The sequence below is a fragment of the Moschus berezovskii genome, chromosome X (assembly GCF_049115385.1).
Source record: "Moschus berezovskii isolate FMDL1 chromosome X, NW_MosBer_1.0, whole genome shotgun sequence".
Taxonomy (NCBI): Eukaryota; Metazoa; Chordata; class Mammalia; order Artiodactyla; family Moschidae; genus Moschus; species Moschus berezovskii.
Window position 1 is genome coordinate 12,582,083 of NC_142488.1, and position 144,179 is coordinate 12,726,261.

General features: G+C 42.4%; 2 protein-coding genes and 1 pseudogene across 5 annotated transcripts; all 3 read left to right on the forward strand.

Moving 5' to 3' along the window:
* The first annotated feature begins 2,219 nt into the window (after positions 1-2,219).
* Positions 2,220-61,335, forward strand: LOC129534952 (aldose reductase-related protein 2 pseudogene; annotated as a pseudogene).
* On the forward strand, positions 61,274-118,889 carry EGFL6 (EGF like domain multiple 6). Of its 2 annotated transcripts, none has more exons than XM_055438419.2 (12): positions 61,274-61,495; positions 78,947-79,059; positions 84,431-84,523; positions 88,317-88,436; positions 91,177-91,296; positions 95,303-95,437; positions 97,706-97,828; positions 109,432-109,743; positions 111,692-111,772; positions 113,585-113,689; positions 115,741-116,006; positions 118,351-118,889. In XM_055438419.2, the coding sequence occupies exons 1-12, from the start codon at positions 61,422-61,424 to the stop codon at positions 118,459-118,461; spliced, it is 1,653 nt and encodes a 550-aa protein (XP_055294394.2). In that variant the 5' UTR covers positions 61,274-61,421; the 3' UTR covers positions 118,462-118,889. The 2 variants fall into 2 exon arrangements, with proteins under 2 accessions (XP_055294394.2, XP_055294395.2); XM_055438420.2 differs by having other exon boundaries at positions 113,588-113,689.
* An 11,022-nt stretch (positions 118,890-129,911) lies between these two features.
* On the forward strand, positions 129,912-141,669 carry TCEANC (transcription elongation factor A N-terminal and central domain containing). 3 transcript variants are annotated; one of them, XM_055438737.2, is made up of 3 exons: positions 133,037-133,144; positions 133,289-133,354; positions 140,491-141,669. In XM_055438737.2, exon 3 carries the CDS (start codon positions 140,588-140,590, stop codon positions 141,635-141,637), a length of 1,050 nt encoding a protein of 349 aa, XP_055294712.2. In that variant the 5' UTR covers positions 133,037-133,144; positions 133,289-133,354; positions 140,491-140,587; the 3' UTR covers positions 141,638-141,669. The 3 variants fall into 3 exon arrangements, with proteins under 3 accessions (XP_055294714.2, XP_088689744.1, XP_055294712.2); XM_055438739.2 differs by lacking the exons at positions 133,037-133,144; positions 133,289-133,354 and adding an exon at positions 129,912-130,009; XM_088833618.1 differs by lacking the exon at positions 133,289-133,354 and having other exon boundaries at positions 133,034-133,144.
* Positions 141,670-144,179: the final 2,510 nt, after the last annotated feature.

Here is a 144,179-nt window from a genome sequence, read left to right on the forward strand (position 1 = left end):
CTGCATACAGGCTCCTCGGGAGACAGGTAAGGTGGTCTGGTATTCCCATCTCTTTAAGAATTTTCCACAGTTTGTTGTGATTCTACATAGTCAAAGGCTTTAGCACAGTCAACGAAGCAGAAGTAGATGTTTTTCTGCAATCCCCTTGCTTTCTCTATGATCCAACGGATGTTGGCAATTTGGTCTCTGGTTTCTCTGCCTTTTCTAATTCCAGCTTGTACATCTGGAAGTTCTCAACTCACATACTGCTGAAGCCTAGCTTGGTTATGCATATATATGTATATATCTAAATTCTCTTTTTTCTGATTCTGTTCCATTATAGTTTCTGACAAGATACTGTGCTATATGGCACATCTTTGTTGTTTCTGTCATTCTTAATAATACCAACCTCTCTCTCTTTTTTTCGTCCACTTTTAGAGGCCATAGCTGATTTTTAGCAATTTGCTATCTTAGGGTTTTCATTTTGCCTTTTCGGCTCTCCAATACATGGATTAACCATTCTTTATATTAAATTTTGCCTAGGAAAATAATTTTATTTCTGCCTTTTGACAGGACATGATTGATACATCAACTACAGTTATTCATTGTATTTGCTTTATAGCTTACTGAAATCTTAGCTTAATTAAATCTTTCATTCTAATATTTTTATTTTACTAGAGGAGCCTGGTGGGCTACAGTTCATAGGGTCACAAAGAGTTGGACATGACTGAAGCAACTTAGCATGCAAAAAATATAAGGTAGCTAGGAATAAACCTGACAAAAGATATATATGCAATATAAGGAAATATTAAAGAGCACCTAAATAAAAAAAAGATATACTATACTAATACATTCATGGATGGGAAGACAAATATCCCTAAATATGCCAATCTTCTCCAAATTAGATCTTAGAAGGAGGCCTGGAATCTGCATTTTATCATCCTAGCAGAGTTTGAAACTGTGGATTTGGACCAACTTTAGAAAACACTGCTGAAGAAGGATAGTATTTCAAGTCATAAATATTTTCTTCAGGGCATTTTATATCGAGACCTTCAATAGCTCCTAACCTCACAAGTATTTTGTATTTGTCTTTACCATTGTCTTTATACACATTTCCTTGAAAGTCTGTAATTCTGGGCGAGACTTGTGGAAATAAATCGGAACAAAATTCATGAAGCCTGTGTATGCAACATATTATTTGAATTTTTCAAATGCATGCACTCTCTCCCAATATTCCAGGCAGGACAAGAGTTTTTATTTGAAGTATCCTGTTCCTTCTGGAGCTGGCACCCCAGCATATGCCAATCTAATCGCAGGCTATAATAACATTTCTAAAATCTTACAGTGTCTGCCAGAAATGTGGAAGTGTATAGCAAATGCTGAAATTGGCCAAATCCCTGTAAGGATACAAATCCGGGTGAGCACCCAAGGACAGCATTGGGTAATCGAATCAAACAATCACCTCTTTGTTCTACAGAAAGGCAAATGCTCCTTTGCACTACCTGCAACCCCAATAGTGTGCAAGAAACATGAAATTCAACTCTTTCCTTGAAATAATACCCTTGGCTATTTTAGAGGTTGGTAGGAGCTTTCCTTTCTCTGAAAGTACTCTGAGGTAGACAAGTCAAACTAGCATGGTTAATTTAACACCTGTTGATCCTTCAAGAAACAGCTCAGATGTCACTTTAAACCTTCCTTAAACTTCTCCTCCACCAGTAGAAAATAATGCTCAAGGTCTTACTTTGCAATAATACCGCTGCCTTCTGAGTTATGTTAGCTTCTCTTTTCAATTTGCTTTATTGGAATATAGTTGATTTACAATGTTGTGTTAGTTTGTGCTGTACACTGAGTCAGTTTACATATACATATATCCACTTTTTTAAAGATTCTATTCCATATAGATTATTACAGATGAATTGTTTTACTGTTTGTTATCACTCTCCATTGTTGGCCTGAGAGCCCTTATTCTAAATTGTGATATGCCTGGTGTCTAATTAAGGACTCAGAATGTAGTAGGTGGGCTTCCCAGATGACTGAGTGGTAAAGAATCCACCTGCCAATGCAGGAGACACAGGAGATGCAAGTTGAATCCCTGAGGCGGGAAGGTCCCCTGGAGAAGGAAATGCCAACCCGCTCCACTATTCTTGCCCAGGAAATCCCACGGACAGAAGAACCTGGCGGGCTACAGTGCATGGGGTTGTAAAGAGTCAAACAAGACTTAGCGACTGAGCATTTACGCGATGCAGTACAATGTAGTAGGCATTCGGTAAATGTTTAACTGATGAATGAAAACTTTCTATTGCCACCAAGTTTACCCTGGGATAACCTAGGGCCTGTGGCTGCCTGAGATCTTCTCAGTACAGGAAACTCTCTGAGAGGTTGCAAGAAAGGACATACCTGGGCAATTGGAGGTTTGGCCCTCATCTGTACAGATTCAGAAAACCAAGTGGTCAGTGCATTTTCACTCTTCAGAGGCTCTTTCTCTCAAAAAGTATGTATTGAGGGCTTTCTCTGAGCCTGGCATTCTGCTGGGTGCTGAGAATGTAGGCGTTTCATGAGCACAGCCCCTGCCTTCACTTTATTTACCACTTGGCTGGGGGGAGTCCATTCAACAAGCCCTAAAAAGAAACAACTCAAGGGAGTTCCCTGGTGGTCTAGTGGTTAGTTATGATTCTAGGCTGTCACTGCTGGGGCCCAGGTTCAATTCCTGGCAGGGGAATGGAGATCCCGCAAGCCCAAAACAAAAACAAAACAAAAATCAAGCCCCTTGTACTGGAGAGTAGGACTGGCCTGGTATGGGAAGTACAGTGTGCTAGAGTTGCAAAACAGGAGCACCCAAAATATTCTGAGTGCTCAGGGGGGTTTCCAAACACACTCCCAGAAGGCACTGTCTCCAGAATATGGCTCTCAGACCTGATTTACAAAGTCAAAATGTCCCTTTATTAATAATGAACAATGGAAGCATCTCACTGAATGCAAATGTACACTGTGGACAGAGAATGTTGCCTGCCATTTCAGTAAACAAAGGATGTTGAGACCATAAAGCTACCAGCCACTGCTGTCACCCTGAGGGTGGGCCGTGAGTGGATTCAGGATGGAGAAAAATAGGATGCTGCCCCTAGATGGTTAAAGTGTATATCAAAGGAATGATTTCAATGGGCCCAGACTCTTGCATCGTCCCATACTAAAATCATTAACTTGAGATGTGTGTTTTTGTGATTAGCAATAATCTTTCGATGTTCTGATGGTTGAGTACACATTTTTTTCTCAGCAAAGAACTTCCTATATATTCTGGCTCCTCCCTTACCTCTTTTTTTGCCCCACTGAGTGGCTTGCAGGATCTTAGTCCCCTTAGATCCCTTAGTTCTCCAACCAGGGATTGAACCTGTGCCCCCTGCAATGGAAGCACGGAATCCCAACCATTGGCCCGCCAGGTAACTCCCCTGCCCCCTTACCTTTATGGAGCAGTCTCTGAGAACTAAGAGACTGCATCCCAGGCTCACGTCCTCAGTGAATTTGCCAAATAAAACATAATTTGGGGGAGTTCTCTGGCCGGCTAATGGTTAGGATTCTGCACTTTCACTAACAGGGTTGGGGTTTGGTCCCTGGTTAGGGAACTGAGATGCCACAATGAGGTTTGCGTTTGTTTTCTCAGTCGACTACACACGTCTCCATTCTGTCTCTCTCTCTCGAGTCAGATTCACACAGGGAGACAGATTCTAATGGGAAGGTTGTTTAGTGAGCAAGAAATCAAAACAATTCTCCCTGTTAAGAGGCATTAGATTTGAGTACTGGGGCTTCTCTCCTCACACGAGGGATAGCCTTGGAAATGGAGTTGTTATTTTTGAACTTCTCTTTTTTGACCAAGATTCTCTCTTTCCCGTTGAGTGAGCTTGAATGGGCTTTGCCAACCTGGCCTCACTGAACCCCTTTTCTAGGTTTCCACTCTTCTGGTGAGATACAGTGCTTCTTGAGATTTGTCAGTACCTTTGATCCTATTATAGAGTATCACGAGGTCTCTTAATTTACTGCCAGCAAAGACAATGTAGTAGTAGTAGCTTGTGTGTGTGTGTGTTGTGTAAAACTAAGAGCTAGCAATGACCCCAGTCAGGATGTCACACACCAGGGGTAATTGGTTATATTAATCGGGGAGTCCGTATCACAGATTCTAGCTACTGCAAATGTTTCTGTTAGCCATAGCTCAATCAATAGCAGAGACTTTACTAAGTAGTGAAATGAATGTTAGAAATGGATTTTCACCAGTGAAATTAGTACCTTGTTAGCCAGTATGATGGGTGTCATTAATGGGCTAACAGTGATGAAGTTAATAATACTCAAGACATGTGCATTACTTAAAATTTGTGAGTCTCTTCAGCCTTGCATTTACAGGGTATGAGAACCTAGCCATCTGAAGCCTGTTCCCTAAGGAGTAATACTACAGGCCAAGCCTCTAAATAGCCTCGTGTCTAGCTATGATCTGAGGGTTACAGTTCCCTGCTCCTGACTGTAAGGCCAACAGATTCCTGCAAGTTGATCTCTTAACCAGACAAACTACTGGGAGCATCATTGAGTTTACTACTCCTGATAACTTTCTGCCACAGGCTCTTGGTTGTTGTTAGCATCCAAACAGTGTTATTCTTTCAGTCTTGTCAGACTCTGGGATCTCATGGACTGTAGCCCAACAGGATCCTCTCTGTCCGTGGAATTCTCCAGGCAAGAATACTGCAGAGGGTAGTCATTCCCTTCTCCAGGAGATTCTTCCCCAGGATTCAATCTGGGTCTCCCACTTTGTAAGTGGACTCTTTACTCTCTAAGCCATCAGGGTGACTCTAATCACTACTTTTTTTAAAAAAATGTGTCTGCCAAAATAGGAGGGCCCAGTTCTGTCCCTGGGTCATGAAAACTGTCCAGTACATTTGCTCAGTTCTGTCTGACTGGCTTTCCTATCCGTCACTAACTCCCAGGGCTTGTGCAAACTCATGTCCACCTCGGTGATGCTACCTAATCGTTTTCCCCAATGTCGTCCCTTTCTCCTCCCATCTTCTATCTTTCCCAGCACCAGAAAAATCTCCTGGAAAACCGATTCACAGCTATGAGAACCTTACTAAGCAAAGACCAAGCAATCTTACTGGCTGATGAACCTGACCTGCCCCATGAGAAATCTCTACTCAGGTCAAGAAGCAACAGTTAGAACCGGACATTGAAACCCAGACTGGTTCCAAATCGGGAAAGGAGTACATCAAGGCTATATATGGTCACCTTGCTTATTTAACTTATATGCAGATTACAGCATCTGAAATGCCATGCTGCGTGAAGCACAAGCTGGAATCAACATTGCTGGGAGAAACATCAATAACCTCAGAAATGCAGATGACACCACTCTCATGGAAGACAGCAAAAAAAGAACAAAACAGCCTCTTGATGAAAGTGAAAGAGGAGAGTGAAAAAGTTGGCTTAAAACTCAAAATTCAGGGGGAGACAGGAAGATGGCGGAGGAATAGGATGGGGAAACCACTTTCTCCCCCACAAATTCATCAAAAGAACATTTGAACGCTGAATAAATCCCACAAAACAACTTCTGAATGCCAGCAGAGGACATCAGGCACCCAGAAAAGCAGCCCATTGTCTTCGAAAGGAGGTAGGAAATAATATAAAAGATAAAAAGAGAGACAAAAGAGGGAGGGACGGAGATCCGTCCCAGGAAGGGAAGCTTACAAAAAAGATAGAAGTTTCCAAAAACCTGAGAACACTCACTGGTGAGTCTGTGGCAACACTTGGAACCTCAGAGAGCGATATAACCAGGAGGAAAAATAAATAAATAATTAAAACCCACAGACTAAGTGCCCAGCAGTAACTCTCAGCGGAGAAGCTATGCAACCGCCTGCACCCCCCACTAGCAAGCGGGGGCTGGGCAGGGAGGCATGGGCTGCATCACTTAGAGTAAGGACCAGGCCTGAATGCCCCAAGGGCAATCTGAGGTAGCTAACTTAAGATAGCTAAGCAGACTGTGGGATAGCTACCCCGCGAAAAGGTGAAAAGCCCCAACCTAAGACACCACCAGACCCACTCACAGAACAAAGGACTGAACAGAGCTAGCCAGCTGCAGTCGGCCCATCCACCATCTCCTGCCGAGACAGGCAGGGGAGGGAAGCCAGAGCCGGAAGCAGGCAATCACGGCCCCAGAGAGGCATCTGATACCAAGCTGAAAGCAGGCTTCATTGCTAACCAAGACTTCTTGGGTTCTGGCCAGTCAATATCTGCCTGAGAAGGTTTGCCAGTTGTACGCCCAGAAAACTGAGCGGCAGGGACCAGGAAGGCGATAAGTCGCAGCAACCACGCTCGCCAAACACCTGGTCACATGAGCTGCTTGGACCGGGGAAGGGCACAAAACGCAGGCCCAACCAAGTCTGCGCCTTTGTGGAGTACACGAGTACCTGAACCTGAGTGGCTCAGACCTGGGAAGTGCATACAACCCAGCACCGGCCTCAGACAGTTCCTAGCAGAGCGACCTAGAGCCTGTACAGGGTAGACTGGGACAGCACACATGCCGTGAGTGGGGGCAAATCCAGTGTAGCCAAGACACTGAGAGCACTCCCCACACACGCCAGTGATATCTGTTAGCAGTGTTCCTCCCTCCCCACAGCACGACTGAACAGGTGAGCCTAAAAAAGTGAACACCACCGCCCCCTTGTGTCAGGACGGGAATTAGACACTGAAGAGACCAGAAAACAGAAGAAGCTTAAACAGAAGGAACTGCCTTGGAAGTGACAGATGGAGAAGTCTTGAGCCTACTGCAAGAATAAGACTGAAAACCAGAGGCAGAGGCTTAAGTCCAAATCCTGAGAACACCAGAGAACTCCTGTTCCAGGGAACATTAATTGATAGGAGCTCATCAAATGCCTCCATACCTACACTGAAACCAGGCACCACCCAAGGGTCAACAAGTTTCAGAGAAAGACATACCATGCAAAATCTCCAGCAACACAGGAGAATAGCCCTGAGCTTCAACATACAGCCTGCCCAAAGCTACTCCAAGCCCACTGACATCTCATAACTCATTACTGGACACTTCATTGCACTCCAGAGAGAAGAAATCCAGCTCCACCCACCAGAACACCGACACAAGATTCCCTAACCAGGGAACCTTGACAAGCCACCCGTCCAACCCCACACACAGCGAGGAAACTCTACGATAAAGAGAACTCCACAAACTGCCAGAAGACAGAAAGGCCACCCCAAACACAGCAATATAAGTCAGATGAAGAGGCAGAGAAATACCGAGCAAATAAAGGAACAGGATAAATGCACACCAACCCAAACAAAAAAGGAAGAGATAGGGAACCTACCTGATAAAGAATTTCGATTATTAATAGTGAAAATTATTCAAAATCTTGAAAGCAAAATGGAGTTACAGATAAATAACCTGGAGACAAGGATCGAGAAGATGCAAGAAAGGTTTAACAAGGATCTAGAGGAAATAAGAAAGAGTCAATATACAATGAATAATGCAATAGATGAGATCAGAAACACTCTGGAGGGAACCAACAGTAGAATAACGGAGGCAGAAGACAGGATAAGCGAGCTAGAAGATAGAATTGTAGAAATAAATGAAGCAGAGAGGAAAAAAGTAAAACGAATTAAAAGAAATGAGGACAATCTCAGAGACCTCTGGGACAATGTTAAACACCCCAACATTCGAATCATAGGAGTCTCAGAAAAAGAAGACAAAAAGAAAGACCATGAGAGAATACTTGAGGAGATAATAGTTGAAAACTTCCCTAAAATGGGGAAGGAAATAATCACTCAAGTCCAAAAAACCCAGAGAGTCTCTAACAGGATAAATCCAAGGCGAAATACTCCAAGACACATATTAATCAAGTTAACAAAGATCAAACACACAAAAAAAATATTAAAAGCAGCAAGGGAAAAGCAACAAATAACACACAAGGGGATTCTCATAAGGATAACAGCTGATCTTTCAATAGAAACTCTTCAGGCCAGGAGGGAATGGCAAGACATACTTAGAGTGATGAAAGAAAATAACCTACAGCCCAGATTACTATACCCAGCAAGGGTCTCATTCAAATATGAAGGCGAAATCAAAAGCTTTACAGACAAGCAAAAACTGAGAGAATTCAGCACCACCAAACCAGCTCTCCAACAAATGCTAAAGGACCTTCTCTAGACAGGAAACACAGAAAGAGTGTATCAACTTGAACCCAAAACAATAAAGAAAATGGCAATGGAATCGTACTTAACAATGATTACCTTAAATGTCAATGGGTTGAATGCCCCAACCAAAAGACAAAGGCTGGCTGAATGGATACAAAAACAAGAACCCCATATATGTTGTCTACAAGAGACCCACCTCAAAACAAGGGACACATACAGACTGAAAGTGAAGGGCTGGATAAAGATATTCCATGCAAATAGAGACCAAAAGAAAGCAGGAGTAGCAATACTCATATCAGATAAAATAGACTTTAAAACAAAGGCTGTGAAAAGAGACAAAGAAGGAAACTACATAACGATCAAAGGATCAATCCAAGAAGAAGATATAACAATTATAAATATTTATACACCCAAAAAAGGAGCACCGCAATATGTAAGACAATTGCTAACAAGTGTGAAAGAAGAAATTAACACCAATGCAATAATAGTGGGAGACTTTAATACCCCACTCACACCTATGGATAGATCAACTAAACAGAAAATTAACAAGGAAACACAAACTTTAAATGATACAATAGACCAGTTAGACCTAATAGATATCTATAGGACATTTCACCCCAAAACAATGAATTTCACCTTCTTCTCAAGTGCACATGGAACCTTTTCCAGGATAGATCACATCCTGGGCCATAAATCTAGCCTTGGTAAATTCAAAAAAATTGAAATCATTCCAAGCATCTTTTCTGACCACAATGCAGTAAGACTATACTCAATTACAGAAGAAAAACTATTAAAAATTCCAACATATGGAGGGTGAACAACACACTGCTGAATAACCAACAAATCATAGAAGAAATAAAAATATGCATAGAAATGAATGAAAATGAAAACACAACAACCCAAAACCTGTGGGACACTGTAAAAGCAGTGCTAAGGGGAAGGTTCATAGCAATACGGGCATACCTCAAGAAACAAGAAAAAAGTCAACTAAATAACCTAACTCTACACCTAAAGCAACTAGAAAAGGAAGAAATGCAGAACCCCAGGGTTGGTAGAAGGAAAGAAATCTTTAAAAATTAGGGCAGAAATAAATGCAAAAGAAACAAAAGAGACCATAGCAAAAATCAACAAAGCCAAAAGCTGGTTCTTTGAGAGGGTAAATAAAATTGACATACCACTAGCCAGACTCATCAAGAAACAAAGGGAGAAAAACCAAATCAATAAAATTAGAAATGAAAATGGAGAGATCACAGCAGACAAAACAGAAATACAAAAGCTCATAAGAGACTACTATCAGCAATTATATGCCAATAAAATGGACAACTTGGAAGAAATGGACAAATTCGTAGAAAAGTACAACTTTCCAAAACTGAACCAGGAAGAAATAGAAAATCTTAACAGACCCATCACAAGCATGGAAATAGAAGCTGTAATCAAAAATCTTCCAGCAAACAAAAGCCCAGGTCCAGACGGCTTCACAGCTGAATTCTACCAAAAATTTAGAGAAGAGCTAACACCTATTCTACTCAAACTCTTCCAGAAAATTGCTGAGGGAGGTAAACTTCCAAACTCATCCTATGAGGCCGCCATCACCCTAATCCCAAAACCCGGCAAAGATCCCACACACACAGAAAAAAAAACAAAAAACTACAGGCCAATATCACTGATGAACATAGATGCAAAAGTCCTTAACAAAATTCTAGCCATCAGAATCCAACAACACATTAAGAAGATCATACATCATGACCAAGTGGGCTTTATCCCAGGGATGCAAGGATTCTTCAATATCCACAAATCAATCAATGTAATACACCACATTAACAAAATGAAAACTAAAAACCATATGATTATTTCAATTGATGCAGAGAAAGCCTTCGACAAAATTCAACATCCATTTATGATGAAAACCCTCCAGAAGGTGGGAATAGAAGGAACATACCTCAACATAATAAAAGCTATATATGACAAACCCACAGCAAACATTATCCTCAATGGTGAAAAACTGAAAGCATTTCCCCTAAAGTCAGGAACAAGACAAGGGTGCCCACTCTCACCACTACTATTCAATATAGTTCTGGAAGTTTTGGCCACAGCAATCAGAGCAGAAAAAGACACAAAAGGAATCCAAATTGGAAAAGAAGAAGTAAAACTCTCATTGTTCGCCGATGACATGACCCTCTACACAGAAAACCCTAAAGACTCTACCAGAAAACTGCTAGAGCTAATCAATGAATACAGTAAAGTTGCAGGATATAAAATCAACACACAGAAATCCCTTGCATTCCTATACACTAATAATGAGAAAATAGAGAAATTAAGGAAACTATTCCATTCACTGCTGCAATGAAAAGAATAAAATACTTAGGGATATATCTACCTAAAGAAACAAAAGACTTATATATAGAAAACTATAAAACACTGGTGAAAGAAATCAGAGAGGACACTAATAGATGGAGAAATATACCATGTTCGTGGATTGGAAGAATAAATATAGTGAAAATGAGTAAACTACCCAAAGTAATTTATACATTCAATGCAATCCCTATCAAGCTACCAACAGCATTTTTCACAGAGCTAGAACAAATAATTTCACAATTTGTATGGAAATACAAAAAACCTGGAATAGCCAAAGCAATCATGAGAAGAATGGAACCGGGGAAATCAACCTGCCAGACTTCAGGCTCTACTACAAAGCCACAGTCATCAAGACGGTATGGTACTGGCATAAAGACAGAAATATGGATCAATGGAACAAAATGGAAAGCCCAGAGATAAATCCATGCACCTATGGACACCTTATCTTTGACAAAGGAGGCAAGAATATTCCATGGAGAAAAGACAATCTCTTTAACAAGTGGTGCTGGGAAAACTGGTCAACCACTTGTAAAAGAATGAAACTAGAACACTCCCTAACACCATACACAAAAATAAACTCAAAATGGATTACAGATCTAAATGTAAGAGCGGAAACTATAAAACTCCTAGAGGAGAACATAGGCAAAACACTCTCCAACATAAATCATAGCAGGAACCTCCATGACCCACCTCCCAGAATATTGGAAATAAAAGCAGAAATAAAAAATGGGACCCAATTACAATTAAAAGCTTCTGAACAGCAAAGGAAATAAACAAGGTGAAAAGACAGCCTTCAGAATGGGAGAAAATAATAGCAAATGAAGCAACTGACAAAGGATTAATCTCAAAAATATACAAGCAACTCCTGCAGCTCAATTACAGAAAAATAAAGGACCCAATCAAAAAATGGGCCAAAGAACTAAACAGACATTTCTCCAAAGAAGACATACAGATGGCTAACAAACACATGAAAAGATGCTCAACATCACTCATAATCAGAGAAATGCAAATCAAAACCACAATGAGATACCATTTCAAGCCAGTCAGAATGGCTGCTATCCAAAAGTCTACAAGCAATAAATGCTGGAGAGGGTGTGGAGAAAAGGGCACCCTCTTACACTGTTGGTGGGAATGCAAGCTAGTACAACCACTAGTGTGGAGAACAGTGTGGAGATTCCTTAAAAAACTGGAAATAGAACTGCCATACGACCCAGCAATCACACTCCTGGGCAAACACACTGAGGAAACCAGAATTGAAAGAGACACATGTACTCCAATGTTCATCGTAGCACTGGTTATAATAGCCAGGACATGTCCATCTGCAGATGAATGGATAAGAAAGCTGTGGTACATATACACAATGGAGTATTACTAAGCCATTAAAAAGAATACATTTGAATCAGTTCTAATGAGGTGGATGAAACTGGAGCCTATTGTACAGAGTGAAGTAAGCCAGAAAGAAAAACACCAATACAGTATACTAACGCATATATATGAAATTTAGAAAGATGATAACGATAACCCTGTATACGAGACAGCAAAAGAGACACAGATGTATAGAGCAGTCTTTTGGACTCTGTGGGAGAGGGCGAGGGTGGGATGACTTGGGAGAATGGCGTTGAAACATGTATATTATCATATGTGAAACGAATCGCCAGTCCATGTTCGATGCATGATACAGGATGCTCGGGGCTGGTGTACTGGGATGAACCAGAGGGATGGGATGGGGAGGGAGGTAAGAGGGGGGTTCAAGATGGGGAACACATGTACACCTGGGGCAGATTCATGTCAATATATGGAAAAACCAATACAATAATGTAAAGTAATTAGCCTTCAGTTAAAATAAAGTTAAAAAAAAGAAGTATCCATTGAACAGTGTTTGAATATAAGAGGTAAAGTTAACTTTAAAAATAAGTGGAGAGACTTCCTGGTGGTCTGATAGTTGAGACTTCACCTTCCAATGAGGGCGATGTCAACAACAACAACAAATAATGCACAATGTGAGTGTAGCGAGTTAAGTTTTATTTGGGGCAAAATGAGGACTGTAGCCTGGGAGACAGCATCTCAGATAGCTCTGAGAAACTTCTCCAAAGAGGCAGGGGAGAAGGTCAGTATATATGTGATTTTGGTGAAGGTGAAATACATGCAATCGAGCACATATTTTTCCAGAAGCTTTCTGCTAGTCATGAGAAACAGTCGTCACCATGAAGGATTTCAGTGTTTTTCTAGATATGAGGATGTCGACTTAAAAGAAAAAATGCACCATGTGAGAGTTGAATGTTAAGTTTTATTTGGGGCAAAATGGAGAATACAGCCCTGGAGCCAGCACCTCAGATAGGTCTGAGAAACTGCTCCAAAGAGGCAGGGGAGAAGGTCAGTATATATGTGATTTTGGGTGAAGGGGAAATCCATGCCATGAAGCACTTTTTCCAGAAGGCTTCTACTAGTATTGTGAAGTCTTCACTAGTCATGAGGAACAGTGTCACCATGAAGGATTTTAGTGGTTTTCTAGATATGAGTAGATACAAGAATTGGGCTCATAAAATCAGCTCCTGGGAATATCTAACTATCTGAAGACCTGTCCAGCCACTTTTCCAAGAGCACAGAGGGCCTCACTTCTGCTCTCCACCCTGAAATCTTTTGGGGGTGTTAGAGGTCAGCAGCTGCAGCAGCACATGATCTAATCCTTGTAGAGACAGATGGCAAGCAATCATGGAAAGTGCCAATTTGTAGTTGACAGGGATGTGGGTTTGATCTCTGGTCAGGGCTGGGATCCCCTGTGCCTTGCAGCCAAAAAAACTAGAATAGAAGCAACAGAAGCAATCTTGTAACAAATTCAATAAAGACTTTGGAAATGGTCCACATCAAAAAAAAAATCTTAAAAAAGAAGTAAGTGAAGAAATTGGGCAAAAGCAAATAGAGTGAACTGCTCAACATAATTAGTTCAAAACTTCCAACCAGCCAAGACAAGAGAAACACAGGCAGTTACATGATCCAGCATTCATAAAGCATAAACTAATTCTTAAAGTGTTCTCTTCTCCCTAGTCCTACAAAAAGAACAGTATAAAAGTGAAGAAGGACCTTATCAATGACCCCATGAAAAAAATTATTTGGTATGTTTGTTCTTCTAGTAGGCCAATGGAAATAAAAAAGCATTTCTGAAGCAAAGAGCTTAGGGATCAAAAAAATTTTGTCTGGATGAGAATCTTTCTAATGGATCCTTTTGTCCAAGGATAAATGGTAGAGGTGTGGTTCTTAGACTAATTGGGGAAATGATCCAGCTGTTGGAATCAGCTGGGGATCTTTTCAAACTCCATAAGCACCTCGCTATTGCCATCCTTTCTGAGATTTACTAGGACTCTCAGATTTTTTTAATTGAAATAGTATCAATTTACAATGATGTATTAGTTTCAGGTGTACAGAAGAGTGATTCAGATATATAGTCTCTTTTTACATACTCTTCCAGTATAGAACTCTAGGATGTTTGTCCTGAAATTTACTAACAATGAGCCTGCAGTGAATCATTCCTGTGTGTTGGGGCAGGAACCTCATGGAGAATGGAGGTTGTGGTGAGAGGGTCATCCGGAGCAGACACAAAACCGCCTAGGGAGCGTTCTCCAGGAACTGCCTTGATGTCACCTGAGACCTGGGAATCTGTGTCGCAGATGGAGCCATACCCATGTATTCTTAACACCCTTACCACATGGTTCTGATGCAAAACTCCCTTGAGAAGTGTCAACTAGAGCAATGGATGGAACATGCAGTGTTTAAGCAAGCTCCCCTAAATTTTTTCAAGAAAAATTTTCAGAAACACTGAATTCCAAGCTATACTTCCTAGTAAACATACCCAGAATACCACTCCTCTGTCATTTCAGTTGATCAGTCCTGTGATGTATTTACCAGTTAGCTCATCCCAACATGGAGGAGGCAACCGCTGATTAAAGCAGAGGATACCAACATAGGGGCATTCCTAACAGGCAGTCTTCCTCCTCTGCCTACTCATGTGTCTCTGAACACAGGTAAGATAGTCTGTGGGTCAGAATACAGATTCCATCCGTTTCTTTAGATCCTTGACCTTTGGAGTTGCCCCATGGTGTGCGAATCTACTTCTGTACCTCCAGGCCTTGCTCAAAATGCCACTGATGGAAAGAGATCATATTGATATTGTATATTTGATGCCTGAAAAGAAAAAAACCTGATATCTAAAATATTTTCAATGTTCACCAAATTGATTTAAATTAAATTTATATATAATAACAGTGATGTGAATGACATTCACTGTTCTCAGACAACGCAGATAGAGGAACTACCCACCTGGCCCAGATAATTTGACATGTCTTGAGATTCCTGAACCAACATGTTTGAGAAGAGTGAATATCATTCATATCACCATTATTATATATAAATGTTATTACAAAATATTATATATATTACTATATATTATGTTTTTACATATATTATTATAAAATATGTAATATATTTTTTATATTTTATAAAAATTTAATTTATAAACTATAAAAAGAGGAGGATGAGGAGAAAAACGGTACAGGAGTGGCAGCTATGACGGCACAGGAGTGGCCGAGAGGAGCTACCCCACATCCAAGGTAAGGACCAGTGGCTGCACTTTGCTGGAGCAGCCATGAAGAGATAGCCCACGTCTGAGATAAGAGAAACCCAAGTAAATTATGACCAACCTAGATAGCATATTAAAATCAGAGACATTACTTTGTCGACAAAGGTCTAGTCAAGGCTATGGTTTTTCCAGTGGTCATGTATGGATGTAAGAGTTGGACTGTGAAGAAAGCTGGGCGCCAAAGAATTGATGCTTTTGAACTGTGGTGCTGGAGAAGACTCTTGAGAGTCCCTTGGACTGCAAGGAGATCCAACCAGTCCATCCTAAAGGAGATCAGTCCTGGGAGTTCATTGGAAGGACTGGACTGATGTTGAAGCTGAAACTCCAATACTTTGGCCACTTGATGCAAAGAGCTGACTAATTTGGAAAGACCCTGATGCTGGGAAAGATTGAGGGCAGGAGGAGAAGGGGACGACAGAGGATGAGATGGTTGGATGGTGTCACCAACTCAATGGGCATGAGTTTGGGTGGACTCCGCGAGTTGGTGATGGACAGAGAGGCCTGGTGTGCTGCGGTTCATGGGTTCACAAAGACTCAGACATGACAGTCAGAGTGACTGGACTGAACTGAACTGAGGAGAAAAAGAGTAAAAGGGAAGAAAAAGGGACAGCAAAGCCCTCAGTTTGCTGTGAAGGCAATGCAGCCTTGGCCCACTCCTTACAGACACATGAAAAAGCTCCAGAAATTTCTTCTACTCTGGCCCAGTCCGTGAGCATCCCAGAGAGACTTTCATTAGTGCTCTTCTTCCCTTTTTTGTACCCAGTTTATAAAAACATTCCTGAAAATGAGAGTAGGGCATACATAACAGGGAGGTAAGCACACAGGAAATTCAGCTCACTGTGACTGGTTGAAGCGACGTTGATCAGAAACTGTTTTCTCGCTACCAATAATGAGCGGCCCTGAACTTGTAACAGCCTTTAGAAAACTAAAAGATACCCTGTGGAAACAGTTCACTCAGCCACTCGCCAGTAAAACTTACTTGGTTTTCACTGCAGAATCATTTTCACTTAAGAAAAAAGATGGATCTGATTGGATTTGCTTTTCTATTTTAGTTCCAATAGCTAAGTAATATCTTGAGATTAGAGTAGTATGTTTTTTTTTTTCTTTTTCTCGGGCTTTATAAGGAATTATGAGAACCTACATCTTTAGCTGGGAGGTTATTTCTTTTAATATTTTCATTGCAGGCAGATTCTTTACCATCTGAGCCACCAGGGAAGCCCCCAATATTTTGGATGCATGCTAAGTTGCTCAGTTGTGTCCAACTCTTTGCAATCCCATGGGTTGTAACCTGCCAGGCTCCTCTGTCCATGGGATTCTCCAGGCAAGAATACTGTAGTGGGTAGCCATACCCTCCTCAAGGGGATCTTCCTGACCCAGGGATCGAACCCACATCTCTTGCATCTCCTGCATTGGGAGGTGGGTTCTTTACTAGGGCCACCTGGTAAGTCCAGCATATTGACAGAGGAGGTAGGGGGAGATGGATTTCATTCTTTTATTCAAAAGGCAGGCCTGGGATACTGGTGCTACTTGCATTGAATATTCCTGTCCTGAAAGGTGGGTGGAAGGACATTCCATCACATTCAGTTTCCTATTTCCATTTCAAATACAATGATCTGGTTTTGAGGAAAGACAGAATAATTGTGCTTATACAGTTTGTTAGGAGTTATCTGAAATTTCTTGTTTTTACTACCTTGAAAATTGGTGGAAGGAAAAAAAACTGTAGGAATGCTGTAAATATGTTGGCATGCTTGCATTTCCTTTTGTACTTTTGAAAATTTTCATTAAAAAAAAAAAGACTTGTGGGGACTTCCATGTTGGTTCAGTGACTAAAGACTATGCACTCCCAATGCAGGGGGCCGGCATTCAACCCCTGGTCAGGGAGCTAGATGCCACATGCCACAACTAAGAGTTTGCATGCTGCAAGTAAAGATCTCATGTGCCTCAACTAAGATTTAGTGCAGCTGAATAGATAAATGGGTAGATAGATAATCAGACTTCTGTTCTGGCCTCCTAATTTCTAATATTAAAAGGAACTGTGACTTTTGCACAAAGTTCAACAAATATCTTTAAGAAGATTTAACAGTATACCTCCAGGGCTAGGATTTCTAGTTTTTAAAATTTTTATTGTAAGATAAAGCATAAACACAAGAAATCATATAAAGCAAATTCATGTCTTAGTGAAGTAGTCTAAGTCAAGCACCCTTGTGCTTGTAACCATTACCACATCCAGAAAGATTTTTTTGAGCCAACCCAAAGCCCCTTCTTTGTACCCAGTCCTCATCTCTTCCCACCCATTCCCCATAAGAAACCATTTTGGCTTTTCTAGTAATCACTTCCTTGCAGTTTTTAATAGTTTTGTTATCCAGATAGATGTACCTAGATATTATATAGTTTTGCTGACATTTTAAAATTTGATGGCTTTTATATCTCTTTCAATCTATAAGTTCCCTTCTCATTCCTTTCTTTTGCTTATAATTTATCTGATGAAGTTCATAGATTATTTGAACTGTAGTGTTTTGACAGCATGGCATTTGCTGATGGCATACTTGTGGTTTCCAGCTTTCAAGATGGGTGCCAATGACCCACACTTCCTGTCTTTCATACACTTGTATAGTCCCATCCTACATGGTATCAGGGTTGGTCTGTGTGACCAAAAGAATACAGCCAAAGTGATAGTGTGTGGCTTCTAAGGTTTTGCCATCAATGACATTGTGCTGTTTCTGTTTTTCTTCCTTAGATTACTCAGCAGGAAATCAGCTACCACGTCATGAGGACATTTAAGCAGCCTGGGAGAGGCCCATGTGAGGAGGAGCTGAGGCATCCCACCTATAGCCAGAATTCACTTAGCTGCCATGTGAATGACACACCTTGGAAGCAGGTATTCCAGCCCTGATCAAGCCTTCAGATAACTTCTGCCTCAGCTAACATCTTGACTGTGACCTCATGTGTGACCCTGAGCCAGAACTGCCAAAACACTCTATAATTCCTGACCCAAGGAAACTGTGAGTATAAATGTGAATTGTTGTCTTAAGCCACTATGTTTTGAGGTCATTTGTTATGCAGCAGTAAATAATTAACACAACACTCTTGACTCACACAGCTCAATATATTCCTCTGTCTTCCATATTTCTGTAATTCAACATCTGGATCCTGAGATTTGTCAGACTCATGTCACTTCTCTTTGGCCCTAACCACAGGATGGCAAGGTGTTTTCCTGTCAGGAGGCTCACAGTATCTGTCTGTCTCTGTTTCAATGACATCACCAGCCATTGATGTCTAATACCTATACATTATCTGTATATTCATCAGGGGTTGCAAAATGGTTATTTTTTAACTTTATCCATTCTTTTTCATTTATTCGTTGGAATACTTTTATAGAGAAAGAGTCTCCTCATTCACACTCTGTTGCCTACTGGTATAGTTCATAGATGCTTACTCCTTGGAAGAAAAGTTATGACCAACCTAGACACCATATTAAAAAGCAGAGACATTACTTTGCCAACAAAGGTCCATCTAGTCAAGGCTATAGTTTTTCCAGTGGTCGTGTATGGATGTAAGAGTTGGACTATAAAGAAAGTTGAGTGCTGAAGAATTGATGCTCTTGAACTGTGGCGTTGGAGAAGACTCTTGAGAGTCCCTTGGACTGCCAGGAGATCCAACCAGTCCATCCTAAAGAAGATCAGTCCTGGGTGTTCATTCGAAGGACTGATGCTAAAGCTGAAACTGCAATACTTTGGCCACCTCATGCGAAGAGCTGACTCATTGGAAAAGACCCTGATGCTGGGAAAGATTGAAGGTGAGAGGAAAAGGGGACGACAGAGGATGAGATAGTTGGATGGCATCACTGAGTCAATGGACTTGAGTTTGAGTAAACTCCGGGAGTTGGTGATGGACAGGGAGGCCTGGCGTGCTGCAGTCCATGGGGTCGCAAAGAGTTGGACATGACTGAGCAACTAAACTGAACTGAACTGAATAGTTCACAGAGGAAAGGTCGGATAAATCTCTGATTCACTTCATTTACCATTTTTTAAGACTATGGATTAGCGTCCTATCCTCCTATAAAGATGGCAGTTATCATCATCATCATTCTGAACTCATATATTTAAACATTTAATGGATTTCAGTCTATGGCAATTAGTATTATTCTTAGAGCTTATATTTGGCCAGTGGGAGCCTCATCAAGTTGATTTCTAAGTCGTCTGATGTGATCCTGGATGCTTTTGAGAGTGTCCTTGCTATCTGGTGTCAGAAGATGTTCCAGATTCTGTTATGTCATGTCAGCCTTTTGATAGTGATGCTATTGTCTAGAAATGTCTGAAGCGCTCATCTGGGCCCCCACTACTTGTGGCAGCCCCCATAGACACTTCCCAAACCAGAGCCAATACTGTAGCTAGACCAGCCTTTGTGGTTCTTATGATTATGAAATGTACCTTAGCACCAAGCCTCAGGGAACTTTGAAGAATGAAATTTATTACTCACAAATCTGGGAAGGTACCTGACATGCGCAAGGACCATACAGCCAGGTCACAGGTCGGGGGGGCGGGGGGAGGGTTGTGCAGACTTGGGGCTCTACCTTTATTAAGGTCTGAAGATAGGGATCTAGGGTTTCAAGTATTCACTCTTCAGTGGCAGATGGAAAGCCTAAGAGTGGCAGTGAGGAAGTGTGAAGGGAGAAACGGGGTCACTCAAGTGGTCAGTTGTCTAGGCCACCCAGAGCCTTTCTAAAAGGTGAACTTCATGGGTCGGGATGCCCTGACTCCTTGTCTACTTGGTTTATTAGTAGCTTGTGTCATACAGCTGGCATTGTGTTTATTCGAGATGGCTGTCTTTTTTTTTTTTAATTGGAGGATAATTGCTTTACAATGTATGTTGGTTTCTGCCATGAAAGTAAAAAGTGAAAGTGAAAGTTGCTCAGTTGTGTCTGACTCTTTGTGACCCTATGGACTATACAGTCCATGGAATTCTCCAAGAATACTGGAGTGGGTAGCCAGTCCCTTCTCCAGGGGATCTTTCTAACCCAGGGATCAAACCCAGGGATCAGGTCTCCTGCTTGGGAGGCAGATTCTTTACCACTGAGCCATCCAGGAAGCCCTGGTTTCTGCCATAGATCAACATGAATCAGTCATGGGTATACATGTGTCCCCTCCCTCTTGAACCTCCTTGCCACCTCCCACCCCATCCCACACCTCTAGGTTGTCACAGAGCACCAGGTTTGAGCCTCCTGCACTATGCAGCAAATTCCCACTGTCTATTGATTTTACATATGGTAATATACATGTTTCAGTGCTACTCTCTCATTTCTTCCCACCCTCTCCTTCTCCCATCATGTCCGTAAGTCCATTCTCTGTCTGTGTCTCTATTCTTACCCTGCATATAAGTTTATCAATACCATTTTTCTAGATATCATATATATGGCTTAATATATGATATTTGTTTTTCTCTTTCTGATTTACTTCACTCTGTATAACAGGCTCTAGGTTCATCCCCCTCACTAGAACTGACTCAAATTTGTTCTTTTATATGGCTGAGTAATATTCCACTGTATATATGTACCAAAAATTTTTCATCCATTGAGATAGCTGTCTTTGAGATGGGTACCTTGACAATCAAGAGCCTTACGTCAGGCAATTATCGTACAGGTTCACCTTCTTTATTTCCTAGGCCAGACTTGGAGTCAGTTGTTTCGCTAAGAAGTCCTGGGGTTTTTTAATGAGAAATAATTAATTAGTCCACTCTGGTCACTGGGAATAGTCATTGCTACTGAGTCAGTCACTGTTTCTAGTCCATTTCAGTGACTCAAGCCTGGGAGTAGGATGGGGTAATCCATACATGTGCACACACACATAAAATCTCATGAGCTCATAGTGATACTTCCAATTCAAATATAAGAATACTGAACTTTGACTTAAGCATTTCTCTATTACATTAATAACTCCTTTCTTCCACACCAAGCATCCTGGTTTTCCAATACATAGGACATAATGTAATTCAGTTCAGTTCAGTTCAGTTCAGTCCCTCAGTCATGACCAACTCTTTGTGACCCCATGAATCACAGCATGCCAGGCCTCCCTGTCCATCACCAACTCCCGGAGTTCACTCAAACTCATGTCCATCGAGTCAGTGATGCCATCCAGCCATCTCATTCTCTGTCGTCCCCTTCTCCTCCCACCCCCAATCCCTCCCAGCATCAGAGTCTTTTCCAGTGAGTCAACTCGTCGCATGAGGTGGCCAAAGTATTGCAGTTTCAGCTTTAGCATCAGTCCTTCCAGTGAACACCTAGGGTCGATCTCCTTTAGAATGGACTGGTTGGATCTCCTTGCAGTCCAAGGGACTCTCAAGAGTCTTCTCCAGCACCACAGTTCAAAAGCATCAGTTCTTTGGTGATCAGCTTTCTTCACAGTCCAACTCTCACATCCATACATGATCACTGGAAAAACCATAGCCTTGACTAGACGGACCTTGGTTGGCAAAGTAATGTCTCTGCTTTTTTAAAATATTATCTAGGTTGGTCATAACTTTCCTTCCAAGGAGTAAATGTCTTTTAATTTCATGGCTGCAATTAGCATCCGCAGTGATTTTGGAGCCCCCCAAAATAAAGTCTGACACTGTTTCCACTGTTTCCCCATCTATTTACCATGAAGTGATGGGATCAGATGCCACGATCTTAGTTTTCTGAATGTTGAGCTTCAAGCCAACCTTTTCACTCTCCTCTTTCACTTTCATCAAAAGGCTTTTTAGTTCCTCTTCACTTTCTGCCATAAGGGTGGTGTCATCTGCATATCTGAGGTTATTGATATTTCTCCCGGCAATCTTGATTCCAGCTTGTGCTTCTTCCAGCCCAGCGTTCCACATGATGTATTCTGCATATAAGTTAAATAAGCAGGGTGACAATATACAACCTTGACATACTCCTTTTCCTATTTGGAACCAGAATACCCCAAATGTAATCTGTAATCGTTTGCTTTATGTCATATTATACATCAAATGACCTCAGAATAACAGTCCTCACATGCCCACCAATATGATTATTGAAACATTAAAAAAACCACAAATGCTGTCTCCATTTTCTCCCAATTTAAAAAATAGTTGTGCTGTACCTTGTCAGAGCATGCAGCCCTTACATACAATACACTGTCACTCCATCACATTAGCCCTCATTTGGTCAGCTTTGTGTAACATAGGAATCAGTAACTATGTGGCTGTTAGACACTAAAAATGAGGGATTAAAGAATGGAATTTTATTTTACTTTCCTTTAATTAATTTTATTTTTTTTCTTTTTTTTTTAATTTATTTATTTTAATTGGAGGCTAATGACTTTACACTATTGTATTGGTTTTGCCACACATTGACATGAATCTGCCCTGGGTGTACATGTGTTCCCCATCTTGAACCCCCCTCCCACCTCCCTCCCCATCCCACCCATCTGGTTCATCCCAGTGCACCAGCCCCGAGCATCCTGTATCATGCATTGAACCTGAACTGGTGATCCGTTTCCCATATGATAATATACATGTTTCAGTGCCACATTCTCCCAAATCATCCCACCCTCGCCCTCTCCCACAGAGTCCAAAATACTGTTCTGTACATCTGTGTCTCTTTTGCTATCTCGTATACAGGGTTATCATTATCATCTTTCTAAATTCCATATTATGCGTTAATATACTGTATTGGTGTTCTTCTTTCTGGTTTACTTCACTCTGTATAATAGGCTCCAGTTTCATCCACCTCATTAGAACTGATTCAAATGTATTATTTTTAATGGCTGAGTAATACTCCATTGTGTATATGTACCACAGCTTTCTTATCCATTCGTCTGCAGATGGACATCTAGGTTGCTTCCATGTCCTCGCTATTATAAACAGTGCTTCAATGAACATTGGAATACACGAGTCTCTTTCAATTCTGGTTTCCTCGGCGTGTATGCCCAGGAGTGGGATTGCTGAATCGTATGGCAGTTCTATTTCCAGTTTTTTAAGGAATCTCCACACTGTTCTCCACACTAGTGGTTGTACTAGCTTGCATTCCCACCAACAGTGTAAGAGGGTTCCCTTTTCTCCACACCCTCTCCAGCATTTATTGCTTGTAGACGTTTGCATAGCAGCCATTCTGACTGGCAAGAAATGGTACCTCATGTGGTTTTGATTTGCATTTCTCTGATTATGAGTGATGTTGAGCATCTTTTCATGTGTTTGTTAGCCATCTGTATGTCTTCTTTGGAGAAATGTCTGTTTAGTTCTTTGGCCCATTTTTTGATTGGGTCCTTTATTTTCCTGTAATTGAGCTGCAGGAGTTGCTTGTATATTTTTGAGATTAATCCTTTGTCAGTTGCTTCATTTGCTATTATTTTCTCCCATTCTGAAGGCTGTCTTTTCACCTTGCTTATAGTTTCCTTTGCTGTGCAGAAGCTTTTAATTGTAATTGGGTCCCATTTGTTTATTTTTGCTTTTATTTCCACTGGGAAGTGGGTCATGGAGGATCTTGCTGTGATTTATGTTGGAGAGTGTTTTGCTATTTTAATTAATTTTAACTTAACCTTTTGCCTTTGAGCATGTGAAACATCACTAGTGCAACTGATGAACTAAATTTCTTCTTTTATTTTCATTTAAATTATAACTGTATGTGCAGCTGGTAGCTACCATATTGGACAGCACAGATCTTGAGAGAGAAAGAGATGATCGAATCTACAAGGGTATCAAAATAAATAAAAACTATAAAGATAAATCAGTCCATCCCAAAGAACTCACAAGTGAGTTTGAGCTGGAGGGTAAGAAGGCTTGAATGAAGTGGTGCTCAATTCTGTGAAATAGCTGATGACCTGAAATAGCCAGAGCCTGCCCCAAGTAGTCTGATTCAATTGACCCAGTGGGGGTCAAGGGACTTTTCCAAACTTGGTGGAAATTTTTTCAAGGTTATTGAGATATAAGTACAGAATATTGACAGGAGTGAAACAGAGAAAACAGAAAGGCAAAAACCAAAGGACTCATTTCAGCGAAGTGGAAATCTTTAGATGGTTGTTAAAAACGGGGGTGAGTAAAAGAGATGTGGTTAAAACTAAAGTTTTCAAACAGCACTACCAAAGGTCATGCAGGCCAAAGGGACTGGCTCTTAGTCTGCCGACGTTAAATTACCTGAGTCCAGTCTCTGACTGGATGAGAACCACTCTTCTGGGGGCAGATTCTCAAGCCTGAAGGAGCAGGCAAATCCCCTGGGGCTTTGGTAAAATGCAGACCCTGATTCAGTAAATCTGAGCTGAGACCTGAGATTCTGCTTTTCTTTCTTTTTTTTGTGGGGGGGGGGGCGGTCAGTGGAATGTAAATTGACACTTTGGGCTTACTAGAATAATCTAGCACAAGCTAAAAATATCTATTTGCCTGACCCAGAATTCCCCCAAAGGTATTATTGCCTGAAAACTGGGTTTCCCTTTCAGAGGGTATCAAAAGGCACAACCAAGCCAAAGGTCAGGAGAAGGATTTATTAACTGTAGCAAGTAAGGAGAACACCAGGGACCTTTACCAAAGCAGTGTCTCCCCAACAGCAAAACTGGGGCAATTTTAAGCCCAGTTCGTGTGTATTCATGAAGGGGCTTTGGGCAGTCAACAGAGTCCAAGCTTGATTGAAGTCATGAGGGACACATGTCAACATTATCATACTATCATACCTTAGATTCCAATTGCTCTGGTGGTTGAGTGCTTCAGGCTACTCTTTACTATTGAAGCAGAACTGGGGATCTTTACAACTGATTTTTAAAAATTCTTTTTTAATTGAAGTACAGTTGAGAGTCCCTTGGACTACAAGGAGATCAAACCAGTCAATCGTAAAGGAAATTAACCCTGAATATTCATTGGAAGGACTGATGTTGAAGCTGAAGCTCCAATCCTTTGGCCACCTGATGCAAAGAGTTGATTCATTGGAGAAGACCCTGACGCTGGGAAGGATTGAGGACAGGAGGAGAAGGGGACAACAGAGGATGAGATGGTTGGATGACATCACCGACTCAATGGACATGAGTTGGAACAAGCTCTGGGAGATGGTGAAGGACAGGGAAGCCTGGCGTCCTGCAGTCCATGGGGTTGCAAAGAGTCGGACACAACTGAGTGACTGAACAACAATAGTAGTCGAGTTACAGTGTTGTGTTATTAGTTTCAGGTATGCGGAACAGTGATTCATATATATATTCTTTTTCACATTCTTCTCACTGATAAGTTAGTACGCAATATTGAGTATAGTTCCCCAAACTATACAGTAGGTTCTTGTTGGTTATCTATTTTATATATGTATACAAAATACATATATATAATATATATATATATATATATATATATATAGTGTGCATGTGTTAATACTAAACTTCTATTTTATCCCTTCTCCCCCCACCTCTTCCCCTTTGGTAATCATAAGTTTGTTTTCTATGTTTACTGGTCTATTTCTTCACCTGATCTTTGCTGTTGTTACTTTTCTTGCATTATAGCAGGCATTGTCTCTGCATTCTTTTTTTCCCTTAAAATCATTAATTATTGAGACCTGTTCAAGGGCAAGCATTGTGGCCAGGATTAGATCACAAAATGGTTTAGGCCAAATATGTCTTCTGTTATGTCAAGAAAGCCTTGCCTGCTTCATTCTCCAGGAAACCATTACCCTATCTGCTTAGAGTCTTTCTCTTGTAGGTATAAACAGGTTTAAAAATGACAAACATATGCATAATTCATTGCACTAGAGTTTGTACAGCAACCTAAATGTCCACCAATAGGGAACTGTAAATAAATGATGGTGCACCCATAGAATGCCATAGAAAACTATAGACTTCAAACACAGTAAGGTCATTCATGTGTACTAACAGGGAATAATTTGTAAATAACCCTGTTACATAAGGAAGTAGAAACTATGTAAATATTGACATTTTTTTTGATACAGACCAGGCAAGAATTTGTAAGAATCTGGGAATAGTGGTTGCCTCCAAGGGGGAGAATTGGGAGATGGGTAGCAAATGAAAACCAGATCCAATAATTCAAGACTTTATTCAGAAACATTGTAGTGATGGGGTGCAAGAGATGATTATAACAGGAAGAACGCCTCAGCACAGATCTGCCAGCTCTCAAGGGTTAGACAGGAAGGGGTCTTCCTCCATAGGGAAGGACCAGGTAAGGCAGGACACGGGACAGTCCTCCAAGAATGCCTGCACCAGAAGCCTTGCCTATCCTCAGGAGGGTTATCTATTGGTTCAAGCTGAGGGGATTCCAGGGTCTCGGGAAAAGAGAGGAACTTCACCAAAGTTTGGTTGTCAAGCATTTTGTTCTGATGGATCACTGGGGACAACAGTTTGGCAAGTCATTTTTAAGGCAGAAAAGCATTTGGAGCCTGTATCTGGCTTTGTAGTACATCACAAGGGTTTTACGCACAAGTCTTATTTAAGTCCTATGGGGAAAGGTGGTTCTTTGCTGTAAGCCTTTTCCTGGAACACAAAAGCATAGGGATATTTCTTAACTTTCTACCATTTTCCATGCACACAGGGCTCCAGTAGCAATCAATGCCCTTGTTGCAGAGAGAAGAAACAGGGTGTATTTTTCATGGCGTATGTACTTTGTACTTGTGAATTTTATCTGTCCAAAAATTAGAAGTTTATGGACTTCCCTGGTAGTCCAGTGGTCAAGACTCTGTGCTTCCACTGCAACGGGCATGAGTTTGATTCCTGATCAGGGAAGTTCTACATGCCACATGGTGTGGCAAAAAAATAAAATAGAAGTTTAAACAAATACAAAATTTAAAAATAAACTTTAAATAAGAGAAGACCAAAAATTCCAGAAACCTCTTTTTTGGGCAATGTTTCTTTTCTTTTTTAAAATTTTTTATTTTATGCTGGCGTACAGCAGATTAACCATGTAGTAGTTTCAGGTGAACGTGAAGGCACTCAGCCATGTATATATACATATATTCATTCTCCTCCAAACTCCTGTCCCACCCAGGCTGCCACATGACATTGAGCAGAGTTCCCTGTGCTCTACAGTAGGTCCTTCTTGGTCATCCATTTTAAATACAGCAGTGTATATGTGTCCATCCCAAACTCCCAAACTATCCCTTTTCCTCACTCTTCCCCACTGGTTACCATAAGTTCATTCTCTACATCGGTGAGTCTGTTCATATTTTGTAAATAAGTTCATTTGTATAATTTCTTTTTAGATTCAACATATATGGGATATCATACGATATTTCTCCTTCTCTATCTGACTTAATTCACTCAGTTGACAATATCTAGGTCCATCCATGTTGCTACAAATGGCATTATTTCATTCTTTTTTATGACTGAGTAATACTTCATTGTGTGTGTGTGTGGACACCTCATCTTCTTTATCCATTCACCTGTCAGTGGACATTTAGGTTGTTTCCATGTCTTGGCTGTTGTAAACAGTGCTGCAGTGAATACCAGGGTGCACGTATCTGTGGCCAGTGTTTCTTACAACTTTAATGAAAGCACTGAGGTTGGAAACTTTCCAGTATTTTGATGGATTGGTTCTGAGTGTCCCTGATACACATGGGAGGGATGCTGTGTGGGTGAAGGTGGCACACTGCTGGGTGCAGAATCTACCCTCTCTCCCTGGGTTTGATTGTACAGATAGGCATTCTACTCCCCACGAATGTGCCGACTTTTCTTTTCTTATCTCCACTTCATACACAAGAACAAATCATGAAAGAGGAGACAAACTGTAGCCCAAGTATACATGAATAGAGCATTCCTGGTCCTCTGTTGAAAGGGATTTTGCTGAAGCCCTGTGGTTGTCACATGGAGCCCTTGTGAAGCTGACTGAAGACAATTTGGCAGAGTTGGAGGATTTTCTCTCACCGCTGGGGACTAATCTTTTTGAAATCTTCATTTTTGACCTCAGCAAGAAGTCTTACCATGCCCTCATCAGTGTGTCAGTGTTCCAGCCTACAGGTGCATAGGCAGCATTTGCACTCCTACCTAAAGATGCTGGTCTTGTCAGGACCCGGGTTGTATAGAGTGTTCGTTCACTTGATCTACCTCTTCTGAGCACCAGAAACTTGGTATCAGTCACCAGTCCAGTTGTCTTAAAAACACTTTAAAAGTTTCTTTTACTAAAGATATCATAATAGCTGAATAAGTAAACCTGCTCTCAGGAAATGAAGTCTGTACAGCTTTCTAAATACAGTTTTCCCTCAGTATTTGCAGGGAATTGGTTCTAGGACATCCCACCCCCAACCCTTCAGATACCAAGATCCATGGATCCCCAAGTCTCTTATATAAAATAGGGCAGTACTATGAAAGGAAAATCAAAGTGGAGTCAGTATTGCTAAGTGTGTGTGTGTGCTCAGTCATGGCCAACTCTTAGAAACCCCATGGACTGGAGCCCACCAGGCTCCTCTGTCCATGAGGCTTCCCAGGAAAAAATACTGGAGTGGGTTGCCATTTCCTTCTCCTAGGGATCTTCCCAACCCAGGGATCGAACCTGTATCTCCTGCCATCTCCTGCACTGGGAGGTGGATTCTTTACCAGTGTGTCAACTGGGAAGCCCAGTATTGCTAAGAGAGCTGTCTAAAATGGGGCTAGGAGGCCACTGAGGAGGTGGTTTTACATCTCAGCCCAGATGGAATCTGAACTTTTGACCACTTTTTGTCTTAATGCAAGCATCCAGAACATCTGCACAGTGTTCCAGAAATTTCAGATACTTATGGGATCCTTATCCTAAATAACTTGTGACAGCCTAGCCCTTAAGGACAAATACATCCTTTTTGTATCAGAACCAATCATAATTCTTGCAGGACAACTTTAATAACCTCGTGACTTTTGCCTTTCTCTTCCCCAGGTCAGTCTTTGTGTTATCTGAATCTGTGTCTCCTGAATGGAAATTTCTTACACCTCAAGTCTTCTCTTGGAGAAGAAAATGGAAACGCACTCCAATATTCTTGCCTGGGCGATCCCATGGGCCAAGGAGTCTAGCATGCTGCAGTCCACGGAGTCATAAAGAGTCAGACATGACTTAGGAACTAAACAAGAAGTAAAGCTCTTTTTTCTTTGCAGCTTTGATACTGATTATGGTTCAATAGCATTTGCATATAACCTACTCAATCCTTCCATAAAGTTTAAATCATCTCTAGATTACTTATAATACTAACACAATGGAAAATGCTGTGGAAATAGTTGCTGGACTGTGGCAAATTCAAGCTTTGCTTCTTGGAACTTTCAGGAAGTTTTTTGTCTGAGTATTTTTGACCCATGGTTGGTTGAATCCATGGATTTGGAACCTGGATACAGAGAGCTGATTGTAGTGGGTTTGAGCAAATAGAGATTGATCAGAACAAGACTGGAGACAGACTAGTGCGTATGTGTGCTCAGTTGCTTCAGTCATATCCGACTCTTGTGACTCCATGGACCATAGCCCGCCAGGCTCCTCTGTCCATGGGATTTCCCAGGCAGGAATACTGGAGTGGGTTGCCATGCCCTCCTCCAGGGGATCTTCACACAGAGGTCCAACCTGCAGGAGATGAACTAGTTGTGACATCAACTCCCGAGTCAGCTTTAGATGTGAATGTTGATTCTGAAACAGAAGGGCCTGAGAATGTCATAAGTATGTGCCTTGCTGACCTCTACCTGCAGGAGCCTAGTTAACTAAGGGCCCCAGCGGCTGGGTTCTGAACACCATCTCAGCATCTGTGTTGAGGCCACACCTCCTGGACGGGGCTCCCCGCCAGTGGCCAAGTGTGACAGGACCCTGAGGCAGCCTGTTAATGGAGACACACTTTCCTCTCTTGGTGGACTTGGGCTCCAAGACACCCGAGCAGCTTGGTTGACCCTTTCTTAGTCTTCCTGGGAGTCTAGGGTGCTTCCACCAGCCTGCCCTCCTGCTCCCCTTCACTGGGGTCTGACCTCCGTCAAGGACTGAAGTGGCTCCAGCCTTCCCCAGCGTCCTCCTCAATTTCTCCCACAGGCATTTGCCCTCATAAAATCCTCACATGTTTAAGCCCATCGCAAATGCTTCCACAGAGGACCTACAGGGCCCCTCCCACACAGGGCCCTGTACCACACAGGGCCCCACCCAGATTCTTGGTTCTGTTTGTGGTCCTTGGGCCTCATGTCCCCACACCAGGGGGTGTTTTGTGCCAGCCTCACCTATATGGTTTCTTTTATTTAAATGCTCTGTCTCAATTATAAAGGTCCCTGGCGGCTCAGAGGGTAAACAATCTGCCTGCCATGCAGGAAACCTGGATTTGATCCCTGGGTTGGGAAGATCCCCTGGAGAAGGGAATGGCAACCCACTCCAGTATACTTGCCTGCAGAATCCCCACGGACAGAGGAGCCTGGTGGGCTTCAGTCCACAGGGTCGCAAAGAATGAGACACTACTGATTGTTATTGTTAGTCTGTGATTTCTTTTCAGAGAGCGTACATCCTTTATCGGTTGTGTTTTTAAGATTTAGATTCTGCTGTCCCTAACTGTTATGGCACAGATTTGAGAAATTCCAGCACATTACGTCTCAACTTTGATACAGGCTGGAAAACACTGGCTGACTTTCCCCAGTGACTTAGCAGGTCTTTTGTTTGTCTCAGGACATTCTGGGCTTTGCCTTTCTAAGTTGGACTGAAGCTGTTGAAGTGGGTTAAAACGGTAGAAATTTTTGGTGCACATGAGAGCAAGTTACAGATTAAAAATGACCCCTGAAGTTGCCCCTGGCCTAGAAGTCACTGACTAGGTGATAATTCAGGTGTATGATTCCAGTGTACTCACTGACTGGTTTACTACTTAACCCCATTTACAGTCATTGTGGGGCTACATGCATTCGGGTCATATCATTTCAGTTCATTGCAAATTATGTTGTTGGAATGGAATTTTGCTACATCGAATATTGAATAATATTAGTGGAAAACAGTTTGAGTTCAAGAACGTGTTCGTTTTGAGAATGAGTCATTTGTACACAGGAAATGGTAATCCTATCTCCAGGAAGGGATGTTGAGTGACGAGAGGACACAGGCAAAGGGGAGGCTGACTGTTGGCTTAAAGAGTCTTTAAAGTGTCCATATGTATGTATAGGGGCTTCCCAGGTGGCTCAGTGTGTAAAAAATCTGCCTGCAATGCAGGAGACGCAGGAGACGTGGGTTTGATCCCTGAGTTGGGTAGATTCCCTGGAGGAGAAAATGGCAACCCACTCCAGTATTCTTGCATGGAAAACCCCCATGGACAGAGGAGGCTGATGGGCTACAATCCAGGGGGTCTCAAAGAGTCGGACACAACTGAAGCAACTGAGCACACACGCATATATGTACAGGTATGAAAGTACCTCAGAGAGAAGGTAACTATCCGTAACATGACAATGTTCTTCCCACTGAAAAAATGAAATATCCCTATGCCTTTAAAAGCTGTTGGCATTTTAGAGGGGGAAAGGCTGCTAACAGAGAGGTACAGCATTTCTAAACTAACATATGGAAAGTATTATTGACCAAGAAGTGAAAGAGTCCTGAATTACATCCAGGAGATCTCCCTGGTTATAATTATAAACACAAAATCATCGATATATAAATGCAGCAATACGAAGCCCTCAGCTCTTGGCCAGAGGTCAGCAAAGATTTCTTTTTTCCATTCCAAAGCCAATGATTTATATTTATAACACTTCCAAGTTGAAACTAGCATTCTCATTACATTTATTCATAAAAATGATAAATGGGCCATTTCCTGATGAATGAGCAGATTTCCTAGTTTCAATGGAAAATAAAGTACAAAAGAGGGAAAATGTCACTGAGCAAAGACCTATGTTCCTTTTCTTTCTGGACTGACAACTCAAAGTGTCATGAAAAATGGGTGTGGGGCACACATTTCAGGGCTCCTCAGGGTAGAGTTTCAGGTGTGGCAAAGTGCACTAAACCGCTGCGTTTAACTTTCTGAATGAAGGCCAAGCCAGCCCTGTGAGGAGAGGAGCAGCGACACAGTCTGGAATAATAATACCAGACCTTGGGACACATGAGGCAGTGCCTAGGAGGTTGCCAGCCCGTGACACTGTGATAGGAACTGCCGCTGTCAGACCTGAAGGGTTAGCAGAGGTCAGTCAGCCACTCTTTCTGGGTTGCTAGCTCAATTTAGGGTTGGTCCTTGTAAAGTGAGCTGCCTTTCCAAATCTATAGTTCTTCATCTTTATCAGTGCTCCTTTTGTATTTCTCCAGCTTTCACAATTCCTTGTCTCTCTCAAGTCTTCATTCTCTTCCAGAATTCTCCATTCCCTCCCCCAATTTCCTATATTTCCTACAATTCTTGATCTCTCCATGATTCTTTTTGTTCTTTTATAATTCTCTTTCCCCCCATTTCCTACTCACTCCCCCATCACTGTTTCTTCCGTAATTCCTCATTCTCTGGCCCAATTCCAGGCAGCCCCTATGAGTCCCTGCTGCTGCTGCTGCTGCTGCGTCACTTCAGTCGTATCCGCGACTCTGTGTGACCCCATAGATGGAAGCCCACCAGGCTCCCCTTTCCCTGGGATTCTCCAGGCAAGAACACTGGAGTGGGTTGCCATTTCCTTCTCCAATGTGTGAAAGTGAAAAGTGAAAGTGAAGTCGCTCAGTCGTGTCCGACCCTTAGCGACCCCACAGATGCAGCCCACCAGGCTCCTCCATCCGTGGGATTTTCTAGGCAAGAGTACTGGAGTGGCTTGCCATTGCCTTCTCCGCTATGAGTCCCTATTTTTTCCTCAATTCCACAAAGCCCTCTCTCTCACTCATCACTGTTCTCCTATAATCCCCAGTGGCTCCCATAATCCCCATCACTCCCACAATTCTGTGTACCCTCCACTATTCCCCACAGCCCCCACAATCCCCACTTGCTCCCACAATTCCATGCAACCTCTCCACATAAGTTTCTCCCACAATGCCATCTAGCCCCCACAATCCCTTACTCATGCCCTCAAATCCTCATTGTCTCCACAAGTCACTGTTTCTCCCAAAATTTCTCATTCTCTCCCACAATTCCATGTTTTCTCTCCCATTTTTTCCTGTCAGGCAGTTCTTTATTATCTTTTCCAGTTATCTATTCTCTAGCAATTCTTCATTCTTTCTCACAATTCCCAACTCTCACAAGGCCCTATTTTTTTAAATAGTTCCATACAGCTCCTTCACTCTCCATTCTCTTCCACAGTTCCATATCTCGTCTATAATCCTCCACCCTAAAATACTCCATGTTCTCTTGGGATTTTCCCATTCTCCCACACAGTTCTCCATTTTTCTCTCACAATTCTGTTTCCTCTTAATATTCTCCATTTACTTTCGCACTTCTGTTTCTCTGTGTTGATTTTCCATTCTCTTTTAAAATTCTGTTTTCTCCCACAGCTCTCACAGTTTTCCATTCTTTCCCACAATTCCTTATTACTCCCACAATTCCACGTTTTCTCCCACAACTGTTTATTATACAACTTGACCCAGAATTTGGTAATTGTGTCTTAAACTGTGTATTTCTCCTACCTATGAGTTTTCTGAAGTCAGAAAATATATTTTATTAGTTGTTTAACCCCTGTGTCTGTGCTGGTCACAGTGCATCCTGAACACAGGTACCAGTGCACACACTGTTTTATGAAATGAGCCTGTGCTAGAATGGAGTGCAATTTCTTTCATCAATAAAATATTACTATGAAAAAAAAAGTCATCCTGATAAACACTGTGCTGAGTGGCATATCAGATGTACATTTTGGTATAAACTTTGTGTCTCAACTTAGACCAGTAACTCATACTTCCTGGACTGGCAGTCGGGTAGCACTGTCCTCTATCACTTATAGTCTAGATCCTATGGTATGAAGGAGCAGTCACTGAAGCAGTAAGGGGCAGTAAAGAGATAAAGGAATTATCTTGAAAAGCCTCATTTATTCACCTGTACTTACGGAGCATCTGTGGCCTGCCAAGGTCCGTGTTAAGTGCTAGGAATACAGAAGTGACTATGCTGAACAGAGTCCCCGTGTGAGGGCCAGTCCTCTTTACCAGGGCACAGGGTCCCTATCTCCTTGCTCAGAACTGTGTCTGCACTGACCATGGCCACCTTCTGGTACTCAATACTAAGGCCAGGGCATCCATTGTGGGCCTGGACACATGAAAGTCTCCCGCCAGCAAAGTCAAGGAGCCTGTGAAGGAGGCCATTGGTGCAGGAAACTACCATGTTGACTGTGCCTGTGTCTTATCAGAAGAAGAATAAGATGGTGGAAGCCATCTGAGAGAAGGTTGTGAAGCATGGGGACCTCTTCATCATGAACAAGTTATGGTCCATCTTCTTTGAGAGAAGCTGGTGAAGGAAACCTGTCAGAAGATCCTTAAGGACTTAAAACTGGACCATCTGGACATTTATCTTAATGACTGGGATTCCAGCCTGGGGAAGACTTTTCCCCAAACACAGGAAAGGTGATGTCCTCACCAGTAAAATAGCATTCTTGGAAGCCTGAGAGACCATGGTGGGGCTGGTGGGTGAGGGGGTTGGTGAAAGCCATTGGAATCTCCAACTTCAGCAACTTCTAGATCAAAGGACTCTTTGCTGCTGCTGCTGCTAAGTTGCTTCAGTCGTGTCCAACTCTGTGCGACCCCATAGATGGAAGTCCACCAGGCTCCTCCATCCATGGGATTCTCCAGGCAAGAACACTGGAGTGGGTTGCCATTTCCTTCTCCAATGCATGAAAAGTGAAAAGTGAAAGTGAAGTCGCTCAGTCATGTCTGACTCTTCAAGACCCCATGGGCTGCAGCCCACCAGGCTCCTCCGTCTATGGGATTTTCCAGGCAAGAGTACTAGAGTGGGCTGCCATTGCCTGCTCCAGAAAGGACTCTTTATTTAACTTAAAAAAAAATCTTTTTAAAGTTGAAGTATAGGGACTTCCCTGGTGGATGAGTGGCTAAGACTCTGCACTCCCAATGCAGGGTGCCCAGGTTAGATCCCTGATTGGGGACTAGATCCCACATGCCACAACGAAGAGTTCATATTGCTGCAACTAAGAACCAGCACAGCCAGATAAATAAATAATTTTTTTTAATGAAGTATGCTTGACCTACAATGTTGTGTTAATTTCTGCTATACAGCAAAGTGATTCCTATATATATATATATATATATATACTCACAAATATATGTATATATATGTATATATATATATACACACACACAAATCTTTTCTTAAACATTTCTTTTCCATTATGATTTATAGGATACTGAACATGTTCTCTGTACCTATAGTAGTACCTTGTTGTATGTTCAGACACACAATGCTGTTGAGCAGACCCGGAATGAAATACAGTAACTAACCAGATTGTCACCCCTACTTCATACAGGAAGGAGGAATGGAGCCAGTAATACCACTCCAGGGGCATAACTGTCATACTATACAGCCCTCTGGTATGTGTGTGTGTGCTCAGTCGAGTCCGACTCTTTGCAACCCCATGGACTGCAGTCTTCCAGGCTCCTCTGTCCATGGGATTCTCCAGGCAAGAATACTGGAATGGGTTGCCATGCCCTCCTCCAGGGGATCTTCCTGACCCAGGGCTCTGGGTCTCAGCTCCTGTGTCTCCTGCATTGGCAGGCAAGTTCTTTACCACTAGTACCACCTGGGAAGCCTGCATAGCCCTCTGGGCTCTCCAGATAAACCTCAGGCCAACCCAGAAGACTCTTCCCTACTGGAAGATCCCATGATTAAGGAGATTGCTGCAAAGCACAAAAACTGCAGGCCAGGTTCTGATCCGGTCCCCCATCCAGAGAAATGTGGTTTTAATCCCCAAGTCTGTGACACAAACATGCATTGTTGAGAACTTTCAGGCCTTGACTTTTACACTGAACGATGAGATAGTGATCATACTCAGCTTCAACAGAAACTGGAAGCCCTGCACCATGAACCTTCTGTCCCATTTGGAGGATTTTCCCTTCAGTGCAGAATATTGCAGCTGAATCTCCCTCCAAAATTGCCCAGCAGATGTTCTATGTTCACTGAAGTCGCACTCTCCCCACCAGAGTCCTCATTTAGCTGAGCTAATCTGAAATCATAGTGAGCCTGGCTCCGCTGAGGCCAGAATCTAGGCAGTGCTGTATCTAGTATGTTCCACTGGGAGCAGATTGTCACAAGGAGATAGGATTCAGATAAACAGATTACAATTTTTTTTCCACTTACTTGATTTGAACACTGGGGGAACTCTGCTAATGCTGAGAATACAAAGATTAAAGAATAAGCAAGAATTGTATGAAAAAAAAGTCCCGGCTCTTATGCTTGTATGGAATTCACTAGTAGACGAATAGATCAGCCCACCCATGAACAATCCAGTACACAAACAGATAAGTAATTTCAAAATGTGAAGCATCACGAGAAAAATGAAACAGGTAGTGTGACAGAGATGAAAGGGTGGTCCTATCCAGCTCCTGGGATCTTGTTAGAAATGCTAACCTCAGTGCCTTCCCCCCACTACCCCCAGTTTGTCCTCCACCACCACCACCCCCCACCCCCGACCACTGACTGAGTCCAAGTCTTCCTTGTAACAGGCTCCCAGATCGGCATGCACAGGACAGATTGAGATCCTGAATACAGCTTCAGCTATGGGCGTCAGGAAGGCCTCTCTCTAAGTGGTTGGGGCGGGGAGGGGCATTTTAGCTGAGACCTGAATGATGAGAAGGACCCAGCATATTAAGATCAGGACAAAGAGCAGTGCAGACAATGGTAAGAGGAAAGGAGAGCATCCTGTGATTGGAGTGAACAACAGAAGGCCAGTGGGGCCGGCCGAGGGTGAGTGAGGGCAGAAGGTAGGAGAGGATGCAGGGGTTGGAGCGCACTGGGCGGGGAGTGGGGGGTGGGGGTGGGGGTGGGGTGTATTTTCTTCTAAGTGAGATGTGAAGCTGGAGGAGGGTTTTACAAAGAAGAGTTACCCGACAACAGGGAAAGTTTACTTTTCTCAACTTCACTCTTTACCACTCTCCAGTAAGGTTCAGGGACCTTTCCTTGGCAGCACTGCCCATGACCTATGCTGAGGCCTGAATACAGGAGGCAAGTTGCTAAGACAGAGCCGGGGAGCATCCTTGCAGCTCAGGGCTGCACAGGTCTGCCCGGATTCACCGGGACTCGCCACATCTGTGCTCAGAGGGACCATGTCCACATCATGTTGGTCTCAGGGGCCAGGGCTGCCTCGCACTCTCTGAGATCAATGCCCTTTTTCATCAAAGGAATGTGTTGCCAATGATGTTACATGTAGCCAGAAATTATCATTCTGTTGAACATTTTCAGCAGCATTATAACTTCAGAGGATGGGCTATTGCTAAGCAGTAAATCTCAATCTTTTTGTTTCTAAATGACAGTTCAGAGTCTTTTCTCAAATGTCTACAAAGAAAATTAATTTTCACTCTCTATAACTCCAAAGAATGCTCTAAGATTGTGAATAACTAGCTTTCAATGTGGATCAGCCTCAACTTATCTGAACCCTAGTTCCATGCTTCCAGCTGTTCACTGGACATCACTCTTTGAATAAGTTTCTCTTATTTCTTTCTCCTACAGATGTGATACTTTTTTAACAACTTGCTTTGTAGCAGTGAGAGGTTCCCAAATGAAAACCTTACGATTGTCTTTAACTTTTGTTTCCGCTCTTTTACTACTTATATTGATTTTGTTATCAAATCTTGGTTCTTTTTTTTTTTTCCTTCTTTGACTCCTTTCTTTCTGTTCTTACTGCCAGAATCCTACAGGCTTCATTTTTCCAACAAAGTCCAGGCTCTGCATACCTATGGAAGATATCTAGTCCCTGGACAATGGTTCTAGGAATGAACAGGACACTATAATGTAGTCTTCCTAGAGCCATTATTGTCACTTAGACTTCAGGATGAAATGATTTGTCCTGTGCCTCTCCAGAAGGAAATAGCAAGAAAAAATCCTTAACTACAGCTCTAAACTCAAAATAGCATCTTTATAGCATAGGAATTACGTTCTGCTGTTAAAACCCATATTGTATTTAAAACACCAGTCCTATCTCAGCCAACTTCAAACTCTCTTATAAAAAAAAAAACAAAACCTTTACACTCCCAAAGGTCTAGAACTATAAACTTCCTGCCAGTATGTTTCCCTCCAGATATATATTCTTTCTTGCAACTTAAGCCCCAAGGTCTCCTCTAGGCTTCTTTCATCTGCTTAAATGACTGATTTTGAATATCAGCATTTATAGTACCCAGACATTGACATTTACAAAGTCTTTGGCTATATTTTTTTGTGTCATATACAACTCACTGAACACATGTCATTTTTGTGTGTTTTTTTTGGTTTCAAATATTTTTAAAAATCTTTGTTGAAATATAGTTGATTTACAATGTTGTGTTTCAGGTATATAGCAAAGTGATTGAGTTATATTTATTATATACATATTTTTTTGTCGGATTCTATTCACTTATGTTATTACAAAACACTGAGTATAGTTCCCTGTGCTCTACAGTAGGGTTTTATTTATCTATTTGGTATATAGTAATTTGTATCTGCTAACCCCAAACTTATTTAAAAAAAAAATAAAAGTATTTATTTTTATTTATTTATTTGGCTGTGCAGGGTCTTAGTTGTGGCATGTGGGATCTAGTTCCCCAACCAGGGATCAAACCCAGGGCCCCTCTGAGCACTGAGAGCTCAGAGTCTTAGCCACTGGACCACCAGGGGAGTCCCTAACCCCAAACTTCTATCTTGTTCCCTCCCTTCCCCTTTGGTAACCATAAGTTTGTTTTCTGTGCCTATGCGTCTACCTCTGTTTCGTAAATAAGTTCATTGGTGTCATTTTTTTAGATTCCACATATATACAATATCACATGATGTTTGTCTTTCTCTGTCTGACTTACTTTTCTTAGTATGGTAATCTCTACATGTGGGTCATTTGTGACTTTACTTTTTCCTATATACTAAGGGCAGAGTGTTTACTAAACAGTCATCTATTCTGGGTGTACAATGGGGAAAGCATCTTCACAGGAAATTGAACATTGCCTATGATGTCTGATGAGGCCCTCACTCCCAAAATGTTTAACACCCAGTTACATGTTTGAAATTGTCAGTTTGAATCACCTACTGTTCTGTCTCTGATTACTTTTTACAGATAAATGTTCAAATGGTTTTAGAGTTTCCTGTATCTTCATTCTCCAGAAACTCAGACAAATGACATGGTTACTCATTTAAGTTTAAGTTTCCAAATATTTTTGTGTTCTGATTCTATTTGGGGTGGGGGAAGGTGTATATTTTGAATGGCTTCGTTAAATTTTGGGGAACTAACCTTCCCTTCCAATCTGGAATCAAGATTGCCGGGAGAAATATCAATAACCTCAGATATGCAGATGACACCACCCTTATGGCAGAAAGCAAAGAAGAACTAAAGAGCCTCTTGATGAAAGTGAAAGAGGAGAGTGAAAAAGTTGGCTTAGAACTCAACATTCAGAAAACTAAGATCATGGCATCCAGTCCCATCACTTCATGGCAAATAAATGGGGAAACAATGGAAACAGTAAGAGACTTTATTTTGGGGGGGCTCCAAAATCACTGCAGATGGTGACTGCAGCCATGAAATGAAAAGACACTTGCTCCTTGGAAGAAAAGCTGTGACCAACCTAGACAGCATAATAAAAAGCAGAGACGTTATTTTGCCAGCAAAGGTCCATCTAGTCAAAGCTATGGTTTTTCCAGTAGTCATGTATGGATGTGAGAATTGGACTAAAAAGAAAGCTGAGCACCAAAGAATTGATGCTTTTGAATTGTGGTATTGAAGAAGACTATTGAGAGTCCCTTGGACTGAAAGGAGATCCAATCAGTCCATCCTAAAGGAAATCAGTCCTGAATATCCGTTGGAGGGACTGATGCTGAAGCTGAAACTCCAATACTTTGGCCACCTGATGTGAAGAACTGACTCATTGGAAAAGACCCTGATGCTGGGAGAGATTGAAGGTGAGAGGAGAAGGGGACAACAGACGATGAGATGGTTGGATGGCATCACCGACTCAATGGACATGAGTTTGAGTAAACTATGGGAGTTGGTAATGGACAGGGAGGCCTGGTGTGCTGCAGTCCATGGAGTCACAAAGAGTTGGACATGACTGAGCAACTGAACTGAACTGAACTGAACTGATTCTGACAGGTGTGAGGTGGTACTTCATTGTGGTTTTGATTTGCACATCCCTGATGACCTTGATAGCATATTAAAAAGCAGAGACATTACTTTGCCAACAAAGGTCCATCTAGTCAAGGCTATGGTTTTTCCCATGGTCATGTATGGATGTGAGAGTTGGACTGTGAAGAAAGCTGATCGCCGAAGAATTGATGCTTTTGAACTGTGGTGTTGGAGAAGACTCTTGAGAGTCCCTTGGACTGCAAGGAGATCCAACCAGTCCATTCTAAAGGAGATCAATACTGGGGGTTCATTGGAAGGACTGATGCTAAAGCTGAAACTGCAATACTTTGGCCACCTCATGCGACGAGTTGATTCACTGGAAAAGACTCTGATGCTGGGAAAGGTTGGGGGCAGGAGGAGAAGGGGACGACAGAGAATGAGATGGCTGGATGGCATCACCGACTCTGTGGACATGAGTTTGAGTGAACTCCGGAAGTTGGTGATGGACAGGGAGGCCTGGCGTGCTGTGATTCATGGGGTCGCGGAGAGTCGGACACGACTGAACGACTGAACTGAACTGAACTGAACTGATGATTGAAGATGTTGAGCTTCTTTTCATGTACTTGTTGGCCATCTATATGTTTTCCTTTGAAGAATGTTTATTCAGATTCTCTTCTCATTTTTTAAATTGGGTCCTTTGATTTTTTTTTATATTGAATTATGTAATTTTTTATATATTTTGGACATTAATTCTTTATCAGGTCCTATACCTTATACTGTTTGCAAATATTTTCTCACATTCAATAGGTTACCTTTTTGTTTTGTTTATTGTTTACTTTGGTGTGCAAAAGCTTTTTAGTTTGATGTAGTCCCATTTATTTATTTTTGCTTTTATTTTTATTTTATTTATTTTTGCCTGAAGAGACATATCGAAAGAAATATTAGAAGTCATATCAAACAGCTTGCTGCCTATGTTCTTTTTTAGAAGTTTTATGGTTTCAGGTCTTACATTTAAGTCTTTAAACCACTTTGAATTTCTTTTTGTGCATGGTGTGAGAGAGTAGTCCAGTTTGATTCTTTTTGTACATAGCTGTCCAGTTTTCCAAACACCATTTATTGAAGAGACTGTCTTTTCTCCATTGTATATTTGTGCCTCCTTTGTCATAGATTCATTGCCTGTATATGTGTGGGTTCATTTCTGGGTTCTCTATTCTGTTCCATTGATCTATGTGTATGTTTTTATACAAGTACCATACTGTTTTGATGATTAGCTTTGAGGTATAGTTTGAAAGCAGGGAGTGTGATATCTCCAGTTGTTTTGGCTATTTGAGATCTTTTTTGTTTCCATATCAATTTTAGAATTATTCATTCTAGTTCTGTGAAGAATGCCATTGATAATTTGATAAGGATTTTGCATTGAATCTGTGTATTGCCGTGGTCAGTATGAACTTTTTCCTTTAAGGAAAAAATAATGTTTACTAGCTCCTTTAATTGACTAATTGAGAGGGAATCTTTCAGATGAGGCTTTATTCTAGGCTCTAACAATGTCTGTGACCCAGTTGTTGTTTTCATTTTTTTCACCCTCTATCCATTTTTAAATTTTTTTTAAAAAATTGGAGGCTAATTGCTTTACAATGTAGTATTGGATTCTGCCATACAACAGCGTGAATCAGCTGTTAGTGTACATATATCCTCTCCCTCTTGAATCTTCCTATCACCCCTCAGTATGGACTTTTTAACAATATTCATTCCCCTAATCCTTAAATGGGTTTCCCTCATAGCTCAGTTTGTAAAGAATCTGCCTGCAATGCCAGAGACCCTGGTTCAATTCCTGGGTCAGGAAGATCCCCTGGAGAAGGGAAAGGCTACCCACTCCAGTATTGTGGTCTGGAGAATTCCATGGACTGTATAGTCAATGGGGTTGCAAGAGTCAGATACAACTAAGCCACTTTCACTTTCCCTTTCCCTCTGTTTCTCTCATCCTTAATTTCTTTCATCAATGTCTGATAGTTTTAGATTCAGTCCTAGGCATTATTCTTTTTGATGTGATATGATATATTAATTTTATTTTATTTTTGATATACTAATTTTAAAATTAAATTTTATTATCTCTATTTGAAAAAATTTGAGTGGGAGAGATATTTTGTTTTATTCAAATTTAAGAAATATATTTGAGCTAAGTGGGAAAAAATTGTGACCAAGAAAACTGGTTAGGGAATCTAAGTTGATGAAAGTAACATAGACAGCAACTGGGAATGTTTTAATTAATAAATCTATGCCTCACAAATAAAATAAAACCTAAATATATGTATCAGTCAGTTCAGTCGCTCAGTCGTGTCCGACTCTTTGCCACCCCATGAATCACAGCACACCAGGCCTCCCTGTCCATCACCAACTCCCGGAGTTCACTCAAACTCATGTCCACAGAGTCGGTGATGCCATCCAGCCATCTCATTCTCTGTCGTCCCCTTCTCCTCCCGCCCCCAACCTTTCCCAGCATCAGAGTCTTTTCCAGTGAGTCAACTCGTCGCATGAGGTGGCCAAAGTATTGCAGTTTCAGCTTTAGCATCAGTCCTTCCAATGAACCCCCAGTATTGATCTCCTTTAGAATGGACTGGTTGGATCTCCTTGCAGTCCAAGGGACTCTCAAGAGTCTTCTCCAGCACCACAGTTCAAAAGCATCAATTCTTCGGTGATCATCTTTCTTCACAGTCCAGCTCTCACATCCATACATGACCACGGGAAAAACCATAGCCTTGACTAGAAGGTTAAGATTAATTAAAAGATAATTTTTAAAAAGGTGAAATTATAAAGATATAAACAAATATTAAAGATTTTATTTAATTACTGTGGGAACTAGTAAGATATTACAACTAGTTCAAAGGAGAAACCAAAGAACAGACACATATAAATCAGAAATGCTGAAATGAGCTTGCAAATGGAACCAAAACTGTCCTCTTCCACCATGGGGGAGGGAAGTCACTTGAATCTCCAGAAGACAGGATGTACATGTCTGTATATATGAAAGATTTTGCTTTGTTATACTAGTAACTTACAGCTTGCAATAAAATAGCTCAAAGACAATGAAAGGCTAGACTCAGAAAACCAGGAAGGGTGTGATCTAAACAGTACTTTTCATTGAAGCATAAATGTTTCTCTACACACCATGAGATAATACATTTTTTCCATTTACTATTTTTTTAAATTGAAATATAATTCATTTACAATGTTGTGTCAGTCTCTATTGTACAACATAGTGATTCAGTTATATGTATATATATATATATATATATATATTCAGTTTTATATATATACATATATTCTTTTTTATATTTATACATATATTCTTTTTTATATTCTTTTCCAATATGGTTTATTACAGGATACCGAATATAGCTCCCTGTGCTATAGAGTCGGTCCTTGTTGTTTACTGTTTTATATATAGTAGCTTGTATCTGCAAATCCTGAACTCCTTTATACCTGTTCCCCTCTCTTCCCCCTTTGGTAACCAGAAGTTTGTTTTCTATGACTATAAGTCTCATTCTGTTTTGTAAATAAGTTCATTTATGTCAGATTTTAAATTCCACATGATGTGGTATAATATGATATTTGTATCTGTCTGTCTGACTTACTTCCCTTAGTATGATAACCTCTAGGTCCAGATGGCATTGTTTTGTTCTTTATTATGGCTGAGTAATATTCCACTGTATTATGTACTGCACCTTCTTTATCCATTCACCTGACTTTGGACATTTAGGTTGCTTTCATGTCTTGGCTAGTGTAAATATTGCTACTATGAACCTTAGGGTGTATGGATAGTACACACTTTTGGACTGAGCTTTCTTTTTTTAGAAATAACATTTTTTATTTGTTCATTTTTTGGCTGCACTGGGTCTTTGTTGCTTTGCATGGGCTTTCTCTAGTTGCAGCAAGTGATGGCGACCCTTTGTTGCGGTGTGCTGACTTCTCATTATGGTGGGTTCTCTTGTTGCATAGCACAGGTTCTTGACACATGAACTCAGTAGTTGCGACATGCCTCCCCTAGAGCATCTGGGCTTCAGTAGTTGCAGCTCACAGGCTTGGCAGTTGGGGCTTGTGTGTTCTAGAGAGCGGGCTCAGTGGTTGTGGCATACAGGCTTAGTTACTCCTCAGCATGTGGAATCTTCCCAGACTGGGGATCAAACCCATGCCCCCTGCATTGGCAGGTGAATTCTTTTCCACTGTGCCACAAGGGAAGTCCTAGACTGAGTTTTTCATTGGTGTGATTGTGTTTGGGGTCTAACATAGCAAAAGAATAAAGCTTTAGAGGATTTATTATAGAAAATAGGCTAAAGAAGACAACTTTTAAAGAATCTTTTTATGTTAGAAAGCATTAGCAGAATTCTTACATTTAATATTGGCTCTGTATTTGTCATTATGCACAAAATTATGTCTACCAAATACATACCTCTTTGGTGTCCAGTTCAGTCCCTCAGTCATGTCCGACTCTTTGTGACCCCATGGACTGAAGCACACCAGGCCTCTCTGTCCATCACCAACTCCTGTAGTTTACTCAAACTCATGTCCATTGAGTCAGTGATGCCATCCAACCATCTCATCCTCTATTGTCCCCTTCTCTTCCCTCCTTCAATCTTTCCCAGCATCAGGGTCTTTTCCAATGAGTCAGTTCTTTGCATCAGGTAGCCAAAGTATTAGAGTTTCAGCTTCAATATCAGTCCTTCCAATGAATATTCAGGACTGATCTCCTTTAGGATGGACTGGTTGGATCTCCTTGCAGTCCAAGGGACTCTCAAGAGTCTTTTCCAACACCACAGTTCAAAAGCATCAATTCTTTGGCACTCAGCTTTCTTTTTAGTCCAATTCTCACATCCATACATGACTACTGGAAAAATCATAGCTTTGACTAGATGGACCTTTGCTGGCAAAATAACGTCTCTGCTTTTTATTATGCTATCTAGGTTGGTCACAGCTTTTCTTCCAAGGAGCAAGTGTCTTTTCATTTCATGGCTGCAGTCACCATCTGCAGTGATTTTGGAGCCCAAGAAAATAAAGTCTGTCGCTGTTTCCACACTTTTTGCCATGAAGTGATGGGACTGGATGCCATGATCTTAGTTTTCTGAATGTTGAGTTCTAAGCCAACTTTTTCACTCTCCTCTTTCACTTTCATCAAGAGGCTCTTTAATTCTTCTTTGCTTTCTGACATAAGGGTGGTGTCATCTACATATCTGAGGTTATTGATATTTCTACTGGCAATCTTGATTCCAACTTGTTCTTCATCCAGTCCAGCATTTGTCATGACGTACTCTGCATATAAGTTAAATAAGCAGGGTGACAATATATAGCCTCTATTGGTATACTAATCAACCGTATAACTGGGAGATGAACTTCTGTTTAACCCCCAGGCTCCAAAACCAGGGTTAGTTTTATAGTGTGGTATTATGGAAAGAACTTTGGGTTGGGAGTCAGAAATCCTGGCTGCTTTTCTCTAGTTGTAGGCCTTGGATACATCTCATAAAAAACATTTCCAACCCCAATGTCATCTAACACTTAGTGGGTGCTTGCCCTGTGCCAGGCACCATTCCAAGGGCTGTGTGTGAGTGCTAAGTCGCTTCAGTTGTGTCTGACTCTTTGTGACCCTATGGACTGTTGCCCACCAGGCTCCTCTGTCCCTGGGATTCTCCAGGCAAGAATATTGAAGTGGGTTGCCATGCCCTCCTCCAGGGGATCTTCTCACCCAGGGTTTGAACTCACATCTCCTGCACCTTCTGCATTGCAGGCAGATTCTTTACCACTGAGCCACTGGGGAAGCCCATTCTAAGGGCTGAGTTTATATCAACTCATGTAACTTCTCAATGACTCTGCAAAGTAGCTTCTTCCTGTTTCACAGTTAAGAAAATTAAGGAGAAAAGAAACAGTGGATCCCATGTGATACAGTTAGTAAGAAGTGGGGCTTTAACCTCAGTTCCATATTTGTGGAAGTGATCTAGATCGTGCACAAGGTGCCTTCTAGCTCTGAAATTTTAAGTCATAAAGCCAAAACAAAATAAAGATGGAAGATAATTAGGTAAAATGGGGTCTATTTCTGTAGAAGTTTATTTTCCAAAATTTGTCTTAGAATTCATTATTTCTCATGTGGAAATCAGAACTTCCAGCTGGCCTTGCATCAATTTGAGTAGGACAGAAAGGGAAAAGCACAAGAAGAGATTAAACCATGGATAGCAAACTTGGGGAACTTCCCAGGCGACTCAGTAGGTAAAGGACCTGCCTGCAGTGCAGGAGACACAGGAGATACGAGTTCAATTCCTGGGTTGAGAAGATCCCCTGAAAGAGGGCATGGCAACCCACTCCAGTATTCTTGCCTGGGGAATCCCATGGACAGAGAAGCCTGGCGGGCTATAGTCCATAGCTCACAAGAGTCGGACAGGACTGAAGCAACTAAGCACAGCACAGAACAGCAGACTTGTCACCTCTTTCAATGACAGTGTCTCATATCTATTTGCACTTACACTCAAATCAGAGAACAAACTTTCTAAATGTCAAACATCTAAGAGTATTCTCATTGACCCTCAAAACTGATGAAGAAATACCATGATCAAACAATTCACTTTCACCAAGAATTAGTAGCAGCTTGAGATAGATCACTTGATTTGTAAATCTTGGAAGTCCAGCCATATTTGATCTCAGAATTACATGCTTGTAATGCTCTCATTACAAGAAAATGGATCATGTCACATTCAAGGTAAGGACATTGGAGCTGGACTGTACTTCAGTAGTAGTGTTGACATCCAGGTGACACTCATTTGCAGGTTTGGGTCATGTCTGTGGTTCAATTCATTAAGAACAGAGAAAAGAAGTTTTTTAAGTTAGCTCCCCAAAGTGGAAGCAAAGCTCATAATATAACACAACTGGGCTCCAGAATCACTGCAGATGGTGATTGCAGCCATGAAATTAAAAGACGCTTACTCCTTGGAAGGAAAGTTATGACCAACCTAGACAGCATATTAAAAAGCAGAGACATTACTTTGCCGACAAAGGTCCATCTAGTCAAAGCTATGGTTTTTCCAGTGTTCATGTATGGATGTGAAATTTGGACTATAAAGAAAGCTGAGCGCCGAGGAATTGATGCTTTTGAACTGTGGCGTTGGAGAAGACTCTTGAGAGTCCCTTGGACTTCAAGGTGATCCAACCAGTCCATTCTAAAGGAGATCAGTCCTTGGTGTTCATTGGAAGGACTGATGTTGAAGCTGAAACTCCAGTACTTTGGCCACCTGGTGTGAAGAGCTGACTCATTTGGAAAGACCCTGATTCTGGGAAAGATTGAGGGCAGGAGGAGAAGGGAACGACAGAGGATGAGATGGTTGGATGGCATCACTGACTCAATGGACATCAGTTTGGGTGGGCTCCGGGAGTTGGTGTTGGACAGGGAGGCCTGACGTGCTGCAGTTCATGGGGTCGCAGAGTCAGACACGACTGAACAACTAAACTGAACTGAATTCTAAAGGCATTTGACCTTATTTGAGAAATAGGAAGTCTTATGCTGCTTTATTGCTGAAGTTTGCACTTTTATTATTTCTCTGCATTTCCTAATGTTGAATTATCCATGATCAGTTGGGACTTAGTAATATTAGGCTTTGGACAGCTTTTTGCATGAGGGCCAAAGTCACACTTGAAAAGTCTATATGCTGTGATTAATATCCCTCTCCATATCTCCAAAGGAGACCAAATGAATGTTTTGTTATTTTAAAAAATCTTAATTAAAATATTACTTTGAAAGACAGGTTGTTTTTTCTCCCCAGACCTTGCAGCATGTGCTGGTCTTAGTTCCTTGCCCAGGGATCAGACTCAGGACTCCAGCACTGGAAGGATAGAATCTTAACCACTGGGCCACCAGGGAAGTCCTGAAAGATAGGCTTTAAAAAGCAGTTGCAGTTTAAATAAATGACATGTAAAGCCAAACACAAGTTAATGACTTGACTAAAATCTCCAATTCTGTTTTCCTGTGATTTATAAAGCCAAATCAAGAGAGGACCTAGGTATGTAACAAGATGTCCAGATTATTTAAAAATTTTTTCTACAACTAAAAGCACGTTATATTACTTGTGCATTTACGTACTTGGTTTTAATTTTTATAGTTTTTTAATGAAGTTTATTTGATTTATAGTGTTTTATTAGCTTCAGGTATACAGCAAAGTGATTCAGTATTTTGGTAGATTATATTTCATTATAGATTGTTGCAAGATAATGGGTATAATTCCCCATGCTTCACAGTATATGCTTGTTGCTTATGTATGTATATATTTTGCATCTGTTAATCCCATATACCAAAGTTGTCGCTCCTCCCCTTCTCTCTCCTCTTTGGTAACCACAAGTTTGTTTTCTATATTCTGTGAGTCTGTGTCTGTTTTGCATATACATTCATGTTATCCTTCAGATTCCACATATAGATAATATCGTATGGTATTTGTGTTTTCTCTGTCCAACTTATTTCACTAAGCATAGTATTCTCTAGGTTCGGCCACATTGCAAATGGCAATATTTTGTTCTTTTTTATGGCTGAGTAGTATTCCATTGTGTGTATATACACACACAAACATACATATATGTATGTATGTATGTATATATATACCCTGTGTGTGTGCTAAGTTTCTTCAGTGATGTCCAACTCTGTGCAACCCTATGGACTGTAGCCCTCCAGGCTCCTCTATCCATGGGGTTCTCCAGGCAAGAATACTGGAGCAAGTTGCCATGCCCTCCTCCTAGGGGATCTTCCTGACCCAAGGGCTGAACTCGGGTCTCTTAAGTCTCCTGCATTGGCAGGTGGATTTTTTACCACTAAAGTCACCTGGGAAGCCTATATATATATATATACACACACGCGCACACACACACATATATATATATACACACATACATATACACACACACTACATCTTCTAATCCTCATTGTCTGTTGATGGACACTTGGGTTGCTTCCATGTCTTGGCTATTTTAAATAGTGCTGTTATGTATATTGGGAGGCATGTATGTTTTCAAATTAGTGTTTTTATCTTTTCTGGATATATACCCAGGAGTTGTATTGCTGAATCATATGGTGCTCTATTTTTAGTTTTTTAAGAACTTTCATACTGCTTTCCAGACAGTGACTAGAATAGTGGCTGTGCCAAATTTACGTTCCTACCAATAGTGTCATATAGGAAGGTTCCCTTTTTTCCACATCTTCTCCAACAGTTTTTTATTTGTGGACTTTTCAATGATATCCATTCTGATGGGTGTGAGCTGATACCTCATTATGGTTTTGATGTGCATTTCTCTAAATGAACAATATTGAGAATCTTTTCATGTCCCTGTTGGCCATCTGTATGCCTTCTTTGATGAACTGTCTCTTTAGGTCTTCTTCCCATATTTGACTGAGTTGTTTGGGTTTTTTGATATTGAGTTGTGTGAACTGTTTGTTTATTTCATATATTAACCCCTTGTCAGTCTCATCATTTGCAAATATTTTCTCCCAATCTGTAGGTTGTCTTTTCATTTCACTGATGGTTACTTTTGCTATGCAAAAGTTTAATTAGGTCCCATTTATTTTTATTTATTTTGCCTTAGTAGACTTACACAAGATAATATTGCTACGATTTGTGTCAGAGAGTGTTTCACCTATGTTCTGTTCTCAGAGTTTTATGGTTTCAGGTCAGTTAGATCTTTAAATCATCTTGAGTTTATTTTTGTATATGGTATGAGAAAATGTTCTAATTTCATTATTTTACATGTAGGTGTCCAGTTTTCCCAGCACCACTTGTTGAATAGACTGTCTTTTCTCCATTGTATGTTCTTGCCTCTTTTGTTGTAGATTGACTGTAGGTGTGTCAGTTTATTTCTAGGCTCTCCACTCTGTTCCATTCTGTTCCATTAATATATGTGTGTCTTTTAGTGGAAGTATCACGCTGTTTTGATTACTGTAGCTTTGTAGTATTGTCTGGAGTCTGGGAGGGTCATATCTTCAGCATTGTCCTTTTTTATCAAGATTGCTTTGGCAATTTGGGGTCTTTTTTGGTTCCTTATAAATTTTAGGATTATTTGTTTTAGTCATGGGTATTTTGATAGGAATTGCATTAAATCTATAGATTGCTTTGGGTAGTATGGCCATTTTAATAATTTTAATTCCTCCACTCAAAGAGCATGGGCTATCCTATTTCTTGAAATCATCAGTTTTCTTCATCAATGTTTTTAAGTCTTAAGAGTGTAGGTCTTGTACCTCCTTGGTTAAATTTATTCCTAGATATTTGTCTGACTACTGTGGCTAGGACTTCTAATACTATGTTGAATAGAAGTGGTGAGAATGGGCATCCTTGTCTTATTACTGAATTTAGTGGGAAGGCTTACAGCTTTTTACTATTGAATATTACATTGGCTGTGAGTTTGTTTTAAATGACTTTTGTTATGTTAAAAAATGGTCCCGCTGTACCCATTTTGAGAGTTTTTAATCATGAATGCATATTGAGTTTTGTCAAATGCTACTCCTACTCCTGTTGAGATGATCTTGTGGTTTTTGTCTTTTGTTGATGTCGTGTATCACACTGATTGATTTGCCTACATTGAACTATCCTTATGACCTTGGAATAAATCCAGCTTGATCATGATGTATGATCTTTTTTAGGTATTATTGGGTTTGGTTTGCTTTTATCTAGTTTTTAATTGCCTGTTTTCCCTCATTATAAGGAAGCTCCCAGAGCAGAAATTTTCTCTTGTTCCCTGCTTTGTCCCATGGACCTGTGCCATGTAAACCTTTATTGACTGAAAGCGAACAAAATAGACTTTTTAACAGTAAACTCTGAGCACAGTCACATATTTGCATCAGATCTATATTGTATTGTCAATTCTTGAGAATATGCAGTCATCTAAAATGTTTTAGTAATTAAGTCATCTTAATGGAGCCTAGTAGCAAACATTTTTACAATCTGAATAGTAATTAGCATCAAAAAAATTACATATTATTTTTCTGTTTATCATAGAAATATATAATAGTTGTCATATTGTGTTTATACCATATGCTTCTCATTACATAAATTCATCCAAGCAGTACCATGCGTTTGACAAAAGAAGGAAATTCACATATGTCATAAATCTGTCATTTAGGGAATTTATAGTGTACTTTGTTGCACTGAAAACAAAATTTAAAAGATGTGTTTTCTTCATTTTCACACCATACAAATTTTATACCACAGAGAAAATACCACATTCTTACAAGTTCACTAAATGAAACGTGTGTGACCAAACAATGAGTTTAGGATTAGACTCGTGGGTTTTATCCCCTTGGTTATAATCAGACTGGAATAAATGAATGGGTCATACCAAAATGACCACTTCTCTATCTAAAGAAGAGCAAAACACCCCATTCTTCTCAAATTGGCCTTGGGGAACCTCGAAGCTCACACATACAATAGAATTTATGCTGCTGCTGCTAAGTCACTTCAGTCTTGTCCGACTCTGTGTGACCCCATAGATGGCAGCCCACCAGGCTCCGCCATCCCTGGGATTCTCCAGGCAAGAACACTGGAGTGGGTTGCCATTTCCTTCTCCAATGTGTGAAAGTGAAAAGTGGAAGTGAAGTCGCTCAGTCTTGTCCGACTAGTAGCGACCCCATGGACTGTAGCCCACCACGCTCCTCTGTCCATGGGATTTTCCAGGCAAGAGTACTGGAGTGGCTTGCCATTGCCTTCTCCGAGAATTTATGCTAGATAGAATTAAAAGGAGATTCTGTTTCCAAATCTGCCATAAGACATAACCAAAGTTTGAGTGGAAATTATTTCTATCAGAATATATAAATGTCTTGTTTGGGGTTTCCCTGGAGGCAAGAAGGTGAATGCCAGCAGGTATTTGGAAGGTGATTCTTGGAAACACTGGCAAGGAAGGGGAAAGTGAGACAAGGAAAAGAAGGAAGCCATGGGAGAGTAAGCTATGAAGCCTGTTTCCACTCTGGGCCTCTGGACATCATTCCCACTGGGGATCGCTAAGAGAGCATGTATGATATGACTCAGTTTTCTCAACCAAGGGGTGAGGTGGCTGGGGTATTGACTCACCAAGCCCCTATCCATCATTGGTTTTGGGCTGCCATCAGTAACTAAGAAACTCTCAATGAGTTGCAGGTGTTCACAGTAAGAAGCCTTTGGCAATTAATGGATTCAGAAGTCTTGGTGCCCTTAAACACACATATTTGATCATGTATCATGTTCAGTTCAGTCACTCAGTCGTGTCCGACTTTTTGTGACCCCATGTACTGCAGCACACCAGGCCTCACTGTCCATCACCAGCTCCTGGAATTTACTCAAACTTAGGATGCCATCCAACCATCTCATCCTCATCCCCTTCTCCTCCTGCCTTCAATCTTTCCCAGCATCAGGGTCTTTTCCAATGAGTCAGTTCTTTGCATCAGGTGGTCAAAGTATTGGAGTTTCAGCTTCAGCATCAGTCCCTCCAATGAATATTCAGGACTGATTTCCTTTAGGATGGACTGATTGGATCTCCTTGCAGTCCAAGGGACTCTCAAGAGTCTTCTCCAACACCACAGTTGAAAAGCATCAATTCTTTGACGTTCAGCTTTCTTTTTAGTCCCACTCTCACGTCCATACATGACTACTGGAAAAACCTTAGCTTTGACTTGGCAAAGTAATGTCTTTGTTGGCAAAGTAATGTCTCTGCTTTTTAATATGCTGTCTAGGTTGGTCATAGCTTTCCTTCAAGGAGCAAGCGTCTTTTAATTTCATGGCTGCAGTCACCATCTGCAGTGATTTTGGAGTCCCAAAAAATAAAGACTCTCACTGTTTCCATAGTTTCCCCATCTATTTGCCATAAAGTGATGGAACCAGATGCCATGATTTTGGTTTTCTGAATGTTGAGTCTTAAGCCAACTTTTTCACTCTCCTCTTTCTCCTTCATCAAGAGGCTCTTTAGTTCTTCTTTGCTTTCTACCATAAGTGTGGAATCATCTGCATATCTGAGGTTATTGATATTTCTTCTGGCAATCTTGATTGCAGCTTGTGCTTCATCCAGCCCAGCGTTTCTCATGATACACTCTGTATATAAGTTAAATAAGCAGGGTGACAATATATAGCCTTGACATACTCCTTTCCCAATTTGGAACCAGTCTGTTGTTCCATGTCCAATTCTAACTGTTGCTGCCTGACATGCATACAGATATCTCAGGAGGCTGGTCAGATGGTCTGGTATTCCCATCTCTTTAAGAATTTTCCAAGGTTTGTTGTGATCCACACAGTCAAAGGCTTTGGCATAGTCAGTAAATCACAAGTAGATGTTTTTCTGGAACTCTCTTGCTTTTTCGATGATCCAACGGATGTTGGAATATATCATGTTACTCCCTGTTTAAAGTCTCTCAATGGCTCCCAGAGCCCATAGGATGAAGTCCAAACCCTTCAGCCAGGCTCATGAGGCTTGTCAGCATGCTAGGCCAATGGTTCTCACCAGGACAGTACCACTTTCGTGAGGGTGTTTTGAAAATTCGCAGTGGCTTTAAAGGTAAGCATTGATGACTGGGGGCACTAATGTCAGTTAACACTAGACATCCTGAACTTTATATCACCCAACCCAGGCATTGTGCCTGGCCCCAAATGGATACTCAACAAATTAATGTGTACATGTAACAGCTCTCACAGAATGTGGAATAAACTTTAGAAGCAAAGCAGGGTGGATCTTAACCACAATGGAAGAAAAAAAATCCACTCATTTGTCTATCCATTGATTTTTTTAAAATTTTAATTGGAGGCTAATTACTTTACAATATTGTATTGGTTTTGCCATACATTGACATGAATCTGCCCCAGGTGCACATGTGTTCCCCATCTTGAACTCCCCTCCCACCTCCCTCCCCATATCATCCGTCTGGGTCATCCCAGTGCACCAGCCCCGAGCATCCTGTATCATGAATCGAACCTGGACTGGTGACTCGTTTCATATATGATAATATACATGTTTCAATGCTATTCTCCCAAATCATCCCACCCTCGCCCTCTCCCACAGAGTCCAAAAGACTGTTCTATACATCTTTGTCTCTTTTGCTGTCTCGTGTACAGGGTTATCGTTACCATCTTTCTAAATTCCATATATATGCGTTAGTATACTGTATTGGTGTTCTTCTTTCTGGCTTACTTCACTCTGTATAATAGGCTCCAGTTTCATTCACCTCATTAGAACTGATTCATATGTATTCTTGAGATCAAGATTCCTTTGCTGAAGTTAACCCAACCCTGCCATTTTAAATACGGTCTTTGGGGACATAGATGATTTTTTTCCCACCCTCCTCCCAAACAAAGTGTTTGAATCAGGCAACTTTGGAGAAAGACAGTGAAAGGTCCAGAATCCTTTTGTTGTTGTTTAGTCACTAGGTCGTGTCTGACTCTTTTCTGACCCCATGGACCATAGCCTGCCAGGTTCCTCTGTCCATGGAATTTTCCAGGCAAGAATACTGGAGTGGGTTGCCATTTCCTTCTCCAGGGGATCTTCCTGACTTAGGGATCAAACCTGCATCTCCTGCATTGGCAGGCAGATTCTTTACTATCTAAGCCACCTGGGAAGCCCCCAGAATCCTTTGCAAGCACAATATAGATGTAGAAAGTGAGACCTAAACAGGCAGACTGGATTGAACTTGCAACTAAATTCTGATTCTTCTAATTTCCAGTTCTGAGCTTTTTGTTGTGGTGGTTAACCAAGTAGTGCCTCACTCAAGAATAGCAGAACTCCTGTGAGTCAGGACAGTGAGTTTGGGGCAAGTTATTATCTGAGTGAATACAGTTGTCAGGGTTTTCTATTTTCTAGAAATCTTGCATCTAAAAATCATTTTATAAGACGATTCATGAATGCAGGGAGTCAAAGAGGGACAAACATTTGCATGTACAGAGCACCAAGAATTTCTCTTTTCCCTTTTTTATTTCTGGGGGCTCTCCTTGTGACTCAGCTGGTAAAGAATCAACCTGCAATGTGGTAGACCTGGGTTCAATCCCTGGGTTGGGAAGATTCCCTGGAGAAGGGAAAGGCTACCCACTCCAGTATTCTGACCTGGAGAGTTCCATGGACTATATATCCCCTGGGGTTACAAAGAGTCAGACATGACTGAGCGACTTTCACTTTTTTTATTTCCACAGCACCCTAAAGTACTTCTTTAAGACTTAGGCTATTTATTCTAATAGTATATGTACATTTCTGTCACCTAGGGGTAGGGATTATGTCTTAGTCCTCTTTATACCTCAACCAAACACTGTCCACCCCATGATGGCCAGAAGACATTAAATGTTTGTTAAAAGAATGAATGAATCTATAAACCACGTATGAGAACTTTTTGAAAATAGAGAGGTAAATGTTTTAAAAATTTTTTGTTTTCACAAATGTTCCTATTTTTATCTTTTTTGAAAAATGGTCACAAATGTAGTTCTAATCTTAGGGTTCACAGAATATTTCTCAACCCAACTTTCCCAAATCAAGTTGGAGTGACTCTGAGTAAAAGCCTTTACTCTTAAGGCCTATCTAAACTGAGTTTCCTGGCTTTAGCTCTCAGAAATCATTCTATAGGGTTTACATAGGAAAAAGTAAATAGACAAGCCTAGTAGGTGTATGCCAAGTTATTATTACATTCAATTGTGAACAAGAACATAGCAAAAGATGTTTACACATGGGACAGGAAGGAAGTGCTCAGGATGAACTCAAGCCATACCTTCCCCCAATAAAGACAGAAAAGCCCCTGATGATTGAGTGCCTTAAGTTGGAAACATGAATTTGGTAAAAGTCAAGGGAGTTCACATGCAGACAAGATTTTATTCATGGACAAGGGGATTTTTCTATACAGTAACCACATTTAAAGGGTCATAGACTCACTTAAAAATCTGAAGAAACTCCTATTGCTCCTCACTAGAACATAGTCCCCTCCCCTCCACATACAACATTATTCACTGTTGCTGGTGGTGAACTGATCCCCGCCCCCCTCTCCCCCACCACCACTTCATGTCATGAAGAATGAAATCTTGTGGCAAAATTAATATTCAGTGAGATCTAACTTCATAACTTCTGTTATGTTGATAAGTGATCTTAACATAAGATTCTGTCTGCTCTAAACCTCCCATTGATGTAAAATTGTGTAGTGATATCTACTTTATATCGGTATTGTTAAGAGTAAACAGTTACTCTCTCTAAAATGTTTGAAAGTGAAAGTCACTCAGTCGTGTCTGACTCTGTCTGACTCTGCAACCCCATGGAATTCTCCAGGCCAGAATACTGGAGTGGGTAGCCTTTCACTTTTCCAGGGGATCTTCCCAACCCAGGGATCGAAGCCAGGTCTCCCACATTACAGATGGATTCTTTATCAACTGAGCTATCAGGGAAGCCTAAAATATTTAGCATGTCATAATCACTCCACAAATATCAATTACTTTCTCTTCCCCAAATCTCAAGTGGGGAGTTGGAAAAATTTAAGGAGAAAATGGATCATGCGATGTGTTTTTTTTCCTCTTTTAATCTTACCTTCATTTTTTCCTGCTTCCTAAGAAGTAAGAGTCCTATCATTAAAGATCGTATGTTCTTATATTGTTGGTTGTCCAGCCCATGTCACCAGGGAGTAAAAGGAACCAGGGACCATCTGTGTACCCATCTCCACTAAGTGTCCTCACTTAGTGCACAATAAATACCAGGGCCTGGCATTTTGTAGCTTCCAGGTAAATGTTTTATGGACTTCCCTGGTGGCTCAGATGGTAAAGCATCTGCCTACAATGCAGGAGACCCTGGTTCACTCTCTGGGTCAGGAAAATCCCCTGGAGAAGGGAATGCAACTCACTCCAGTATTCTTGCCTGGAAAATTCCATGGATGGAGGAATCTGGTAGGCTATAGTCCATGGAGTTGCAAAGAGTTGGACACGACTGAGCAATATAGCACTCAGGTAAGTGTTTGAGTAAGGAAAGAGGGTAGGAATAGGAAGGGAAGGATGGAGGCCGTGAGGTGGGAAGGGAGAAAAGGAAGGAAGACTGAAGTTGTTTGGAATTTTTTTTTCTACCATAAATCCCCGAGAACAGAGTCCTTGACAGGCATGGGATGAAGGAAAGCAATGTGTCCCTAAAGACACACTTTCCCCTGCAGAATTTAACAGTGTCTGCATTGAATCTAACACTTACTTCTTCACTGCCTCCTTTCATGGAACAAGCAGACATGAAAAGAAACAGACTAGAGAAAAACATCCATTTCTAGACAATGTTGCTGGGGTACAATTGATGGAGAAGGTGAAGAAGGATGCCATTTTCTTCTTCGGTAGGACTGGTGATGGAGAAAATGTTGTGAAGTTTGAAGGCGAGGACTGATGTGATGGAAACTCAGGGACATGAATTCATCCTGGGTGTGGCCTCAGGCAAGGTGCTTCACACATGGAGTTTTTCCATCTGTAAGATATCAGAGCTGGTTCAGATCAATGGATCTCAATCTTGGTTCTCCAATAGAACCACCCAAGGAGTTTCCAGCTGTCCCCATGCCCAAGCCATATTCCAGACAGTAGACTCACCTTACGTGGGACACAGGCATCAATAGTTTCAAAGTTTCCCAGATGATCCCAATATACAGCTGAACTTGAGAACTACTGGGCCAGGTGGTCTCTATACCCTCACTGCCCTAAGATGTTCTCAACAAACTGCCTGGGTACCACTTGGGTTCCTTTTAGTAATCAAGACTCAGCCCTCATTCCAGAGCCACACAGACAGAACCTGCATTGTCACAAGTGTGTACTAAGTCGCTTCAGTCGTGTCCAACTCTTTGCGACCCTATGGACCATAGCCTACCAGGCTCCTCTGTCAGTGGAATTCTCCAGGCAAGAATACTGGAGTGGGTTGCCATTCCCTCCTCCAGGGGATCTTCCCGGACCAGGGACTGAACCTATTTCTCTTGCATCTTCTGCATGGCAGGCAGGTCTTTGCCACTAGCACCACCTGGGAACATTTTAACAAGAGACTCCCAGGTAATTTGTATTGACATTAAAGTTTAAAAACTCTGGCTTGGACACCCTCCCACCCTGCCTTTTCATCCAACAGTGCTTTACTTTTGGTGTTGATATTTCAATATAACTTCTGGATCTCAACCCCAGGCAGATCATAAGGGTTGAAAGCTTTATATGTGTGTTATGTGCATATATTCAACAAGCACAAAAATACCCCATCACACCTGTGCCATGCAGCGGGCTAAGTGGAAATAGATTGGGATAAAATAAGTATTCCTGTAAAAAGGGTGACTGATTTTATTATTCTGATCAAAGATTGCTTTTCCTTTGTAGAATGCAGTAGGGCCGTCTAAAGAGCAGTTCTCTTCAAAGTCAGCCCTGCCGGTGTGGTTATTACAAACACCTGCCTCTAAGTGGCAGTTTGTGTCAAGCATCTTCTCGCCTGGCTGCACATCATTTCCAGGTTTCCTTCTCTGTTCCTCATGTTTCTTGACCATGCCCTCGTCGATATTTCTCCCCAGGAAATAATGGGTGTGTTGGCAGAGGAGCGGTTGACTTCCTCTGAAAGTTTCCCCTTTCATGTTCCCCTTGTCATGTTCAGTTCAGTTCAGTCACTCAGTCATGTCCGACTCTCCGCGACCCCATGAATCACAGCACACCAGGCCTCCCTGTCCATCACCAACTCCCGGAGTTCACTCAAACTCATGTCCACTGAGTCGGTGATGCCATCCAGCCATCTCATTCTCGGTCGTCCCCTTCTCCTCCCGCCCCCAACCTTTCCCAGCATCAGAGTCTTTTCCATGTTCATCACCTCCTTTAATTAAACAGAAGTCACCTCTGAAAAAAACAAAGCAGAAATCGCGTCAAAATGCTGAAACTAAAGCTAGAAAGTAAAAAAAAAAAAAAGCTAGAAAGTGACACATAAACGTTATGCGAGATGTAATTCTAACCCTTGATAACTCAGGGCTAAGCAGGTGGGAGGCTCGTCATGTTCTAGTAGGACTATTTTGAATAATGGTGTTTTTGGAGGAGGGAGTGATTTGGGTCTGAATGTTTGGGGAGAAGTGGCATGGGTAAATACATAAGTCTCAGTTCAGTTCAACTTCTAGACTTTAGGTCACAGTCACTGTGGTGCCTTGCTCACATGCCTCTGGCCTTAACATTTCAATAGGACTTCACCAGTTGGCATCTACAGGACTAAGGGCTTTCTTTGGCTCAGCTCTCTGCCTTCAGCTTTCTCTGCCCTCAGCTCAGCAAGCAGAAGTCCTAGGATCAGTGCCCTGCTAGAAGGCTGTGCCCTTTAGGGAATGTCTGAATTCAGATGGTGTCTAAATACCCTAGCTGCCTTGCCTGTTGAGCGAGATCACGTGGTGATGCACAATCTAGGCTGGCTCTGGGTGATGCTGGTAGCCTGACGCTTCAGTGGCTCCGTGATAACTTGACACATTCCTGCTATTGTTTTCCTCCCTTCCCGATTCACTCCCTCACTCCCTTACTACTGTTTTGTGCACCTGTAGAGCAATCTACTTCCGCTCAAATCCTTGCCTTAGCATCTGCTTGTGGGAAAACCCACACTTAGGCAAATTTAATCTTGCATTTCCTTTAAGATACTTGTAGGTATACCGTTCATACCTTTATATTCTTTCCATTCTATTTTGATATTTTCAGTTGATAGAACTAGTTATGATATGAAGATTTCAAAGGGTTTTAGTAATGGCCTTGAAGAGATCATCTTATTACCTTGTTCATGAGACTCATTGACATCTGAAGTCACCAAGGAGTAAGAAGATGAAAAAAGGGGGTCAGTATAATAGTGGCACAGCCCAGGGGGAGATGGCCGCTGGTTTCCAATCCTGGTGCTATACTTGTTAGCTTTGTGAACTGGGGCAAGTCATTTCACCTCTCTGCCCCTCAGTTGGACACTTCAAACATGAGGGAGCTATTCACCCCTAACCTATACAGTTGTGAGTGTTCAGTAAGATGTGTGTAAAGTGTTTAGGATAATGCTTGTCACTATTAGCTATGAACAGTTCAAGGCTTAAGTGGTTACTAACCAAGGATACTGAGTCCATTAAGATGTCTTCATCCATAAAACAGAAGATCCAGTGGAGCATGGCTTATACCAGTACGGACGTCCATGGTCTGCAGCAGGCATCTGCCATATCCCCATTTTGCATATTTCACTGCCTAGAATTAAGGTATATACCCATTATGTAAGCAGGAGCCAAGCTTACAGTCAAGACAAATCTCCTCTTTCTCTATAGTCTTCATTTTATTTCTGATACCAGGTCACAGGTGTATCAGACTGTTTGTTACTGCTATGTAACAAATTATCCCAATAAGCCTCAGTAGCTTGACTGGCACTGCTGACTGTGACTGAGTTTATTCATGCATCTGTGGGTTAGCTAGTATACACTAGGCTTGCTACAGGTCTGCAGATGACCAAGTAGCTCTGTTCCCCCTGATCCTCATTCTCCTTGAGTCAAGAAGCTGGCTGGGGCATGGTCTTCTCACCACTATAACAGAGACCCAGGTCTTAACCTCTAGGCTTGGAACTGGTCCTTATGCCATTAGTCAAAGCAAGTCACACAGCCACGTCCAAAGCCAAAGTATGGAACCAGAGGCTCTGCCCACCGTGAAGCCACAGGGTGTGGGTGCAGGGAGTTGGTGCAGGAGGGACCAGTCATTCATTCTATTATAACAAGTTGTCAAAACAAAGAGCCGCTAAATACCCACGTGGATTCTCTGAGCTCATATAGCACTGGTGTTTCTACCATGATTTCTGCACTGGTTATTATATTACAATATCCTCTGGCGACCCCCACGTCAGGAAAGCTGTTGCAAATGAGCAGGAGAGAGCACTTGTCAGCTGAAGGGGTCGCCCAGGACCTGGTGACCTTCCAGCTCTAGCTGCCTGTGATTTGCCATCTGGGAAGAAAACCTCGCAGAGTATGAAAGCGCAGAGAGTAAGACAGAAGTGTCTTACTGAGAGCGAAGGCCGGCGGGTGGTGCTGGAGGCGGTTCCCGGCCACTTGTGCACAGCCCGCCCCGCCCTCCCTCGCGCACCCGGAGAGGAGCCTCAGTGCGCTTCGCCCGGGCGCCCCCGCCGCAGTTGCCCAGAGTCCGCTTCACGCCCGCGAGGACCGAGGTCCGGAGCAGCCGAGGGTAGCGGAGGCGGTGGCCCCGGGGCGCCCGGGGTTCCGCGCCCTCCCGAGGAGGCAGCAGGAGGCACGGAAGAAAGAGGACCCCGCGAAGATGCTGCAGCCCTGGACTCTGGCGCTCCCGCTTCTGCTCTCCTGGGTGGCAGGTGGAGTAGGGAAGGCAGCCAGGTGAGTGTCTGGCTGACGATCTGCTTCGGGCCATGAGCTGTCCCCCGCCACCGTTGGCCCCTTTTCTTTGTCCCCGTCCCTCTAGGCACCCGTGGGCATGTGTATCTGTGTGCGTTGAGACAGAATTCAAGGAGGATGTCAGGCTGGGCGCGCCTATGGACTCCCCCGCGCGCCCCTCTGGCGGGCTTCGCAGAACCTCCTTGGCATCTGCTGCGCCCCACCTGGCTGCGTCCTGAGGTGGAGGGAGACGTGCGCGGACCTACCGGTGTGCTCGGACTCGGTGGGCTGCAGACATCCACCGTTGGGCCGGCGTGTGTGTCTGTCTGTGGGTGGCTGTGTTCCGTGCTTGTACGGTCCTGTGTTTTCCACTCTATTGGAAGGGGGCCAACTGATGGTCAGTGACTAGTTTTGCTGGGGAAGGAGGGAGAGACCCAGAGGACGATCCATGGTGAGGGTTTATTGAGCCCGCCGTGAGGGGCTGGGGGGCCCTCTACTCAATGCCTTTATGATTAAGGTTGATGAACTGGAAAGAAAAGCCGGGATTGTCAGATGAAATTGACTCTCTCTTCTTGCCCTGGCAATTCAGAGTCTGAAGCTGTTTCTTTACTTCTTACAAACTTTTCTAAGCCCTGAAACTTATTTTTCCAGAGATCAGCAAAGCCATCTAACAAATACACACTTCTAGTGCATCCTGTAGGCCTGGCACTGTCCTAAACAGGTGAGAGTTATGAACCCATTTAAAGTCTGTAAGTGCTCTGCTTGGAAGATACTGTTACTATGATCCCCCGTGTTGTAGAAGAGAAAAACAAGGCACAGAGAGATCCAGTAGCTTGCCCCAAGAGGCACAGTCAGTAAATGAAAACACCAGCGTTGAAACCCAGGCCATCTGGTCTGGAGTCCCTGCTCTTCCCCAGTGCTGCACTGTTGCTGTTGTTTAATTGCTCAGTCATGTCTGACTGTTTGCGACCCCATGGACTGTAGCCCCGCAGGCTCCTCTGTACATGGAATTTTCTTGGCAAGAATACCAGAGTGGGTTGCCATTTCCTTCTCCAGGGGATCTTCCTCACCCAGGAATCGAACCTGCATCTCCTGCATTGGCAGGCGAGTTCTTTACCTTTTACTTTTTGAGCCACCAGGGAAGCCCTAGGACAGCCTTTTTGGAATCACTCACTGAAAAAGTATTCCTGGTTCTCTTGCTTTCCAAGGCATACCCTAGTTTCTTTCTCTACTGTGGCACTATTGAGCACTATTGGGCTGGGCAGGACAGTTATTTGTTTAGGGTGGTTAGAGAGCGGTCCTATGTACTGTAGGATTCTTAGCAGCATCTGTAACCTCTGCACACTAGATCAGTAGCAATTTTCCTAGGTTGTGACAATCAGAACTGGGTCCAGACATTGCCCAAAGTACTGATATGGGGCTGGGGGTTTTGCACAGTTGTTTCCAGCTGAGTGAGGACCTCTGCACTATTAGATTTTAGTCAACAGTTTCTGTGGAGAGCTGGCTGAGAGCTTTGGTTTGGAATGGGCTTCTTAAAGGTGAGCCTAGCTATCTTTGTTTGACTTACAGGAAAAATCTTTCATCAGCGTCAGTCACAATATTAAGGGATTTTGAAGTTCAAATAGAATAAGCTTCAGACCCAGTTCTTAGAATGTATGATCACAAGTTTCTATTTCCTTTTCGTGATAAAAATGTAAGGAGATGCAATTTGCTCATGATCACATTTCCTGGAATGCTGGAGATTCTGGCATTGCTAGAAAGCCCACTTAAGAAACATCAAGTGCTATTTGGAGATGAGATTAATAGTTGTTCTAGCAGTGGACAAACTGACCTCCAGGAGCCTCAGTTTTGGAGGGTCACCAAATTAAATCAGCAGTCGAAAAGCTCCCAAGTTAAACCCAAGAATTGTACGATGGAGGCTTGATGTCAGGATTCTGCAATTTCACAGTTTTAAAGATGTGAACCGTGGTTTCTGTCTGTGGTCTCAGGTTCACGAGCTGGTATGCTCATTATCTGTGCAACATGCTTGGAAACGTCTCACGCTCAGTTTTTCAGGAACTGCCCAGGGACCAGGTGTAATCACCTCCAGCCCCCAGGTTACAGATGGCACGTTTACAGGAAAGGCAAGGTGCTCGTAGCACAAGAGCATGTCCACTGGTTATTTCCTGAGGTTTTACGACTTTTAGTAAAAACTCGCTGCTTTATAGGGATTTCTAAGATAAGCACCCATTGTTGTATTTTTTAATTGAGACACTGTACCATAATTTCAGTGACCTAGAAGATTATATGCCTCTTAAATGGTATTAGTGTATTAGTATTCAATTAACAGTCATCAAGTGAATAAATCCTCAGCAGCATGCAGTTTTTTCATCTTCAGCATCAGAATTTGGCGTAAACCGTTTACTTTTAACTTGTATGCTACTTCAAACTAATATTCTAAGTATCATTGACTTACAGTATTATTTTTAAGTGTACAACATAGTGATTCAGTATTTTTGTAGCTGACACACCATACAGAGTTCTTATAAAATACTATTTCCCTATGTGATCCCCATGCGTTTTAATGCCATTTGGGCTTTGGGACTATTTAGATGCTCTCAACCTGCTTTGTCCAATACAGTAAATCAGTAGTCACTAGCCACATGTAGCTGTTGGGTACTTGAAACATAACCAGTCCGAATTGTGATGTGCTGTGATTGCAAAATATACATTGGATTTTGAAGACTTTCTAATAAACAAAGAACATAAAGCATCTCACTAATCATTTTATATTGAATACATGTTGATAATGTGGATGTACTGCATTAGATAAAATATATTACTAAAATTAATTGCACCTGTTTCTTTTACAGTTAAAACAATATGGCTGCTAGAATTATATTTCTATTGAATGGTGTTAGTCTAGAACACTTACTGATCTGAACTTCATCTCCAGCATTCCAGGTCCTGACACTGGTGCCTTTCTGCCTTGGGCACATAAGATAAATATGCTATTAACTTTGCTGTTCTTGAGTTTGATGTGTGGAACAAGTCCCTTCTTATATTTATGCAATATACATTTTTTTTCTCTATTGAGTTCAAGTAACAATAATGTGAGAGATAAAGGAATTACTGAGTTCATGTATTCATGGACAGAGGCCTGCTTTCTGCAAACTACACCCTGTTTGAAAGTTGATTCTTCTCAGAGCCCTGCTAAGGAAGTACCATTGTCACAATTTTCCACAAAATTAGTGGCTTAAAATAGCATAAATTTGGGATTTCCCTGGTGGTCTCATGGTTAAGACTCCTTGCTTCTATTGCTGAGAGCACAGGGAACTAAGATCAAATCAGTTCGATCCCTGGCCAAGGAACTAAGATCCCACAAGCCTTGCAGTGTAGGGCAGGGGTGGTAGAAGGGATATACATTTATTTTCCTAGAGTTCTGGAGGTTGGAAGTCCAAAATTTGTCTTATGGGGCTAGAACTAAGCTGTTTGCAGGGTTTGTTCCTTCTGTAGGCTCCATGGGAGAATCCATTCCTTGTCTCTTAGACTTATAGAGACTCCAACAGTCCTTGGCTTGTAGGCACATCACTGCATCTCTTCTTCCTTTGTCCCTTTGCCTTTCTTCTGACTCTTAATCATGTTCCTCCCTCTAACAAGAACCCTGTGATTATACCTGGCCCACCAGAAAATACAGGGTGACCTCCCTGTCTTAAGATGCATAAGAGCACATATGAAATTTCCCTTTTGTTCCATAAGGTAACATTTCGAGGTTCCAGGGATTATGACATGACCATCTTTTGTGGGGGGTCATTATTCGCCTGCCACAGGAAGTCTGAGCTCTGAGTCTGTTGTTCTTGGTTTTATGGATTGGATCTTATATTTAAACATGATTTTAATGATTTGTGAGTGGTTGGCATATCATTCCTTTCTTTATTCTTAAAATCAGGGTTTGTAGGAATATACCCAAGCTCAAGAGCTGAGTGTTTCTAGGAAATAGTGACCATGAAATGCCCAGTTACAGTATAGAAATCATTTCTGAGCAGTCTTGTTTCAATAGTTTCATTGGTTTAAAGGGTGTTAACTCCAATACTTTGGCCACCTCATACGACGAGTTGACTCACTGGAAAAGAGTCTGATGCTAGGAGGGATTGGGGGTAGGAGGAGATGGGGATGACAGAGAATGAGATGGATGGATGGCATCACTGACTCGATGGACATGAGTTTGAGTGAACTCCGGGAGTTGGTGATGGACAGGGAGGCCTGGCGTGCTGTGGTTCATGGGATTGCAAAGAGTCGGACACAACTGAGTGACTGAAGTGAACTGAACTGAAAGTCCTATTTATATGTAGTTTATGTACATAATCTAAGGTTATGTAAACATTAAAATGAATAAGTATATTATCTAGTCTTCATAAATCAGATTGGCATTCAGCTAATTTTGTTGAAACACTATGTGTCAACACTTTTTCAGTGTGATTTCAGTCAACTGTCTCTTCAAACCTAAGAAATAAGTATTGGGTCTCTGACAGACAGTGGGATGGAGAAATTTGAAATGAGATGATTCCTCAAGAACTGCATTGGATTTGGTCTTCTGACCTAAAAACAGTGACATTCTAATATTTCAAATTTGTTTCTCAAGAAAAATTGAATACATAAAAGCTGACGTTCTTACAAAGTACCTTCTCACATGTTATCACCAGTGAGCCTGTTGAGCTTGATGCTTGTCCAGCACCATCAAGGGATGTGTGTAGAGTAAGTGCGGAGATCCTGGTGCTCCATTCTCCCAAGCTCTTCCTCTCTAGGTTTCCATTCTCTCAGAAGCAGACTCTGAAACCAGAATTCAAGTGTGCACAGTTTATTTGGGAGGTTGTCCCCAAAAGTTCTAGTTCTAGTAGGACAGAGAAGGAAAAGACATGTTATATAAATAAGTTACCATTGTGATTGAATTCTGCTGGGGAGTTCTAGAAGAAGTAGGGCCCAAGCCTTAGGATTATCCCCGCTGAGGCACAGGAGCTGGGATATCTGTGCTCCCAGCAGTCACTGGTGGAGGGCTTCGGAGGATGCCAAGTCTACGTGTTCAGCTTGCCATGCTCTCAGGCAGCACGGACTCTGTAAGGAGCCCTGCATGTCTGGGTAAGGAATTTGAGCTTTAATCTGAGGGCAGTAGTGAGCAAAGCAGGGCATTGCTGGCTGAATTCTTTAACGATAACCCCATCATGACCAATTCATGCTCAGAATTATCACACAATTGCATAAAATAATTTTTAAGATAATGAGCAATAAATTAGTTTACCTGGCAGCATTTTTCCCCTAGTGTACATAATAATAGTCCATAGTATCTCAGATTTGATGAATACAAATTAAAACTCAAAATACCAAAGTAGCAAATACTTTTATAAAGATCATCACCTTGTCCTTCAAGTTTTCCCTTTGTTCGATTTCTGGTCCCCACATATATTACAGTTATCTATTGCTATTCAACAAAATACTGCAAAGCTTAGTGGTTTAAAACAACATTTATTATCTCAGAGTTTCTGTGAATGGAGAATTCAGGAGCAGTGTACCTGAATGGGGCCTGGGGTTTTTCACCAGGTTACAGTTGAGTTGTTGGCCGAGGCTGCAGCCATCGAAAGGCTTGACTCCAACTGGAGGATCTTCTTTCAAGATGGTGTGCTCACACGGCCATGAGCTCCTCGCCTTGTGGACCTCTCCACAAGGCTACTTGAGTGCCCTTATGAGGTGTCAGCCGACTTCCTACATATCAAGGGTTACAAAAGAGAGAGAACAAAGAGGAAATTATAATGCCTCCTATGTCCTAATCTCAGAAGTTACTCTCCATCACTCCCACTATAATCTCTTCATCAGAAACCAGTCACTAAGTGCAGTCCCACATCAGTGTTAGGTCCAACTGCTCACCACTCAAAAGCCAATACTTGAGAGGCAAGATTGGTGGGAAGGAAGTTTGCTTTATTTTAGAGGACAGGGTAAACTCATGTCCAAAGGCCGACTCCTCACTGACAATCAGTAGGCAAGAGCTCTCATAGGGGAGTTTCAGGGGTGTATAGATGGAGGGAGGGGGCTACAAGTAGAAACAACATAGTCAACTCTGACAGTCCTACCTTGGAATTGATCATGTGGTAGTCTGATCAGTGTTAATTTTGATTGTTTTAAGTACAGTTAATCTTCAGCTCCCAAGGCTGGTTTGTTCCCAGTTCTTTGAGGCCAGTTCTCAGAACTGTGGCAGCTTATGTCATGACTACAGCCTGGTCGCCATATAGTTACATTCTTGCGTATGGTGAGGGTTTTAGTATCTATGAAACAACTCAAAGGATATAGCTCAGAATATTATCTATAGTTCTTGAGGAGGAACTAAAGGTCCTTGACATTTCTTAATGACTAAAATATTATTATTATGGTTGGATGGCATCACCAACTCGATGGACATGAATTTGAGCAAGCTCCGGGAGTTGGTGATGGACAGGGAAGCTTGGTGTGCTGCAGTCCATGGGGTCGCAGAGAGTTGGATATGACTGAGTGACTGAACTGAACTGGAACTATTATTATTGTGTCTCCTTTGCTTCTGCATTTTCTCACTTATCTGATTAAATTTTTCAATAGACAAAAAGCAAGAGGAAGACATGTTGGGGAAAGACTATAGAGTCCTGCTCTATTTCATAAGGGAAGGGGAATTGGGCTTAACTTTTAAAAGGAGGAACATCAAAGAATTGGTGGGAAAATTTTAAAAACATCACAAAGCATTCTCATTTTCCTTCTCTCACACTGATTACTCCTCAACCTCCTTTCCCAGCCTTCATTTCTACACAGATCAGTCTCTGACCCTATTATCTTCCTTATCTAAACTATCTCCAGGTGATCTTGCCAGTCCTTGCCCTTTCATACCATCTGTATGTGGATGACTTAAAAATGTGAATTTTAAATCTTAGGCTGTCTTTGCTACATTCTCTTTTTTCATTTTTTCTAATTTTTATTGGTGAATACTTGATTTACAATGTTGTGTTTCAAGTATACAGCAAAGTGAATCAGTTACATATATACATATATCCTCTCTTTTTTAGATTCTTTCCCCATATAGGCCATTACAGAGTACACAGTTCCCTGTGTTGTACAGTAGGTCCTTATTGGTTATCTATTTTCTATATAGCAGTATATATGTCAATCCCAATCTTCTGATTTATCCCTTACCCCTTCTTTACCCCCTGGTAGCCACAAGTTTATTTTCTACATCTGTGACTCTATTGCTATTTTGTAGATAAGTTTATTTGTACCCCCTTTTTTTTTAGACTCCACATATAAGTGGTGCCATATGGTGTTTGTCTCTCTCTGACTTACTTCACTCAGTATAACAATCCTCTAGATCTATCCATGCTGCAGCAGATGGCATTATTTCATTCTTTTTTATAGCTGAATAATATTACATTGTATATATGTACCATATCTTCTTTATCCATTCCTCTATTGATGGACGGACATTTAGGTTGTTTCCATGTCTTGTCTATTGTAAATAGTGCTGCAATGAACACAGGGGTGCATGTATCTTTTTGAATTATAATTTTCTCCAGATACATGCCCAGGAGTGGGATTGCTGGATTATATGGTAGCTCTATTTTTAGTTTTTTAAGGAACCTCCATACTGTTCTCCATAGTGGCTGTACCAGTTTGTATTCCCACTGACAGTGTAGTAGGGTTCGCTTTTCTCCATACTCTCTCTTATTGTTTGTAGATTTTTTGATGATGGCCATTCTGACTGGTGTGAGGTGATACCTCACTGTAGTTTTGATTTGCATTTCTCTCATAATTAGTGATATTGACCATCTTTTCATGTGCTTTTTAGCCATCTGAGTGTCTTCTTTGAAGAACTGTCTACTTAGATCTTCCACCCATTTTTTGATTGGGGTGTTTGTATTCTCGATATTGAGCTGCATGAGCTATTTATATGTTTTGGAGATTAATCCCTTGTCAATTCTTGCCCTATCCATCGGGATGTCTCACAGAGCTTAGGACATCCAAAACTGAACTCTTGGTCAGCTCTCCAAAACTCATTCCCTGCTTCTCATCCATTCCCCCTATTCCAGCAGTGTCCAGACTGATTAGTTTCGAAAACCTGGGCATTGTTCCTGACAACTCGCTCTTCCTCCCCACTTAAGTGGGGAGGTACTAAGTCCTACTCCAGACCATGTGTCAAGTCCATCTCCTTCTCTCCCTCCTACCTGCCACATCCAGCCTTATAACCATCCTCTCTCACTGGAACCAGCACCCCACCCCCCAACCAAGAGCTTCCCTTAGCTTCTTCTTTTGTCCCCTCTAGTCCATGTCTTAGAGCTTTCTCCTTGAGAATAAATTAGGTCAGGTCAGCCCTCTCCTTAAAACCTTCCAGTGACTCTCTATTGGATTAAGAATAAGTGAGAAAAATAGAAGAAGCAGTGAAGAGTTCAAAGTTTTGTATACTCATGGCATGGGAAATTTGAAGATGCATCAACACGCACTGGGATACACTTGATAGCTTGAGCATTTTGGATTGGGTTCTCAGATGCCTACATGTCCAGTAAAGTGAGATGTTTTGGGGGCATCCCTGGGCCTACTGGACTTGGACTCTGTATGTCAAAAATGGATGGGAGCCCAGAATTTATTTTAACTAGTTGGGTTCTATGAACTTGTTGTGCTGGAAGTTATGATAAAAACAGGAGAAAGCAAAAAAAAAATCTCTTCTGGCTGGACCTTGTTGTCCCTCTTTAGAAAATACTTCATTTCTTTCGTTTGGCAATATTTAAATATAAAAACATCAGCAAAAAAGTTTTAACTTCTCAATTTGTCTTGGAGAATATCATAAAGTTTCCTGGAACCTGACCATAAACAAGCAGACTAACAATTCTGGCAAAGTGTATTTGTGCAGAAAATAAGGAATCCCGTGAAGAAATACTATACAACTTACACAATCCCTGGAATGTTTTGAAAATTGACTTCAGCTGTGGAGACGGCAATTTGTGATTAATCTGATCAATGTAGACAGCAAGCTGTATAATGAGTGAAAGGAGCTCTGGGCAATTCAGCATGTAGCTCAGACAGCCTCAGCTCAGGGCCTCCTCCCCACAGAGACTGTTCACCTGCAGCGCCACTTCCCTGCCTCAGGACAGGGTGCCCTGAGCCTTCTATATGTCCAGTGTTGTTTAGGAAGAGAGATCAGAGGCAGAGCACATAAGCACACATGTGCAAGCAGCTGTCTAGCCTGGTCAGACCTCCCAGGGTGGCAGAGAATGTTGGTGGGATCCTTTCAGTCCAAGATCAAGAATTCTCTTTCTAGCTTTCTCTTTCTAGGTTCCTCTTTCAGGAACTCCTTTTTTATTGATAACCCCAGGTTTACCAGGTTCCATGGAGTTGGGTTAATCCAGCCAAATGCATATGAGCTCATTATACTCAGATGTCTCTTAAATTCAGGGCTATGCCTTAACCATGCATTCTTGATCTCCCAGAATGCACTGCTCCAATTTTGTACATTAAAAAAAATGCTTTGCTAAATATGAAACTAAATGCAAATCATACTGATAGCTTTCTAAGGTTTTGTTTGTTGTTTCAGTGGATTCACACATGAGGAAAAGATCATGTGTACTAGACTTGAGGAAAAGAAATGGTCTTGGAATATTACTCTCTTCATCAAGGTGGGCTAGCTTTATGTGTCAAACCATCCCAAAATCACAGTGATTGGACACAGTAGAAGTTCATTTCTTTGCCTGCCTTCAAGTCCAACACACATTTGAGAGAGTCTGCTACATACTTTCACATGGGACCAGGTTCCGTCCATCTTGAGGTGCCTATCTTTGGCCAGGGTCACAGTGTCCTCTATATTGGGCTGATGGAAACGGAGTCGAGGATCCCACAGGAGGCTTTGTGCACAGGCTTGGAGACGGTCTACCCCCATTCTGTTGGCCAAAACCAGTCATGTGGCCCCACCTAACCAGCAGGCTGGCTGGGAATTATAGTGTAGCTTTGTGCCCAGAAGACACAGAAATGGATTAACTGAGCGCTTAGCCTTCTGGACTGTGAAGAAAGCTGATCGCCAAAGAATTGGTGCTTTTGAACTGTGGTGTTGGAGAAGACTCGAGAGTCCCTTGGACTGCAAGGAGATCCAACCAGTCCATTCTAAAGGAGATCAATCCTGGGTGTTCATTGGAAGGACTGATGCTAAAGCTGAAACTGCAATCCTTTGGCCACCTCATGCGACGAGTTGATTCACTGGAAAAGACTCTGATGCTGGGAGGGATTGGGGGCAGGAGGAGAAGGGGACGACAGAGAATGAGATTGCTGGATGGCATCACCGACCCTGTGGGCATGAGTTTGAGTGAACTCTGGGAGTTGGTGATGGACAGGGAGGCCTGGCGTGCTGTGATTCATGGGGTTGCGGAGAGTCGGACACGACTGAGCGACTGAACTGAACTGAACTGAACTAGCCTTCTCTTCCATGATTGTTAAATTGTATCATATGATATACAGATATTTGGACATTTTTAACTTCTAAAATCATAGTTTTATACAGTTTCACCTAATAGTTTGTATTTCTTATCCAGAGTACTCACAACTAGATGTTAAAAGAGTGGTCAAATTAGTGGTGGGAAAGTTAGTGATTGGCCCTGAAATTAGGGCAAAAGGCAGGTAGGAGACAATGCTGGGAAAGTAATCTGAATTACTTACTAACATTTACTTGCAGTGTCATTTGAGAACTATGAAGTTAAAGAAACAAAAAGTGAAAGCTTTTTTTTTTTAGCAGGTTTTAAAAAGATTTTATAAGATAGTGTATCCTACTGTTATCATCAATATTGTGCTCGCCTGTGGTCGATTCTCTCTTCCCCTCAATAATATTGTTTCAGCTTAATCAGAAACATTTTAAATAATTTTCTTTTTATCCATAATTTTATTTATTTATTTTTTTAAATAGCTGCCATATGTGAATTAAAAAAACTAGCAAGCATAGAATGCAGAAGTGGATTCTTGGTGTAATAAATGAATTTCCTTCAGCATGTACAAATCAGCAAGTAATTATTAGCCATTCTATCCACTAGTGATTTCCCTCTTTTAAACTTTTCCCACTTTCCTGACCAGATGTAGAATTTGATGATTAAACCAGTAAAATCCCATTTGTGGCTATCCCTTTGAAGCTGTTTCTCAAAACTGGGTGACTACATGGACTGCACACTCATTAATTACAAGGCACGTTGTTCATTTATGGACTCACATGGTTCTCTGATGGCTTTTTCTACAGAGTTCTTTCAAGGTTCTTGCTCTCCTGTAGGAAATATTCACAGAACATGTCTGTGCATCCATAGAGCAGCTGGAGACCGAAGCGATGTTTTATGATTTGTGTAGGTGCCTGAACATCCAGAATCCATTGTATATTTCTCAATCATGAGTTGAGTCTTAGTTGTTCTTTCCATATTTGAAACAAGTGAGGAGAAGGCTAGATGTAATATTGAATTTCTGATGTCTTCCAACAGAGCTGTAATACTAAAATGCATTTGTGACCAGGGAAGGATACGAAATCTTACTTCATTAACAAGTTTTTGATGACTTAAGTGTTCATCATTAACATTTTGGAGAACTTTACAAGTGATACTTTGTACAATGTCAAAAATGATGTCTTGGAAGAAATTAATACACCTCAGATTTCTCAGTTTCACTTTTTCACCTAAAGGCAAACATGTGAAAGCAATAAAACTCAAGAAAGCAGATTTCTCTGTAGAGTTCTGTTAATGTACAAACAGTATATGAATTTCACCTCCTGGTAACTTTCTCCTCTTAGTTAACCCCAGGCAGTATTCTCCACAATCAAAACTAATTGACTTTGACAAATACATATGAAATGGGTTTGACCACCTGTACCAGGAACCCTGGGCTTTTTCACCAAAGTTTCTAAGTAAGCTTTTTTTTAAAAAAAATCATATTTCAACATTTCAATTTGGTTCTTTGTAATTTCACATCTCACAGTTTCAGTAATCTTTTTTTAGGTATAATTGTCATAAAACATTATGACAGTGATTCGATACTTGTCTACACTGCAAAATGATCACAACAATAAGTCTAGTTACTATCTCTAAACATACATAGTTACAGCATTTTTTTCCTTGTGATGCAACTTTTAAGATTTACTATCTTAGCAACTTTAAAATATGCATTACAGTATTATTAATGATGGGGCTTCCCTGGTGGCTCAGTAGTAAAGATCTGCCTGCCACCGCAGGAGACTTGAGTTCGATCCCTGGGTGGGGAAGATCTCCTGGAGGAGGGCATGGCAACCCACTCCAGTATTCTTGCCTGGGAATCCCATGGGGATTCCCCCTACAGTCCCTGGGGTCACAAAGGGTCAGACACGACTTAGCAATTGAGCATGAGCACGCACAGTTAACTATAGTGGCCATGCTGTATATTACATCCCCAGGACTCATTTATTGTATAACTGGAAGTTTGTACCTTTTGATCCCCTTTACCTGTTTTGTGGCCCCTGCCAGCAATCACAGATCTCTTCTCTGTATTTGAGCTTGGGGTGGTTTTTTTGGTCTGTTTTTTAGATTCCACATTTAAGTATATGTAAGTGAGGTCATACAGAATCTGTCTTTCATGTAGCATAATGCCCTCAAGGTCCATCCATGTTGTTGAAAATGGCAAGATTTCATTCTTTATCATGGCTGAATAATATTCCATTGTATACACATACAACTTTTTTTTTTTCATCCATTCAATCATTGATAGACATTTAGGTTTTTTCTATATATTGGCTATTGTAAATAATGCTGCAGTGAACATAGGGGAGCATATAGATTTTCTTTGGATAAATACCCAGAAATGTAACTGCTAGATTGTATGGTTGTTTCTTTTTAAAATTTTTGAGGACCGTCCATGCTGTTTTCCAGAGTGGCTGTACCAATATTTACTCCCAACAACAGTGTAGAATGGTTCCTTTTCTTCACATCCTCACCAACACTAGTTATTTGTTGTCTTTTGATAATAGCCATTTTGGCAGGTGTAAAGTGATGCCTCATTGTGGTTTTGATTTGCATTTTCCTGATGACTAGTTGATGTTTAGCATCTTTTTGTATGTGTGTTGGCCATCTGAATGACTTCCTTTGAAAAAATGTCTCTTCACATTTTCTACCCATTTTAAAATCAGAGTGTTTTTTTTTTTTTTGGAAATGAGTTGTTCGAGTTCCTTTTATATTATAAATATTTATATTACATTTTATATTTGGGTATTAGCCCCTTATCATGATTTGCAAATATTTTCTTCCATTTGGTAGGTTGCCTTTTCATTCTGTTGGTTTCCTTGCTGTGCAGAGCTTTTTAGTTTGACATAGTTCCTACTTGTTTGCTTTTGCTTTTCTTGCCTTTGCTTTTGGTGTAATGTTTCAATAATCTTGTTGGCGCCTGTTGAGTTCACCTCACTTCTATGGAAGCTGCTTTGTGTCTTGCAAAATCATTGCTATTTCCAACTGCTTGAAATCTCTGTATAACTGTCTGGCGCCTTTAGGATGGGCCAAATGTTTCATGTGGACACAGGCCCTTCCTTTCTGGCCCTCATTTATCTCCTGCTCCTTCTCCCTCCCACTGTTCTGTCTGCTTCCCTTTTCACTCCCCTGATCCATACACACACCACTTTCTCTGCTCCAACTTACAGGCCACTGACTCCTCATGTTCTTAATGGCTCCTTTTGAGGATGAAGCTGGGATTTTTGGCATCAGGGAATAGGTAAGGCCCTTCCTATTGGAGCTGGGGCACTTATTGCTTGCAAATCTGAGGTCAAGAAGGGGAAAAGTGGGAAAAGGGGAAGGGTAGGAGAGAGGGATAATTTAGGAGTTTGGGATTGACCTGTGAACATTGCTGTATTTAAAATAGATAACAAGCAAGGACCTACTCTATAGCACAGGGAATTCTACTCAATGTTCTGCAATAACCTAAATGGGAAAAGAATTTTAAAAGAATCGATATATGTATATGTATAACTGAATCACTTTGCTGTACACCTGAAACTATACAACATTGTAAATCAGCTATACTCCAATACAAAATAAAAATATTTTAAAAAAGAAGTTTACAGGTCAGCTCCATGATTTGTTGATAGATTAAAATCTCACTAAATGAATTACACATTTCTTATAAAAATATGGAATTAAATTCCCATTGGCAGAATATCCCCCTCTATAAGTTTCTTCTTTGTCATGTGTTCTTTTTAAATCCACCTGAAATGCGACATCTTCTTCTTTTCTGGGCAGAGTCAGTTTCTCCCTCCACCCTGCTCCTCAAACTCAGCTCCATATTGTTAAAGGAAGAGAAAACAGATGTGGGCACTTTGTCAAAGTTTAGTATAAACATGGTAAAAAAAACTGACTCTTTGAGGATCTAGATGGAAGATTTTTTTCTCAGGGTGAGGTAAAATTACATTACCTTATTCATCAGGGCATGGGGACAGCTGTTTTTACCGATTAGTTTTGATCTTTGTGTTTCATTCTTAAGGATATCAAGATAAATAACCCATTTGGAAAATGGGAAAAGGACCTGAATAGACCTTTCTCCAAAGAAGATACACAAAGAGCCAATAAACACATAAAAAATGCTCGATATCATTAGCCATCTAGGAAATACAAGTCAAAGCACAGTACTACTTCTCAACCACTACAATAGCTATAATTAAAAAATGGACAATAACAAGTGCTGGTGAGAACATGGACAAGTTGGAGTCCTCATACACTGTTGGTGGAGGTGTAAAACGACACAGCTATCTTGGAAAACAGTGTTTTGTTGTTGTTCAGTCACTCAGTCGTTCCAACTCTTTGTTACTGCATGGACTCCAGCCAGGCTTCCATTCATTTCCTGAAATGCAAAAAGGTAAAATGATTGACTGAGGAGGACTTACAAATAACTGAGAAAAGAAGAGAAGCAAAAGGCAAAGGAGAAAAGGAAGGAAAACAGTGTGTCAGTTCTTCAAAAAGTTAAACATAGAGTGCCTATGATCCAGCAATTTCACTCCTAGGTATATACTCAAGAAAAATGAAAATGTATGTTCATACAAAAGCTAATACACAGTGTTCATAGCAGCATTATTCTTAATAGCCAAAAGGTAGAGACATCCCAAATGTCCATCAACTGACAAACAGATAAATGTGGTCTATTCATACAATAGAATATTATTCATCAGTAAAAAAGAACAAATTACTCTTATGTGCCACAAGATGAATGAACCTTGAAAACATGCTAAATGAAAAAAGTCAGACACAAAAAGACCATATAATATATTATTACACTTATGTGAAATGTCCAGAATAGGCAAATCTAGAGACAGAATGTAAATTTGTGGTTGCCAGGGAATGGAGGGAGGGGAGAATTGGGACTAAGTGCTGTTAGGTATGTCCTGGAATTGGATGGTGCTGACAGTTGCAGCAGAAAGTGGATGGTCAAATGTACATTCCTTGTCTGTTAAAGTGCCCAGGTGTTTAATATGCATGCATTTTATCGTGTATTTAATATGCAAGAGGAAAGAACCCCAGCCATCCACCAAATATACAGTTCAGTTCAGTTCAGTTCAGTCGCTCAGTCGTGTCCGACTCTCCGCGACCCCATGAATCACAGCACGCCAGGCCTCCCTGTCCATCACCAACTCCCGGAGTACACTCAAACTCATGTCCACAGAGTCGGTGATGCCATCCAGCCATCTCATTCTCCGTCGTCCCCTTCTCCTCCCGCCCCCAACCTTTCCCAGCATCAGAGTCTTTTCCAGTGAGTCAACTCGTCGCATGAGGTGGCCAAAGTATTGCAGTTTCAGCTTTAGCATCAGTCCCTCCAATGAACATCTAGGATTGATCTCCTTTAGAATGGACTGGTTGGATCTCCTTGCAGTATAAGGGACTCTCAAGAGTCTTCTCCAACACCACAGTTCAAAAGCATCGATTCTTCGGCGATCAGCCTTCTTCACCAAATATACAACTGAAGTCTTTTCTTCCAGAATCTGGTGGTAACCCTGTCCAGTCGTTGAGTTTGCAGCAAGCTACAGCCTTGGCGCTTGGGGTCGGGGCCCACTCTTTCCTCAGGCCAAGGCTAGGTGGTCCTCTGTTTCTATGTGGCTCTTGAACTAAGAATGGCTTTTACTTTATAAACAGTTAAAACTAAACCAAAAGAAGAATATTATTGCATGACATGTGGAAAGCTTATGAAATTCAAATGTTTCAGTGTCCATAAATATTTACTGAATATGGCCATGCCCATCTATCTACTGTTGCTTGCAGCTGCTTTTGCACTTGGACAAAGACCCCGTGGCCCACAGAGCCTAAACTATTTACCATCTGCCCCTTTATAGAAAACATCTGCCAACCTCCGCTCTACAGATGAAGAGTTGAGTGAATTGTGTTTCCAGGAGTGAGGAGGGCACCCTGGGCTGGAACTGCTGACAGGGCTCTGCTGGGGTTGTGACTGCTCCTTCGGGCTGGAGTTGCCTCATCTGTAACAGGAGACGGCTTGCATGAAGGCTCTCTATAGCGTCTTTCCAGCTTTGACCGTCTCTAGTGTATCCAGATTCCAGTTTGTTCGGTGGCCCCCAGGTGGCCGGTGGGGCAGAGGGGCAGTGCTCTTGTCTGGGACAAAGCCACGGGGGCCAGGAGTCACGTGAGCACACAGGGCACGGAGCTGGACACAGACCTGGGGAGCCAGTGTGTCTGGACAGAGCAGATCTGAAAACTGGCCCTCTCCAGGATTCAGAAGCAGACGATCTGGGCCACTTTCATGTGTCCAAGTTTCATAGACTATATGTAACCCAGTTCTATTTATTTATTTATTTAATGGCTACACTGGGTCTTCGCTGTTGCTCGGAGTTTTCCCTAGTTGCAGAGAGTGGGGACTACTTTCCAGTGGCGGTGCACGGGCTTCTCATTGCACTGGCTTCTCTTGTTGCAGAGCAGGGCCTCACTACTGTGGCACGTGGGCTTAATTGCCCCGCGGCATGTAGAACCCTCTCAGACCAGGGATTGAACCTGTGTCACCTGCACTGGCAGGTGGATTCTTATCCACTGAACCACCAGGGAAGTCCCATGTAATCCAATTCTTTTAACCCTGGGGAATAAGGAAATGGCTGATGCTAAATATTGGGTACCTGGAGAAGGGCATGGCATGGCAACCCACTCCAGTATTCTTGCCTGGAGAATCCCATGGACAGAGGAGCCTGGTGGGCTACAGTCCATGGGGTCGCAAAGAGTCGGACATGACTGAAGTGACTTAGCACAATTATTGGTGAAGGCTGGCAAAGGATGATAGCAGAGGCTGGCAATCTGAAATTCATGTTTTCAAAATCCGATCTAGCACTTCCAGCAGTTCTGTGGGAATTGACCAGGTAACTGTCATGTCTCCTGTCCATAGAGTAGCAGGGCAGAGTCTCTGTGGTACTTCCTGTTTTCTCAGTTCTCACATGTGGCTCTTTATCCACAGTCCAAAGGATCACGAGTTGTCGGCATCGTCGCTCCAGCCTGGTGTCTGTCGCTATGGAACCATACTGGCCTGCTGCTATGGCTGGAGAAGGAGCAGCAAGGGAGTCTGTGAAGGTACTTCTGTAAAAACTCAGACCACCCGGTACTCAGGTAGTTGGCCTGGGTCCTACAGTTTTTCTCTGTGATACCATAAGCTGTCACCAGGTTGCCAGTGGCTTTTCCAGAGCAAGGACACAGTCCTAACTGACACCCAAGGTCTAGGCTCCTGTGAGATATCTTCCCATTCAGAATATGGCTGACACCATCACCCTTGATAGGATGTGTTTGTTTTAGGAGCCCTGTTTCATCAATTATTTCTGCTGTTCTCTTAGTCAGTATGTCTGTTTTTGTTTCAATCTAGAGAAACTGAGTTTGGCAAAAACAGGTCAAGAAATACTTCATTCTAATTATAATGTTTCCAACTGATTTCTAATAAATTCCACTTTTTAATTATGAATCACCCAACCAGTAGGCTTTGGTCACAAACAAGGTTAGCCATTTACTTTGTAGTTTGGTTACTCACATTTTTCAAGTCCATCGTGCCTATTTCTAGACGGTTTCAAGGGATGCGTGCATATATATGCAAGATATGCATGGTTCTATTGTGTACATTTCAAACTAAGTTTCCATAATTTGCTTTGGACATCATTTCTCAGACCAGTGTTAGGAACTCCAAGAGAGGCCTCTGACAGTTTCAAAAGAGTTGGGGAGGCTAGGGATGAGGACAGAGTTTTGTGTTGCATTGTTTTTCATGTAAATTTCTATAATAATTGACACTCACAGTGTGAAAGAATCAAATCTGTATTCTTCGTAGCTGACTAACCAGGGGTACACTCTTTCAGGGCAGGAATCTGGTCTCAGGGCCTTATGTATCTAGTAGGTGGCATAGAACCTGAATCCTTAATCTGTTAAGTGGGATGAACAGACATTTGCACGTCCCATATACTTTAGGCACTGGTGTGGATCATATTGGATTATAAACTATAAAGCCCAAAAGTGTTAGCGATTTTTAAGAATAATAATTCTACATTCTTTTTCTGCTCTTTCCCTGCCCCAACCTCCTCCTTTTTGATTTAGCTAGTTCAAAAATAATCTGGGTAGACTGTAACTGTGGGCAGAACTTGATCACGTCCGAAATCCATGAAACATTGGAGGACATTGATCTCGCTCCCACATGTTTAGTGAAGTCACTCAGTTGTGTCCGACTCTTTGTGACCCCATGGACTGTAGCCCACCAGACTCCTCCATCCATGGAATTTTCTAGGCAAGAATACTGGAGTGGGTTGCCATTTCCTTCTCCAGGGGATCTTCCCGAACCAGGGATTGAACCCGGGTCTCCCACATTGCGGGCAGATGCTTTACTGTCTGAGCCACCAGGGAATCCCCCCACATGTTTAATATTATGTAAAACCCTGCACTGTCGCAGTTTCCTTATGAGGAGATGACAAGAGTGTGAAGACAGTAGAAGAAATGTTTGAAGGTCATCACTGCCTGCCTAGCAAAAGAAAGTTAGAACATTCCCCTGGGATTTTGTTGGCTGAAAAGGGTGGTACTCACACTGGTTGGGTGGGTCATGATCAAGGGCATTGTCTTGAGAACCAGACTGACGTGGGTGACCTTGGGCAAGGTAGATAAGCTTGCTCAGACTCCATTTCCTCCCTTGCAGACTTCTGTCCGTCAAAGCAGCAGGTGATGAGGGGGTTCAATGTTGCTTTTTTCTCCTTCTAAACACAACATGATACATCTTTCTTTGAAGTCAGTCAGATGGAAAGGGTCAAAAACCACATGGGATACCTGATTTGGAATCTCTCTTACAGTCACGCGAACCTCAGGACCTCCAGCCATAAAACTTGCTTGTCTCTGGTGAATAAATGAGGGTTAGCTTTGTTTTTCTGGAAGGGCTATTCTATAACTAGATCGGAGCAGTCTGACCATGATGCACACAACCAATCACATTCTCACCACTTTTGTGGCCAATATTCATACCAGAGGCCTGAAAAGAATTGGAAGCCAGATGCTAAAGGGCATTCCACACACTGCTCCCACTGCATGTTTGGCAAGCCGAAGAGATGGTCAGCCCACCCTCTGCCCCCGTCAAATGTTGACACAGTAAATGGCAATGATCTTTGTATCTATGATCTGTATCATATTACATCCAATCAGCATGGTCCCTCTTGATGGTTAAGTCCTCGAAGCACCAGGTAACAGGCTGGTTAGTCCCTGATCAGCAGGCCTCTGATTTCTTAGCCGTGGGGCGCATGGTGATGAGACAGGAACGCATGCCAACTTGCCTGAACAGGCAGAGCCAGGCTCCAGCCTGTGAGGGTGCAGTCTGCCCCAGCCTTCACCTCCTTTGACTGATCAGCCCTCAGTCCTTCAGAGGCCCTGCCTCTATGCCAGAGTTTTCTAGAGCTCAGCCTTTGCCCTGCTTAAATCTGTTCCCAGGGCAGGATCTGCTTCACTCAATATCCTTAGCCTTCAGATATGGATGGGTCACTTAGTGAGATATGGGATTAAAGAGGCAGAAAAAGTGGAAAAAGAGTGGATAAACACTCCAGAAAGATGGAGGAGTTTGCAGAGAAATTAAAGAAGAGAGCTTCCTTTATCTAAAGCACACTTAAATCTCAGGCCATTTTAGACATAAACGGAATTTCCCTATGCCATAGATTGGCTGTTCCCATCACAGATCTGAAGTTACTGTAAATCAAAAACGTCTTTCTGGAGTGCTGACCTCCAAACAGCAAGGGTATTAATAGTCATCATTTCTCCTCTCTTCTATTTGGCATTTATCCTGTGCTTTCCTGTCTGGACTACATTGAAAATAACTTTCCAGGGAGCAATCAGAGGTCTTTGGGGCTTAAAAAAAAAGTATATTTTTCTAACATTTAGAGTTAAAGCTGCATCTCCAAGAACATAACCATAACAAAATAGACCCTGGAAATCCAATTCTATCTCGTTTACCTCCAAAAGTAGAAGAACTTTGGTGGGAAGCATGTTTTCCCCTACCTTCTCTCACTTACGATCTACTTCAAGCCTTGAAATGTTTCCCTGTTCAAAGTTCTACACTTAGTGCTTTGTCATTCAAAACTATTTCAGTGTCTAACATGTTCACACTATTAAATGCAAGAGGAGAAACAAAGATAAATGTTTATATCCCTGTTCTGAAAGCACCTAGTATCAGATAGTAGATAGAAGTCAAACATAGAAGCGAAATATCTGACTAGTTATTGAATAAAATGAAGATATCAGTTTCGTGGGAGAAGCCTGCCAGAGTTCTGTGGAGTTCTCAGAGGTGAGCAGAAGTTCACGTGTGGCTGGAGAAATCTGTACAAGCTTCTGGAAGGAGGGGCCCTACATGGTAGTCCTTGAAGGATTGTTAGGATATTAACCATTGGAGTGGCAGGGAGGGGTGCCGCAGGGTGGGGTAACAATAGAGAAGGGATAAAAAGTGCTGAGTGGGTCAGAACAGAGCAGGCAGTCTGGTTTGACCTCATCATTGCCTGGGTTCAGGGAACAGAGTAAGACTAAAAGAAGGCAGAGGCCAGATCATGGTTATGACCCCTGTCCTGGATTCAGGACCCAACAGAGATTATTTGATGACTTCTAGGCAATGAAATGGAGAAGGCAATGGCAAGCCACTCCAGTACTCTTGCCTAGAAAATCCCATGGATGGAGGAGCCTGGTAGGCTGCAGTCCATGGGGTCGCTAAGGGTCGGACACGACTGAGCAACTTCACTTTCACTTTTCACTTTCACTTTTCACTTTCACACATTGGAGAAGGAAATGGCAACCCACTCCAGTGTTCTTGCCTGGAGAATCCCAGGGATGGGGGAGCCTGGTGGGCTTCCATCTATGGGGTCGCACAGAGTCGGACACGACTGAAGTGACTTAGCAGCAGCAGCAGCAGCAGTTTGTGTCAGGTGTCTGGATACAGAAGTGGATAAAACAGAAAACCAAATCCTGCCTTTGGCATTCCTCCATCACCACCATTATCACCATCACCATCATGCTTGTGGTTCCCATCCTTGGGACCGGAGGCAGCGTCTCCCTGCCTCCAACCTGTGCTTTGTTCATTTTGGCTGATAACACACAGAATTTAAAAATTTTGATCATTCAAAAGAGAAACGGGGAAATAATACAGAAGAGAACAGCAACAACAACAACAACAAAAAAAAAAAACGTAGAAAGGGGGAGAAGGACTTTGGCCCAGTATAACTATGGAGTTTCTTCCAGCTTACAAATCATATTCCTTTTGTTAAATCTTTTGTGTTTATATACAAAACTGGCTAACTGTGATGTAGGAGGCTTTTTTTCCCCTTTGAATGCCACTGGAGGTGTGGCAGTGCTAGGCAACATTATGGTCAACTTGTACTTGTGGGGTGGAAGTGGGTGAGGCGATGGGGGCCGGTGATGTAGTTCAGAAGCAAAGCACTACTCAGTATTTTAAAGGTGAAAATAAACTGGAGGGGAAGCAGATCACCCTCTGTATTGTATGTCACCATGGATTTCTCTACCACACAGCAGGCAGCTAAGCTTAACACGTGTGCATTTCACTGGGCTGACTACCCCTGTTCTTTTTAATTTCTTTATTGAAATATAGTGATTTGCAATGTTGTGTTGATTTCTGCTCTACAACAAAGTGATTCAGTTATACATATATATTTGTATTCCTTTTTAATATTCTTTTCTATTATGGTTTATCACAGAATATTGAATATAGTTCCCTGTGCTCTACAGTAGGACCTTGTTGTTTATTCATCCTATATATACTAGTTTGCATCTGCTACTCCCAAACTCCCAGTCCTGCCCTCTCTCATCCTCCCCTACTGTTGGCAACCACAAGTCTGTTGTCTATGTGTGTGAGTCCATTTCTGTTTTATGGATAAGTTTATATGTCTCATATTTTAGATTCCACATGTAAGTGGTATCATAAGGTGTTTGTCTTTCTCTCCAGGTCCATCCATGTTGCTACAAATGGTATTATTTTATTCTTTTTTATGGCTGGGTAATAGTCCATTATATATATATGTATCACATCTTTTTCATATGTTTACCTTTCAGTGAATATTTTGGTTATTTCTATGTCTTGGCCATTGTTGATAGTGCCTGTATGTATCTTTCCGAATTAAATTTTTGTTCAGATATATACCCAATAGTGGGATTACAACTCTATTTTAGCTTTTTGAGGAACTTCCATACTGTTCTCTCTAGTGGCTGCACCAATTTACTTTCCCACCAACAGTGTAGGAGTGTTCCTTTTCCTATATACTCTCTCCAGCATTTATTATTTGTAGACTTTTTGATGATGGCCATTCTGCCTGGTGTGAGATGATATCTCGTTGTAGTTTTGATTTGCCTTTCTCTGATAATTAGCCATGTTGAACATCTTTTCATATACCTATTGGCTCCTATTCTTTAATTGTCAAAATATCTTTTCTTTCCACAGCTATGTGTGAACCTGGATGTAAGTTCGGTGAGTGTGTGGGACCAAACAAATGTAGATGCTTTCCAGGATACACCGGGAAAACCTGCAGTCAAGGTCAGTACTAGAGACCACGGTGGTAATACAGACCTACCGCAGAGCTTTCAGAATCAACTTAGGCAGTGCAGTGGTGTTTGGGACACAGTATATCACTCAGGATTCTGTAGTTTGTAACTCCGATCTTCAAATGAAAGTGGTTTCAGAATGAGATTTTTCAGTCAATCTCTTCTAGAAAAACATCAAAGTCATTCTGATGCTTTTGTTAGGATGCCAGATAAAAAACATTATTTTCCCTCTAAAAAAATAATGTTTATTGTTTTTTTTAAGCTAAGGAAGCAATGCTTATATTTTATTTAAGAAAATCCAACAAAACAAAAGGATATAAATTAAAAAGTGAGTGTGAACACCCACAGTCCATCCTCCGCCCATAGCTGAGAGTTTGACCTCCATCTCTGCAGTTTCTTTTCTGATATATTTACAAATATGGATATTTCTTATGGGCATTTTTGCACGTGAGCACATAGCGAGCTGTCTCATACTTTTTATGGCTGTATCCTAGTCCCTAGAGCAAATGCTTGTGTCATTTACGTAAAAATACTTTTCAGTTCAGTCAGTACCCACTATTATAGAAGTTGTCCCCAATGTTTTGCCACTACAAATAGCACTATATCAGTCATTATCCTATGCATATCCTTGCACCTTTGAGTATTTTTATAGGGTAAATATCTAAAAATGGAATTGTTGGGCTGAATGACATGCATATTTTTATTGTAACTGATATATTTTAAAAGGCAATTTATGACTTTTGTCATAGGCTGTTTATCTCAAAATATTAAAGCGGTTATAATATTAAGAACAGTGGTTCTTAAGGTGGCCAATTTTGTCCCCTAGGAAGACTTGCCAGATAAAATACATATCCCTAGTTAGATTTAAATCTTATTTTCAAATGCAATTTCACATAAAAAACAAATAATTTTATAGTGTATGTATGTTTCAAATATTGTATGGGACACATGTACACTGAACAAATATTAGTCGTTTTTCCGAAGTTCACATTTACCCAAGCATCCTGTATTTTTATTTGATAAATCTGGAAGCCTTACCCCCGAGGTCATCTGGCGGTGCCTGGAGACATTTGGAGGGGTTACTACTGGCATCTGGTGGGTAGAGCCCAGCTGAACATCTATAGTGCACAGGGCAGCCCCCCGCTGAGTGATCTGGCCCCAGATGTCCAGTGTGGAGGAGCCCAGGCACCAAGAAACCTGCACTAATTAAGAAAGGGTCCCAGTTCTATAACACAGTTAAGCAAAGAGCAGCAAATCCAGTTCAGCTGTCCTTAGGAAAGAGCCCTGCCAGGGTTCTAGAAGGGAGAATGGAATTCCAGAGAAAGCCAGGGGTCTGCCCCACTCTGTCCCTCCCCCGCCAGCTCACTGCCAAGGCCAGATGCTCACATAGCCTTTCTTTGTGCTGACAGACCTGCAGGCTCAGGGAGGAGCCTCTAGCTCTCCTGTCCCAACCCCAGGACGGGGGCCAGCACCACCAAGGGGCTCCTTAGAACCGTGTCCAGAAGGCTTGAGGGAAGTGCAGCAGGAGCCATGCTCTCATAAGTAATAATTCAACCATGTCCCTTACCAGAGCTTTTCCCACCAGAAGACCTGTTTTTCCATATGTCTTGGATTCTGTACCAAGATACCTTCTCAAGAGAGTTGGAATGGAGAAGGTGTTTTTTCATGCTGCTTTTCAAGTCCTGGCAAAATATTCACTTTGAGGGAGTGTCCAGTTGGCTCAGATGTGGGGCTGTCTGGCTTTTCCCCACAGCCTCCCTGCTCCAGGGCTGCCTGATCAAAGTCCATGTATATCCACTGATGGCCACAGGCCTCAACCCAACTGATGTCTTTCCCCAAAATGCTTCTTCTAAGAGACGCCTCTGACTTAGGGCCAAGTGATGGAATATCCCTGGCTTTCCTGTTGTGTCCAACCAGCATTATTTAATTCACACATCTGAAGCAGTTAGGATCCATATAGGACATGGTGGTGTACAGGGAACTGGCCATGGAGAAGCGGGTTCAAGTGTCCAGCTAATGTGCTGGAAAATCTCCATGTAAGGTTCTTTTCAGAGGTGAAAGCAGCCACATACTTATTTTTCAGAATGGCCTTTGCCTGTTACTGTGCTGAATTTTGGTCTCACATGGAATTTGGTTCTTTTCTCCTTTCTATATCTGCCTTGGGGTAGTTACGGCATGTGGCACCCATATCACCATGTGCCCTAAGATGAAACCCATGATGGTTTTACAAGTTTTTTTCCTTATGTATCATTTTTTAATCTTAATAAAAGCTACTTCATTCTTAATGTTTCATGTTTTAAACCCTGAAAAGCTCAGAGAAGAAAGTCCCTCTCAGTCTTCCCAGGAGGTAACCATTATAAACGTGTAGAGCCTGGTCTCCCAAGGTTTTTTTTTCTGCCTTGAGCCACATGTCTTGCAGGATCTTAGTTGCCCGACCAGGGATAGAACACAGACCCCAGCTGTGAAAATGCTGAGTTGTAACCACTGGAATGCCAGGGAATTTCCCTAGGCACTTTGTCCTATGCTTATTTTAAAAATGTGGTAGCTACATACATATTTTTGTAACCTTCTTATGTAACAGCATCCTCTGAGCACCTTTATATTGGATTAAACATTGTCCTGTGACCTGATCACCAGTAATAGCTGCCTAGCAGGGCTCCCTCAGGAAAGGGTGAGACAAGGCCATTTGGCCATCATGAGGCCGCTCAAAATAATAATTGATAGGAGATTGTGCTGTCGGCATCTGTCATAGACTACTTGGAACAGCATTAAAGGTAGCAGTATCTAGATTATGTTTAAACTTTGTATTCAAGTAGGAAACACACAAAATTGTACACCTATCAACAATGTACAACTCCATGAATGTTCAAGAACACCCATGTAGCTGGCATTCAGATCAAGAAATGGAAACTTAGCCTCTCTGAAGACCCCTCATGCTCCCCTCCATCACTTTGCTCCCAACCCCCAACAAGGAACTGTATACGTTGTCTCTCACACCACAGAGTCATCATGCCTGGATTTGTTTTGTTTCTTTCACTCATGCCTGATTTTCAGTGTGCTCATTCGTGTCCAGCTTCTCCCAGTCAATATCATGTTTGTGAGTTTCATCCACAGTTGTTTGTACTTGTGGTTTGTTCAGTCTCACTGCTGTATAGTATTCTATTGCATGAGTATACAAGTCATTTATCCATCCTTTGGGGAGGAGAGATTTGGATTCTTTATGGTTTGAGGCAATTCAGACTAGTGCTACTGTGATCATTTTAGCATGTGATTTTTTGGTGGTTTAGTTGCTCAGTTGTGTCCAACTCTTTGCGATAGCCTGCCAGGCTCCTCTGTCCATGGGATTCTCCAAGCAAGAATACTGGAGTGGGTTGCCATTCCTTCTCCAGGGGATCTTCCTGACCCAGAGATTGAACCCAGGTCTCCTGCATTGCAGGTGGATTCTTTACTGACTGAGCCACCAGGGAAGTCCGGTGGGCATGTACCCATGTTTCTCTTGGACATTTGCCCAGGAGTGGAATGGCTGGCTCAGGAGTTTGTCTGTATCTAGTTGCCACACAGTTTTCCAGAGTGGTTGTACCTATATTTGCATTCCCTTCAGCAGTGTACGATGATTCAGTTTGCTCCACATCCTCACCAACGCTTTAATGACGGTCGGAGAAGAGGCGAGTCACCCCCTTTGTACCTACCCCCACAGGTGGGGTCCAGGGAGGCCAACCCTGTTCCACATCTGGGTGTTTCCTCCTTCAGTTCACCTTTCTCCATTTTCTCACTGCCCCCTGCAGATGTGAATGAGTGTGGATTCAAACCTCGGCCGTGCCAACACAGATGTGTTAATACACATGGTAGCTACAAGTGCTTTTGCCCCAGCAGCCACATGCTCCTGCCGGACGCCACATGTTCCAGTAAGTTTCAGCAGCTGACCTGCTCTCAGTCAACCCGGAGGCTTGACTTTTGCCATTTAATGCTTGGGGCAAAGTTAAACTGAGTTATTGGAGGGGAAACTCCACCCTCAAAGACTCTCACATCACCCTAGACTAAAACATCTTTGCGCACTTATTTTTTTCAATTTATTTATTTTTTAATTGAAGGATAATTGCTTTACAGAATTGTATTGGTTTCTGCCAAACATCAACATGAATCAGCCATATATATATGTTCCCTCTAGGACTTATTTTTAATTGTAGTAAAATACATATATTGTGCAATTCACCATTTTGACAATTTTAAGTGTACTTCAGGCATTTTGTACATTCACACTGTTGTGCAAACCATCACCACTCTCCAGAATATCTCCATCACCCCAAAAGGAAACCCTGTCCCCATTAGCAGTCACTCTCCACTCATCTTCTCCTCCACCCCAGCCCTGCATTCTATCTCTCTGGATTTGCCTGTTCTGGCCTCGTCGTTTTTAAATAAAAAAACTAACTGAGGAGAAAGATAAATTGAGTCTCTCTATATATACAAGGATGAATTAGAATTCTTCATGAAAAAAAATAAGCCTACTGAAAATATAAGCATATTGTTTCAGGAAGGTGATAAATCTCAATTCCATCTCAGGACATCAGTTCTTCCCACCAGCTATCTTTCTCACGCCCCTTGCCCCATGCTCAAAGATTAATGACTCTTGTTGGAAGTCCATTCCAGTTCACATTCCTGAAAAGAAAAGCCCTTCTCTGATAAAGAGAACCCATGTCCTGTGGGAGCCTAAATGTCTATATCCGTTCATTTATTGAGAAGGAAGGCTTTTCAGGTTTTATGTTGCAGCTGAAAAGCAAATCCATCTGCCCTGCCGCCCCCAACAAGCCTGCAGCTTGTGTCTTCTGCCAGCTTCCCATGGTTGCAGGGTCCTCTGACTCCCCAGCCTATCCTGGGCTCTCCCTCGGTTGTAAAATCCGGGCTCGTGCATAGCTCGCTTCCCCCACCCCTGCCTCATCCTTGAGCTGCTCGCCCCACTTGGCAAAATGCCCCAACACCACTAGAGTCTCCATTAGCAAGCATGCTTAAGAGATAAAGCAGGCATTCAGAGAATCTTTCATAAAAATTTTTTGAGTATTTAAAAAAATATTTATTATAAATTAAACAGAAACCCCCAAGAAACAAATATGTAGCTTAATGAATTCTTATAAAGCTAGCATCCATGTAACCACTACCAAATAGAACTTTGCCAGAACTACCCCCTTTACCCCCAGCCCCTTGGGAACAACTGTCCAGGGTTTTCTAGTCATCACTTAACATTTTTAAAAAGATATATGCTAATGGATATTTCTGAAACATTCCACAAAAGCCTAATTAGTGCCAAAAAAGATATCTTTCTCCAAATGGAAGGATAAAATGAGGTAAAATTTGAAGATTAACTTTGAAAGAAGACAACTAAAGACAAAAGGAATAAACTAGAAATATAACCATCGGTCAGTGTTTGCTACATTACTGTGGCCTGTGTGTCTGTCCTGGTATCCTCTTTGTCTGTTACTATACATGTGAGGGTTGCCTCTGCCTCCCTGTTTATAGCTTACAGTGGCCAGGTGGCCCTGAATGTCTCTCATGGATGCCGATTTTATTTACCCAGCCCTTTGCAGTCTTTCGTCCAGCTGGTTGACTGGCATTTTATAGATGCGGATGTATAAAGAGAGGATATTCACTGTGCTCCCCTGTTATAGGCAATTTTGATCCATATATACTGGAACCCTACTAGGGATATGTGTTTTTGTAAGACAAGGTCTATTTAGCAATGAGTGATAGAAAAATCGAACTAAATTATCTTTACTTTTAAAAGCTGGAGGCAAGCAGTTCCAGAACAGGTCAGCAAGGACTCACCCTCTGCTATCTTCAGGGTATTGATTTCATCCTTATGCTTATGACCTTGTGGTCACAATATGGCTGCCCTAGCTCCAGATATCACACACACATCAAAGGTAGGCAAGACAAAGGGAAAAGGAGTGATACCAGGAAACAAACGCCTCTTTTATGTCCATCTGTTTTGTCATGCAGCAGCATCTTTTCCAGAAACTCCAGCAGACTTATCTTAATATCTCTTTGGCTATAAGAAAATCATATGGCCACTCCCTTGTTGCTGCATGGGAAGCTAGGAAAAAGATGTGTAACTGGCTTTTCAGCCTCAGTAATGGGAATGGCTTTTGGGTAGCTGATCAGCCTTATCTGCATGTTTTAATACACGCACCTGAAAGACAAGGTTTTGTGATTTGAGTGACTCTCACAGAGGCTAGATATGAATGGAGAGATGGATAGAGTTGGCATTTTTTTTAGCCTATTTATTCAAATGAATCATCTCCATCAGAGGTTGCATTTCAGCCAATAGTAGAGACCAGCCAGGTGACGTAAAGGAGTCATTGGAACTTGTATAGGAAGAGAAAGATGCCCTCTTTGGTGACTGAGGGGTGCATGCTCTGCCTAAAGACCGTCAAGTGCAATGCATTGGCCAATGGAATCAACCATGGGGCCACCAAGACACCACCCCTGCACAGATTCCATTTGGATCTCCATCTGGGATGCAGATGATGAAGTTTATCCTCTGATACCATTCCATGTGTTACATTTCATGTCTCAGGAGCCGGGGATCATTTCTTAGTGAGCATGTTTTTATCATCTCCTGGGGAAAAGGCTAACCTGTGCCTCTTTTCGCAGACTCTAGGACGTGTGCCATGACCAACTGCCAGTATGGCTGTAAAGACACGGAAGAGGGGCCACGCTGTCTGTGTCCATCTCCAGGCCTCCGCTTGGCCCCCAATGGAAGAACTTGTCTAGGTAGAGTATCCAGAGTCACCTCCTCCCCTGATTTCTCCCTTTACTCCATTCCTCCTTTTTCATCCGTTACAACCTACTCGTTGACTCGACATCGAAAGTTCCTGAAATGACTTATGTCCATTTCCATGACATTTATAGCACATATGTTCTAGACAGATGCACTTTGCCATGCTAGAGAAAATACTTCTCTATAATTTGTTGGGTTGCCTAATGCCATGATGGAAAAAGATATAAGTAATTTTATTTTTGTATATTTACCCTGCACTTTTTACTTCAACTACCAAGTTGTATATACTCCTAGTGTATTTAACTATATTGCACTATAGATAATATTATGACCAAGTTAACACATAACATTAATCAGTTCAGTTCAGTCACTCAGTCGTGTCCGACTCTCCGCTACCCCATGAATCACAGCACGCCAGGCCTCCCTGTCCATCACCAACTCCCAGAGTTCACTCAAACTCATGTCCACAGAGTCGGTGATGCCATCCAGCCATCTCATTCTCTGTCGTCCCCTTCTCCTCCTGCCCCCAACCTTTCCCAGCATCAGAGTCTTTTCCAGTGAGTCAACTCGTCGCATGAGGTGGCCAAAGTATTGGAGTTTCAGCTTTAGCATCAGTCCTTCCAATGAACACCCAGGATCGATCTCCCTTAGAATGGACTGGTTGGATCTCCTTGCAGTACAAGGGACTCTCAAGAGTCTTCTCCAACACCACAGTTCAAAAGCATCAATTCTTTGGCACTCAGCTTTCTTCACGGTCCAACTCTCACATCCATACATGACCACGGGAAAAACCATAGCCTTGACTAGACGGACCTTGGTTGACAAAGTAATGTCTCTGCTTTTTAATATATTATCAAGGTTGGTCATAACTTTCCTTCCAAGGAGTAAGCGTCTTTTAATTTCATGGCTGCAATCAGCATCTGCAGTGATTTTGGAGCCCAAGAAAATAAAGTCTGACACTGTTTCCACTGTTTTTCCATCTATTTCCCATGAAGTGATGGGACCAGATGCCATGATCTTTGTTTTCTGAATGTTGAGCTTCAAGCCAACCTTTTCACTCTCCTCTTTCACTTTCATCAAGAGGCTTTTGAGTTCCTCTTCACTTTCTGCCATAAGGGTAGTGTCATCTGCATGTCTGAGGTTATTGATATTTCTCCCAGCAATCTTGATTCCAGCTTGTGCTTCTTCCAGCCCAGCGTTCCTCATGATGTACTCTGCATATAAGTTAAATAAGCAAGGTGACAATATACAGCCTTGACGTACTCCTTTTCCTATTTGGAACCAGTCTGTTGTTCCATGTCCAGTTCTAAGTGTTGCTTCCTGACCTGCATAAAGGTTTCTCAAGAGGCAGGTCAGGTGGTCTGGGATTCCCATCTCTTTCAGAAGTTTCCACAGTTTATTGTGATCCACAGAGTCAAAGGCTTTGGCATAGTCAATGAAGCAGAAATAGATGTTTTTCTGGAACTCTCTTGCTTTCTCCATGATCCAGCGGATGTTGGCAATTTGATCTCTGGTGCCTCTGCCTTTTCTAAAACCTGCTTGAACATCTGGGAGTTCACGGTTCACATATTGCTGAAGCCTGGCTTGGAGAATTTTAGCATGACTTTACTAGCATGTGAGATGAGTTCAATTGTGCGGTAGTTTGAGCATTCTTTGGCATTACCTTTCTTTGGGATTGGAATGAAGACTGACCTTTTCCAGTCCTGTGGCCACTGCTGAGTTTTCCAAATTTGCTGGCATATTGAGTGTAGCACTTTCACAGCATCATCTTTCAAGATTTGAAATAGCTCAACTGGAATTCCATCACCTCCACTAGCTTTGTTCCTAGTGATGCTTTCTAAGGCCCACTTGATTTCACATTCCAAGATGTCTGGCTCTAGGTCAGTGATCACGTTATTGTGACTATCTTGGTCGTGAAGATCTTCTTTGTACAGTTCTTCTGTGTATTCTTGGCACCTCTTCTTAATATCTTCTGCTTCTGTTAGGTCCATACCATTTCTGTCCTTTATCGAGCCCATCTTTGCATGAAATGTTCCCTTGGAATCTCTAATTTTCTTGAAGAGATCTCTTGTTTTTCCTATTCTGTTGTTTTCCTCTATTTCTTTGCATTGATCGCTGAGGAAGGCCTTCTTATCTCTCCTTGCTATTCTTTGGAACTCTGCATTCAGATGCTTATCTCTTTCCTTTTCTCCTTTGCTTTTCGCTTCTCTTCTTTTCACAGCTATTTGTAAGACCTCCTCAGACAGCCATTTTGCTTTTTTGCATTTCTTTTCCATGGGGATGGTCTTGGTCCCTGTCTCCTGTACAATGTCACGAACCTCCGTCCAGAGTTCATCAGGCACTCTATCAGATCTAGTCCCTTAAATCTATTTCTCACTTCCACTGTATAATCATAAAGGATTTGATTTAGGTCATATCTGAATGGTCTAGTAGTTTTCCCTACTTTCTTCAATTTAAGTCTGAACATAGCATTAATATGGGATGTCAAACCAAACAGAATGTTGAAAGAGTTCTTAATCTTTTTTGATGGAAGCAAGCAAATAGCACTATGATTTAATATTCTAACTTCTGTACTACAATAGAAGTATTTTTCAGTTGAGGTGGTTGGTGTTTATTTACCCTAAATGTATTGATACATAACTTGGTAAACCGCGTTTAGAAAGCTCTCCCAAATATACCCTAAATCAGTTGCTGCTGCTGCTGCTAAGTCACTTCAGTCGTTTCCAACTCTGTGCGACCCCATAGATGGCAGCCCACCAGGCTCCCCCGTCCCTGGGATTCTCCAGGCAAGAACACTGGAGTGGGTTGCCATCTCCTTCTCCAATGCATGAAAGTGAAAAGTGAAAGTGAAGTCCCTCAGTCATGTCCGACCCTCAGCGACCCCATGGACTGCAGCCCACCAGGCTCCTCTGTCCATGGGATTTTCCAGGCAAGAGTACTGGAGTGGGGTGCCATTGCCTTCTCCGCCTAAATCAGTTAGCCACTTTAATAAGAAGTCTGTATAAGTTAAAATTTTGGTTCTGCTCTTTGAAAGCAGGCAAATATTTAATTCAATTCACAAGGTTTAGTGCTCTTCAGTAAAATCAGATTTATGTCAAGGCTAATTCTTGACCAAATGAATCCAAGTGTTCACCCACCTCTTTGATTTGTCGAGTACCATTTGTATTGGAGGAGAAACTTGATGTATATGAAAGTGATCCCTGAAAAATAATTTTGTTCAGTCTAACACTTACTCATTAATTATATCAAGAATGCAAAAAGAACAATAAGCCAGCACCAAGTTTCTTGTTTAACCACTGTTCCAAAATAATGATGGTTCCAAATTTACTTGATTTGACATCTGAAAGTTAAGGCAAAGTCTGAGTCTTAATGGTTTGGTCAGCATAGCTGTCAGCCCCTCTGTGATGTGCCTTTCCATGGTAGCAAAGGAAGGAAGTCTCTTGTCTCCTAAGTTGCATCATGGTTTCATTCCACTTAACTCACAATTTATGTTATCAGTACATTCTTTAAAAACTGTGTTTCTATGATTTGGGGCAATATGACAGGATTTGGAGGCAGTTGCTAATGAAATAACTCTTTTGTAAAATGCAAGCTTTGAATGTTTGTGTATTAGGTTTGCCATGCAATATCCATAGCTGGAAGAATATTAATCCCTTCAGCAAAATGGAGTGTCTGTGTAACAAGTGCCAGCCATATGTTCCCTGCCCCTGAAAAGGTAGGGCCTAATGAGAGAGAAAATGTGAATTTAAGTAATGCCATTACAGCAAGATAGTACCTCTAAAATAAGCTGTACAAAGTGATAGAAATCCAGTGAATGTGCCTCAGGGATCCAGAACTCTTCCCAGAGGATAGGACGTTGGTAGCAGAATAATCAGAGTTTTCCAGTGAAGAAACCACATGTGCGTGTGTGTGCTGTGTGCTCTGGGTGCGGGCACGAGAGTGTGTTGGAGGGAGATTGCTTTCTTGGTGTGTCTGACATGTCCTGGTTCTCCATCCTAGACTTCGATGAATGTGTCTCTGATAAAGCCTTCTGCCCCTACAATCGAAGATGTGTGAACACATTTGGAAGCTACTATTGCAAATGTCATGTTGGTTTCGAACTGAAATATATCAGTGGCCGGTACGACTGTTTAGGTAAGAAACTTATAGGCTTTCTCTACAGATATTTAGACATCAGTTCAGTCTATTAGTTGAACCATCTACTGTACTGACCAGCTTAACAGCACAGAGAAAGGTTTTTTTTTAAAAATTTTTGTCATTTGGGAACTCTGATGACATGAATTACATGAAGCCAGGTTCATCAAAGTTTAAAGAATTGCAGTCTCTGTTGTTCTATTATGGAGATAAATAGCTTGAGATGATTTCTGTGGGTTTTTTGAAAAAAATTGATTGGTTTTGTTTTGTTTATATTTTTGGTTCCATCTCCATGTATAGCTAAAAGGGCTAAGTTACTTCAGTTGTGTCCAACTCTTTGTGACCCTATGAACCGTAGCCCTCCAGGCTCCTCTGTCCATGGGATTCTCCAGGCAAAAATACTGGAGTGGGTTGCCATTTCACCCTCCAGAGGATCTTCCCGACCCAGGGATTGAACCCGCATCTCTTCTGTATTGGCAGGCAGCTTCTTTACCACTAGCACCACCTGGGAAGCCCTAAAAATGAGGACAGTGAAGCATATTTATATTTGATAAAAGGAGGAATAACAAGTCCTGCTTAATCTTGATCTCAGTGGCCCTTGCCTAAGTCTCCATCAGGAGTGGCTTTAGAAAAATGAATGAAGGAGGTGCAATGTGCTCTTTCCTTGCTCATCCTTCAACCCTTCCATGGTTCCAACTCTACGTCCCCTAAAATGTTCATTTTCTGGGGTCATCAAGATCACTCTATGATAAGACTGAGACATCACTCAGCTTTCGGCCCAATATGGGTGAAATCAGAAATCCTGTCCCTTAGGGAAGGAATCCCAAGTCTCAATGAGCAAGTGAAGTGGGGTATTTGGGGAGCCCTTGGATGGCTTCCCATTGCCCCTGATAGAGCATGGATGGGGTTGGTCCTACAGACATATCAGCGCCCTGGAGATTCCTGTTTACATAATGCACACATGACACACATGTGTGCGTAACACGGAAAGCTAACAGCAGCAGGGCAAGTAGGATTTCTTTCCACCCTAAGCTCAGAGCTGACCAGGACGTGTCCTGTGTAATCGTGTTGGGGCAATATCCATTCCTGGGTTTTGAACACATCATATGAAGCCTCCATAGCTCTTCCCTCAAGCCTAAAGGCCATCCTAATCTGGCTTGTAAAATCCCCACTTCTTGTGAGCTGGGATCCTCCAAGATGCTCCAGACCCCACCATCTCTGGGGTCTATCTCCAGGCTGTGTCCAGAGTTGGAGCCTGTTTCCTGAGACCTAGAGGGAGATGCCACAGGACAGGGTGGGAGTCCACAAGGGGAGCTGTCAAAGGAAGCAAATCTTTGTGATTTAAGAAGTGATTAAGATCAGCACCTGAGCCCCCTTGTGGCTGAGTTAAAAACAATAGCCTAGGGGACCTCCCTGGCAGTCCGGAGGTTAAGACTCTGCACTTCATGTGCAGGGTGGCACAGATTTGATTCCTGGTCAGGTAGCTAGGATCCCACATGCCATGTAGCACAGCCATAGAGAAATTAATTAATTAAATAAGCAAACAATAGCCTGTTTTGTGTGCATATTCTCCAGGCAAGAATACTGGAGTGGGTTGCCATTTCCTTCTCCAGGGATCTTCCCAACCCAAGAATCCAACCCATGTCTCCTGCATTGGCAGGTGGGTTCTTTACCACAAGCATCCATGGGAAGCCCTCGAGAAGTATAGAAAAAAAGCGGGAGGGAAAAGAAGGCCAAGAAAGCTGTCACATGGGCGGAATTCAGTAAACTTTCCGAGTCTAAACCCAACAGACGAGCTCAGACCGGCCTAACCCCTACTCTTGGCAGCCTGTGAACAAAAGTTTCACATTTTTCAGATGATGTCAGTCCTTCCCAGCCCGTCTTGTTCTTTATGGGCTAGGAGTCCCAAGCCCTTCCATGTACAGAATTTACTTTCTGATATTGTTGTTTAGTGGTAAGTTTGGCTGATGACAATGTTAAGCAATCAAGCCCAAACAACTTAGAGATGTCAGGAGCGTTGATAAGCAGGAGAGGAGGTTGCTGTGGGGGAGGTGAGCTACAGACACCCTCCCTCCATACTGGGCAGCAAGCAAAGCCAGGGCTTTGGGCCAAGGCGCCAGGCATCCTCAGCGCTTCTCAGTTCCCTGGCCACACAGGGTTCGCTGGCTGGGTGGAGTGGTTGGCCCTGGAGTTACTCAAGTTCAGGGGATAGTCTTTCAGCAAGTGCTGTTACCACAAGATGATTCATGCGACTGCTCACATTTTCAGATATAAATGAATGTGCTGCGAACACCCACACGTGCAGCCTCCATGCCAATTGCCTTAATACCCAAGGATCCTTCAAGTGCAAGTGCAAGCAGGGGTATAAAGGCAGCGGACTGCAGTGCACCCGTAAGTACACTTGGTCACCGTATCTTGGCTCTTCCCTATAAAGCATTCTCTCCTTGTCTCCTTCCTCCCTTCGTTCCCCCTGCTCCTTCCCCTCTGGTGTGTTGGGAGCGGAAGGGGAGCAAGATGTGTGCATACAGTGTTTGGAAACTTCACTCCGCCTCCAACTCATCTTCTCAGCTAATCAGACCACACCTCCAGTTCTCACAGAAGTTGTAGGCACTGCACTTAAAGCACCGCAAGGATTCTGAAGGGTCTTCTGCTCACGACATGTTTTCAAATACTGAAAATAAAATTTGAGGACGATGACACTGAGCAAATGTATCAGTCAGGAGAGGCTCGGTTATGGGACAATAACAAACAGTCCTGAAGAGTCAGTGGCTTAGAACCAGAGAAGGTTTTTAACCATGTGAGTCAGGACTTTTTTCAGAACGTACAACTGGAAAAAAAAGTACGATAAAGCTAACCTCCCTTTGTCATCCTCCTCAAGCCTCTATTCACTTTTTTTTTTTTTTTGATGTAGAGTCAGGTCCCATGGTTTTTGCTGATGAATTCTTTAATGCTCAGCTGGTAAACTCTGATACACTCAATGTATAACAAGAAAACATCACTGCTATCAAAAACTGCAACAATAATCACAGTTTCTTTTGCCACTTGTGCTATACCCAGAGAGAGTTGTCAGGGCGTTTCTTGTCCACATTGTCACTTAGGAATACAGGCTGACAGAGGTCCCACTGTCTTATGGTACCATGGTGTCAATCCGAGGCTGAGTGTTCATCACAGCAGTTAAAGAACTGTGGACAATCATGATTAAGCTTGGAAGCAGGGGAGAAAATATATCTAATCCTGTCATGCATCCTGAAAGAGAAGAAAACTAGAAATCATGGTGAGTGCCCGGAATATCTTCCAAGACTAGCCAGCAAAGATTACAGGATAGTCACGTGCCTGACCAACCGTGTCCCACTCTGTTTAGTCACCTGGGCTTGTCCTTTGATCATGTCCCTTTTAGCATTGTCTCATTGTGTGCCAAGACTTGTTGACCACCCTGAGTCTACTCTCTCATAGATGCCTTAGGAGCATGGCCACATATTCCAATAAATATGGCTGTAAGTCGTCCCATGACCTGTATCCCATCCTGTACCCCCACCTGACTGACACTCCTAATGACAACAGAGCCAAACTCAGTGATGGCAAAAATAAACAGTCCACACATTATGATGGACTCTGAGCACCACACTCATAAAAGATTCATCATACCCCAGCGGCACTGGATGAGATGATGTACAGGAGTATAAGCAAAGAAGATGAGTCTGGAAATCACATTCTGTGAAGAACTGCCAAAAGAACTGGGCAGCATTTAACCTGGAAGAAAAAAAAAAAAGTGTGGAAAAGCAGACACAGTGCCTGTCAATATTTTAAGGAACGTAAAGTAAAAAAGCCAACTCACTGGAAAAGACCCTGATGCTGGGAAAGATTGAAGGCAAGAGGAAAAGGGGACGACAGAGGATGAGGTGGATAGATGGCATCACCGACTCAATGGACATGAGTTTGAGCAAATTGCAGGAGTTGGTAATGGACAGTGAGGCCTGGTGTGCTGCAATCCAGTTCAGTTCAGTTCAGTCTCTCAGTCGTGTCCGACTCTCCGTGACCCCATGAATCACAGCACGCCAGGCCTCCCTGTCCATCACCAACTCCCGGAGTTCACTCAAACTCATGTCCACAGAGTTGGTGATGCCATCCAGCCATCTCATTCTCCGTCGTCCCCTTCTCCTCCCGCCCCCAACCTTTCCCAGCATCAGAGTCTTTTCCAGTGAGTCAACTCGTCGCATGAGGTGGCCAAAGTATTGGAGTTTCAGCTTTAGCATCAGTCCTTCCAATGAACACCCAGGACTGATCTCCTTTAGAATGGACTGGTTGGATCTCCTTGCAGTCCAAGGGACTCTCAAGAGTCTTCTCCAACATCACAGTTCAAAAGCACCAATTCTTCGGTGACCAGCTTTCTTCACAGTCCAACTCTCACATCCATACATGACCACGGGAAAAACCATAGCCTTGACTAGACGGACCTCTGTTGGCAAAGTAATATCTCTGCTTTTTAATATATTATCAAGGTTGGTCATAACTTTCCTTCCAAGGAGTAAGCGTCTTTTAATTTCATGGCTGCAATCAGCATCTGGAGTGATTTTGGAGCCCCAAAAAATAAAGTCTGACACTGTTTCCACTGTTTTTCCATCTATTTCCCGTGAAGTGATGGGACCAGATGCCATGATCTTTGTTTTCTGAATGTTGAGCTTCAAGTCAACCTTTTCACTCTCCTCTTTCACTTTCATCAAGAGACTTTTTAGTTCTTCTTCACTTTCTGCCATAAGGGTAGTGTCGTCTGCATATCTAAGGTTATTGATATTTCTCCCAGCAATCTTGATTCCAGCTTGTGCTTCTTCCAGCCCAGCGTTCCTCATGATGTACTCTGCATATAAGTTAAATAAGCAAGGTGACAATATACAGCCTTGACATACTCCTTTTCCTATTTGGAACCAGTCTGTTGTTCCATGTCCAGTTCTGACTGTTGCTTCCTGACCTGCATAAAGGTTTCTCAAGAGGCAGGTCAGGTGGTCTGGGATTCCCATCTCTTTCAGAAGTTTCCACAGTTTATTGTGATCCACAGAGTCAAAGGCTTTGGCATATCAATGAAGCAGAAATAGATGTTTTTCTGGAACTCTCTTGCTTTCTCCATGATCCAGCGGATGTTGGCAATTTGATCTCTGGTGCCTCTGCCTTTTCTAAAACCTGCTTGAACATCTGGGAGTTCACAGTTCACATATTGCTGAAGCCTGGCTTGGAGAATTTTGAGCATGACTTTACTAGTGTGTGAGATGAGTCCAATTGTGCGGTAGTTTGAGCATTCTTTGGCATTGCCTTTCTTTGGGATTGGGATGAAGACTGACCTTTTCCAGTCCTGTGGCCACTGCTGAGTTTTCCAAATTTGCTGGCATATTGAGTGCAGCACTTTCACGGAATCATCTTTCAAGGTTTGAAATAGCTCAACTGGAGATGGCAAGAGTGAACATAGACATTCTAGGAATCAGTGAACTAAAATGGACTGGAATGGGTGAATTTAACTCAGATGACCATTATATCTACTACTGTGGGCAGGAATCCCTTAGAAGAAATGGAGTAGCCATCATGGTCAACAAAAGAGTCCGAAATGCAGTACTTGGATGCAATCTTAAAAACGACAGAATGATTTCTGTTCGTTTCCAAGGCAAACCATTCAATATTACAGTAATCCAGGCCTATGCCCCAACAAGTAACACTGAAGAAGCCGAAGTTGAACGGTTCTATGAAGACCTACAAGACCTTTTAGAACTAACACCCAAAAAAAATGTCCTTTTCATCATAGGGGACTGGAATGCAAAAGTAGGAAGTCAAGAAACACCTGGAGTAACAGGAAAATTTGGCCTTGGAGCACGGAATGAAGCAGGGCAAAGGCTAATAGAGTTTTGCCAAGAGAACGCACTGGTCATAGCAAACACCCTCTTCCAACAACACAAGAGAAGACTCTACACATGGACATCACCAGATGGTCAACACCGAAATTAGATTGATTATATTCTTTGCAGCCAAAGATGGAGAAGCTGTATACAGTTAGCAAAAACAAGACCAGGAACTGACTGTGGCTCAGATCATGAACTCCTTATTGCCAAATTCAGACTTAAATTGAAGAAAGTAGGGAAAACCACTAGACGATTCAGATATGACCTAAATCAAATCCCTTACGATTATACAGTAGAAGTGAGAAATAGATTTAAGGGACTAGATCTGATAGATAGAGTGCCTGATGAACTCTGGACGGAGATTCGTGACATTGTACAGGAGACAGGGACGAAGACCATCCCCATGGAAAAGAAATGCAAAAAAGCAAAATAGCTGTCTGAGGAGGCCTTACAAATAGCTGTGAAAAGAAGAGAAGCGAAAAGCAAAGGAGAAAAGGAAAGAGATAAGCATCTGAATGCAGAGTTCCAAAGAATAGCAAGGAGAGATAAGAAAGCCTTCCTCAGCGATCAATGCAAAGAAATAGAGGAAAACAACAGAATAGGAAAAACGAGAGATCTCTTCAAGAAAATTAGAGATTCCAAGGGAACATTTCATGCAAAGATGGGCTCGATAAAGGACAGAAATGGTATGGACCTAACAGAAGCAGAAGATATTAAGAAGAGGTGCCAAGAATACACAGAAGAACTGTACAAAAAAGATCTTCACGACCAAGATAGTCACGATAACGTGATCACTGACCTAGAGCCAGACATCTTGGAATGTGAAATCAAGTGGGCCTTAGAAAGCATCACTAGGAACAAAGCTAGTGGAGGTGATGGAATTCCAGTGCTGCAATCCATGGGGTCTCAAAGAGTCGGACATGACTGAGCGATTGAACAACAACAAAAGTAGAAGTGCCTTCCCATAACCAAAGTAGGCCAAGGGTGGGGCTTCATTCTCTCTGACAAATTTCTCCATCAGGGATCTCAGAGTGAAGAGAACCAGTGGAGTGGGGACCATGGCCTCCAGGAGGGCCCCCGCCTTGGGCTAGAGATGGGATTCAGCAACTCCTTGGTCTCCAGTAGCTTGTTGCTGTGGTTTCCGTCCCTCTGTGTAGACATGCCCATGGTGTCCTTCTGAAACTTTATTCAAAGAAAGACTGAGAGACTGGCTTCCCGTGCAGGGATGTGCATGGGTAGGTGGGATGGTGGGAAAGATGCCATAATTTTGAAAAACCTGCAGAGAAGAGATGGAATCAGTAAACCTTCCACACAGGATCAGTGGTCAAGGGCTCCTTCACGCCACCAACTTTGCACCTGTCCATTCTGGCCTTGCTGGTCTCAGGTCGTCTGGTCGACAGCCCAGCGTAAGGGTAGGAAGGCCTGAATTTGAATCCGAGCTGTACCCCGTACTGCCTGTGGCCTTTTGCCAGGTGCTTCGCCTCTCTAAACTCAGTGTCTTTCTATCTGAAATGGGCCCCATGGTGTCCCTTTAGCGAGTCCTCAGAAGGGGCCAGGCCACCATCCCTCGGTGACACCTGACTTTAATGAGGTGGGGGACAGTTCTGTGCATGTCCCAAGCCCCAGTGCAATGGACTCTCTGCATTGTAGCCTTGCAGCTTCCTCCCAGAGCTAAAGCCCCAAGTTCTAACCCCCAGGGACAGTCCTCAAGCCGTGAGGGCCAAGGGTCTACACCTCAATCCCCCAGCCTCCCCTGTGCAGCAGGACAACTCTGAGGTGGGTTCTATGCTGGTTCCCAGATGTCCCTCGTCACCCACAGTGATTACCTGTCCATTGAGGCACCATTTTTGACTCTCCTCCCTTCCTGTCTCACTATCCCTCTTACCCCTCTTCCACCTCCTGGAATCACCTGTTACGTAAACCACCTGCACCCAAATCCTTATCTTGGCTTATGTTTGGGGGCCCCCACATTCCTCCCAGTACCTCTCTCATAGGTTCATTGAGACTTGAATGAGGTAGTATAGACAGAGAGCTTAGTTCAGCCGGGCACATAGTAGATGCTCAATAAAGTTAGCTCTGGCTCAGACTGTTGTTAGCACAGTTTCAATCATATTCATTAAGGTCTAGCTCCTCCTGACTCTGAAATCCTGTAAAAGTAAATGCAGAAAAATGCTGTGCATAGAAAAAAAAAAAAGGATGCACTGGAAAAACACTTGTGTCAGTAAGTGAGCAGCTCAACTCACCTCCACGTACTCATCCCTGCCCCCCAGACCAAAGAATCACAGAGATTAGGAAGAACTGGCCAAAACAGGCCTGGAGTGCTCTTCCTTCTTAATCACTTGCTCCCTCTTGAAACCACAGTGTGTCATCAACATCCAAATGAAGGCACTGTTTGTAAGTGTGCAAATGGGTAGCTGTTTGCAACCCATGTTTTTGTTATTGCAGCCCAGTGTTCAGAGATTTTAAATCCCACATCAACCCAAACAGTTTTTAAATTTTATTGAAGTATAGTTTATGTACAATGTTGTGTTAGTTGCAGGTGTACAGCAAAGTGACTCATATATGTATATGTATATATATACACACACATTCTTTTTCAGATTCTTTGCCCATATAGGTTATTACAGAATATTGAGTAGAGTTCCTTGTGCTATACAGTAGGGCTTTGTTCTTTATGTATTTTATATGTAGTAGTGAGTATATGTTAATCCCAGCCTAACCATAGATTTGTTTTTGAAATATTTGAAATCTGTTTCTGTTTTGTAAATAAGGTCATTTGTATCACTTTTTAAAATTAGATTCAATGTACAATATATGAAATTTGTCTTCCCCTACCTGACTGACTTCACTTAGTATGATCATCTCTTGGTCCATTCATGTTGCTGCAAATGGCATTGTTTTATTCTTTTTTAAGGCTGAATAATATCCCATTGTATATATGTGCCACATCTTCTTTATCCATTCCTCTGTTGATGGGCATTTAGGTTGTTTTCATCTCTTGGCTGTTGTAAATAGTACTATGAGCTTAGCATTGCATATATATTTTTGAATTACAGTTTTCTCTAGATATATGCTCAGGAGTGGGATTGCTGGATCATATGGTAGTTCTGTTTTTAGTTTTTAAAGTACTCTCCATGCTGTTCTCCACAGTGGCTGTATCAATTTACATTCCCACCAACAGTATAGGAGGCTTCCCTTCCCTCCACATCCTCTCCAGCATTTACTGTTTGTGAACTTTTTGATGATGGCCATTCTGACTGGTATGAGGTGATACCTCGTTGTAGTTTTGATTGCATTTCTCTGATAATTAGTGATGCTGAGCATCTTCTCATGTGGTTTTTGGCCATCTGTATGTCTTCTTTGAAGAAATATCCAATTTTCTGATTGGCTTGTTTTTTTTTTTTGACATAGAGTTGCATGAGCTGTTTCTTATTTTGGTCAACCTAAATATTTCTTATGCTAAAAAAACTTTTTTTTTCCCTTTGGTCATCCAACTCTAAGCTTATTTAGAGGAGCAGTTTAAAACAAATTTTTCTTGATTCTTCAAAACCTCAAACTTATCACAATGTTCTGTTTGATATCTGAAAAATCATTCATTTTGTTACTATCCATTCTGCGGCAGAATCATTTCTCTAGTCTTTTGCCAAAATGTTTATTTGCAATAGAAAACTATCTTCAGGTCAATCATTATGTTATTTGCCCAGTCCTTTCCATTCTGCTTTGGTAAAATAAACAGCCATGTCTCTTTTGAAAATTGATCTTAACGTCTTAACACACATTGCTTAAAGGATGGCCAAAATCCACCCTTACATGCAAAGAAAAGTCATAGAAAAATGAGAGAATCACATCTAATTAGTGTTCAGCATTATAAAATGCTGTGTTGTAAAATACATTTGTATCTGTGTTAACTGCTTGCATATAATAATAAAGCAGCTTTTATTATGAGTTTATTATTTTTGAGAAAGTCCAGACCTTACATGGCAGTACAGAAGAGGAATTAGTCAATTATCCTTATGCACCATCTGTATCCAAAGAACAATGCAGCCTAAATGTGGATGTGTGTATTTTTTTTTACTGTTCTTATGTGTATGTGTTAGTCTCTCAGTCATATCTGACTCTTTGCAACCCCATGAACTGTAGCCCGCCAGGCTCCTCTGTCCATGGAATTCTCCAAACAAGATTACTGGAGTGGGTAGCCATTCTCTTCTCTAGGGGATCTTCCCAACCCGGGGATCAAACCCGGGTCTCCTGCATTGCAGGCAGATTCTTTACCATCTGAGCCACCAGGGAATATGTGGGTGTTAATAATGCACCATTAGATAATTTGGTCTTAGTTTGACAGCAGCTATACATCATTCTAAGGAAATCAAAACTCTAGTACTACCCAACTTGGTTGCTAAGTTGCTAAGTCACTTCAGTCGTGTCCGACTCTGTGTGACCCCATAGACGGCAGCCCACCAGGCTGCCCTGTCCCTGGGATTCTCCAGGCAAGAACATTGGAGTGGGTTGCCATTTCCTTCTCCACCCAACTTGGTTAGTAACAGTCAATTTAAGAAAGGACACTGTGTCATTTAGTTACCAAGAGCATGGCTTCTGGAATCAAATTACCTTGGCTTGATTTCTGGCTCCCTAGCCGATTGCCTATGGTCTGAGAGCAAACTAACCTTTTAGGATCTCAGTTTCTCTCTTCAAAATAGTGCATGCATGGATGCTAAGTCACTTCAGTCATGGCCGACTCTTTGCGACACTATGGACTATATAGCCTGCCAGGCTCTTCTGTCCATGGGATTCTCCAGGCAACTGGAGTGGGTTATCAGGCTCTTCTCCAGGGGATCTTCCCAGCCCAGGGATTGAGCCTGTGTCTCTTATGTCTCCTGCATTGGCAGGTGGGTTCTTTACCACTAGTGACACCTGGGAAGCCCATAATAGTGTCTGACCCTTAATACTGTTTTGACTATTGCATGAAATAATCCACACATAATAAATAAACATCCACTTGAAGGGCTTAACTCCAGCCCAGAATGTATTAACTGCTCTATAACCATGCACTCATAGGAGGAGGAGGAGTGACAATGGCTTCTTTACCAAAATTCAATGATGGTTCCCCTTGGAAAGCAGCTTCTTTAGTCATTGAAAATATGCTTTAACCATTACAAGTTCACATTTTACAGAACATATTCAAGAATATAGGTGTGAGGACAACAAGGCCATTCCAATACTTTTTACTTCAATAATAACATAAGCAGAGAGGTATGATCTGGAAAAGAATTTAACTTAGTAGAAGATTTTCGACATTCTGGTGATGAATTCTAAAAATAATAGTAAACACAGGCCCAATATATATTGAGCACTGATCTTAGTAATTGACATGTATTCACCCATTTCGACCTTATGAATGCCGTCTTTTTATCCTAGCTTTTTTTAAAAGTCAGCTTGTCATTTATTTATTTATTTGGCTGTGCCAGATCTTAGTTGTAGCATACAGAATCCTTCATTGTGGTACACGGATTCTCTAGATGTGGCATGTGGGCTTAGTTGCTCCATAGCATGTGGGGATCTTAGTTCCCTGACCAGGGATTGAACCCGTGCCCCCTGCATTGCAAGGTGGACTCTTAACCCCTGGACCGCCAGGGAAGTCCCTATCCCAGCTTGATAAATGCAGAGACTGAAGCAAAGAGAAGTGGGCTCGAGGTCTTAGGACTAGAAACTGTGAGGAATTGGGGGTCATACCCAGGAACCTGAGCTCCAAGTCTGATTGCCTCAAGGCAGCATGCTGTGTCTGTGGCTCATGGCTACTCCTCTGGGCCCTCCCCATCAGACACTCCTGGCTCAGTTTTTCTGCTGTCCTACCCCCTTCCCAATGCCTGCATCTCATGGTGCAATGTATTTCTCACCCACGACTAAGCCTCTCCACCCAAGACTACGTCTAAAGCACGAATGAGAGGGAAGTTTCTGCTGCCAGGTGGTAGGAGACCATCTGGTGAGCTCGGTTCAGGGAAATGAATTGTCAGAGTCATGCTCCTCCTGGGAAAGATGTTCTCACATCATAGTGATCTTCTCTAAGTAAGGATCTCAGATAGGTTGAAGTTTTTGACAAAGTGGATATTTAGAGAAATCTCAGATCTCTCCCAAGAGAAATTGTCAGTTTCACTCACATAAGACTGGCCTATGCGTGTGAAAACCCTGGAAGTCCCTGTTTTTATGTCTGAGAGCCCCAAATGTGCCAGACCCTCCTGCCACAGCTTCCTGCCACATTTGTATATTCTCAAAAAGAAGATGTGCTAATCAAGAAATTGTCAAGAGAAACGGTCATCAGCTATGTCCAATATGAAACAGCAGCACCTAGACACAGCCGAATCTGTCCATTCGTAGTCATGCATAGGCAGAGTTTGTTTTGTCCTTGCCCAGCTCTTTACATACTGAAGAAGTGAAATTGTTGGCACCACAAACGTTGTTTGATTTATTTTTTTTTTAGTGGAAAAACTCAAAACTTCAAAGCAGACACCAAAGGCAGATGTTTAGGTTTGCCTGGTGTGGATTGAAACCCTCTCCTCATTATTTATAATATTAAAGGTCATTAGTGTTATGTTACTGATTGCATAAAGGAAATCTCCAGGGAATGGGTATTTCCTGTTAATTTTTCACTCTGGATCCTGGGAAAGGAATCTGGGTCCCGTAGACAGAGTTGCACAGTGGGGCCTCCAGAGGAAGATGTGTATATGCACATTACTTAAAACCAGAACTTATGCAGCTTCTGACAAATCAACTGAAACAGGCTATCTGAAGGTCAAGTAAATGAGTAATGATGCATTATTTGTATTAGTCCTGGAGAAGGAAATGGCAACCCACTCCAGTATTCTAGCCTGGAGGATTCCATGGATAGAAAAGCCTGGCGGGCTACAGTCCATGTGGTTGCAGAGAGTCGGACACGACTGAGCGACTAACACACACAAGAAAAATATTCTAATAAAATCCCAATCCAATTCCTTTCTGTAATATTCTTTTTGAACACTGAAATTGGTGCCTACTCCCTTATTTCATTTCCCTCTGAAATATATCCAGGTTGTAGAATCAAGTGAATTGGTTCAGATGGTATTAGACCCATTTTGCTCAGTTTCAGACTAGCACATGCGTGGATATTTTATAAAAGGACAATATATTTGATTTTAAAGGTCAGAGTTTTTAATCTTTTTAAATTATTATTATTATTTTTTTGGCCACACCAAGTGGCTTATGGAATCTTAGTTCCCCAGCCAGGGATTGTGCTATATAATAGGGTCCTTATTGATTATTTTATATATAGTAGTAGTGTGTATCTGTTAATCCCAAACTCCTATTTTATCTCTCCCTCCCTTTCCCCTTTAGTAATCATAAATTTGCTTTTTATGTCTGTCAGTCTATTACAAAGATGCATTTTAAAAAAGAATTTAATTTAGTGGTGAGAAATATGAAATGAATGTAAAACTAAATATAGATGCCTCTCTATAAATAATCAATAATTAAAATCATTTAGCTTTTGATACTAGTTGGTTGAGGTGAAGAAATTCAAAGATATGTATACACTGAATCAAAAATCACCATTTTTGTAGGTCACAAATGGCTCATTATTGGCAATGTACATATGGTTCAACATAATGCTAGCTATAATTTTTTAACATCACATCTAAACAAATTACAGGGCTCCCTGGGCAACAGCAGCTTTGACAAATACCAATGTGAAAGTGGAAATATTAGAGGATTCTGGAAAATTCATCACGTTGTGATCTGTAACCCAGCTTGGTAGGAGCAGGTATTTCATCATTATAGTTTATGAAGCAAAACGAAGGTTTGTCTTCGAACGATGAAGGTAGTTAAGATCCTGCTGTAATCATTGGAACCACTTAAAACAGATGCAAATGCAGTTCTTTCTAAAATATCAGATGATTGAGCCTCATATGTATTGATTCTGGAAGCATTCATTGACTGCACTATGACATTTTTTAATTTATTTATTTTAATTGGAAGCTAATTACTTTACATTATTGTATTTGTTTTGCCATACTAAATGCTCCATTTTTGTGAGAGATCTAATTATTTGTCAATGTGGAACTTCTCTTTTACTGTTGGTTTTAGTAATCCCCGAAAATTCTGTGAAAGAATTCCTCAGAGCACCTGATACCATCAAAGACAGAATTAAGAAGTTGCTTGCTCACAAGAATAGCATGAGAAAGAAGGTAAAAATGGAAAACTTCGCAGAACCCAGAGGGACTCCCACCCCAAAGGTTGACTTGGAGCCCTTCAGCTCTGGAGAGAGCATTTCCAGAGATGGGAACCCTCACAGAGAAAAAAAGAGGAATGAAAACAGAAAGAAAGAAAGGCTGGAGGACGAGAAAAGAGATGAGAACCATGTGGAACAGGAACAAAGCCTCCGTGGAGATGTGTTTTGTGAGTATCAAGTATGACTTTTGTTCATTTATGCATCTTATGAAAAGTGAATTGTAGTTTTCCCTGGCAAATGACAGGGAAGAGGAAGATAGTTTCATGCCGTAACTAAGATGGTGAAGTGAAGTGTGACAGTTAGTGGCTCAGTCGTGTCCAGCTTTTTATGACCCACCAGGCTCCTCTGCCCATGGAATGAGTGGCCAATCTCTACTCCAGGAAATCTTCCCAACCCAGGGATCGAACCCCAGTCTCCCGCATTGTAGGCAGATTCTTTACCGTCTGAGCTGCCAGGGAAGCCTAAGTAAGATGGGGTCAGCTTTAAATCTTAAGAAGCAAGGTTCTCTAAACGGTCTGGAAGCTAACATCTTCTGCAGATACAAAATCACATTTGCTGCTGTGGGATGCGCAGAAGGTCAGTCCTTTCCACTTACCTAGGGGGTGTCCTATTTGATGCAGCCCCTCCTTCTGCTCCTGACCAAGGAAGCCTGCTTGTCCTGACAGCTCGGTCATCTGGCTGCCCAGCTCTGCGTGCAGTGCACCCCTCAACCCCAGAGAGCCCCCCCACCCAGGTAGATCTGCTAAGCTCTGCCTTTTTCCTTCTTGAAGGCATTTTTTACAGGCACACTCGGTGAAAGGAGAATGTCAGATTTGTGTGGCTATAATTTAAAAAGGTGAAATAGAGGAACATTCTATATAGAGCTTAAGCTTCAGTTTTCTACATGAGCCAGAGAATCATCATTGTCAGCGGTGACTGTGCAGAGCCATCATCAGCCTCGGCCCCTGCAGAGGGGTTTCCATGCTGACCCAGCCTGGGACATTCCCTTTCATTCTCGCCAGCCATCTGTTGCTCCCTCTCTATTTTGCCTTGTCTATGCTTGTCCCATTGTTGTTGTTGTTCAGCCGCCCAGTTGTGTCCAACTCTGTGCGACCGCATGGACTGTAGCACACCAGGCTTCCCTGTCCTTCACCGTCTCCTGGAGCCTACTCAAACACATGTCCACTGACTCAGTGATACCACCCAACCGTTTTATCCTCTGTTGTCCCCTTCTCCTCCTGCCTTCAATCTTTCCCGGCATCAAGGTCTTTTCTAAAGAGTCAGTTCTTCCCATCAGGTGGCCAAAGGACTGGAGCTTCAGCTTCAGCATCAATCCTTCCAGTGACTATTCAGGACTGATTTCCTTTAGGATTGACTGGTTTAATCTCCTTGCAGACCAAGGGACTCTCAAGAATCTTCTCCAACACCACAGCTTGAAAGCATCAGTTCTTCAGTGCTCAGCCTTCTTTATGGTCCAACTCTTACATCTATATATAACTACTGGAAAAACCATAGTTTTGACTATATGGATCTTTGTCAGCAAAGTCATGTCTCTGCTTTTTAATATGCTGTGTTTAGGTTACTTAGGTGATGCCTAATGGGGTCCAGTGGGGGCACCTTTCGAAAAAGTTGTTCTAGATGAGAAAACTGGCACCAATATGAATGCTTTGGAAATGTTAGGGAAACGCTGCTATAACATACTCTGTAAGTAGGCACAGCTGTCCCTTGGTATCCCCGGGGGACTGGTCCCAGGAACCCCCGCAGACACAAAAATCCATGGATGCTCAAGTTTTATATAAAATGGTGCAATATTCATATATAACCTAAACACATCCTCCCCACATCTAGTAGTCTCTAGATTACTTAAAAGACCTAATACAATGTAAATGCTGTGTAAATGATTTCCTGGTATGCAAGGCAAATTCAAGTTTTGCTCTTTGGAACTTTCTGGATTTTTAAAAAATTATTTTCAACCTGTCATTTGTTGAATCTGTGGATGTGGAGCCCATGGTTACTAATGGCCAGCTGTGTATGATAAGCTGTATATGATAAACCCTCTTTGTTCATTGATTCATACCTTCTTAGTATGTGGGGCTTTAGGGACTTTTGTTTTACTGATTAAGTGTTCATTGTTAGCCCCTAAGGTGAATGAAGCGGGTGAAGTGGATCTGGTTCTGGTCCAAAGAAAAACTACATCATCCCACCTGAAACACAAAGGTGAGTAACATATATTAGGAGTGAGTATATTTTAGGAGTAATAGCACTCATAAAGAATATTGAAGAATGGAAGCAAGCATTACCAGGCATCTTTTAATTTTAGGAGTTAGACAGAAATAAAATATCTTTTCTGGAATAGGGGAAAATACGGGTTAAGAAGAAAGGAAAGTGAGAGAAGAGGCCGTGTGTTTGTACCGGCTTAAGATATATGTAGATGGACAGCCTGGATTCCAATCTAGTTTAGGAGTCAGGTATAGTTCCAGCCCTCAGTGTTTGGAGGACTTGGTCAAATCACTTACGACTCTCAGTTTTACTTTCTTGAAAATGGGCATGATTGTAGAATTTTTGTGGCAGCCACATCAAATGATGTAATGTACGTGAAAATGCTTTGCAAATCGTTAATGCGTCAACGAGTTGCTGCCCCTTATATCTTTAGCCTTTCCTCTTTCTTTGTCCTTCTTTTATTCCTTAGTATAAACTGCAAAAGCCCCCCCATTCCAAGCCAGAGTCTGGTATTCGTTACAAATCAGAAACATTTCAGTCTTTCATCTTTTTCCCAGTGGTAATTTCTGACACCTACATCAGCGGTCAAGACTTTTTTCTGTAAAGGGTCAGAGGGTGAATATTTCAGGCTTTGTGAACTATAAACTCTCTGTTGCATCTGTCAGCTCTATCACTGCAGCTCAAAAGCAGACACAGACAATATGTAAATGATAGGTGTGGTATGTATCAGTAAAACTTTATTTGCAAGAACAAGCAATGGGCCAGGATATTAGTTTGCTGACCCCAATCTACATAAAAGTAACTGGAGCCACTGGGTCAAAGGTCGTGCTAGCTGACCCTGTACTCCATACAGTTGTTGCTGCCAAGCTGCCAAGTCACTTCAGTCGTGTCCGACTCTGTGCGACCCCATAGACGGAAGCCCACCAGGCTCCCCCGTCCCTGGGATTCTCCAGGCAAGAACACCGGAGTGGGCTGCCATTTCCTTCTCCAATACAGTTGTTAGGATTTGTTAAATGAGCATTTGTTAGATCGAGCCCCTGGGTGCCAGATGGTTCAACAAAAGACCACAAAAGAAATTGAAATAGACAAGTTTATTACTCCAGGTCTTGAGCAACGACATGGCATGGCCTCCAGGGGCCCCAGAGGGAAGTCCAGGCAGAACGTGGGGCACGCACCTCTGTGAGGGTCCATGTGTATGTAGTGCTTTGGGCTTGTTGGGCTAAGGTTGCATTGATGGATTCCAACAAAAACAATTGGGGTGTTAGTAAGCTTCAGGGGGGTCTTATCTAAGGCAGACCCAAGGCCCTGGGAAGCAGGGGAGGGTGTCAATCACAGGGGAAAAGTCATATGAGGAACTCACTTTTACTAGTGATTCCATGGGCTCTTATCTAGGGCTTGCACTTGCATGAGGGCTAATGCCAGTTTAAGGCCCTCGAAGGTTGCAGGGCCAAACCAAATGGATACCAAGACAGCCATACTTAGCTAAACTTTTTTTTTAATTGAAATATATTTGATTGACAATGTTGTGTTAGTTTCTGCTGCACAGCAGAGTGATCCAGTTATGCATTCATATGTATATATTTATTTTTATATTCTTTCCCATTATGGCTTGTCATAGGATATTGAATATAGTTCCCTGTGCTATGCAATAGGACTTTGTTGTTTACCCATCCTATATATAATAGTTTGCATCTTTTAGTCCCAAATTCCCTAAACTCTTGACCGCAAACATGGCCATGCCTTCCAAAGCTCCCAATGTTAAAACATTTTCTAATCTGCTTAATGATGCTGATGCACCCTTTTTCTTAGCAGATTTAAATATCTCAGTTGACTGCACCTTTGACCATGGCATCTGTGACTGGAAACAGGATGTAGAAGATGATTTTGATTGGAATCCTGCGGACCGAGATAATGGTATGTAGTCTTCACTCATCCATGTCCTGTGATCCGGCCCTGGAATTAAAGCTATCCAATGATTCAAGGGTAATTGTTCTCATTGCTTGTGAAGTCAGGGTTGTTTATCACGTTTGGAAGCTTTTAGACCTTCCCAAGTCTCCCCTGATAAATGATTGACTTAGTCCATTTCCCACCCACCTACCCCGTAAAGGATTCTCCAGCAAACCTCTTCCATATTCACTCCCCTGCTGCTGGGACACAGATGTAGAACTTTGTATAATATTTAAGAGTATTTGGGAAAAGGTAGAAGAAAGTTGTTTCTTTTCCCCAGTTTATCAGCTATGGTGCTCTGTGGTTTTCTTTTGAGTTTAGGAGGAGGGGGAAATGAATCTGGAAAGGAAATATTAATAGGACCTCTCCCTAAACCTAGAGTTTTAGGAGCATCACCCCGCAGAGCACTGAAATCATAACGAGCAGCAGATCAGCACTCTGAACTCCTGGACTGGACTTGCCCACCTATTGCTGGAGGATTTCTTTCTTTCCAGTTAACCTTGAATTTTTCTCTGCCGAAGCTCTGAGTTGCCTACTATCCACTGTCTACTATTGATGGGCTCTAACTTCCTTTGAGGCAGAGTATTTGGTCGGCAGATCCCATTTGGAGCATAAATAGAATTTTGGTCATTTAAGGCTGACTCTGTAATTAGAAAAAACTGTTATACTTTCAGGAAATCTGGTTGTTTACCAATCAAAGTGTTTATTTGGGGAGGTATATGCCCAGCCCTTGGGTAAAAGATCCTTCTAGATCCTTCCTTGACACTGATTCCTCCCTGAGAGCCTTCCTTGCAAGCCCTTACATGCAATCAGGAAACCTGGGTATCTCCTAACAAAAATACCTTTTAGAACGTGAGATTAAGGTAGAGGATAGAAGTTCCCTATTTACAAACACCTGATTTGCAAATAACCCTGAGGTTCACTCAACATGGGATGAATCAGCATTTTTAGAAGGATGAAATCCCAAGGACAGATCAAAGTGGGCTTGAACTGGAGTAAAAAGGAAACCTACCACAGTGGGTCACAAAAGACTATAGCTAGTAGAGCTGCTAGATAAAATGTAGGATGCCTCAATTTCAGATAATCAGCACATGCTTTTTAGTATATCTCTGACATGTTGTTTTTGTGAAATGCAAACTCCACAGGGCATTCTGTACTTTTATTCTCTGAATCTGGAAAACTTACTAACTGGGGAAGAAGACCAGACAGTCTCTGGGTCCAGTGAAAACTAAAGCAATGTCAATCTGGGTCCTGAGAATGTCTCTAGGAGTTGGACTACCAAAAAACTCGACCCACCCACCGTGTCTTTCTCCTGGCTTCTAGAGGAATATCTTCTTTCTGTCAACTTCTTGAAACCCCACCCTATGAGAGTTTTTGTCCAAGTCCATCAAAGCCACAACCAGAAGGCTGTGGATGAGCACACCTCCACTACACTGGTTACAGAATTCCTGGGAAAAAGATCTGAGAACAGAAGGTGATCTGTGTTCCTGCCATCTTCAAACAGAACTTAGAGTGATACATTACACATGGTGACTGAGCTCCATGATACCATTAGTACAAATTCATGTATGTTGTGAATTAAATACCACACTGTGGACCCACCTAACCAGCTAGCCATCGTACATACAACTCAGTGGAGAAATGCATTCCAGGGTCAAACAACCGAAGTGGAAAGTTCTGGAACACAAGTTTTCTGTTAGCTGAAAATTATCTTAAGTGCTCAAAGACCATTAAATTAGATTCTTACCCCATCTCTACTACTACCAAGCTTTGTGAATGTGAACAGATTCCTCAGTTTCTCTAACTCTTGGTTTCCTTCTCTACAGAGCAAAGAATTTCAGCCCTAGAATACTAAAATTCATGTTAGCATGAAAATTTTCTTCCTAAATATTTGAAATGAAAAGGACTTGAGCTTTCCCTATAGGAGCCTAGTGTTCATTTTTTAACAGCTATTTTATTCACTGTAGCCAAACCCTTTGCAATGGCCTCATTAACTGTGGGTTTTTCTTCTCTTCCAGCTGTTGGCTACTATATGGCTGTTTCAGCCCTGACAGGTCAGAAGAAGGACATCGGCCGTTTGAAACTTCTCCTCCCCAACCTGCAACCCCACAGCAACTTCTGTTTGCTCTTTCATTACCGGCTGGCTGGAAACAAAGTAGGGAAGCTTAGAGTGTTTGTGAAAAATAGTAATAATGCCCTGGCCTGGGAGAAAACCAGGAACACCAATGAACAGTGGAAGATAGGGAAAATTCAGCTGTATCACGGAACTGATACTCCCAAAAACGTAAGTGGAAAACTGTATTAAATGAGATATTTACATTCTTTTTCAGTGACTTAACAAACAAAGCAAAACACTTACTGAAGTACCTAGGCCTTGGGACTACAAAGATGAATAGGACTTTTCCCTCCACTTAAAGAGCTTATGTTCTGGAGTGAAATAGGCAAAGTATTTAACAGCACAACTAATGATAATACTTGTCAGATGCAGGCATATCATATTCTGTGGAAATGAACTGCTCATGTGTCAGGCTCCTCCCACCAACTTCCTTCCAAAACAGGCTCTAAATTCCTTACTACATAAAAGCACATCCTGTTCATTGATTTTGTGCCCAGCACTTATCACAATGAATGGAAACTAAAAGATCATTTTCCAAAATATTTATTTTATTCAAGTATAGTTAATTTATAATGCTGTGTTCATTTCTGCTGTACAGCAAGGTGATTCAGTTCTACCTCTATATACAGTAAGTCCCCTGCATATGAATGAGTTCTGTTCCTAGAATGCATTTGTAAGTCCAACAAATTTAGCCAAGGTAACTATCTAACTCAATTGGCTATATAGTACTGTACTGTAATAGGTTTATAATACTTTCCACACAAATAATACATTAAAAAACACGGAAAATAAAACATTTTAAATCTTACAGTACAGTACCTTGAAAAGCACAGTAGTGCACGCATCCAGGGGCCTGCATCGAGTGGACAGGCAAGAAGAGTTACCGATGGAGGAGGGAGAGGAGGTGGGAGATGGTAGAGCTGAAGGATCGTCAGCAATAGGAGACAGAGGGCGAGCTGTAATGTCACTCACGCCTGACATGAACGGAACATACGTTTGCATCTCTGAAAACTAGAAACTTGAAGGCTCATATGTAGGGGACTTAACGGTAATTCTTCTTCCTAATGTTTTCCATTATGGTTTATCACAAGGTACTGAATATAGTTCCCTGTGCTCTACAGTAGGACCTTGCTGTTTATCCATTCTCTAATAGTTTGCATCTGCTAACCCCAAATTCCCAATCCAGCCATCCCTCCCTCAGCCCACCTTGGTAACCACAAGTCTGTTCTCTCTGTCCGTGAGTCTGTTTCTGTTTTGTAGATAGATTCACTTGTCTCATATTTTATTTTATTTATGTTTGGGCCCCAATGTGCCACATGCAGGATCTTAGTTCACTGACTGGGGATCAAACCCATGCGCCCTGCATTGGGAGTGCAGAGTCTTAACCACTGGACTGCCAGGGAAGTCCACATTTGTGTCATATTTTAGATTCCACATATGACTGGTATCATATGGTGTTGGTCTTTCTCTGTCTGACTTACTTCACTTAATGTGATATCCTCTAGGTCCATCTATGTTTGTTCCTGGACCAGGGATTGAACCTGGGCCCTGACAGCGCAAGCTCCAAGTCCTAACCAAAAGACCATCAGGGAATTCCCAGTTACTATCTTATATATGATAGTGTATATATATTAATCCCAATCTCCCAATTTATCCCTCCCTACCCCTGTCCCCTTTGATAATCATGTTTGTTTTCTATGTCTGTGGCTCTGTTTTGTAAATAAGTTTATATGTACTATTTTTCCCCACTATTTTTTTTAGATTCCATATATAAATTATATCACATTTGTCTTTCTATGTCTTACTTCATTCAATAGGACCAACTAGATCCATCCATATTGTTGCAAATGACATTATGTCATTCTTTTTATGGCTGAGTAATATTCCATTATACCACATCTTCTTTTCCCTTCATCTGTTGATGGACATCTTGGTTGCTTCCATATCTTGGCTATTGTAAACAGCTCTGCAGTGAACATTGGGATGCATATGTCTTTTCGAATTACGTTTTTCTCGGCATCCAAGATTGGGATTGGCCTATCATATAGTAGCTCTGTGTTTAGTTTTTTAAGGAACTACCATACAGATCTCCATAGTGGCTGTACCAATTTGCATTCCCACCAGTGGAGTAGGAGGATTCACGACAATGATTAAATTTCTTCTAGCCTGGGTTTTGAAAAGAAAACCGTATTATTCCTTTAGTTTGGCTTTTTTTTTTCTTCTAAATGGGAAGGAATTCCAAAATTTCCTCTTAAACTTTACTGTTCTTAGCTTTCCAGGGCTTTCCATATTCTTCTAGGTGTTGCAGGAGCCCTGTTTTCTCTGATTGTAATTCACTCAGTGTAGATACCAGGCATCTGGAAAATACATTACCATATATTTAATGTCAAAGCCTGTTTCTGTGGAATAGGGACATATGAATTGAGTTCAGTTTAATAGCAATTAAATAGTGGGACTTTATCATTTTTTTTTAATATTTGCAAGTAATTTTTTATTCTTTCTCCATTGTTAGATCATTTTTGAAGCTGAACGTGGCAAGGGCAAGACTGGAGAAATTGCAGTGGACGGCGTCTTGCTGGTTTCAGGCTTATGTCCAGATGACCTTTTATCTGTGGATGGTTGAATGTTACTGTTATTTTTTATATCTTTATATTTGGCTTTTTATGTCAGTTCTCTATTTTTTGACAATATATCATAGGTTCCCCTCCCCATTTTAGAATACAAACTGAAAAATTGTGGTGTACAAACAGACTCATTGCTGTAAGATGCCTTTCTTGTATATGATATACTGATATTTGCTTTAAATATAGTACCATTGTGTCTTCTCATTCATTTCTGAGTCTATAAAACATGGACATTATCAGTTCAGCCCTCCCCTCCCCAGTACATGTGACGTGTCTACATGACTTGGTGAACCACTTTATGTAACATTTCTAGAATTACAAGAAAAAAAAGCAACACAGAGAAATGTTTAACTATTTGACTTTTATGGCACTTCTTGGAAACTATAACATCACAGATAGACTTTTACCTAAGTGGCTTAGCCAGATCTTTTACAACCAAGTTTGTATATTTAAGTCCTTTGTAATAATAATATCCAAATAATCACCTTGTGTCATGGTTTAAGTTTTTCTAAGTAAGAAAATGTGTTATTGATTGTATGTTTAATTATGTGTATGGTTATTTGCTTTGCTAGAAAATGTGTTTTATATTCTTTTTTCTGTGAAAATACTTATATTATTTTTAACTTATATTCTTAAAAATTCTTAAAATTACTTGCTATTATAGAAACACACGACTGCTTTCTTAGGCCTCATAACTATGATGCCAATTAGCTTAAGTTGTTGAATTGAAGGTCTTGGAGAATTATCTAAAATCAAAATTATGCTAGTAACTAGGTTCCAAAAAAGACTAATGCCTCCTTATCTATTTCTCTTTTCTTCTGAATTCAAGAACTGCTTTGTGTGGTAATGAATCCTGAGTGTACATTCCTGCAGATGAAAGTATATTCTGTTTTAAGATTCTAGGTTGGAAGGTGGTTCAGGACAGCTCCCAAACAGAAGATTCCCCAGATATTTGCCCGTTAGCACTGGAAGCAATGAAGGTATTGACCTGTAAAAGGAAGGAAAGCGAGAATGTGTCCACCTACCTCTGTGGACATGAGTTTGAGTGAACTCCGGGAGTTGGTGATGGACAGGGAGGCCTGGCGTGCTGTGATTCATGGGGTCGCGGAGAGTCGGACACGACTGAGCGACTGAACTGAACTGAACTGAACTAATCCTTAAAATTTGTAGCCTTTTTCTTAGAGTTTTTTTTTATATTGAAATTCATAGTAGTCCTTCTTCTTTGTGCTTTTCTTTTAAATAATCCTTCTTCAACAATATTGTTGAAAGACAAGAAGAAGGATTACAAAGGGTTTAAATCGACCTTTTAAGATGGTGGGAAAAAATACATTTTGTTTAGTGTGAAGTTCTTTTCCCATAGAAAGTTGACACAGGACTGTGGCTCTATCTGTTAGGATAACTACTAGTTATAGAAACCCCCAAAACAGTGTTTCTAGTGAGACCAGATGAAGAACTGCCTGGCTCAGTGAAATCAGCCCACAGAATTGTAAGAGATAATATTATAAAATGGTTGTGTTAAGGGGTGAAAATGAAAATGTGGGGTGGTTTGTTACACGGCAAAAGTTGACTGACACAAATGATTATATGACTGTGCTAGAACCTGAAGAAGACCTCTCCCACCGTGTTTCCTCAGTGACCAAGGAAATTTGAGAGCATAGTTATGGCTTAGAGTAAAGGAAGATAGAGAGGAGAATGTGCAGTGAAGGCCAGTCGGTGCCCCAGTAATCCATGTTATAGGAAGAGATGTTAAACTGAAATGAAATAGGAAGGCCTGCAATTATGTTACATATAGGGAGAAAATCAATATGAAGCTGATTTAAATTGAATTTAGTAATACTGCACATTTCTCTAGTATCTGTAGCAGAGATTTCCAGTTGCCTGCCCAATATCCCTTCTCACCTTTTTCCTTACCAGTATAACCATGTATAAATATATATGGGGGGACTGCAGTGTGTTCAACTAAAAGACTGTGTTTCCCAACCTCTCCTTCAGATGGGGGAGCTCACTGAAGTCATTGGTGAGGCTTCCAGGAAGGATCATTAAAGAAGGCTCTCAGTTGGCAGATCCTTTTGCCATTTCCCTCCCTCCTTCCTGCCTGCAATGTCATTGTGAAGGCAGGAGCTCTGGGAGCTGCCTTGTGACCATGAGGTCTAGGGCCACAGCCTATGGTGGAGTACACAGCTGGAGGAAAGCTGGGTTCCTGATGACATGGTGGCATGTCTACCCTGTCCCACACTGGTCACTGCTTGACATTACATGAGACAAAAATAAATCCTCTCTTGGCCTATCTAGGATTTCAAACAAAACACAATCCAATGTCAGGTGACCATTCTTCCTGAGCCCCAGAGGGCTGCCCTGCCATGTCCATTGCAAGACCACAGTCTTTGGGACTAACTTCTTGGACCTTAAACACCAATATCTTGTTTCGAATTCCAGTCCACAGCCTATAGTCATGGATCTCTAGCCTGCAGCAGCACGGAATCCCATTGGATTCCTTTGGCGAACCTAAGGTCAAATATTTCAGCCACAACTCCCATACCTGTGAACCCTGGCCACCACCCAACATGGAACTCCCCTTGTCATTCAAACCCTCCCACTCTCTCCTCCCGTCGCTGTTATGGGCTCCCTCCTCTGGACACTAACTCCCACCATTTCTGTCCCTTCCGCATCACACCTGCTCCTCTCCTAAGCAAGGAGGAATACTGAACGACCCCTTCCACTTGGGCACTTGATGCCTCCTGAAGATGCACTGATCTCTAGCGTGATGTCACCTAAATTTTTGGTGCTTTTCTTTTTTCCTCAGGCACAGAATACTTGTGGGATGACTCTGGAATACTTTTAACTGAAGATGTTTTCAGATGTCAAGAACCGTTGCCCTCCTTGCAAAGCTAGTAAGTTGACCTGTCACAGTTTTCCTAGGTATCAGTAGAAGAGACAAGCCTCCTGGGTCAGAGAGACTTTATTTCTCATGGGACAACAGGTAGCATGGGCCTCCATCACTCCACTGCCCCTTACCCCCGACCCCGAGTCTCCCAGGGGGTGTGCCAACAAAGAGGCGGGTCCAGAGGGATGCCAGGTACAGGGTGAGTGTGTGTTCCAGCTGAGGAGTCCTGAGTTAAGGAAAGCCACAGACTTATAAGGGGACCACTAGGCCACCTGCCCAAACTTTGCCCTAGAAGGAGACTGTTTGGCTTTGTCAGGAAACAAATCTGCTCTTGAGAAATAAGATACTATCTCTGTTCTCCCAGGCTGTGTGCCCTACCACCATCCTTGATAAGACAGCACAGAACAAAAGCCGCCAATGCCTTTGTACAGGAAAAGGGCAGAAACACACGAGACCCATGGAGAATGGCCTCCCGACAGCAGCCTCTTAGGACTTTTCAGGAGTCAGTTGGGTGAGGGGGTGGCATTGAGAAAAGCTGGGTAGCAGTGTGGGCTCCTAAGTTTAGAACTTGGCAGCTAACATTCTCACCTTTGATACGACTGCTTTCTGGAACTTACTTTTCCAGGACCAATGTTTAAATCTTTTTCCAATCAGACAAGAAGAAATCAGGTGAATTAGTTTCTGCAAAATAAACAGACATAAAGTCAAAGCATTCTATGTTCTGAGAGAGAACTATCAACTTTTTTAAATTTTTTAAAATTTTATTTGTATTTTACATTGGGGGTAGAGTTGATTTACAATATTGTATTTCAGATGTACAGCACAGTGATTTAGTTAAACATATACATATACCCACTCTTTTTCAGATTCTTTTCCCATATAGGTTATTGCAGAATATTGAGTAGAGTTCCCGGCACTATACAGTAGGTCCTTGTTGATTATCTATTTTATATAAATGTGTATATGTTAATCCCAAACTCCTCATTTATCCCTCCCCCTCACCTTTCCCCTTTGGTAACCATAAGTTTGTTTTCAAAGTCTGTAAGTCTGTTTCTGTCTTGTAAATAAGTTCATTTGTATCATCTTTTTAGATTCCACATGTAAGTGGGATATTTTCAAACTTTTTCCTCAAGTCAGTGAAACTGACTGCAAATGCCAGATCACTGTGTTTGGTCTCCACTCAAAGCCTTATCCTGCTGCTACATGGACGCAGCTTCAGTTTGTGTGGCCAGGGAACAGCAAAGCAGTTAGCAATTTGGGATTTCTGTAAATGTGTACAGATATGGGTTCTTTCTTCCTGTGGAAAATGGAGTTGTAGATTGGAGTAGTTATTTATGACCTCTGGGGAACTCTTACATCTTTAAATATCCTAGCCTGCTTCATAAAAATTCCATCCTTAGCACACATGTGAAAAAACTCTGTACAACAGTTTGCAAATCGACTTTTATCTGAGAGGCAGTTGTGGGGCAGTGAGAGCCCCTCCTGGAGCTGAGGAGGGCTCCCCGAAGTGGGTTTAGAATGGAAAGATTGCATCTGCCTATTTTTGACCAAAACTTGTGCTGTGTATATCTCTAGTCAGTTTGGGAATGTTATAGAAATTGTTTTCCATTTCTAGGTCATAGTTTTGTTTATTATGGTTTCTCCTACCCTGTGGCCACTTTCTAGACCATGATGGGTGGCGGATTCAGTGCAATTAGGTGAGAACTAATTACTCTTTCCTTCTCAGTAATTTCTTTGAGAGCCTATATATGTATTTCACTGGCAATGTTGCTCAAAACACATTTGGAAGTGACTTTTTTGGGTACAAAAATCATACAGAAGACTTGATATGTCCATTTGTGGTCACATGTCATTTATGACCAAGAACAGCACATCTTACCAACTCAGGACTCCACTCCTAGGTATATACTCCATAGAAACGCATCATGGCACTGTTTATAATAGTCACACTAGAACAACTCAAATATCCATCACATCCCTTTTGAGTAGAATGGATAAATAAACTGGTATATTTATTCAGGGAAATATTAGCAAGAAATGAGAACGAACAAACTAATTCTACTTACAGGAACACTGGTGAATTTCTGAAATATGGCATTGATCAAAAGAAGCCTGGGAATTCCCTGGTGGTCCCATGGTTGGACTCCACGCTCTCACTGCCAAAGGCCTGGGTTCAATCCCTGGTTGGAAAACTATGATCCCACAAGCCACACAACACATCCGAAAAGTTTAAAAAAAAAAACAACAGAAAGTACATACTGTATCATTCCATATATATGTTCTTCCCAACACACACATATAAGTTTCAAGATCAGATGCAATGAATCTGTGGTGGCGAAGTTGGCATTGTGTTTACCCTTGGAGAGGGTGCTAGGAAGGAACACGGGGACTTCTGGGGATGGTCATTGCTTCACTTAAGTGAAAGTGTTACCCCTCTTTGAGATGAACCTCATCAGTGTGACTTGGGGCCTGCTGACTTGGGACATGAATTCATCTCTCAATATAGGCAGGTTGTGACTGCAGTTCCACAGACTCATGCATAAGCCAGCCACTAATGACTTTGACCTTGGGGATGTCCCCTCGCCTGCCATCCAGGATACCCAGGGACCCTGGCCTGGAGACAAATGGCTTTGGAACCCACCCCCGGCTCTTTTTGGCCACGCTACACAGCATATGAGATCAGCTCCCTGATCAGGGATGGAACCTGGGTCCCCTGCATTGGCAGCACGGAGTCTTAACCACTGGGCCACCAGGGAAATCCCAGCATTGGAATCTTGAGGAGTGGGTTCAACAGGCCCAGGGGTTCAGGCCTGAGGTCCTTCTTTCCCGCTGTTCGGGTGCCTGGAACGCCCATCTCCCCAACATCTGTTGGTCTTTCTGGACAGTGATAAAAGTTTCTGCATCCCCCTTTGCTCTCCCTGTCACTGTCCTTTTAAAATGTTTTTCCTCCTGAATTTGAGCTGGAGTCCCACAGCTCCCCCGCTGAAAGGGACAGTTGGCACTTGCCTCCCTTGGTTTCCAGCTCCGCTCTCAGAGTTCCAGCAGCGCCCTCTGGTGGCAGCTTCCGTGCACGTGCGTGGCTGCCAGCAGGCAGACAGCAAAGAGGGCTGTCTTCAGCATCTCTTGCTTCCTCTTCATTCCATTTCTCCTCTCCCTAGTGTCTTGTGAACTCATGCTTCTTTCTGGGTACCCAGAACCTTCCAGTAACTCACCCCTGAGCTCTTGAAGAATCCAACCTTGCAGGCCTCTCATCCCCTCCCTGTTTGCCCTGTCAACATTGACTTGTCCTGAGTTCCATTCTGCTGATCTCTGACAAATGAAAAGGAAACGACCCTTATAAAAAAAAAAAAAACTCAGGCCCAAGGAACTGTAACCTCACTAAGTAATTGTTGTTGTCGTTTAGTCACTGAGTCATGTCCAACTCTTTTGTGATCCCATGGACCATAGCCCGCTAGGCTCCTCTGTCCATGGGATTTCTGAGGCAGGAATACTGGAGTAGGTTGCCATTTCCTTCTCCAGGAGGTCTTCCTGACAACCCAGGGATCGAACCTATGGGTCCTGCAGGCTGGACAGATTGGCAGGCAGATTCTTTACCACCGAGCCACCAGTTCAGTTCAGTTCAGTCGCTCAGTCGTGTCCAACTCTCTGTGACCCCATGAATCACAGCACGTCAGGCCTCCCTGTCCATCACCAACTCCCGGAGTTCACTCAAACTCATGTCCATCGAGTCGGTGATGCCATCCAGCCATCTCATTCTCTGTCATCCCCTTCTCCTCCCGCCCCCAATCCCTCCCAGCATCAGAGTCTTTTCCAGTGAGTCAACTCGTCGCATGAGGTGACCATGGCCTCGGGCATGGGGAAGCTCCTCTCGGCTGCTGCCCCTGGCCTTGGACCTGGGGTAGCTCTTCTCCGCCAAGCTTCTGCGCGTGGTTGGTCTTGCAGCCTGGCGTGGCGTCTGCGTGCTCGGAGCCCACCGAGCCACCAGGGAAGCCCAAATAATATTTACTCTTTTATAATAGTAGCTTCCACTGCCTTAATACCAAGGAACAGGTAAGAAGGCACTTTCACCACTGTGTAAGATCAAGGATTCTTCTCTGATGAATCACACAGCTGCATTAAGATGGAGGCTGAGTCAGAGTTTGCTGGTAGCCAGCGACAGAAAACAGACCTCTGCTAACCTACAGCAAAGGGAAGTTACAGTAAGGAAAGATGAGTGTGTAGGAGGATGGAAAGCCCAGCACCCCAGCCTTGGAAATGAGCTCCAGGGCTAGAAGTGGATGGGAAAAAGTCATTGTCGATCAGGAAGCCACCATCTGCTAGAATAATCTCTTAGCAACTTACTCTCCACATGGCTCCACAAAAGTCACTTTCCAGGGAGGGGTATGCGATCAGGCCACCTTGGATCATGTAGCTGCCCCTGGCTAGGGCAGAGCAGGGCACCTGATGAGCTGTTCGGAAGGTGAGGTGAAAGTGAGTCCACCACATGAACGCCATCACATAAAAGCTGGTATTGAGTACATGTAATTATCCCAGCCAACATAGCAAGCTAAGTGATGTACTTTTGTCATGCCTAAGGAGTTGAACACCTTCACCGTCTTCAGAAGCTAGAAACCTAGGTGGTGTTTGGGTCAGGTTTGAAATGAATAATAACATAAATACTATTGTATGCACCAAATGATGTAGCAACAACAATGTGGTAGCTTGTTATGGGGGGAAAGTAAGGCTGAAATGGAAAAACTGCTTCTCTTGGGCACCATAAATCAGAATGGTACACTTCTGGGCAAATGCATCTCCCGCTGAAGACTCAGAAGACCTGGGATGAGTCATATTGTCGTTCCTGATGAATGGTCGCTTCTGGCAGCATGCCCTGGTTCTATGGGGAAAAGGGGTCTGTGGATGCTGTGTACACTGGTGAGTCTGGGACAGTAAGCCTTCTGGCTGTGGGGTACAAGCACGAAAGACCAAGGAAGCAGCATACAACAATGGATTTTAGTTCACTGCTTACATCTTGGGCTTCCCTAGTGGCTCAGATGGTAAAGAATCTGCCTGCAATGCAGGAGACCTGGGTTCGATCCCTGGGTTGGGAAGATCCCCTGAAGGAGGGCATGGCAACCCACTCCAGGATTCTTGCCTGGAGAATCCCCATGGACAGAGGAGCCTAGTGGGCTACAAAGAGTCGGACGCATGCTGCTCCTCTGATGAAATGCTCTTACAAAACGACATTCTTTTAAAAGAAAACCCTGAGAACCAAATGCAGTGGGGGCTCTCATGGAATAGTCCACATCACAGGTAGACACGTTCCTCATGGTAACAAGTCACTCTTACAGAGTGACGTCCCAGGGGGTGGGCTTCAGCTCGAATTTGTTAACAGCAATGTGGGAGTCAGCTGAATAGACAGGTGGAGGTATTTGAGTTGATATCCTTTCATCCCATCTCTTTTTGTATTTTTTCTCTATTTTCCTGATTACATGGATTGTGAAGCTCCCCCCAACAGTGACCAAGTAGTATCAGTGTTGTTTCGCTGCCTCTTGAATGACATGTACCATCAAGTAATGGGAGCCAGGCTTGTGGATCCTACTCTGTTGCCACAAATCTATGGTAGAAGAACTTCCCTTCCAGAGAAAGGGCAGAATGGACAGAAGGTGTGGGAAAGGAGAACAAGAGGTGTGGAAATGACCTCCGGGTCACCCCAGGGGCAAGAGGATATTAAACACGAATTTCCTGACTTTGATTTCACCTAGTTCTGAGCTCAGTGTTTAAGTGCCCGCTGGGCACTCTTCTAGAGAGTCAGTCTACATGGAGCTAAGTGGGGAGCCCAATACTACATCTGCCAACCATGGTTTGTCACCCCTCTTCAGCTGATGTACAAGAGAAGGCAAAATTGGAAGATGGTTGTTAGAATTCTAGAAACTTCCTCCGGCCTTTCCCGCAAGTGGAGGGGAACTTGAGAGAACCACTCAAGAGAGACTGACAGATGCTCCTGAACTGAATTGAAAGGGCACAAGGTGCTTGACTCCCTGGAAAAACCCTACAGGTGAGGAGCTAGCAGGGGCTGCTTAAGTCTACCTCTGATGGCAGAGGGAGCAGCCTCTGCTTCCAAGTTTTGCGGCGGGGTGGGGAGGGGGGCAGAGCTGCTAGGACTTTCCCAAGGGCTAAGTGCATAGCAAGCAAGTAGCTGGGTTGTTCTGGAAGGACCTCACCTAAGAGGCCTGTAAGCAGGTGGCCTGACTCAACAGAAGGCTGGGTGCAACATGCCACTAAATGCAGGAGCTGGTGGTCAACCACTGTACCATCTGAACCAGAGAATGGGTGAGTAGGGGCCCCCCAGCAAGGTGGTGGGCATCTCCAAAAATTATCCCCAAAGTGAGCACACAAAAGAGGCAGCCTTTGAATATCAGCATCCGGAGGGCTCCGATACCAGGTAACACCATCGTTAATTAGTTTCCTGTGGCTGCCATAAAAAACTGGGTGGCTTCAAACAACGGAAATCTATTCTCTCAGTTCTGGAGCTACAAGTTCAACCTCAAAGTGTTGGCAGGACCATGCTCCTCCAAAAACCTCTGGGGAGAATCCTTCCTTGCTTCTTGTGGCTCTAGGAGTCTCTTGACTTGTGGTTGCATCACCCTGATGCTCACCTTGATCTTCAATGGCTTCTCCTCTGTCTCTGTGTCTTCTGTCTTTTCTAAGGATACTCATCACTGAGGTTAGGGTCCACCCAGATCATCCGAGATGATCTTATCTCAGGATCTTTAACTTAATTATATCTATAAAGAGCCCCCCCTTTAAAAAAAATAAGGGGACATTCATAGGTTCCAGTGTTAGGAAGTGAATATAGCTTTCTGGGGGATGTGGAGCACCATTCAATCCACAATAATAATCAGATAAAACTTTTTACCCCTCCTTCTTCCTGTCCTTATCCCGGAGAGACCAGAAAATAGCGCAGGAAGCCAAGAAAGGGTACAAGAAGGCTAGTGAAGGAATAGATCCATGTGTCCTTTGCTGGTTCGCAGAGTTACAGAGCACACCTGAACTGAGGGTGCATCGGTGCTTTGAATTGGTTAAGTAATCGAAGGTCTGAATAGAATGGACTTTTTAACAACTTAAGATTGTTTCTTTATATTGAAAGTGACTAGAAAATCTATGGGGAAATAAGGGGAAGGGGAATTGGATGGAGGTAGTCAAAAGACACAAACCTCCAGTTACAAGTTAGTAGTAGGGCTATAATGTACAACATGATAAAGATTAACAATCACTGTATGTTGATTATGAAAGTTGTTCAGAGTAAATCCTAGGAGCTTTCATCACAAGGAAAACAATTTTTTTCTTTTATATTTATATGAGATGATGGATGTTCATTAAACATACTGTGGTCATCATTTCATGATGTATATAAGTCAAATCATTATGTTGTACATTTTAAACTCATAGTGAAAGTGAAAGTTGCTCAGTCGTGTCCAACACTTTGTGACTGCAAGGACTATACAGTCCATGGAATTCTCCAGGCTAGAATACTGCAGTGAATAGCCTTTCCCTTCTCCAGGAGATCTTCCCAACCCAGGGATCGAACTCAGGTCTCCTGCATTGCAGGCGGATTCTACCAACTGAGCCACACTGAAGCCTAAACTTATACAGTGCTGCACATCAATTATATGTCAGTAAAACTGGAAGGAAAATAAAAGCTGTGGGATTTCCTCAAGCTCCAGCCCTAGAGCAGCCAAGATACAGGAAGAGAGCCAAAAGAATGTGTTTCAAGGCAGTGGTGAGAAAAAATTTAAAGTTTCTTCTTTATACCCTACAGAGCCGGGGCTGTTCAATAGATTAATAGGTGTCTCACTTTGTTCTTGTGCTGGAAACAATTTCATAGCAATAGCCTTTTGAAACTATAGTTTCTTAGATTACATCTAGGATAAATCTGCAGTGCTTCAAGTTTTTAAGATGGAGTCACTGCTCCTGCGTTACTGATTACAGCGTTAGTCCTGGTCCTGTCTTCCCTCCTAGGTAAGGTTTATCACGTGGCTCAATCATACAGTCACTCTGCTTCCTTGAACCGTCCCCCAAGTTATCCTAAAGGATCAGCAAAGAAGGCTGCCACTTTCTCTAGTCCTACCATCAGGGTGTCTTTACGGGATCCTGGCAGGGAACGTGTACAGGTGGGACACACAGCATGCACAAGGCTCCTTAATGAATGTCTTCTGCTTTCATATCAACTGATGCATGCGAGAGGTGCAATAAGTACTTGTTGAATTAATTACCGCGTTAAGTAAATTCATTTTCGTCCTAAGTGTTGTCAACCTTTAGCTGAGCACTGTCTTGATGGCAAACAGAAAGGTTAGTTCAACAAACTTCGATGCTCAAAAGCAACAGTGGGGCTGTTTGTTTATTTCTTTTTATTTTTTTCAACTCGTGGCCGGCTGCAGATTGCTGGCCCCAGACCAGGACCGGAATTTGGGAGCTGCGGGGGGTGGGCGGTGGGGGGTGGGGGTGGGGCAGGCCGATCGCTCTGCGCAGACGCTACTTTCCTAGCACGCATGCGTTGAGTCCCGGGCCTTGTTCTCCAGGCTGCGGGATGGATTGGTTGAGCTTTCGTGGTCCCGCCCTGGGACCGGAAGCCCTCTCGGACACCGAGGACACCGAGGACTTCCGGGTTTCGCCGGTGCTTCTCGGTGAGCGGTGTTCAGGTTTCGCCAATGGCTGTTTGGCTGCAGACAGGCGACCCAGTTGTTCCGAGGGGAAGCCCACCCCGCTCGGGGAGGCTCTCGGTGTTGCCGGGATCGGTAGACCCAGACGTACTTTCGCCTTCCCCTCTGCTCCAGGAGAGCGTGGGTAGATCCCTCAGGGCCGCCGCTCCCTGCGTGCTGGGTGACAGGCTGTCACCCTTGGAAGTCTTGCGGCAGACTTCGCTTGTCGCTCCACCCCACCCACTGGAACCCGAACCCGGGCCAGAGTGGGCCCTTGTGCCATTCCCTTCCCTTCGGCCTTTCCTCTCGCTGCACATTTGCTATTGGTCGTCATAAAGCAGAAGGGCGCTAGAGCAGTATTGTGCCACTTCAGAAATTGCGACGCTCCTGACAGCATAATTTCTCGCCATAGAGGGAGAGGTTGCCTGTATAGCCAGAGAGGTGTACCTGGGTTGTGACTAGAAATTTCAATTTTCTCTTTAGATCTTAGGTCTAAACTCATGTAGGTTATTGCTGATTTGTTACCAGCTTTTGGAAATTTCTCTTTGATCTGTTGTTAGCTTTTAGAGCATATGTGTGCATTTCTGCATATACCTGTAACATCAGTTAATATTAACAAGGTTTTGTATGCATTCATTCAACAGATATTTCGGGTACTGTATAAACTCTGTTTTTGATATGTATTGAGTAGCTAGGGATATAGGAGTGTATCTCAGCATTATCGGTTCTAGCATATGCTCTAGAATTGTACAGTATGGTAGCCACTAGGTCCATAAGGCTGAGTACCTGAAATGTGCCTAGTCCTAACTGAGATGTGCATTAAGTGTAAAATGGCGAATTTTGGAGAATTAGTATGAAAAAGAGAATGCAAACTATCTCAATTTCTTTATATCAATCAACGTGTTGAAATGGCAGTGTTTGAGATACACTGGGTTAAATAAAATGGCTTCCCTGGTGGCTCAGATGGTACAGCGTTTGCCTGCAATGCAGGAGACCCAAGTTCGATCTCTGGGTCGGGAATATCCCCTGGAGAAGGAAATGGCAACCCACTCCAGTACTCTTGTCTGGAAAATTCCATGGACAGGGAAGCCTGGTAGGCTACAGTCCATGGGGTCACAAAGAGTCAGACACGACTGAGCGACTTCACTTCACTTTATTACTAATTTCACCTGCTTATTTTTTTCTGTGGCCACTAGAGATTTTTAAATTCTTTGTCTGGCTTGCTGTTATATTGCTGTTGGACAGCACTGCCTGCAACCAAATTCAGCCTTTCTGTCTTTGAAAAAGAGATTTATTGTAGCAAAGACATATCAGCTCATTTATATATTGTCTGTGACTGGTGTGTCTGACTCTTTGGGACCCTATGGACTGTAGCCCACCAGGCTCTTCTGTCCATGGAATTCTCTAGGCAAGAATACTGGAGTGGGTTGCCATTTCCTTCTCCAGGGGATCTTGCTGACCTAGGGATCGAACCCGGGTCTCCCGCGTTGCAAGCAGATTCTTTACCGTCTGAACCACCCACTGACACAATATTTATTGTCTGTGGCTGCTGTTCCTGCTACAAGAACAGTGGAGCTGAGTAGTCCATACAGAAGCTGGATGGACTACAAAGCCTAAAGTATTTACCATCTGGCCCTTTATAGAAAAAGTTTGCTGAACCTCTGCTCTAGTACAATGTCAGGTATGGTAGATACATGTAAACCTTTTCATTGTATATGTAATGAATACATATTATTCCTCTTCATTGCTGTATAATCCTTAGTTGGGCTTAGTGTGTGACATAGTTCCAAGGACTTTGTAAGGACTATCCCTTTTAATTCTCATATTAATCTTATGATGTTGCATTCTCCCTCCACCCCCAACATAGTCAACATACTTCTGGGAACTGTACCTTCTAGTCCTTCCTTATCCCCAAATGACTTGACTCCTGGGGTCCTGATTAGCCCACAGGAGGCACTGTGCTGCTTTTTTTTTTTTTTTTAACTAGAATACTTTTAAAATTATTTTCTAAATTAGAATTGAGATAAGGTTGGTTTCCTATGGAAGAAGCTGAGGGGCTTAGGGGTAGTGGGTATAAGCAAGCCAGTCTGTGGTGCAAAGGATGATGCTCACAAGCAGAGAGGGGAGAATTTGTTGAGTAATAATGAGCCCTGGCCAGGTGTTTGCCAGATGTGTATCAGTGAATGAAACAGACATCATTCTTTGGTCTTGTAGGGAAAGCAGACAAGAAAAAAATTGTTTAGTGTGAATTCAGTTCAGTTCAGTTGCTCAGTCGTGTCCGACTCTTTGTGACCCCATGGACTGCAGCACATCAGGTTTCCTTGTCCATCACTAACTCCCAGAGCTTGATCAAACTCATGTCCATCGAGTCGATGATGCCATCCAGCCATCTCCTCCTTTGTCGTCCCCTTCTCCTGCCTTCAGTCTTTCCCAGTATCAGGGTCTTTTCCAATGAGTCAGTTCTTTGCATCAGGTGGCCAAAGTATTGGAGCTTCAGCTTCAGCATCAGTCCTTCCAATGAATATTCAGGACTGATTTCCTTTAGGATTGAGTGGTTGAATCTCCTTGTAGTCCAAGGGACTCTCAAGAATCTTCTCCAGTGTCACAGTTCAAGAGCATCAGTTCTTCAACGCTCAGTTTTCTTTATGGTCCAACTCTCACATCCATACATGACAACTGGAAAAACCATAGCTTTGACGAGATGGACCTTGGTTGGTAAAGTAATGTCTCTGCTTTTTAATATGCTGTCTCAGTTTGTCATAGCTTTTCTTCCAAGGAGCAAGCGTCTTTTAATGTCATGGCTGCAGTCACCATCTGCAGTGATTTTGGAGCCCAAGAAAATAAAATCTCTTATTGTTTCCATTGTTTCCCCATCTATTTGCCATGAAGTGATGGGACTGGATGCCATGATCTTCGTTTTATCAATGTTGAGTTTTGAGCCAGCTTTTTCACTTTCTTTAGTGTGATATGCATCATGCGGAAAAAATGTACAAATATTTGATGTTCTTAACAGATTTCCTCATCTGTAAGATGGCGGTAAGCCCTGTACCTATGAGGATGGACATGAGCGTCTATAGCACACCGACTTACTCCACGTGTGCTGCTTTCTGCTGTTAGGAGGTAAGTTCAGGAATGAATGCAGGGGATTGGGTACACAGTGACACTGAAAACATTGCAGTCGCTGGTTGGAATTTGTAGAGAAGGTTTTCAGGCGAGTTGTTCTTAGGAAGTTTTTTGTTTGTTTGTTTTTTAAACATTTCACAGTTTAATGAGGCTCCCTCCAGCAGAATGTGAAGTCGGAGAGGTGGTGTGCTTTCAGCCCAGGAGCAGGTCGGGAACTGCCTTTGGGTGGAGGCCCACTAGCCGGGTTGGTCCTGCTGCGGGAGAGGAGTTGTGCCTGTGTGTTGGGGGCCGTGGTGATGGCTCTGGTTTAGATCACAGTCACCTGGAGAGCTGCAACATGCCCAGGCCTGCCCGCAGAGATTCAAATTCATTCTGTCTGGGGTGAGGCCCTGGCATTGTTTTTGTTTTGGCTGTGTAAGTTCTCCAGATGACATGGATTGGCAGGCAGGAGTGAGAAATACTCCTGGTGAGAGACACACCAGGCTCAGAGAGCTAGTGGTGCAAAGGCATTGAGCTGGGGGATGCAAGTGCCTGCCAGTGATTCAGTAAGATCACAAAGGAGGCTGGAAAGGGACTTTTCACTACTGGCCAGGGACCTTGGGCTCCATCCTGAGAGCAGAGGGGAACCTCTGAAGGGCCTTAAGCAAGAAAAGGAGGGTGCCTTTTGCTGAAACCTCTACTAGAAGATGATCCCTCTAACAAAATGTCGTGCGTAGAATGAAAGCAGTGGAGAAATGGAGCCGGCCAGATAGCAGGAAGTACAGGTTTGGTTTGTGTATCCCTCCTATGTGTGCCCCTTAGCAGCAGTGTCTGTCCTTGTATTTGCCAGTTTCTTGTCTATTCTACTGGGCTGTCAGCTCCTTTATGGCAGAGAGTATCTCGTTAGGTTCAGCATCTATTGTGTACGAGATATATAACAGATATTTATTCAGTGAACTGTGTAGAACTCTAAACTGGACACGGAGCCTACTTCATCTTTTTATGGCAGTTCTCAAAATTTTATAACCCAGTTGCTTACGTACTGCAGCCTCCTAAGGCAATAAATTGCTTTCTAGTCACATGACTATCCCACAGGGAGAATAGGAAGTTTGACATCATGGAAATGCTGCAGAAAATATGGAAGAGAGGGGCACGGTTCTTGAGGTACTAGCCTACTGTGTTCCCTGTTTGCCTGGCAAAGTAATAAAGCCACTTTCTCCTCTAAAAAAAAAATTATATATATATATGGCAGTTTCTCAAAAAATTAAAAATAGAATGCCTATATGATCCAGCAACCCCACTTTTGGGTAAATAGCCGACAGAATTGAAAGCAGAAAGGTATTTATGCATTCATGTTCATGGCAGCACTATTGACAAGAGCCCAAAGGCGGAAGCAATTCAAGTGTCCATCCGCAGGTGGATGGATAAACACAATGTGGTCTAGCCATCCAGTGGAATATTATCTAGCCTTGAATGGAGGGAAATTCTGACAGACACTCCAATGTGGATGAACCTTGAGAGCATTATGCTGTGTGAAATAAGCCCGACACAAAAAGGCAGATACTGTATGATTCCATTTATATGAGGTATCTAAAGTCGTCAAACTCAGACAGTAGAATGATGGTTACTAGGGAATGCAGGGGAGAAAGAAGTGGAGAGCGGTTGGTTGAATAGGTGCAAAGTTTGTTTTGCAAGACGACTAGCATTCCAAAAGCTGGTTGCATAACAGTGTCAATGTACTTTAATGAACCATCCATGTCAAAATGGTTAAGGTGATAAATTTTATGTGCATTTTTACCACAGTTAAAAAATTTTAAATGTAGAGGAACAGTAAATAAAAGGGTTATGAGTGAAGAGCAGAGTGCTTATATATTTGAAACCTTTAACTTCAGTAGATTTCCATGAGTAAAGAAAAAGTTTCAACAAACAGTGCTTCCATCTCCCTGAAGCCCTGAAGCTACAGTTAACTTTGCCTTCAGAATCTCCTTAAAGCTCTGACCTTTCATTGAGAAATTTGACCTAAGTTAAAGATTGCCTAACCTCCTTGGGGGAACTCTAGACCAGTGTCTTATTAACCACCTTGCTGACATCCAGCCCAGTTCAATCCTGCTTTCTCAGGTAACGATGCGTAGAGAATGAGTGTAGAACGTGATGAAACTGAGTCCTTGCTAGGAAATGTTCCCACATGTGGGGGAGGGTTCAAGTGCCCTGAGCTCCTTGTGACCGGACTGTCGTGACTCCCTTGCTTGACTTCCTCCAGGTCCTGAGATCTCAAGCAGACAGTGCTGAGAGCAGTAGTCAGCAAGTGAGGATGTGTATTTTTAATTTTTCTGTGCTGTCTTGCCTGTTCTTTGTTAACTGAGCCTTTGATTCTTAGGAAGACCCTTTTTACTATTGCAGTGGATTTCAATGAAATAATGACATTTACAGCAACATGGATTGACCTAGAGATTATCATACTCAGTGAATAAGTCAGAGAAAAACAAATACTATATGATATCACTTATCTATGGAATCTAAAATATGACACAAATGAACCTATCTATGAAACAGAAACAGACTCACAGCCATAGAGAACAGACTGGGGTTGCCAAGAGGACAGGGTGAGGGAGGGAAGGATTGGGAGTTTGGGATTAGCAGACGCAAACCACTATATACAAATGGATAAACAACAAGGTCTTACTGTAGAGCCAGGGAACTATATTCAGCATCCTGTGATAAGCCATCATGGAAAAGAATATGAAAAAGAATATTTATGTATAACAGAATCACTTTGTTATACAGCAGAAATTAACATTGTAAATCAACTACAATAACATTTAAAAAGGAACAATATATAAGTAAATGGGTAGTTTTGTGTTCCAATGAAACTTTATGTACAAAAAATTAATCAATACATAAATCTTCATTCTGATCGTTCAGAAAAAGAAATGGAATTCAAAAAGGAAAAACAATGATCTTGAAGTACCAGTTCTCAATAATTAGAGAATACCACTTACAATCCAGAATCAGTGGCCCATTGAGTTCTTGTTAACTGACTATAAAAAAGAATAATAAGAAAGACCACCAGGTGGTAAAAATACAAGACCCAGAACCTTGATCATGTGCACTGTGCGATGGGGAAAAACCAGTAGGAACCTCAGAGTTGTGGCTGTGGGTGATCACCTGTTCATATTTGGGGATCAGGTTTGAGGGGAGATGGAATTGCTTCCAGTGCAGCAGTGGGCTTCTGAGGAAGGTGAGAGCTGATATGAATGCAGAGTCACAGGTGAGGTGAGGTGCTTCTCTTCTGGTGTCCTGATTCCAAAGGGCAGTAGGACTAGGATGAGCCATGTACCATGTAATTTTTCAGTAAGCAAATCTCTGGAACATAGAGGGTTTATCATGAAATTGTAATAGACCCATAACTTTTTTGTTTAGGAAAGCAGTGCATTTGTATACATCAATAGAAAATCTAAAAAAAGAGTAAAAGAACAAACAAAAATCACTTAAGATCTTGCCATTCAGAAAGTAACACTGTCGGGAGTTTTTTGTATCTATTTTCAGCCTTTTCTCTTCACATGTGATTTTTAAATAAAATTTGGATCGGACTTTAGATCCCACAAGCTGTGCAGCATAACCAGAAAAAAATAGTAAAGATAAAAATAAATGGACTTTAGATGTTGTTTTTATTTTTATTAATTTTTAGCTTTTTTTTTTTTGGTCACACTGCACAGCTTATGGGATCTTGGTCCCCCAAACAGGGATTGAACCCGGGCCCTCAGCAGTGAGACTACTGAGTCCTAACCACTGGACTGCCAAGGCATTCCCTCGATGTTGTTTTTAAATAACAGCTTTGTTCAGATACACTTTTTATACCATAAGTTCACCTAGTTTAAGTGTACAGTTTAATGGGTTTTTTTAAATCATATTCACAGCTGTGCAATGGTTACCACAGTCAGTTTGAGAGAAGAATTTGTACCTCCCCCAAGAAAAGCTGTGTACCCATTAATAGCCACCGCCTCTTCATTCCACCCCACTGGTTCCCCGATTCCCTCCATCCCAGCCCTCGTCCACCATGAATTTACATTCTGTCTGTAGAATTGTGTATTCTGGACATCTCATGTAAATGAAATCATACCATATGCGGTCTTCTGCTTCTTCAATTTAGCATAAAGCTTTGAAGGCTCATCCATGTTGTCTGTATCAGAATTTCATTTTATTGACAACATCCCATTATATGGATATATTACAGTTTGTTTCTCGATTCCTCAGTTGATAGACATTTGGATTGTTTCCACTTTTTGTCTGTTATGAGCCATGCTGCTATGAATGTTCGTGTGCAAGCCTAACCATTTGGAACCTCATCATTTCTTCTAAGTTTGCAGAAAATTCTTACAAAAACAGCCTCCACATCTCTCATTTCCTTAAAGTAAATTTTTAGAAATAGAATTGCTGACTAAAAGGACCTTAAACTTTACAGCACTTGTCAGATGGTGTCTAGGAAGACTGCATTAACTACCTCTATAATCACTTCAGTGTTGTGAACCTGTGTGTTTTTGGTGATTGTTATTTAATATCATGTGCTATAAAACAAGAGTCCATGGAGTCTTGAAAAGATGATATCCCTGCCATCAAAATGCTTATGTTCACATTTAGACCAAACAGGCAGATACACATCCAAGGGTATTTTGTAGGCAAGGTTGTGTGCATTAGGTGGAGAGAAAAAGAGACGGGTTAGATAAAGTGAACTTTGCCTCCTCAGGATGAGGTTCACACAGACATAACCAGCTTTTTACACCTAAAAGTGGGGAGGGGGAGTTAATGGAATGAAACTCTGGCCTAGGGACCCGTTAGTCCGAAGTCCTAAATGCTCTGGATTGCAGACTCAGAACCTTGACCCCGATGTTCAGAAGACTTAGACGTCAGCACTCTGTGGCCTGTTGACTGTTGGGGCCCATCTGACCTGCGTCCAGCTGCCTCCCAACCTGTGGTGTTTCATCATTTCTGTAGATTCCTTGGGACTTCTGAACAGCATCTGATTTTGGCTCTGTTTTTCATGCTTTTATATTCAGAAAAGTCCTACTTCAAGACTATAAAATCAGGGAATTCCCTGGCAGTCCAGCAGTTAGAACTCCACGCTTCCACTCCAGGGAACCCGGGTTCAACCCCCGATCAGAGAACTAAGATCCCACAAGCCACAGTCATTCAGTTCAGTCGCTCAGTTGTGTCCGATTCTTTGCGACCCCATGGACTGCAGCATGCCAGCCCTCCCTGTCCATCACCACCTCCTGGAGTTTACTCAAACTCATGTCTATTGAGTCAGTTATGCCATCCAACCATCTCATCCTCTGCTGTCCCCTTCTCCTCCCACCTTCAATCTTTCCCAGCATCAGGGTCTTCTCCAGTGAGTTGGTTCTTTGCATCAGGTGGCCAAAGTATTGTAATTTCAGCTTCAACATCAGTCCTTCCAATGAATATTCAGGACTGATTTCCTTTAGGATTGACTGGTTTGGTCTCCTTGCAGTCCAAGGGACTCTCAAGAGTCTTCTTCAACACCACAGTTCAAAAGCATCAATTCTTTGGCACTCAGCTTTCTTTATAGTCCCAATTCTCACATCCATACATGACTACTGGAAAAACCATAGCCTTGACTAGATGGACCTTTGTTGGCAAAGTAATGTCTCTGCTTTTTAATATGCTGTCTCAGATCAGATCAGATCAGTTGCTCAGTCGTGTCCGACTCTCCACGACCCCATGAATCACAGCACGCCAGGCCTCCCTGTCCATCACCAACTCCCGGACTACACTCAAACTCATGTCCACAGAGTCGGTGATGCCATCCAGCCATCTCATTCTCCGTCGTCCCCTTCTCCTCCCGCCCCCAACCTTTACCAGCATCAGAGTCTTTTCCAGTGAGTCAACTCGTCGCATGAGGTGGCCAAAGTATTGCAGTTTCAGCTTTAGCATCAGTCCTTCCAATGAACACCCAGGATTGATCTCCTTTAGAATGGACTGGTTGGATCTCCTTGCAGTCCAAGGGACTCTCAAGAGTCTTCTCCAACACCACAGTTCAAAAGCATCGATTCTTGGGCGATCAGCTTTCTTCACAGTCCAACTCTCACATCCATACATGACCACGGAAAAACCATTGCCTTGACTAGATGGACCTTGGTTGGCAAAGTAATGTCTCTGCTTTTTAATATACTATCAAGTTTGGTCATAACTTTCCTTCCAAGGAGCAAGCGTCTTTTAATTTCATGGCTGTAGTCACCATCTTCAGTGATTTTGGAACCCCAAAAATTAAGTTTCCCCATCTGTTTGCCATGAAGTGATGTGACCGTATGCCATGATCTTAGTTTTCTGAATGTTGAGTTTTAAGCCAACTTTTTCACTTTCCTCTTTCACTTTAATCAAGTGGCTCTTTAGTTCTTCTTCGCTTTCTGCCATAAGGTTGGTATCATCTGCATATCTGAGGTTATTGATATTTCTCCCAGCAATCTTGAGTCCAGCATGTGCTTCCTCTAGCCCAGCATTTCTCATGATGTACTCTGCATATAAGTTAAATAAGCAGGGTGACAATATATAGCCTTGACGTACTGCTTTCCTGATTTGGAACCAGTCTGTTGTTCCATGTCCAGTTCTCTATGTTGCTTCTTGACCTGCATACAGATTTCTCAGGAGGCAGGTCGGGTGGTCTTGTATCACCATCTTTTTAAGAATTTCGGTTCAGCCCCTGATTGCAGAACTAAGATCCCACAAGCCATAGTACAGCCAATAAAAGCTATATAGTAAAAAAAAAGTAAAACTATAAAATCAGCAAGGACTTCAGTTTAAATAGCTGAATATAGGGGAAAATAGTCTGCCCTCCTCAGCCTTTCCCCATGGATGCTGACACTGGCATGTTTTCATTCCCAACATAACCACCAGATTCCACACAAAGGAGTTGACTAATCTTGATCTGGAAAAGGGCATTCATTTGTAAAAGTAGAGATGGGAAAGTTACAGCAGCTCTTTCAGCAAGCCTCCTTTAATCGATTGTTAATGCAGAGGCTGTTTACAGGGCTGCTGTTTTTTTTGTTTTAACTACTGAGACTCAGACTTTTGAGACTGAACCATACTGCGTTGCAGATTGCATTTTCTAACATGTCACACCCACTTTTATTACCTAACTCTTTCTCTGCCTGGCTCAGATGGTAAAGAATCCGCCTGCAATGGGGAAGACCTGAGTTCAATCCCTGGCTTGGGAAGATCCCCTGGAGAAGGGAAAGGCTACCCACTCCAGTATTCTGGCCTGGAGAATTCCATGGATTGTATAGTCTCTGGGGTCGCAAAGAGTCAGACAAGACTGAGTGACTTTCTTCTTCTTCTTTTTCTCTGCCTAGGTAACTGGCAGAGAGCACAGTGAATGTATGATGGAGCTGTGCCCGGCAAATGCAAACTTGAGAACATGAAAGCCCTTTTTTCTTGTCAGCTCTAACGATGTCTGACAAGAACGAGATAGTGGCCAGAGTTGCCCTTATCGAGCAGCTGATGTCTCAAAGGAATTTTGAGGATCTCAGCCATCACCTCACTGCACTGGAAACTCTGCATGTGACTCCAGAGCACCTTCAGGAGACGGAGGTAGTCAGGGTGGTATACAGAGTCCTCAAAAACTACCCCACAGTGGCTTTGAAGCAGAAAGCCAAGCGTTTGCTGTCAAAATGGAAAGCGCTGTATAAGGTTACTCTCTGCAAGCCTAAACAATTTCCTCCCGGTGGAAGTCAAGAAGAAAATCGAGGACTTCCTCCTGACCCAGATCAGGAGGAGGAGGTACGGGGTGGCTCCAGGTATAATTCTTTGTTCACATCCCAAGATGTGGTGGGAGCCATTGAAACGATCGTGCCAGAAGATAGCTGCAGCGCAGCGGAGCCTAAGGCAGTGCCTCTCAGTGCTGGGGACCCTCAATCCACTGACCTGGCAGCGAGTGGGCAGCCGGACCCCACAGTGCCCGTGAGAGCCAGATGCACAGAGCTGCTGTATGAAGCTCTAACTGCTTCCTCCCCGGGCCAGCCCAGAGCCCACGTGTGGCGCAACTTGGCACAAGAAATCGAAGCGCACGTTTTTGCCCTTCATCCCAAGAACCTCCAAAAATACAAAACATGCATCCGCAGCAAACTAGCTAACCTGAAGAACCCCCGAAATTCTCACTTACAGCAGAGCTTGCTCTCTGGGACCATGTCTCCGAGGGAATTTGCCGAAATGACCGCCATGGAGATGGCCAGCAAGGAACTGAAGCAGTTGAGAGCCTCCTACACGAAATCTGCCTTACAGGAACATTACCTGCCCCAACTGGTGGAGGGCACGCCAACCAGGAAAATAAAATGCAAGCGCTGTGAGAAATTCAACTGCCAGGTCACTGTCATCCCCAGAGGGACACTCTTCCTTCCAGGTTGGGTGCAGAATTCAAGCCCAGATGAAGAAATGATGACCTATGTCATCTGCAATGAATGTGGGGAGCAGTGGTATCATAGCAAGTGGGTGTGCTTGTGATGATAAATAAATGTTCTTTTAACAGGAGATAACTGAAGTGATATCTTTTATTTGTACCACATTTTTATGCTTGTCTTTCAAATCTTATACATACTATTCTTTTTTTTAATTGGGGTATAGTTAATTTATAATGTTTTATTAGTATCAAGTGTATGGCAAAGTGATTCAGTTCAGTTCAGTCACTCAGTCATGTCTGACTCTTTGTGACCCCATGGACTGCAGCACACCAGGCCTCCCTGTCCATCACCAACTCCCAGAGTTTACTCAAACTCATGTCCATGGGCTGGTGATGCCATCCAACCATGTCATCCTCTGTTGTCCCCTTCTCCTCCCGCCTTCAATTTTTCCCAGCATCAGGGTCTTTTCAAATGAGTCAGCTCTTCGCATCAGGTGGCCAAAGTATTGGAGTTTTAGCTTCAGCATCAGTCCTTCCAATGAACACTCAAGACTGATCTCCTTTAGGATGGACTGGTTGGATCTCCTTGCAGTCCAAGGGACTCAAGAGTCTTCTCCAACACCACAGTTCAAAAGTATCAGTTCTTCAGCGCTCAGCTTTCTTTATAATCCAACGCTCACATCCATACATGACCACTGGAAGAACCATAGCCTTGACTAGACAGACCTTTGTTGGCAAAGTAATGTCTCTGTTTTTTAATATGCTGTCTAGGTTGGTTATAACTTTCCTTCCAAGGAGTATGTATCTTTTAATTTCATGGCAGCACTCACGATCTGCAGTGATTTTGGAGCTCCCCAAAATAAAATCTGCCACTGTTTCCACTGTTGCCCCATCCATTTGCCATGAAGTAATGGGACTGGATGCCATGATCTTAGTTTTCTGAATATTGAGTTTTAAGCCGCTTTTTCACTCTCCTCTTTCACTTTCATCAAGAGGCTTTTTAGTTCTTCACTTTCTACCATAAGGGTGGTGTCATCTGCATATCTGAGGTTATTGATATTTCTCCCAGCAATCTTGATTCCAGCTTGTGCTTCATCCAGTCTAGTATTTCTCATGATGTACTCTGCATATAAGTTAAATAAGCAGGGTGGCAATATACAGCCTTGACGTACTCCTTTTCCTATTTGGAACTAGTCTGTTGTTCCATGTCCAGTTCTAACTGTTGCTGCCTGACCTGCATACAGATTTCTCAAGAGGCAGGTCGGGTGGTCTGGTATTCCCATCTCTTTCAGAATTTTCCAGAGTTTATTTTAATCTACACAGTCAAAGGTTTTGGCATAGTCAATGAAGCAGAAATAGATGTTTTCCTGGAACTCTCTTGCTTTTTCGATGATCCAGTGGATGTTGGCAATTTGATCTCTGGTGCCTCTGCCTTTTCTAAAACCAGCTTGAACATATGGAAGTTCACAGTTCACGTATTGTTGAAGCCTGGCTTGGAGAATTTTGAGCATTACTTTGCTAGCGTGTGAGATGAGTGCAACTGTGTGGTAGTTTGAGCATTCTTTGTGCTTTGTCGGGGGTAGTTTGACCACCCCTCACCCTGGGACAATTACATCTGGATCTGTGGAATGCCTGGAGGAGGAAATGGCAACCCACCGCAGTATTCTTGCCTAGAGAATCCCATGGACAGCGGAGCCTCTCGGGCTACAATCTGTGGAGTCACAAAGAGTTGGACACGACTGAGTGACTAAGACTTTGACTTTTTACTCTGGGGATGCAGCCCCAGCATCAACATTTCTGTTTTCTTTCTTCAAGTTACTTAAAGATGCCATCAGAGTTCCAAAGGCTTGCACTTGATCCTTTTGTCACCTTTAAGAAAAGAGTGTTATTTTGTACACTTCACAGTTGAGGAAACGTCCACAGAGGTCCTGTGGCTCACCTCGGCAACACAACCTTAAATAGTCACACTTGAACTGCGGCTAGATTTTCTTCCTTCCAACTCCCTGTCTGAGATGGCTTCCATATTGACTCCTAAGAAATAGAGCCCTGGAGATGTGGGACTAAAATAATAGTGTCTTCAAGCTCTCACATCGGGGGATGGGAGCTTTGTTGTTTTCCATTCCCTTTTCTCTTTCCACTTTACAGGTCTTCCTTGTGCCCTGAAAGTTCCCCGATTTATTACAGTTAGAATTTTGTTTCCAGCCCTCTTGCTCGGTCATAGGAGTCACACATTGTTTTTCCTCCACACAATTTCTCCAGGGTACATACACTCTTTAGGACATTCAGTTACTGATGTTAGGGAGTCTTCATGTTCTCAAGGGCATGCGTTTAGATCTGTTCAGTTCAGTTCAGTCGCTCAGTCGTGTCCGACTCTCCACGACCCCATGAATCACAGCACGCCAGACCTCCCTGTCCATTACCAACTCCCAGAGTTCACTCAAACTCATGTCCACAGAGTCAGTGATGCCATCCAGCCATCTCATTCTCCGTCGTCCCCTTCTCCTCCCGCCCCCAGGTCTTAGGGGAGTTAAAAAAAAAACAAACCCTAGACTCTAGCTGGGACCCTGCAAATTAGAAATGCCAAAAGACAGAAGAACCAGAGAGAAGTCAAGTTTATTTACACGTGCAGCACCTATACCTCCAGGA

What these genes read in the sequence shown, in the direction of transcription:
- TCEANC (XM_055438739.2), top strand. Translation starts at nt 140,588, where the DNA reads ATGTCTGACAAGAACGAGATAGTGGCCAGAGTTGCCCTTATCGAGCAG.
- EGFL6 (XM_055438419.2), top strand. Translation starts at nt 61,422, where the DNA reads ATGCTGCAGCCCTGGACTCTGGCGCTCCCGCTTCTGCTCTCCTGGGTG. An exon ending in CGGGAAAACCTGCAGTCAAG is followed by an intron (nt 84,524 to 88,316) that starts GTCAGTACTAGA and finishes TGCCCCCTGCAG; the next exon opens with ATGTGAATGAGTGTGGATTC. An exon ending in CAATGGAAGAACTTGTCTAG is followed by an intron (nt 91,297 to 95,302) that starts GTAGAGTATCCA and finishes TCTCCATCCTAG; the next exon opens with ACTTCGATGAATGTGTCTCT.